Source organism: Gopherus evgoodei, chromosome 2 (genome assembly GCF_007399415.2).
Source record: "Gopherus evgoodei ecotype Sinaloan lineage chromosome 2, rGopEvg1_v1.p, whole genome shotgun sequence".
NCBI classification, from domain to species: Eukaryota; Metazoa; Chordata; order Testudines; family Testudinidae; genus Gopherus; species Gopherus evgoodei.
Genome location: NC_044323.1, coordinates 275,962,790 through 276,086,900, shown reverse-complemented (window position 1 = coordinate 276,086,900; position 124,111 = coordinate 275,962,790). Strand labels below are relative to the sequence as shown.

Genomic DNA, 124,111 nt, shown 5'->3' with positions numbered 1-124,111 from the left:
TTCAGCTGTGGGGCCCTGTGGCCCCCCTGAAAGGGCTCTGGGGGTCCGTGGACCCTGGTTGAGAACCGCTGATCTAGATGAGTTGGTGAACCCCCTGGAAGACCGCTGCTTATCTCCCAAGAGCTGTGTGTATGCCGCTGGTTGAGAAGCAGGGGGCACTAAAGGAAGGATAGCTCAGTGGTTTGAGCATTGGCCTGCTAAACCCAGGGTTGTGCGTTCAATCCTTGAGGGGGCCATTTAGGGATCTGGGTCAAAAATTGATCCTGCTGGTGAAGGCAGGGGGCTGGACTCAATGACCTTTCCAGGTCCCTTCCAGTTCTAGGAGATTGGTATATCTCCAGTTATAAAAAAATATATATATATAAAAAAACCACTGAGCTAGAGAGACTTTTAGAGATGTCAGTAATACAAAGGTCTTTCTGTACCTAGTGAAGCATAGGAAGGAAGTTACAGCTGAAGTGGAGGAGGGACAGGCTGAGATCTGTTAATTCTAGAAAAGTGATTCTGTCATACTAATAAGGAAAATAAAATTAGCTGACAGCCAAAATGAAAACTATAAAGGTCTATGGGCCTGGTCTAGCTCCAATGAGGGGTGGCTCTAGGGATTTTGCCGCCCCAAGCACGGCAGGCAGGTGCCTGTGGGAGGTCCTCCAAAACTGCGGGACCAGTGGACCCTCTGGAGGCAAACTGCTGAAGGCAGCCTGCCTGTTGCCCTCGCGGCGCCGGCAGAGCGCCCCCCGTGGCTTGCTGCCCCAAGCACGCGCTTGGCGTGCTGGGGCCTGGAGCCGCCCATGGCTCCAATTTACTTGACTGGTGTTGGGCCAAATCCCCATGCCAGAAGCCTACAAGCAAAACTAGATGATCTAGAATGCCTGGAAACAGAAGAGGACCATGACATAACAGGCAATATTAACATCTGATGAAAAGATAAAGATCATTGTAATCTGTGGTTGTAAATTCTACAGGAAGGGCAGATTAAGGCTGTTCTTAATCTTGGTAAAAGTGGTCAGATTTAAATGGTGCAGGTTGGAGACAAGACTTTTGCAGAACAGGGGCCTGGATTTCTGTTGTTTGCTTCCCGATGGTTTATCTAAGCTTAAACTGGTTGATTTACAGGGCATAATGCAAGAGCACCCTGAATGTATTACATATGGATTTGAGTAAATTGTATTTGTGGGTCAGGGTGTTTTTATTTTTTTGGTCTTTTTATGGCACTAGATAACACAGGCGCTGGCTTCCTCCTTTCCCCAGAGGTGCTCAAGCCCCACTCAGCCACAGGCCCCACCCCGCCATAACTTCACATACGATAGCACATATAAATTTAACAGAATATTAAATGTTCAACAGATTAAGACTTTTACAATGATACTTAAAAGGCATACTCTGTACAAAATATATCACAATTTGTATGACAGTGGTGAGTATGGGAATACAAGGGTGTTGCTTTGTGGTACAGAGTGTCACACTTATTCTACTTATTCACTAAATTCAAATTTATAAGTAATACTTACAAGGAAAAAAATGCCTTTGAGTGTGGGTGGATGTGGCAGGCGGGGGTTGTTGGCTGTTTTTTTCTTTTGGCTAGCAAAGCTCTTCATGAAATAATCCTTGTGTGGTGTTATAGTACATTGGGAAAACAGGCCATAAAGCAATCAGAATGCTTTTAGTGTTTTTATACTCCTTTCTGTGAAATGCACAATTTGTCCACATGCATATTCAGTAGGCCTCTTCACTCCATGTTTGAAAAGAAGGGAATGAAAATGAATTTTCAATGTAGAGAGAGAAAAATACAAAAGCACAACAGTGCTGTACTGCGTGTGGAATAGATAGACTAAAACTTGTTGTTTATTAGTGAAGAAATGGCAGATCAACAACAAATGGTGACAGCTTTCAGTTCCAAAGAAAACAAGTTACTTTTTTCAGTACCGCTTTCCCACGTTACTGATGTGTTGAAACATAGGCAGGTTACAAACAAGACAAAATGCTCAGACTTCACAGGGGAGATGGAAAGGAGAAGCAGCAAGCCTTCCACTCTATCACACAGAATTGTTTATCAGTTTGTTCACCTGAATGGAGAGAACCCCTTACTGAAGGCATTGGAAGCAATGGAATTGCCATACTGGCGTAGACCTAAGGTGCTCTGCTACAGATAGGGTCCTGCACTAGTGGCCACTGGCAAGTACTCCAGAGAAAGGTGTGAGAATCCCGCAGTAGGCAAATGTGGCCTAATCTGCCCCCATCATGAGTCCACTGCCTGGTCTCTAATAGAATGGTTTAAGACCTGAAATATGACGGTTCGTAGTCTTTCTAAAATTTGTTATAATTAATTATAACTGTCCAATTAAATGTCTAATCCTCTTCGGACTCTTGGGTGGGCTTGGTGAGTTCTGTAGCATAGCCTTGGGAGTTTATGGTGGATAGGCTTCATAACCCCTCCAATGCCCTCTGGTGGCACTCTCCACAGCAGCATAGAGGAAAGTTAAGAGACTAGAAGCTGCGTATGAGCAGTGTGGCCAGTGAATTCAGGATTCAATAGCCGAAACCCATGTTTGGCAGCATACATAGAACAGTGGCTCTCAACCTTTCCAGACTACTGTATCCCTTCCAGGAGTCTGATTTTGCTTGCGTACCTCCAAGTTTCACCTCACTTAAAAACTACTTGGTTACAAAATCAGACCTAAAAATACAAAAGTGTCACAATACACTATTACTAAAAAAGTCTTACTTTCTCATTTTTACCATAAAATTATAAAATAAATAATTTGCATATAAATATTGCACTTACATTTCAGTGTACAGTACCTACAGTAGTATAAACAAATAATTGTAAGACGTTTTAGTTAGAACTGACTTTTCTAGTGCTTTTTGTGTAGCCTATTGTAAAACTAAGATAATACCTAGCTGAATTGATGTACCCTTTGGAAGACCTCTGTGTTTCCCCAGGGTACGTGTACCCCTCGTTGAGAACCCCTGACATAGAACACTGGCGATGTTCCACTCCACCTTTGAATCGAGGAAGATTTCATTTCCTCCAATCCCAGCTGCCAGCACTGGTCTCTTATGTAAAGGCTGTTCACTCCAGTTTGTAAATTGGACTGGATTTTGCCCGTTGTGTATTTTGAAAATGCAGTTTTTTTAAAATTAAACCCTGTAAAATATGCTCTGAACAGTATAAAATAAGTGCAATTAGTATAACTATCTTGTAACTGGTAGTGAACATTTTAATATCAGCTTCTCTAAGGTCTCTTTAAAGTTGGTGCTCATAAAAGATTTCAGGTGCACATTTCTGGAATTCCCTTTTTATACACAGAATTGGTACAGCAGGGACACTTCTTCAGTGTTCCTTAACAGTGACCTCAGGAAGCCACATCTGAGGATGAAATAATACTTCAAGTTTCTATCTCCCTGTCCACTCAGTTGCAACAGTCAGCTAGAATGCCATTGTGTCAGCTAGGCATGAGCTGAGATTGTCAAGGTGTCTGCAGTGACTCAAGAGTGTGAGTACTAACCTCAGGACAGATTGTTAGGGAGCAACAAATCCCAAATTGGCTGTGAGTTCTATACTTAGACTTCACTGACCAATTATCAAGTGTAAACTCCTCAGGCACTCTATCTGCCTTAACATGGAGTCACAGATAGTCCTCTTGGATTCTCCAATCTGTCTTGTGATAGACGATGCCTTACACCAAGAATCACAACAATATTCAGGTTACTCTCTGTCCCAAAAGACCCATCACTTACCGCAGATCTATCGCACCTCAGATTTCACACCAAAGACAATGTTGGTAGCTAATCCTATAATAACTATATATAGATTTATTAATAGGAAAAGGAAACAAGAGTTATTTACAAGGTTAAAGCCAGTAAACGTATATACACAAATAAGTTACAATATTAAGTTCTGAAGATAATAGAAGCTTCTGTAATAAGCAAGCTCTGTATGTCCTTTAGGGCTAACCCAGGCTAAACAACTAGGGATCTCTTGCTTATGCCTAGAATATCTTGCTCTCCAGAGTCCAAGCAGGATAGAGATACAGTTTCTTCTTGTTAGTGGTTTTTATCCTCTGCCTCCCTTGTATTCTAAGATGCAAATTCAGCTGATGGGAGGAATCCTCTTGCACGACTCATCTTTATGGGATGGTGATAGAACAACAACAAAGTCATTTGTCCTCTTTAATGTCCCACAATAATCCATCTCCCATTGAAGGACCTTCCCTATTCGGCAGGATGTAACACATTCTGTTGGAGACCAGCACTTCACAATAGTTAATGTCACTCTCCTGTTTGATGATGATTTACAGAGGCTTACAATACAAATGCTCAAATATTAGCTTACAATATGGAATACAGATGTTATAAGCAGGGATTCTTGTTTTCCATGATTAAAAAAACCCCAAATTTGCCAATTAAAAAATGCACAAATCCACATTTTTCTGCAGTTAAAATGAAATGTTGAACTTTAGTGTCCTTAGCCACATTATATAAAGGTATCAGTTGAACACAATGTTTTGTTGATATATTTACAATTTTAAAGCAAGTTCGAAGACTACTAGTGCCATGAATCATTATAATAAAATAAAATAGAATGATCCAGTCACAGTGCATTGTTTCTATTTTCCACAATTGTCTGCTTTCTAACATAATCGACAGCCTTGCTGCATACAGCACAGCACATTAGATGGTCTATTATATTTACAGATACATTCAGTACCGAATCAGAAAAATATACCCATAACATACATAATTTCAAGTTATGGTGTTATAAAATATTTTACGAAGTTATGTTACAGTTTAGGGTCTTGGTCTCTTTTCATCTAACATGGCTTATCTTTACCTACAGCAGGCATGATATCACCCAGGAATTAAATTTTGTAAGTGTAGCCAGCACCATCCAGACTACTACTGCTGCCCAAAATAAAAGGCCCTACAAACTTCTGGACGGGACTAGGGAAGGCTGAGAAGAGGAACCAATCCTGTCCTGCCACAAACCCCGGCTCAGATTCACAAAAGGCTATATGTCAAAGCTGTAGTCCTTTCATGCTGGCATTCTGTGGAAATCTTTTGCACTTTCCAATATATTTTAAAATAGTCTTCAGACCTTTTCCGAGTGATGAAAGGTAAATTATTGACACTGCTCTATCACTTCAAATTTGCTTCCTACATAAACACTTTTTCCACCCTAGGTGTTAGGCCTGGACACTGCTTTTTCAGCTGCATTATTTTAAAACAACTCCACTAATTATGTCAACTGTTATGTAAATCAGCTTTCATTGCACTGGTCATTCATCAGTTTTTTCCTGTTATGAGAAAATTAAGCTATCAGAAAGGAAAAAGGAAATATATAGTCTATAAGGTGCCACAGGATTCTTTGCTGCTTTTACAGAGTTACTATACATCACATGATGAATCAGGTTAAAAATAAGGTCTGATTAATCAAAATGTCTGCTTGCCAAAGGCTTCAGTTCCACTTTCTCTTTAAATAAAAGTAATAGCAATGAAAGATATTAGATCATTTGGCCCATTCCTTGCCAGTGCAGGATTGTTGCCTTCAATGTTTTTATACTGAATTTATCCTATGCAGTTTTGTATGGAGCCATTGCTATACCCTTGAGAGACTCCACAATGTACTATACTTTCTGACTTTGAGCTATAACTTGATATTCAACAGAAGATTTTTGTTTTCTTAATGTTATTATAACATAACTAGTTTAATCCCCTTGACCTCCCTTTTGTCTCCTGTTTATAGATCTCAACTATCTTTAGGCTGTTATGTCTATCTCCTTAAGATCCCAATCCTGCAATTAGTTCAACGATTGAACCTCCATTGATTTCACTGTTGTGCCGCACAGGGCTCTGCTTCTGTGTGGTTTTTCCCAGGATCAGGGCGCTAGATTGTGAGTGCCTTCTGTTGAGAACAGACACTTCTTGAATATTTGGAAAGCCTCAACCACATTTGCGCTCTGTCACACCACACCCAACCATTATAAATAATACTTGCAGGAAAGTTTGAGCAATACTGGGAGTTTTGCAACATACTATAAAAAGGACTGAGCCCAAAATCTAATCAGTCTTCTCTGGTAGGTCATTCTATAGCAGGGATTGGCAACCTTTGGCACACAGCCCATAAGGGAAATCTGCCGGCGGGCCGGGCCTGCTTGTTTACTTGCAGTGTCCGCAGGTTTGGCCGATCACAACTCCCTCTGACCGCAGTTCGCCACTCCAGGCCAATGGGGGCTGCGGGAAGCAGCGTGGGCCGAGAGATGTGCTGGCCGCCGCTTTTCGCGGCCCCCATTGGCCTGGAATGAGGAACTGTGGCCTGTGGGAACTGTGATCAGCTGAACCTGTGGACGCTGCAGGTAAACAAACCATCCTGGCCTGCCAGCGGATTTTCCTGACAGGCTGCGTGCCAAAGGCTCTGCTGATTCCTGTTCTATAGTCAAGTGCTCTTTATGGAGCATTTCTTATCTCTAGCTCTCAAGTTTCCCCTCATAATGGTCACTTCTCCAAAGATGTCACATTTGGCTGAGTAAATCCTGCTCTGGTACGCTGTTGCCCTAAAATTCTCAATTTCTTCATAAATTAAAGATATAAAGATGCCTACAAGAAGAAACAAAGGGCCAGGAGTTAGGGCTCCTGGGTTTGTTTGGTTCTCCCATAGTGCCGACTCAGCACCCACTGGTAGCCCCCCTATGAGCACCTTCACCTCCCCAGCATGGATCAGCTGTTCTGCAGCATGCAGGAGGTGCTGGGGGTGAAGCGAGGGCAGGGCATGCTGGTGAGTGGGAAGAGACAGGGTAGGGCATTGGGGGAAGGGGTGGAGTGGGGGCAGAGCAACCCCTTGGCACATTAGAAGGTCGGTGCCTATGGGTTCTCCCACTGACCAGTTCTGTGACTTCAGCCTCTCTTCCCTGTCTGTTTCCTTATCTGTAAAATGGGGACAGTACTTGCCTCTCAAGGGTGACATGATTTAGGACCCCATCCTACAATTAAATCCACATGGGTGGATCCCTGCACCTCCATGAAGCACCATCACATTCAGCGGGGCTCCTTCCAGGCACAGGGGTCTGCCTGCAAGAACTGATTGTAGAATCAGGACCTTAATTAGCACAGCTAGTTGGTAAATATTCTCAGGAAAAGGAGAAATTATAAAAAATGGGGAAAAATTGTCAAAATTCTTCTTCAAAAGTTCTTAGAATTTTGCAAAAAACAAACTCCCCCGCCCCAAAATGAAACAAAAATTTTTATAACTATTATTTCTTCATTTTCTGCTGAATTTGTAAAAGTTTTCACTTTCTTGGCAACACCTATTTTCTCTTCACTCTTCAGAAAAAAATTCCTAATAGGGGCACTTCCTATGGAAACTTTTGTTGTGGTGAAAAAGCTATTTTTAGCTGAGAAACATTTTTGAATAAAAAAATTTTTGACCGGCTTTATTAGTTAGTTAATATTAATAAAGATCTCTGTATGTGTAACACTGATTTCAGCATAACTCACTACATAGATATGCTTTTAATAAGGCACCATAAATGTTAAAAATGTGCACAGGCTATGATCAAAAGCTCAACATTTCTGGAGCAGGAATAAGAGCTGGGAGAATGGATTACAGAACAGTGACATTTTTCTTGCGTTTCAGACATGAGTTAGTGCTCCAAAACCAGTTGGCTGCCTGATAAAAACATGTTCAACTGGAAATACAAGCCAACACCCATCTTTTTCTCTCTGTTGTTTCCCTTAGTAGGCTGAAAATTACAAGCAGTGGATCATACATTATATATGCACTGTAGAAGAAACCCCACTTATTATGACATCTTTGTCTCAGAACTTGATATTAATCCTCTGCAGCGGTTGGGCATGACAGGCAAATGCTGCTGTTGCATTTACAGTCATGTGCTTCTAACTTCTCTCCAGAGTGGATGGAGAGAGGAGCGGCCTGGGCACTCTCCCCAGGAAAAATAGCAGACACTATGCTGCACAATCTGGACTTGCTTTCACATTCCAAAAGTCTTTGTTATTTTTTCAATTAAAAGAACCAGCAGCAATATAAATAACTTTATAAATAACCCCCTTGTAGAAGAGGTGCTTGAGACCCTGCACAACTAAAATGTAAAAACCACTAATCACAGTTAGTGTGTCTTTTTTTTTTTTAAGCAAGCTTAACAACTGGGTTGCCACCTGTCAGGGACTGGACATTCCTGACTATGAATTTTGGCCTGGCACTTTCTTTGCACATAAATTCATTCCCAGGACAATAAAAAGATCAGATTGTGTGTTAGTGTATTTAAAAAGCTTCCCAATTCCTTTAAAACTTTGACACATAATTTTCCTAGAGTGTCCTGTTGAAAAAGATTGCACTTTCGGATCATATTGGATAGTTAGTACTCATTTTTTAAAAAATGTATGAATACATTTTTTTTTTGCAAAACCTAATTGGAAATCTGAAATCTTTATGTTTATAAAAAAGAGCAACTGTCTTTTAATTTTAAAAGAATTCCCCTGCAGTGATTGCAATCCAAATGTTGCAGCACTGTTCTGTTGCATGGGGGGGGAGTGGCGAAGGAGGAGAGAAGAGAAGAGAAAAGGGATGAAAAAAACAAAGTGAAACATAGTTTGTTTTCCACTGCCTAAATGATAGGGTCAGGGCCAGTTCTAGGTGTTTTGCCGCCCCAAGCAAAAACATTTTTGGCTGCCCCCCACCCCAGCCCTGGGCTCTCACCCTCCGAATACCGCCCTAGCCCTGGGCTCCCTCTCCGTCACCGCACCCCCTGCCACCTCAGCCTTGGGCTCTCTCTCTCTCCCCCACCCACACCCCCTGCCACCCCAGCCCTGGGCTCCCCCCCCACCAGTGCTGACTCTGCCCGTTCCCCCCTTGCCGACAGCTGGTCTAGTGCTGGCAGGGTTGGGGTAAACAGTGGGGCTCCCAGGCCGCGCCTCAGCCCAGGATCCCTTCAGCCAGGGCTCCCACCTTCAGGACCCGGGAGTGAAGAGCCGGGGGACTGCCCCAGCAGGGGGCTGAGGAGCCGGGGCAGGGTAGCCCCAGAGGGAGCAGAGCCCCGGAGAGCAGGACATGGACCCCGCACGGCAGCGCCCTGCCCTCTATGGCCCCGCTGCTGCTTCTGGCTGCCCTGCTGCAGTACCTGGGCGGCTCAGGCTGCTTTCCCCAGTGCCGGCTATAGTGCTAGGAGGGGAGAGTGCCCTGCAGCACCTGCTGGCGGCTCCGTGTTCCCTGTGGGGCGGCCCCCAGTCCGAGCGTCCCCAGCTCGGAGCCTGCCCTGCTCTGTCACAAGGTGTGGTGCTGCTCCCCCATGGCGCTAACCACAGCAGCCCCAGGGTGCCCCCCAGGGCCAGCTTTAGGAAGTGCAGGGCCCAATTTGAACATTTTCGACGGGGCCCCGGCAGGGATGACTAAAAAAAAGAAAACGTAAAAAAAAGCCTTTCATTTCTTCGCAAATGGTTCCCTATAAAAAGTTCTAATTTAAGGGATGTGCCACAGTATGTATTTTTTGTACCAATAGAGTTACCATACATCCGTATTTTCCAGATGACGATTTAAGAATCAAAAAGCCTGACATGTCCGGGAAAATATGGATATATGTTAACCCTACCTAAAGTTCTTTTTTAAAAAGATGGGCCTGAACTAGAAATGAGCTCCGTTTCACATGTGTGGGTCCCCGCCACTCCCTGGGGGTGTGTGCACATGTGTGGGTCCCAGCTGCTCCCTGCCCCCCTCATTGAAGCAGGTGTGCAGGGTTACTGCCCTGGGAACTGCAGGGCACCAGTGGATATGGGGCTGGCTGGAGGCAGGGCAGAGGCTGACTGGAGGTAGGTCTGGCTGCAGACAGGGCAAGGGGTGTGGGGTTGGCTGGAGACGGGCTGTCTGCGGGGAGGGGGTGTGGGACTGGCTGCAGGCAGGGTCTGGCTGTGAGCAGGGGGTGTGAGTACAGCCCACCCTGTATGGTGAGTGCCCCCTCTTCCTCCCTCCCCCACAGGGTAGCAGCAGCAGCCCAGGACTCGGGGGCTATTTAAAAGGCCCAGGGCTCCCCTGCGTCCACCGCACCAGCCCTCTAAATACCCGCAGGAGCCCTGGGAAAGTGGCGGGGCTCCTGTAGCTATTTAAAGGACTGGGGCAACAGAGGCAGCTGGAGCCCCAGCCCTTTAAATAGCCGCTGAAGTCCCCCGCTACCCTAGGGCTCTGGGGGCTATTTAAAGGGCCTGGGGCTCCCCTGCTTCTACCGCCCTGGCCCTTTAAATAACCACGGGAGCCCTGGGGAAGTGGTGGGGCTCTGGGGGCTATTTAAAGGACTGGTGCAGCAGAGGCAGCTGGAGCCTCCTACAACCCCAGGCCTCTGGGGGCTATTTAAAGGGCCCAGGGCTCCTCTGCTTCCACTGCCCCAGCCCTTTAAACAGCTGAGGGAGCCCTGGGTAAGCGGCAGTGCTCCAGCTGTTATTTAAAGGGCCGGGGCGGTAGAAGCAGCAGGAGCCCTGGACTTTTTAAAAACCCCCATAGCCCTACCCCAGGCTCTGGTGGCAATTTAAAGGGCCTGGGGCTCCAGCCCCTGCTGGGAGCCCCAGACCCTTTAAATTGCCCCCTGGGGAAGCCGGGCCACCCCGGTACAGCACACTGGCTCTTGCCAGTATGCTGTACTGGGGCTCGGGTGCGGGGCCCTCTTAGGGACGGGGGTCGATTCAGGGAAATTGCTTGAATTGGCCTAAGGCCAGCCCTAGTGGCCCCCACGCACGACATGCTGCTGCTGCCAGGGCTGGCTCTAGGCTTTTGCCATGGGAAGCAAAAAAAAAAAAGGCCATCCCAAGCACGTGCTTGGTTTGCTGGTGCCTAGAGCCCGCCTTGGATTGGGTATTGGTTTGCTGATGTTTGTAACATGTTTTGATTATGTAAATCAATGTTAAGCTACTACTTATCAAATGTATTAGTAATAACAGGAAATAACTTTTTTTTTTTAAATCTGGTTTGTATTGGCTAGTTTTAGTTACAACGATGACACTCTTCCGAGATGATTCATGCTTGCCCAGTAGCATGGGTTTCGGAAATTCAGAAACTATCTGCCTAAGCCTGGCACACCCTCTCTGTGTGTAATCTACAGAAAACGGAGAGGACAGCTCTCTGAGCTTCGCTGCCTGAAAGTAGTTCTCCAGACTCCTCCCCCGAGGGAGAGAGGGGCACCCCATGAATATGATGGGTAAATAGCGTCTTAACTCAGCCCGCGGGGAGAGCCTGCAGGAAGACCTTTGTCCCCAGAGCACGTGTCAGGTCACGCAGATCCCTCCCCCCCGCTGGGGACAGCCCCACCCACCAACAGAGACGTGAACTCACCCGCGATCCCGGGAAAAGGCACGAGGATGACTCCGTGCTATGGCAATCCGACACGGGATAATGATCTAACAAGTTGCACTAGGAAGCTCCTAGGCGGCTCAGCCGCTCGCTGTGTTCCATTTTCCGGCCCCGAGCTTTGTATCTTTAAATGCTGGCAAAGCTCGCCGTGCCCACACCAAGCCCCGCAGCCACTGGGTCCAGGCTCGCTGCTGAGACACACCCGGGCTGCCCAGCGCTCCACCGCAGCAGCGGGCGCTTACAGCGGCTCGCTCCCCTGGCGCTGGCGGGCGGGGAAACACCGCGGGCAGCGCCCACTCCTCCCCGGAGATGGCAGCGGTAGAACCGGGCACTAACCCGCTCCTTGCAAGGGACTGAACCAAGGGAGCCGGGGGCACTGGGGCCGGAGGGGACCGTGCCCAGGCGGAGCTGCTGAGGACGGCGGGAGGAGCCCCCTGGGCCTGGCTTTCCCTGGGACGCGGGGCTGAGCGCCCCCACTCGCGCTCCGGAGCGAGGCCTGGGGGTGGGACACACACGGGGGTGGGGGCCGGGCCGTGTCCCTCACCGCCTGGCTGGGCGGGCGCCTGCCACTCGGCTGGGCGGGACCCTCCTTCTCTCCCGCTGTCGCTCATGCATCGGCCGGGCGCCTGCGCGGAGCCGCCCCCTCGGCTGTCCGCGGGCGCCGCCGGTGTTTGTGCGGGGCGGCTGGGGTGTTCCCTTCGCAGCCTAGTGCCGCTGCCCGGAGCCTCCATGGGACGGCGCAGGGAGCTGTGACTGACTCGCCCTTCCCCAGCCCGGATCCCAGCTGCAGGAGGCGGCTGCAGAGAGAGACCGAGCGGACCCCCCTGCTTCCCGGCCGGCAGCCCATGAGCAGCGCGTCCCGCTCCCCAGTCTCGGTCACCAGCGCAGGAAGGAGCCGAGCCCGGCCGCGGCTGCTCGTTTCCCGGCTCCCGGGCTCTGCCCTGGATGGTGCCCGGCCGTGCCGCGCGCGGGGCTCCCGGGCGGGGATCGTAGTTCCCTAGTGCCGCTCCCTGCCTGCTGATGTCGGCGTGGCTGAGCCGGGCGGCGCTGCTGCTGGGGCGGCCGCGCGGCCCCGCCGCCGCCGCCCCCTTCTGCCTGGGCTCCTTACGGGCCCCCCGCTGCTGCCGCCGCCTGGCCACCCTGCGCAGCGGGGCCGAGGGGCTGCGCCTTCCCCCGGCCTCGGGACTGGCGCCGCCCGGCCGCCCGCGGGCGCTGGGCACCCACCCGAAGAAGGAGCCGATTGAGGCGCTGAACACGGCGCAGGGCGCCCGCGACTTCATCTACAGCCTGCACTCCACCGAGCGGAGCTGCCTGCTGCGGGAGCTGCACCGCTTCGAGTCCATCGCCATCGCGCAAGGTGAGCGGCCAGCGCCCCCTTCCCTGCCCTGCCCTGCCCGCGTCGGGGCCCAGCCTGGCATCGCTGCGACCCGTGTCCTGTAGCCCTCTGCGCTCGGGGGGACGCGCTGCCCTCCGCTAAAGTCATCCTGGACACGGGCCGTGCGCGTCCTGCCAATGCACCTGGGTCTGCCGCTGCATTAGCCACGGGGCCAGGCTGCCACCGCAGCCGCTAACGCCTTGTTAGCGTGACACTGCCCCCAAAGTAAGCGACATGGGAAGGGTTCCCCATCGCCTGCTCCCCCAGCCAGGTGTCCTGAGCAGCTGGGCTCGGGTGGCTGTGGCTGTGTCCCGTACTTTAGGGTGCCTTTGATGAGCTGGGCTGTGCAGTGAAGGGAGATGCTGCACAGGGCCCAGTGTTACTCACGGAAAGTTTTCCTTAAAAAAAGTAGGAGCGACACGCCTAGTGGAATGATTACTCTCTTGCCTATCCCTGTTCATTGAAGAATAAAGCCTATTTTGGTGGAGGAGGGGTTTGAAGAGCTTTAGGAAAAGGAAGGAGAAAATAACCAGAAGGTATTAGGAAGCAGAAGGGTAGAGCAAAGGCGGTTATACAAGTAGACGAGATCTGTGAATGATTTGAAAACAATCCAGCATCAAATTGGGGAAGGGTATAGTGAAATAAAGATGAAAGCAGGCGGTATACTGACCAATTAAATTAATACTAGCTTGAGTATTTACCGTGTTGGTAAACAGGGACAGGGAGAAAAATCAAAATCTTTACCATATTACAAAAACAAACTTAATGCAAATAGAAGCAGAAAACAAAATGTTAAAACTAGGGCTTGCTATTTCATTCTAGACTAAATTGCCTATTTTGAGCTTTTAAAATTGTCGTATTTAAAGATTTGGCATGTCAGATTTTAGGGAGACTTCTTGGAATTCCAGGAAAAGAGAGAGAAGCAAAATGACAGACTATGGAGACAAGGAATAAAATGATTCCAAAGAACCCTTTTCACACTCTAGTTACTCAACTTATGAGTTTTCTGGATGTTGATATAATTTATTGATTCAATGAAGCATTCACGTCTGACTTAGTAAGAATTCAACCTTTTCTCTCTCCTATGCGTTAGGCCAATTGAATTCTTAAAAAGCAATAGAGTAAGTAGGAGACTCATATAAAATGTGACTTCAAAAATGTACTAATGATATATAAAAATATAAAAATAAAGTAAATTTGTCTTTGTTATACAGTAGCAGTGCATAGGGACAATGTCCTCTGCCTTCAACACCTGGAGCTCCGCAGTTCGTGGGCAGCGTAATGTTTGTGTTTGTTAAACTGTTATGTAGTTAGAGTTCATAAGCTTCCAAAGATGCCATAGCTTTGGTCTCAAAACTCGATGTAACACTAAGAAACCAACCAACCTATTAAGCCTAGTACTGAATTTGAAATTCTGACTCTTATAATTTAACCTTATTAAGTACCATAAAATTCTTTTTATTACAAATATTCAAGACTCTGTAACTTACTGAAGAAATCCACTCATATTTGTGGTAGGCCTCTTTGTGGTTTCAGTAATACTGAAATATATGTCCTTGGAAAGGGCACTTTTATGGCCTGTAGCTGTACAGTGCAAGTCTCGAGGAAACATTGCAGTAAATGGAAAACAGCTACAACAGTCAGCCCTAGAAGCACTGTTTCACTGAAGAAATAATGTGCTTTTCTTATCTTTGTTATGTAAATGTGTAAATGAATGCTATATTTATAATATACTATTCTGTGATCGTAATCTTTTAAAATGTCACTTGCTTTCTATGTGAATATCTCTTGAGAAAATTCAAGCTTTTGTGGATCTTTACTGCTAGCTTTTGACAAAGCAATACATGAGATCTGAATAGTTGTATTCTTTAGCATAGTTGCCAAAGCACCTTATTCAATGATAAATAGGACAAGAAAAAATGTTTTGTTTTGTTTTTTTTTAAATTTCAACATAATGTTTGAGGATTGATACAGAGATAAACGGATTGCAATTAAGTATTCCTCTATAACTGCATTTCTATAAAATCCATAGTCTGCATACCTGTTACCTGAATATTTAGAAGACTAAACAGGAACAAAACAGTCAGGCCATATTAATCTTTATTGTATTTGAATTATGACTTCTTTATTACAGATCTGTAAAATTACCAGGGGCACCTCTCTCATAGTCTTGGCACTCATGAAAATTAGTTAATAGCACAATTAACATGAACAGAAAACTCAGCAGGAACCTCACACAGTATGACCAAAAAAAACCCAAAAAAACTGCATAGTATAGATAAAATAGCTACTCCATCCTCAGTAAACATTACTCCTCAAATAGCATTTGTCTCCAAAAATCTCTCCCAAAGTTTTTGGAGACTTTCCTGCAGGTCAACATATCCAGGCTATTTTGAGTTGGGTGTGTGTATTCCGGAGGAAAGGGTCCCTCACCTAGAATGCCCTGCCAATTTAGTGACAGGGATCTTTGGCTGGAGTGTCTCCACAGGTCTTGACTTCAACAATGTGGCATGTAGAGAGAGGCAGTCTTAAGTAGGCTGGCCTCGAGTCATTTAGGGATTTGTATATCTATATTAGTACCTTCAACTCCACTTGGAAATCTGCAGGCAGCCAGGACCTGCCTGCTGCAACTAACAAACTTTCTCCTCCTTGATGAGAAAATAATAAAAGGTGTGCATAGTTCTGTCGTCATATACACTTAAACTTGGTTCATGTCTGTGGTCTTCTGATGTGTCCTGAAGCTTCAGCTCTTGACACAATACACCTTTATGGAAGAAGAGCCTTTAGTATGTGCCCCTTTTGACCAAGAATTCCTAGTTAGGGTAGGTTTTTGTCTCCCTTGCTACACTACCTCTTTTGTGCCCTCACTGAGACTCTCATTAGTTAGGGGAGACTGTGAACAGACAGGAGACTTGTTCACATCAAGAACCAAAGGGGGCCTGTTTCCCAATTAATTACCAAGCCCATGACCAGAAGAATATAGTCCCATCTATGTCTGCCAACTGCCTTACAGCTAGATAGGGCAGGATGTCTTGCCTGCAGCTTCCACTAACATCAGAGGCTGAGGAATAACCTACCTATTGTCACCACTGCTGCACTGAAGAACAATTGTCAGATAGGTGAGCCAGAGCCACCACCCTTAACATTTAGAAGCCACCAATCTGAACAGGTGGGCCTGTGAAAAAACAGGTGGGCCTGTGAAATAGTATCTTTACTATTCCAAAACATCATACGTTCCTGTCCACCATGATCATACAGCTATGCACAGGGATGTGCTGAGTGTATAGGATAATTCCTTCCAAGTATAACTGATTTGTTTTATGTTAGGTGTTGGTTGGAGAACTCTAGGTGCCCTCCAGCTCCCTGTTGCTGAAGTGGGTCTCAAGTTCTGTTTGGTTTACACTGGTTGACGTTATCAGGCCAATCTAGAAAAGGGCTAGAAATGTACTTTAAAAAAATAAAAGCAGACGTTCTCCTTTATACTTTTAGTCCTCAATCAGAAGGCCTGTGTCTGTGTGCTTAGCAGTGGCCTGAAGGGAGCCACATAGAGCTGTGGTTCTCAACCTTTCCAGACTACTGTACCCCTTTCAAGAGTCTGATTTGTCTTGTGTTCCTCAAGTTTCACCTCACTTAAAATCTGCTTGCTTACAAGATGAGACACAGGTGTCACATCACACTGTTACTAAAAATTGCTTACTTCCTCATTTTTATAATATAATAAAACAAATCAATTTGGAATATAAATATTGTACTTACATTTCATTGTGATATTTGAGCCTGTTTTTCACTTGAGAGCCTGGTCAGAAGCCTGAGCCCCAGGCAGTGGGTCTGAAGCATGCTACTTAACTTTGCAGGGATCCCTGTGGTGTGAGGCCCTGGTCAATTGCCCTGCTTGTCACTCCTTAATGCTGGCCCTTCACTTGCAATCCCCCTAAACCTGTCTTGTGACCCCCCCTGATGGCTTCAACCCCCAGGTTGAAAAACACTGATCTAGATGAGTTGAGTACCCCCTGGAAGACTTGTGTGTACCCCCAGGGGTACATGTACTCCTGGTTGAGAACCATTGACATAAAGGAACCTCTCACAGGAGCAGTGGAGTGAGAGCACGTAGCTCTGGGTGGGAAGACTGGGAGGAGGATAAAGTGAAGAACTGGATTTTTGGGGAGTGTTGTCAGGATACTGTTTTACCTGACGATATGTCCTGCCAATTGAGGTAGATTTTTTTTTTTAAGCATTCCATGTTAAAATTTTGACAATACATCACTAGATAGTGTGCTGTATCTACAACATTAATTTTATATTTTTTCTTGTAACATGGAAATCCTTTGCAAGTTGTTCTCAGACAGAGAGGCGTGATGATTATGTCCCTGAGTTTCTATTCTTCCTGGAAAATACAGTTTGTAAATGGAATGCCTGTCCCTTACAAACATTATCTTAAAGTCATACAGATGGACGGGACTTGCATCATGTTTTACTTCCTCCCTCTATAATTATAAAAGCACTAAGTGGTGGGGCTGACAAATTCTTTTTTTCTGTTTTGAATATATCTGAAATGCTTCCAATTTTGCTTTATTTTCTGAGTAAAAGGGGTGCCCCTGGTAAGCTTTGCTTAGCAGTGGGACAGAGTTAATTCCTCCTCCCTTCCCCCCCCTTTTTAAACATGGTCAGAGGAGGAAGGTGTCACCGATTCCACAGTAGTGGAAAAACTTACAGCTAGTGTGAAAAATGACTTTACACAGAGACTCATGTATACTTCTAAATTTCCTTTTATGTAACAAAACCATCTTTTGATGAAAATTAAGAAGTGTTTTTGTAGAGAAAATTTCTTTTCAGCGAAAAGATTGTTACATTGAAGTTTTCTACTTTCAGTTTGACTAAACTAACATTTCTAAAGCGACTTTTATGAAAACACCCTTGCACAGTGTACTAAGGCATACCAAGACCAGTGGGTTGAGAGCCACTCTTTGACCCAGTGACCACTTACATGATTCTGCTGGGATCATTTCCTCTGCAAAATAAGCATCCTTACACTGGGTAGGGTGTGGGACTGTGTGTGTGCATGCGCGTGCATATTTTGGGTGGACTAATTGGTCTAGTGTGAGGAATATTCCTGACAGTGTATTATGGCAGGTAATGGCTGAATCTGAAGAGAAGATTCTTCTGGCATCCCTTTACGGCTATTGTGTATACATATGCAGGTAAATTTTGAACTAGGCATAAATGGAACCATCTGCCTTCTGGCTAACTCTTACATAGTTTAGTTTATTCAGTGGGAGAATAAAATGGTTAGTTTCATCGTTATTTTGATCATTGGTGGTTGTGCAGATTTTGTGCCTGTGCTGCTAAACATTCATAACATTTTTGCAAGAGTAAGCTGCTTTGACTAGTGCAAACAGTTCTAATCCAATATGACAGCAAGGTCTTTCAGTTGGTAGGTTTGCAAACCCCACTAGTGAATGCAAAAGGTTAATTCATAGAATAAATGAGACTAAGATATTTCAAATGGAAATATACATTTCCTCCACCATCCCACAGTGCTTTTTCTTTTCAGATACTGCAAGACTAGTGTCAAGTCTTTGTATAAAGGAGGCATGTACAGCAGCTGCTGTATAGCTTGTCTAGAATGTTAAAAGAAAATACAAGCAGTATTGACTTTGAACTTTGGTCAATCTTATTTGTACTTTGAATGTATTTTACACACAGCATCAATTTATGGGAATCTAAAAATTACTGTTTGATAGTTTAATGTTAATATTTCTGTGTAGAAGGTAAGCAGCATACATTAACGCTAACAGTCTTATGTGGTAGAGAATATAATTGGTAAGCATTTACACCACAGTAGAAAGTCAGAAGCCTTTCGTTGCTATTTTCTGTTGACATGTACAGCAATTAGCTCAATTATCAGCAATGCATCATATTAACTTTAAAAAGTTTGTTCAGTTTTATGTTTAAATACATTCTTTGATAATTTGTTCAAATAGCAGAAGTTGTAGGTGATAAGATGTGAATAATATACATGGCCTTCTTGGCAAAAGAGAATGTGTGTATATAATATATGCAAACTAGCCCAACCAGAGGACATTCAGAGTTAAGTGTTGCTTTGTTTGCTTTGGTACAATATTTGGCCTGAGGGGAAAAATGCATTTTCCTTGTCAGAATCATGAGCCTGTTCATCCACAAATTGTCACAGCAGCTTTTGAGTCAAAGCATTCGATGAAGTAAGTTGCTGTGCAAAGCAGATTTGGCTTTTGTTGGTCTGACCCAGCCATGCCCCTTTCTGATGACTGGAACTATGGATTCTGCCTTGTTCAGATAGGAACTCTATTGTGGAGTTTAGCCAGGGAGAACTGAGGGTATGGCTACACTTGCAGCTGTACAGCGCTAGGAGTTAAACCTGTCTTCATACAGCTGAGTAGGGAAAGCGCTGCAGTCTGTCCACACTGACAGCTGCCAGTGCACTGTCATAACCACATTTGCAGCATCAGCAGCGGCATTGGGAGTGGTGCATTATGGGCAGCTATCCCAGGGTTCAAGTGACTGCATCGTGCTTTTCAAAAGGGGGTGGGGTGGAGTGTGACAGGGAGCGTGGGGGAGAGAGAGTGGATTTTTAGAGCCGACACTCTATCAGCATCCTGCCTTGCAAGTTCCGACCCCCTCCCTCACCCTTCTCTCATTCGCTGAAAGCAAACAGCTTTTCTTTCCTCACAGACCAGATAAGCAACCGGAAACGGATCCTTCCCTTCCTCCCGCCTGCCCCGCTGCTTCTCTCCTCAAGCAAACACTAGCTGTGGGCATCCCAAAGGGAGCCCCCTGCCTCTGCTCATTCACAGCAAACAGTAGCTGTGTGTGTTTGTTTTTTTGATAAGCAGCTCCCGGAGCCCGGAGTTCACAACAAAACAAAGAGCGGAACCTTCACTTAAAAGGATTATGGGAAGCTTCCAGAGTTCAGACACAGCGTGCTAAGGTTATTCCCTGTTTACACTGGTGCCCAGTGCAGCAGCGGCAGTGCTATACTCTTTATTCCTCTCGGAGAGGTGGAGTACAAGCAGCGCTGTAGCCATGGAGATACAGCGCTGTATGTGCCATGCCAGTGTGGATAGGGAGTGAGTTACAGCGCAATAAAGCCACCAACAGCACTGTAACTCTCAAGTGTAGCCAAGGCCTCATGCCCAATTGGGCTTAAAAACTCCACAGGTAACTCTATTAGTATAGAGAGACCTGGGTCAGACCTCTCTCATCAGTGAACACCACAACTACCCCACCAAGTAAATAGGGTCAAAAGTTGGATTTCTTCACTCTCCCCATCCCTAGATGAAACTATTTTGTCTTGTAAAAAATAGTCTGGATTAGCTTTCATGCTAATCTTTCCCCTCCACAAATGTGGGTGGCACGAAGGTTATAGCACCTCTGGTAGCCTGCAGAACAATCAGCTCCAGATGCAGGTGGAGCAGAGAGAAAAGATTGAAGACCAGGCATTTCATTGGATACCTCAGTTATGAGCCTTCTGAGCTGAGAACTTGAAAAATATTAATCTACAAAGTTAAAAAAGCTTTAACATGTTGCGTAACTACCATTGGGTGCACTACAGAGCTGCACAACTCAGCAGTTCTTCACCTAGTTTTCTTTATTCCTATATTCCTCTACATTTTAATCTTTATTTAAAAAAAAATACAAAACCCTATGTCAATCCAACAATAAAATTGCAAATTCAAATAGTTGGGAAACTCAATTTTAAATTTCTCATAGGAATGTTATCTTACCCTCATTACACATGTAGTATTTTTGCAAGATTAAACGTTTACCTTAATATATATGTTGTGTGTCATATAGGCAAGTTAAAATTGCCATGAGAACTTTAATTTCCTGACTTGTTCTGTGTTTAAACTTGCAAACCTAACATTGTGTTGATTTTGTTTAGAACTTGAACCTAGTTCCACGTGTATAACCTGTGAAAACAGGAGCTTCTTGTAGAAAGCACTCCAGGGTGAGGCTGTTGATATGTTGTTAGTGTACCAAAAGTGGGGTAGGGTTTAATAGTCTAAATTACAAAGGAAGCATTTAATCATTTAAAACAGAATTAGCCTGGAATTTGTCTCAGAAAATATCTAAATAACACATAGCTGTCCATTTTTCCTTAAATTCAGCAACAAACTGTTTAGTGCAGTTTAACTTGTTTTATGACTCATTCACCTGATTTCGCTTTGTGCTCCATTCTGCAGTGTTCTGTCAGTATGTTTTCTTTAATTTGATATTGCATCTATTTCTCTATTCTCAGTAGTTCTCTATGTACAATTAGAAATTCTCAGCTGCAGACTTTACTGTCACAAAAACATCTTATTAAAGACAATGATGCTGCAATCATTGGGAGTTTTGTATATGGTATTAGGCCTCTCCATCAGTTATAAAGGCCCTATCCTTTCTGGCAGGTTAATTATGGTGGTTGGAATGGTTTTAAATAATATAAGCTACTAAAGAATGACTTATTCCTGTTTTTGCTTTTAAAAACGTTTAGCGTCCAGATACCCAAAACCACTGGTACCCTTTGAGAAGGCAATGAAGCAGGTAACATCACCAGAGACAACTAGTACTTCTGGTATGGTAAAATCTCTTATGTTTGCTGGCTTTATGCAGCACGAAAAATGTAGGGAATTATCAGTTTGACATACTTCTGCTTGCTTGTTTTGAAGCAGTAGGCATGTTTTGTTAGCAGGAATAAAGTTTGCAGTTCTGTTTATAATTCAAGAATGTCAGCTAGGCCCAAGAATTATTATAGGAATTTTTTAGCTCAATTTTAGAAAGTTGTTCTTTTCCTTCTCCTTGTGGAGAGGCTTATGAACTGTATCTTAACTTTTAGTTAAAGCTGAAACAGGAATGCTTTTTTGAAATAGCCCTGTTCACTCTGTAAACATTGGCAACATGTATCTTATACCATTTAGTACCCTAGTACTGAAAAACTTTCACCGCTAAAAATATTGTTACTTATTTAAAAAAAACAACCTCAAAGCAGTAATTACTATTCATAGGTGAAATGAAATGGAACATTCTAACTTAGATTTAGGCCTAAATTTTCAAAATTGTGCATGTGCAATTTCGCATATATATTTTGTGTCAAGTTACTTCATAAATTATGCTTGCACACTTTTACATGCATGTCTTTACAAATTTGAGCCTCAAGGCCTGGTCCTGCAGATGCTTACCTGTGTTTTAACTTCAAGTATGTGAGTAGTCATGTTGAAGTTAATGGGATTACTTGAAGTTCAGTATATGCATAAGTGTTTGCAGGAGTGGGGTCTAAGTTTGAAAATATATGTAAAAGTAGTAATCTTATATCTGTAAAAGGAATACATTTATACCTGTAAGAAGTTAGATTTTTAACTAACTTTTCTAGAGGAAAATATGCTACTTTTTAATATAGTAAGACTTTTAGTAGAGATCAACATTCTGCTAGCACTAAATGTGTAGTTTGATTTTTGCGGTTCACATTACTATCCTAGTTAAAAACACTTTAGCAGCCATAAGCGGTATTCAAAGTGTGCATATGCTCAGTTCCTTTATTTTCTTCATCAGAGGCTTAGTTCTGATGTGTCATCTAAATTAAAATAAAATAAAATGTGGGGTTTTACTTAAGCAAGGAGAAAAGTTTACTTTGTATTGCCAGCTCTTAGCCACTGCCGATTTTATTTAGTCAAAGTGTACTAGGTGCTGTACAGAAGGAGGAAGAAATAGTCTGTGCCCTTAGGAATTTACAGTATAAAAAGACAAATTCGACAGTGGGATGCAGGTAGATATGGTTAACAAGCAGAGTAGTCAGGGCAAATGTTACAAATCTTGTTAAGTTAGTTCCATTTTAAAAAAAAAATAGAAATGGCTAGATTAATAGACAGTTGGAGATCACGTTCTTTAAAAAAATATCATGGAACTGCTTCCAACACCAAAAAGTATCTTCTTTTAGTTTACTCTTACTCTGTGTGAAACTTTCCTTCATAACAAATAATATGCTTGCTTGAGTCTTGGGACATGTACTGACAATGCTTGCAATTAAACTTGTCCTTTCATTTCTGATGACTCTTTGAATTTTCAGTTTTTGTCCCCTATAAACCATATTTACTTGGTTCTAAAGGCAGAAGTTCAGAAAAATGTTTTATCCAATGGATGTGATTTTCTTTTTCATCCAAAGACTCTCTCAATGCTATCTGAAAGAAGTTGAAGGTACTTCCACAGTGTTCATTGCAATACTTTATTCTTTAGATAGACATATGTGCTTTTTAATATATAGCCCAGGTTTTGCTAAACTTTAGCAGAGTCATGGTACATGTCAGCATTTCTAGTTTTATTAAATGGTGTTTCCTCAGCCTGTCTGCCACATTCCATTTATCTCTGATAGTCTGTTTACCCTCTCTTCTTTGGATTCCCTTGAAAGTCATGTTTGAATTATTCATTTTGTACTGCTTGTTTTTAAAATGGTGAGGATAGATGTTTGTTGTGCCTTGGGGAAGGACACACTAAGGGAAGTTACTCTATTTGTAAGTCCTTTAAGAAGAGGAACCGGATAGTTAGAGACTTAAGATTGAAGCAGCGCCTTCTCGAGCAGGCAACTAAGCCTGCCTAGACACTGGGGACTGCTTTGGAAAGTCAGGCCCCTCAAAGAGCACCAGAGCTGGGGCCTCTCAGCCACACTCAAATTACTCAAGCAGAAGGAAGAGGGACTGCTCCCTTTCATTGGGCTATCTGAGGAAAAAAAACCCTCATAAGACAGCCCAGGGCCATTCCAGAGGTTGGACTTGACGTCTCTGCCTAAGAATAGTACTGAACAGCACTGGGAGTCTCCCCATCCATGGGTTAGAGTGGGACTGTCAGCCCACTCTTCAGTACCGAGGTGGGAGCAAAGAAAGCCTGTACTATTGACTCAGTACTGCCCTCAGGCACCTGTTGAGACTGTCGGTCTCCTCCCTGACTGTATATCAAGCAGCAGCAGATTTTCTGTGCCTTTCTATCCCTGACTCACTGCTCATTCAAGACCAGTTGACTGCAGTGCTATCATCCTTGGCATCCTCAGATCCCCCCTTGGTTTGATGACAAACTTAATATTGTTGCTGATGCCATCCTCGGAACTGCAGTTTACCCTTGGTGCAGGGTTGTTGTCGACTTCCTGCTTGACATGAAGATCATTGTTGACGTGCATAGAATCTTTGCTACTGATGCTTTCTACAATGCAGCCTGCATCTGCTGTCCTTGGACCATCTTCGTTTTTGTTACCGATCCCTCTTTTGGGACTCACTGTGAGGTTGTTTGGTGGCCCAGTTGAGTGACCCCACTGACACAAGTATCAGAGAGGTAGCTGTGTTAGTCTGGATCTGTAAAAGCAGCAAAGAATCCTGTGGCACCTTATAGACTAACACGTTTTGGAGCATGAGCTTTCGTGGGTGAATACCCACTTCGTCAGACGCATGCATGCATGCATCTGACGAAGTGAGTATTCACCCACGAAAGCTCATGCTCCAAAACGTGTTAGTCTATAAGGTGCCACAGGATTCTTTGCTGCTCCCACTGACACAGTCAAGCTATTTGGAGGGATCCTCGCAGTCAAGCTCAAAGCATTTCCCTCCCCTTTCCTATCGCTCTATATCTCAAAGATCATCAAGACACAGCAGGAATCACAGTCGGTACTGTGATCGGTATCGTTCCTGCAATAGACACATGAGACCTTGGTTTAGTTCTTTCTGGTTGCCAATGCATTATCCTTATTCACAATGGCCTCTGTGGAAGTCCTTTGTTTGGAGAAATGCTGGTTGTCTGTTCACTGTAGAGTGAGTTCACCTGTACCTACAATGGTCTCTCTGCCAGAACCACCCAGCCTGCAGCCATCGGCTCCCTCTGCCATGGGGTGTCCTGAACCATTACGGCAGTCAGATGTTATTTCTAAAGGGATTCCATTGGTCCCAACTATATTTTTCTCCTCATCACCAAATGACACAGAAATATTGAGTCCTCATCTTCAGTGCTGGATGACTTCAGATTGTATCATGATTAGCTTAGGTGCATGGCATTGGCCTTAGGAATTCAGGCTGAGTTTGTACAGGAAAACACCTACACATAGGTGGTTATTCTCCATTGGTTCCTTGGATAATTGTTCTCTATAAACAAAGCAATACTAAAGCCTGGTAAAGCCCTGTGTAGTGTCCTGGCTTTGTTAATGCACACAGCAAAGCTCACTGTCAGAAGATACTGTGTGCCAATGCAGGGCTCTGAGTCTATTTTCTGTCATCCAGCTCCAAATTCTCTGACTGAGATAGTGTCAGTTGAGAAAGTAAGACAGGGAAGATATAAATCAGTGCCTACAGAAAGAGTCCAAAAGGCTAGATTTGATGGGGAGAAAGATCTACTTGACTCTCACTTTGCAGATGCACATTGCAAACAAGCAAGTTGTGTTATTGAAATATAATTTTGTGAACTGGGATGCTATGTCCAGTTTTGTGGACAAATTGCCAGAATCTTCCAGGCAGGAGTTCAAGGCCTTTGTTACAAAAGGCCATTTAGTGGCCAAGACATTCTTACAGTCGGCCCTGGATGTCGCTGGTGCTTCCTCCAGGCTCAGGGCCTTTGCTGTAACAATGAGAAGAAATCATGGTTACAAAACTCTGGTATAGCTCCTGAGGTCCAGCAAACCATAGAGGACTTGCCATTTGGTTGCTTCCTATTCTTGGAGAAAACTGAGGAGACATTACATTCTTTCAAGGACTCCCAGGCCACCCTATCCTCATTGGGGATTTATACCCAGGCCTCAATGAAATGTCATTTTGGGAACCAGCAGCAATATCATCCTCAGTCCTCCCACCCTGTGAGGCATCAAGATTTCCCCAGAAAGGGATACAAATCGTGGAGAAGGAAAACTTCTGGGTCTAGTTTTTCTCAAATGGCCCATCTGCCCACTCTTTTGGCTAGACATGTTGTTTGGGCATTTTGAGAGCAGTGCCTCAGTTGTCAGCTATGCTGGGACAGGCTTTCTCACTTCTGTGATGCTTGGGAGACAGTAACTATGGAGAGATGGGTCCTCAGCAACATGAGATTGGGTTATATCATTCAGTTCCTCTCTATTCCCCGCTCCCATCCCACTACCCCATCCCTCTTCAGGGATCCCTCTCAGAACTCTCTGCTGTCACAGCAGGTATGAACCGTGTGTACTGGGGAGGGTATCAAAGAGGTTCCTCATCACCATCACAGAAAGAGCTTTTACTCCTGGTACTTCTAATCCCCATGTCCAAAGGTGGGAATGAGACCTATCCTCGATCTCGTGCTCTCAAGACACATCAAGTACATTAGATTTTTGCCTGGGTGCTCCGGTTACCATTCTCCTGGCTTCGAATCATGACCTGTTTGCTGCCCTCGACGTCCAGGATGCTTATTTTCACATGGCAATTTTCCCAGGCCACAGGAAGTTCCTGAGATTCCTTATTGCTGGCCACCACTACCAGTATATGGTCCCTCCCCTTTAGCCTATCATCAGTTCCCATCATGCGATTTTAACAAATGCATGTATGATGCTGGTGGCCTTCCTCAAGAGGAAGGGACTTCATATCTTCCTGCACTTGGACCAATTGGTTACTGAGAGACTATCCAAGGAACAGGTCCTCAGTCTTGTCAACTTTTCATGCTAGACTTCTTTGATCGTCTAGGTCTGTTCTCAAAAGGGCAAATCAGCTTTGCACCCAACTCAGAAAATCACGTTCATTGGAACGTTCATAGATTCTATGAATTTGAGGGCCTTCCTTCCATCTGAACAGTTCCAGACAATTCAGCAACTTCACTGAGATCTCCAGTTGCACCCTTTGACCACAATCTGAGTATGCTTGAGGATACTGGACCATATGATCGTATGCACATACATAATACAATATGTGAGGTTGCGCCTTTGCTCTCTTCAGTGATGGCTGAAGTTACTCTGTTGCCCAAGCTGCAGACATGGAGCATCTTTGTTGAGGTGCCTCCAGAGATACTTCACTCTTTACAACGGTGGATGGAATATAACATGGGTCAGGGAGTCCCCTTTTCCTGCCCTCCATCAATCAAAGCAGTGGTTACCGAATGCCAGTGCAATAGGTTGGGGAGTGCTTCTGGGAACATTTAAAATTCAGGGCTTTTGTTCTGAAGAGGACGCTCCCTCTCATGTCAGCCAGCTGAAACTTCGGGGGATATACAGTGCCTGTCGGTTTTTCGGGATCACATACCTACTCAGTTAACATCATGGCCAGAACATGTTAAAAGGTCAGGCTGTATCTATCCAGAGGTTATCTAATTAGATGTCTAATTGCATTAACACTAATTAGAAATAATCCGTTTAGGTCGTTTGGTGCAGATTAGAGTTTATTCCATTAGAGCTCAGGCAGCTTCTGCTTCCCTGAGAAGCGTATCTGTTTCTGAGATATTTTTTTTAAAGTGATGATGGGATTAGTCCATTCCTTTATGAGATGTTATTCCTTGGTTGAGGTTTTGAGATCTGATTGGTTGGTTGTGCAGAGTTGGATGGCAATCCTTATATAAATTGACTATGAGCACCCTCCTCGTACACATCAGATTACTGATTGTGAGTCACCAGAAGTGGAATATATATGGACAGTTGCTCCAAGAAGAAAACTGTTACTTGCCCTACAATAACAGTGAGATGTTGTCCATATGTATTCCATGACCTTTATTGCACCTGGATTCTGTATTGGCAAAGGAAACTGAGAAGCGATTAGGATCGCTTTCCCCTCAGTATGGGAGCGTGAGGGCACAGCTCGAGTGGATGCTGTTGACTAAAAGATTTCAATTGCAAATGCATGGGGCTTACGTGTTGTCCATATGTACTCCACTTCTGGTGCACAACTTGAAGAACCAGTTTAATATATCAGAGGGTAGCCGTGTTAGTCTGGATCTGTAAAAGCAGCAAAGAATCCTGTGGCACCTTATAGACTAACAGACGTTTTGGAGCATGAGCTTTCGTGGGTGAATACCCACTTCCTCAGATGCATGTGCATCTGAGGAAGTGGGTATTCACCCACGAAAGCTCATGCTCCAAAACGTCTGTTAGTCTATAAGGTGCCACAGGATTCTTTGCTGCTTTTACAGTTTAATATAGTGTCAGTAAAGAGTATTTTGAATTTTGGTATAAAAATCCAACATATTTGCTATGGATTTCAGTGTTGTGAGAGCTTCTCTCTTCATGGTTGCATACTGCATTCTATTTTATTAGGCTTCACTACTCTCAAGGAGCCAAAGAAATTTTTTAAAATACTTCTATATGACCATATTCTATTGAACATATAAAACAGGCTATCTAAGAACCTGTATAATTTAAAGGGTATGTCTACACTACCCACCGGATCAGTGGGTAGTGATTGATCTATTGGGGGTTGATTTATTGCATCTATAATAGATGTGATAAATAGATTGATCCCCGATCGCTCCTCCGTCGGCTCCAGAACTCCACCACTGCGAGAGGCGGAAGCAGAGTCAATGGGGGAGTGGCAGCAATCGATCCTGTGTCGTGAGGGCGCGAGATAAGTCGATCTAAGATATGTTGACTTCAGCTATGCTATTCTTATAGCTGAAGTTGCATACCTTAGATTGATTCCCTTCCCCTAGTGTAGACCAGGGCTCAGACTAAAAGAATGAGATATTGCGTATCAAAGCTGGCTTCCATTAGACTGGCCTTTCAAACTAATTTTTCAAAGAATATTCAAAGTGTGGTTCTGCACTGAAAAATGAAATGACATCTTCGGACTTAATAACAGTTTCTAGTTGGCATTTAGAGTAGTATTTGCTTCCCTTAGTGACAAATATAAGATTTATTCCTGATGCTTAAGGGCTATGAGGGAGCGAATAGAATCCAGCTCCTTCTCATGAAGGATCAACAGAATTGTTAACTAATTTCCAATTGCCATACCAAAATTTGCCCTCTTCTTTGTGCGAGCTCATATATACCACAGAAGCTTAATTTATAATGATGCATGATGCAGAAAGAAAAACTTGAGTTCAGGTTGTCTGCAGCACTGGCAGTTAGAAAAAAAACCAAAACAACTGCTGTCTATATTTAAAACTAGCAGATGTGCTCTGGCTTTGGAGACGTGAAAATGGAAGCATATGATGCCACTTTAGTTACTTGTCATAGTGAAACCATGCATTAAGTGCATATGTCTTAAGAACTGAAATGCCATTAGGCCAAACCTGACCTTAAAAAAACAAACAAACCGCCACCCCCTTAATTTACCTTCCAGCTTTCTCAGCCTACCCTTTAATTACTTCCTTTTCCACAATAAATGTAAGACAAAGGAGGCAATTGTCCCATTCTACTCGTCACTGGTGAGTCTCAGTTGGAGTCTTGTGTCCAGTTCTGGGCACCACACTTTCAGAAAGATGTGATAAATTGGAGAGAGTCCAGGGGAGAACAACGGAAATTATAAAAGTTTTGGAAAACCTGCTCTGTGAGGAAAGATTGAAAAAAAACTTGGCATGTTTAGTCTTGAGAAAAGAAGGCTAAGGGGAGTCCTGAGAAGTCTTCAGATGTGTTAAGGACTGTTATAAAGAGGACTGTAATCAGTTCTCTGTGTCCACTGAATGTAGGAGAAGTAGTAATGGGCTTAATCTGCAGCAAGGGAGATTTAGGTCAGATATTAGGGAAAACTTTCTAACTATAATAATAGTTAAGCACTGGATTAGTCTTTCAAGGAAGGTTGTGGAATCCCCATCATTGGAGGTTTTTAAGAACAGGTTAGGCAAACATCTGCCAGGGTTTACTTGGTCTTGCCTCAGTGCAGGGGGCTGGATTAACTGACCTTTCGAGGTCCACTCCAGCCCAACATTTCTGTATTCTGTGGTTCTAAAATAAATCTGTAAATTTAAGGTACTGAAGTAGAGTTAGACGAGAGAGGGAAAACTGTTCCATTGTTTTAGGTGCTAGCCTGGGATTTGGGAGAACTGGCTTAGATTCCCTGATCTGCCTCAGATCTCCTTGGTAGTGATTTGCCCATGATCAAGTCTCTCTCTGTGTTAGTCCCTCACTTGTAAAATGGGGAAGAATAGCAGTGACCAACCTCATAGGAAGGTTGTGAGGTTATATACATAATTAAAAAAAAAAAAAGAGAGATGCTAAGTTACTTTGGTAGGGCACATCATCATAAGCACTGATGATAGAAGTCAGTACCCAAAGCTCTGTACATCTTGTAGTAATATACAGCATTTGAATTTTGTGTGTGATTTACAGAAATGTGCAGACTAATGAGTTTCTTAATCCTGAAGTATGTTTGAGAACATGACATGATGTAGGTTTTTTTCAGGGAAGGAGCCTTATGTTAATGCATATGTATGAGATGCCAAGCACACTTTTGTCACTACCATGCATAAATATAGACGCTTGTTGCTTTTCCTTGTATAATCACCCTACATGGTGTCACTGTCTTCTTCTAATGGCTAGTCCACATGTGTGGATTTGTCTGCTACAACCTTTCAGTTAAGGAACCTGGTTCTTTATCTTAGCCAGTAGGGACTCAGGGTTTTAGATCCAGAGGTTCTGGGTTCAATCCCCATCACTTATATGTAATACTTATAGTAAATATGGGGTGTCATGTTGTTACTACCTTAAATGTTTTTGTTCTCATTGTAGCGCCTTCTGTGGAGATTGTACAAAATGTGGTCCAGTAGCACTGAAGACAGTTTAGTTTAAATATTTATTTTTTAAAAATAATCCTCCGTGTGTTATACATAATTTGATATTCAGTTGTAAGAGTAGGACCAAGTAAACAGAAACATTGAATAACTGTAGAAATTTCTCAGATTTTGAGGGCGCGATGAGGCACTCTCTTGAGATGTGACTAAAATTCTCTGAGGAAGAGCTCTGTGTATCTCACGAACAGCAGTTGGTCCCATAAAAGATACTACCTCACCTACCTTGTCGCTCTAATATCCTGGGATTGATACAGCTACAACAACACTGCATATAGAATTTTCTGCAGATTACCATTATTTCGGTTGATTGTTTGCCTTTGTCTGAACAGCACCACAAATATGCAGAGTATTTTATGGACGTAAATATCTTTTTCCAGTGGTGATGTGGAATCACATATTTTCTTATGCTTTGTGTATCATGTGACTACTTTGCTAAGCTGTTTTGGAGGGTGGAGGGGGCGTAACTAAATAGTTAACATGGTACAGCATATATTTAGTCATTTCACTAGTCAACATCCTTCCATGCCTTGACTGGTATAACAACTGAAAATCATTTATATTATATACAACAAGTGGCTGAAGTTTTTTGTTTCTAGATACTGTCGGCTTGTGTTTTGGCTTTTCCTGCCTGAAATGTCTAAGACAACCACTGGAAAAGCAATGAACTTGTTCACTGAACATTAGAGTCAAAGTGTTTGCTGTACTTCTATCTCATTTTTAGGTTTTAGAGATCTTCATACTTCTACTGTCTCATGAGGCTATCCCAGTGAGTTAAATTAACAACTGGTTAGCTGTCTTGCCTTATGCTTAACAGTTATTATATAGAGTCCACCTCCTTCAGGATTCTCAAGTAAGTGTTATCTGGTTTCTGTGCATCTTATCCACCAGTCCAGAATTTTTCCCTGGCACAGTCCCTTTCCTCTTCATGGATACTCCTACAAAGGACTTTAGATTAGATTACCTTTCTGATAGACATGGAAAATACTTTTGGGTCTTTTGTTTTGTGTGTTTAAAGCCCTCACTGTCCTGATGGTGATTATCTTGGCAAGTGATTTGCTGGCTTTGCCTTGACAGGCAGGTCGGAGAGAACCTTGTGTTCTGGATTGATGGATCTGAGGCACAGAAACTAACTTCCAGGTAAGAAGTTATCCTTCAATCTGCGTATGGTAGGAGTACTAGATCCAGAATATTAGTATTTTCCTTGATTGTTCATATTATTTCCTCACCCTTTCCCAGCATCCACTGTTAAACACCTGACAATGATTTCTTTTCTGTTCTGCTTTGGAGGAGACAATTTAAAATATGACCTGTACAGTATCTGAAATTATTCTTTCTTACAAAATGTGCTGTTTTGATTTTTAACACTTTTACATGGCTTGATATTGCCCAGCTGTATCTTATGTATTTATAGGAGCATCCATCCCCATATCAAGTATCCCCAATAGCTGATTGCAGGATTATAGTAGTAAAGATTGATTCTAATATTTTTGTATAAAATTATAACAAGTTACGACTTGGATTACTAGTATTTCTTCAAGGCTGCCAGTTTCATTGTATCCTTATTTCTTAGTAGTTTGTTCACTTACAGACTAGCAGTAGTGCTTCTTTAATACACTTGACTAATTTACTGAATATCCCCAGCTATTACTCATCTAATCATTTTCCTTTCAGATGGAAGTTAAAAACCTGGATCTAAACTGCTGAATATTGCTTGAAAGAGTATAAATCAGCCCCAGTCAGCAGATTTTATGTCATTTTGCTGAACTAGGAACAAATTGGAAAAACAGTGCTGTATTAGCATTTGGATTTATGTCCTTCAAGCTTAATCCTTTTGCGATTAAATCTAATTTTGTTTTAAAACAATTTATCAATTATAAACATGTAAAGAATTTAGATTTGGGAAGTTGTTGGGAAAAAACCCCACTTCCCTAGTTAATTGCTGGGCCTCAGTTATCAGAAAATATAGAATGCCTTCCACTTCCACTTCTACAAGTTATTCCAATAGCATGCTAGTAAGGTTCTCTTTCCATTTCATTCCTCCTGCTGCAAGACACTCTGGTGTCTCCTTCAGTTGTGTGCCTTAGTCAGAAGATTTGGTGAGATGCTCTCTTGAGACCTGATGCCAGGACTGCTTTCATTTTTGAGACACACATACTTCCTATTTGTGTATTGAATTTATAGTATGATGGTAACTCTTAAAACTGAAGCTTCTGCATGAACGTTCTATTGAGGTTCCAGGGGTTATTGGGGTTTTTTTGTGGGAAAAATTTGCTTGTTTTTCCTTTAGTATTGATATGTAAGGTTTCAATTTGTCCCTTTCTAGTTTTTAAAAAATCAGACAGACCACAGCTTGTGTTCATTATGCTAAACCTTGAAAATTCAAAAGATCAAAACCAGCTTTTGTATATGAATGTACTGTGAAATATATTTCAAATTTTTAATTACATCTAGAATTTTGGTCTTTCAACTGTTGGGACTATCTTGCTGATGAGATAGTGACATTAATGTGGTTACAATCTTACAATTTCTGTGCTTTAAAGCAGTGGTTTTATACACTACAAAGTGACTCTGCAAAAAATGGTATTCTGGAGTTTCATGGCTGTGTCTCAATTATTCTAGTTCAAACTTGCTCATTGTTAAAAGAATATTTTCTTTCTGCCAGCCTTAAACTCAGATGTGGGCTCTGAGAATAAAGCTGGGTTCTTTCCTTCTCAAGCATTGTCATCTGTAATAAAAGTACTGCCGGGTTTAGCCGAAGTACAGATGTGCATGTTGGAGCATAATTGGGTGATCAGTCAAGAATTCCCTTGTGCTTTCCTATGAAATGCAATTCCTGCAGGCTTTCTGCAGCAATCTGTAGGAGAGAGGTTTAATGTCCAGGGCCTGGATAACATGCCCAGTTTCAGGTTGTGTCCCTGATCCTGGCAAAGGTAATATCAGGGTGGCAGCGCCTGCATATTCTGAGGGTCAGTGTTGGCTGACCTGAATTTAATTTCCTGGGCTCAAGTCCACATAACGCCTGTCGAATACCACCACCAGTTTCCTTTGGGCCCTGCAATTCGTTTGATTTCTTTTTATCACCTTATCATCTTTGTCCTCATCTTCAAGGCTCTTAATTGTTTGGGCCCAGGATACCTAAACAATTTGCTCATACTTCAGGAACTCAATTGCTGCTGCCTCTGCCACTCTAGCATTGGTTACTTTTAATCGTGCATCAGCAATGAAAAATCCATGCCATTTCTTAGAGAACCTTCTTTCCAATATTTGTATACAAAATGCTATCTGCTATATACTTAGAGTATCTTTTTTTTAATCATACTTCTGTAAGGGCTTCACCTGTGCACCATGAAATGTACTGTTTATTTATGTAGACATATTACTGCCTTATTGCTATTTTCCATAACTTTCCTACCCAAATTTAAAAAAAAAGGTGCTCATCAAATTTTTTGAATATAGGCAAATTACTTTTCATAATTTTGATATTTTTAATAATGATATGGAACTAGTCTGAGGCTTTCCTATTCTATATTTAAAAATTACTAGAGAGCATGTTAGTCATGATGATATCTTGAATCCAATTTAGATGTATCTTTGTGTAATATATTGATGTATGCCTGTATTTTCATTACTCCACTACAACCACATTTCTTTATATACCCTAGAAGGCAGAAAATAGAGAGATACCGTAAACATTTTATATTGCAAAGAAATGGAAGTATGATTAGACTAACTTTCCAATTTCTTTTTAACCTATCTAGAGAAGTTGGAAGTTGCACCACCATCCCCAGGACAGCTGAAACACGGTAAAAGAAAAAATATGCTTATTGAATGTAGTTAATAGTTGTATATATTCTTTGATTCCTCATACTTGAAATACTTTATCTTATTCTCAGAACTGTGCAGATTTATTCTAACTCATCCTTTCATTAATGGGAGCTATCTACATATTTTCCTTAGAGACTAGTGAGAGAACCTACATCTGGAATGCACTGAGGTGTTAAAAAAGTATCTGCAACCACCGTGCTGTTGTTTCATAATACACTAATTGGGGAAATGACCACATATCTTTGGTGTGTATATTGTCCTTAATGTCTAGTTTACCCAGACCCCAAGTACAAAGTATTATTGCATAGGAAAAGAAATTCAGAGACAATACAGAACAGTGTATTGGTTCTGAGCTGTGTTGATACAATAGCTTTTTTTTTCTTTTCTTCAGCTTCTTATCCCACAGAAGTAGATTATCATCTGCGTGTGTAGCGGTGGTGGGGGACTAGAAACTATAAATATAGATGTTGGATAAAATTTCTGAGAATTTAGTAGTCAACACCTATATTTATAGTTTTTATTTTCTAGTCCCCCACAACTGCTCCACACACAGATGATGATCTACTTCTGCGGGGTAAGAAATAATTTACTCAGTTACCACTTCCTGCCAAAAAAGAGATTCACTGAATCTTAACACCTAACATTTTTAACCTAACCCCACAGCTACATCTATAAGAGAGAACACTGTGCTATAACCAGGCTGTCTTGGATAAAATTTCTGAGAATTTAGTAGTCAAGTCAGCCTGGTTATAGCACAGTGTTCTCTCCGATAGATGTAGGTTTGAGATTAGGCTAAAAATTTTAGGTTTTAAGATGCAGTGAATTTCTTTTTTTTGGCAGGAAGTGGTGTTTGAATAAATGATTTCTTATCCCACAGAAGTAGATTATCATCTGTGTGTGGAGCAGTGGTGGGGGACTAGAAAATAAAACCTATATGTATAGAGTGGGTTTAAATATTTAATTTTTTAACTGCGCTTACATCTGCTTAGTATTGATCTTCCATAAATACTTAGCAAACAGATTTACTGGCAGGAATGTTTGCTAAAGCAATTTATATTTAAGCAAATATTGCAGTATATTAATGGAAAGGAAATTTCAGATTATCAAAAGTATTCATGCTGTTAACCTGGAAAGAGTTACTCGCATGCAGTGGCCGAATTGAGTACTTGAAACAGTGAACAAATACATAACAACTTCCATTTTCATCACAGATAATTCACGAACAGGGAAAAAACCCACCCCACTCCAAATTATTATTGACAATTATGTGTTCAGCTCTGTTTATTAACAGAATGTAAGTACCTTTTTCTTGTACATCAATGAACAAACACACTTCTACACCCTTTTCCCTTTTTTAGTTGTGTAAGTTGTTTGTAGTGTTACTCATTCAGGGACCCAATCTAAACCCTATTGAAGTTATTAGAATCTCATTGACTTCATCTAAGAGTTTGATCAGGCCTTTGCCACAGATCCATAGTTGACAGTACAGATCTTGGAAGGCACTGCAGTGTGTCACACTTAGTGTTTTCTATCTGTTGCCTTTTTATGTCCTCAGTGTTCAAGCTTGCTAACGTACCAGATGTTTAGAGTCACAATCCACTACACATTTTCAAATGCTGATATAAAGAGAGAGAGTTTTTACTGTCATGTAGAATAGTTCCAGAATTCCAAACTAAACCTTAAGTTTGGGGGCAAAAAAAAATTTATTCAGATATGGTATTTTAGTTCCAAAAATTGGAGTATATCTAGGTGCCTCTACTGGGTAGTATGAGTTGACTGTACCATTCACATTTTTATTATCCTTTCGGTTTCCCATCAGTATGAAATAAGTACCTATAGGTTTTCATTTTTCCCTTCTTTCTTTTTTATCTCTCCCTCCCACATGTGGTTGTTTGTATGTTTACAAAATAGTGTAAATTTTAAAAGAGCATAGATTTTAAGATGCTATTGGGAAAAAGTGTCAAAGGGCAGAAACATTGGGAATATCCAAAAAAGATGTTAAGATAAGTCTAGTCCCCACATTTGTTTTAAGTTATATGCGTTATTCTTCAATTCCCTATTTAATATTTATATTATAGTAGCACCCAGAGTTTCTAATCAGGACTGAGACTCCACTGAGACAGGTGCTGTATAAATACATACAAAGACATACTCCTTTCCCCAAAGTGCTCACAAACTAAGAACTATTAGGGCAGAACAGATGGGAATGATAGCAGAAAGAAAGAATTATGCTGTAATGAAAGCCTGCTTATTGAAGGAAGGTACTCATGTCAAAGCCCATACCAAGTTACCACAATACTGAGTTTATATCAAGTGGCATTTTCTTCTCTTGAGCTATCAGAGGAAAGGTGAGAGGTAGAGAAAAAGGGAAGGGTTGGAAATGCAGAAAATGGAGATGAAGCTCAGTTCTTCAAGCAGGAAAATGAGGAACAGAGTTAAGTGTAGAAATATTAGCACGAGCCAAGAAACATAAAGGAAGATATACTCCTTGATCTGAGGAGTTTACAGTCTAACAAAACACAGCTCCAGGAACATGTTAAGGACTCCAAGATAATATAGATAACTATAGACCCTCGCAGGGTCTCTGAGCCTGGGCTCCAGCCTCAGCTCAAATGTCTACAGTGATAGTTTGTAACCCAACAGCCCAAGTTAGCCGACTTGGCATAGCTGCAGCCATATTATGGGTCTTCTGTTGTAGTGTGAGCATACCCAGTGAAAACAAAAAGGTCAGGATGAGACCAAGCTATATAAAAGCAGCCGGGGAAGGACTACTGCATGTGTATGTCTTAATTTGTCTTTTAAATCTGATGTCTAGCAATTGAAGAACAGTTGAAACTTAGATTTATTTAAATTAGTGAACTCAGCTATAGATTCTTACCTCTTATTACTCATTTCTTCTAGTTTTCTTCCATAATGCAATACCTTTTGTAGGATTTGGATTCTTGGATAATGCAATTATGATAGCTGCGGTAAGTTTGTTTTTATGTCTGATTTTGATAAAGGAACTGTAGTGTCTCAGATTAAATAAACATTTTATTATGATTTCCGGAAGACATTTTTCTACCATGTTGTTAACTTCAGTCCCATTTTAGTACTTCCACTGGGAATATTTTTACATTTTATTCATTTATACAGAATATTTTCAAAATTTGGTTTGTTTTTTTTTGTTCACTTTTCAGAATAGTGATGTTCATGGCTGAAGGGGCAAAATTAGAGCTGATCTTATTTTGGCTTGGTTTGAAAAGAACTTGCTTTTTTCTTTCTGCTCTTAAAAATCTGTGCAGTGTGAGCAGTCTTAATATGTGAACAATCCTTCATTCTGTTGACTGACACTGGCTTGTTGTGTGACATTAGACATGTCATGAAACATGTCTGTCTTATAAAATGGTTATAATGCATCATAACACACAGGAGTACTGTAATGCTTAATGTTTGTAAGGAATGTTTGTGACTTGCTGATAAATGGTCCTATAGATATGCTGTAAATGCTGTGGCTTTTTTATTACAGTATTTTATTAATCTAGGTGGGTTTAATTGGAATAGCACTTTCAAATATTTCTACTTAGTTCATAGATTCCATGGCCAGAAAAGATCATTGTGATCGTCTAGTCTGAACATCTGTATAACATAGACCATAGAAGTTCCCCAAAATAATTCCTAAAGGCAAAATAAACTAGTGGAGTGGGAACAGGAGTAGAGGCCAAAAAATCTTCTTATCTTGATTTTTACCACTGACTCTAGAGGGTTGGGCATGCTACTTAATCGCATTGTGTCATCTTCCTCATCTGACAGTTAAGGCTGTAACTAACTCATGTGGTGCTGAGTACTTACTATTTTGATTAGCATTTGAAGATGTAAAAGTGTTAGAATAATTATAACATGCATTAGTTTTACGTTTAGCTAAGAGAATTAAAATAGGAAATTAGTGTGCTGAGATTGGGGCTCTTGTTTTCTGATGTCCAGTAGGTAGCCACTGTGAAACAAATATATAGTATGAAATGAATATAGGAGATACTAAATATATGAAGCAGGGACTTTTATTTAAGGGAATGGGAAAGGCTGGAAGGAGATGTATTGGTCAAGTAGAAGCTATGATATTACCTATCTCTGTACTTCTAAATAACGAAGCAAGCAGCTGTCAGTCTGTTAAGTATGAATATTTTTAACTTACTGCTGACAATTAATGCCTCAGATAATGACAAGACAAACTTTTATTTTCAGGGAACCCAAATAGAATTATCGATTGGAGTTGTCCTGGGAATAACAACTATGGCAGGCAAGTAATATAAACACAATAATAAATGTAAACCAAAATGGCAAATTCCAAATCTAGACTGAAAATGAGCCACATGGATTTGAAGTAGCTGCTCTTTGTTCCATAATTGAATCTTGTTTCTAGAGAAACAACTCTCAGTTGTTAAAAATAAGTATTCCATCTACAGTAATGGAATTTTCCGCTGAAATACCCTCTAAAGATATTGATAGATTGCAGTTGTTGTGTTACTTTTTTTTTTTTTTTTTAAATGGCATATGTGTAGGAAAGCTGTAAACCACCAGAGGCCTGATTCTGCAAGCTGCTATGTGCCTGCAACTCCAAATAAAGTACACAGGAGTTGAGGGAACTCATCCTGCAAAATCAGGCCCACAGTCTATAGATTCATAGATTCATAGATTCTAAGGTCAGCTCTTAAGTATGTTTAAATGATCTTGTCTGTTTACCAGTATTGGGAACATGTTGTTTAATTCTGTCATACTATTTGAAAGAAGACTCTACAGTTCCAATTGCAGAGAAAATGGCACTTAAATGCTGACATGAAAGTAGGGCTGACTTTGTCTTGTGTAAATCTAGCTGTAATTCTTCTCCAAATTCTGCTTTACTACAAAATTATTAAAAATTATTTTCATGTAACTCATTAATGGTGGCCAATGCCAGATGCTTCGGTAGTAATGAACAGAACATGGCAATTATTGAGTGATCCATCCCTTGTCATCCAGTCCCAGCTTCTGACAGTCAGAGGTTTAGAAACCCTGAAGGAATAGGATTGTATCTCCAACCATCTTAGCTAATAGCCATTGATGGATCTATCATTGATAAACTCAGGTAATTCTTTTTGAACCCAGTTATACTTTTGCCCTTCACTGCATCCCCTAGCAAGGCGTTCCACACATTGACTGTGTGTCGAATGAAGAAGTACTTCCTTATGTTTAAACCTGCTGTCTGTTAATTTCATTGGGTGAACCCCTAGTTTTAGTGTTTTGTGAAAGGGTAAATAACACTTCCCTGTTCACTTTCTCCACACCATTCATGATTTTATAGATCTCTATCATTTTGGAATGCAGAGTGTATAATTTTTCCATCTGGGTGTTCTCCTCAAATATTAGTTAATAGGACATAGAATGAATAGTTTCCTTCTCTGTTTTTAGGAAAATACACATTAGCAACAGGAATTTAGTTATAAATCCAATAGCATTAGCAGATCTTTTTTAATAACTTTCTTGACATGGCTAGTATAGCCCTAGGAAGAGTGCTCAGTTGGAAAACGTCAAACATAAAAAGCCACAAAAATGTGACTAAAAATAGTGCCATGCTCTGTAATTTTCCTTACTGAGTCCCTGTTAAAATGTGAAATACACCTCTACCCCAATATAATGTGACCCGATATAACACGAATTCGGCTATAATGCGGTAAAGCAGTATTCCCGGAGGGGGGGCTGCGCACTCTGGTGGATCAAAGTAAGTTCGCTATAACGCAGTTTCACCTATAACACGGTAAGATTTTTTGGCTCCTGAGGACAGAGTTATATTAGGGTAGAGGTGTATCGTCAAGAAAAACTGTTTATTGAGAGGGAAGTGGTGTCTGATTATGCCATGTTGATTTGTGTGTGTATGTGTATGTGTATATGTGTGTGTATGTGTATATGTGTGTATAAATTTTATAATATATAATTTATATAATTTTATATAAAATAAAATTTAGTTAGATGTTCTTCCCAGTTAAATAACTAAGTTAATTAGAACTATCCTTAAGATTAGTTTGGCAATTTAAAGGTTTTTGTTCTGCTTGTCCATACAAGATTCAATGTGTTGGTATACACTGACTGAATTACCAGTCTTAGAAATTTTACACCAGATCTGAAAAAGTTGTGTCTAGGCATTGCCAATGGCATTTAGTAACAGACAGGCAAAGCCTAACAGGCGGTTTGGGCTTTATGGAAGCACTGTGGTTTTTAGTATTTTACAGACCTCATGGAATGCTTTGTGACTATTCTGTGTTGGATAGACTAACAGCCTTTACATTGGCCAAGTGAACTGTTGTTTGACGTAATAGCTACCCCCAGCACCAAAATATTGGCTGTCTGAATTATCTCCTTTTATTTTTATTTCTGATATAAAGAAGAAATAATATAAGTTTCAAAGTTGGAGTACTTCCTGTGGTTTACTTTCAGTGGTGTGTGTGCTCTGCACATGTGGGACAGTGGTCTAGAAGGCAAGAGGAATTGGTTTGCCTTGAGTGGAATGACTTTACCTTTTTAATGTTAATTTATTTAAAAACAAATCTAACAACAAAAAAGTAAACCTGCTTGCGAGTACTGCTCTTGCAACATAAGTGTTTTAAATGTGTGTAATGGAAAACATTACTCGTTCAGGCATGTATAAAATATATTTTCTCAGAATATGAGCTGGTCTACATGAGCGTGCTACATCGGCACAGCTGCACCAATGCAGCTGTACCACTGCAGCGCATCTCAAAGACTCGCTGTGCCTATGGGAGAGTGCTAGCCTGTCAGCGTAATTACTCCACCTCAGTGAGAGGCAGAAGCTATGTCTATGGGATTCCACTGCCTTTTACTGGAATATCTGTCATAACTAGCTATACAGCTTCTAGTGCGAGTGCCGCTGCTTCTGCTAACTGACTGGAAGCCTTTTTGTGTGACTCAGACTAAGGACTCCCATCTCCTGTGTCAGATTTACAAAGTTGGCTGATGGCTATGGCCATTGTTAACTAGTCTGAAAATTTGTTATGCCGTGTCCCAGGTCTGAGTGAATTTCCTGAATTTAATAAATTGAAGATAATAAGTGTACCACTTGTGATGTTAAAGCTTTGCTAGACCTACTGTTACAAATTATGCTGCTAAAAGAAATCCTAGTGTAAGAGAAGAAACTTAATTCTGATACTCATGCTATATATCTTAAATACTCTTTTGTCAGCGGGTTTTGTAAAATAATGCTTTTCTGTTTCTCAATTTTTCAGCTGCTGCTTTGGGAAATCTTGTTTCAGATTTAGCTGGACTTGGGTAAGTCTGGGTTTTGCTGGAAGTACGTTATTGCTTGATCGCAAAAAAATACAACAAAAAGCCCCACCCAACAAAGCTTAATACACTGTAGAAATCCCTTTGGGTGTTTCTAATTCTTGAAATGTGTATTAACCAACCAGATACCCATAAAGATACCAGAATAATTGGCTTTCTCTCCTTGTGTTGCTCAGAAATAAAGCTGCGTTCTTTGAATTACTGCACATGTGGCTCTCAAATTATGGTGTTCATGTGCCCCAGCACAGGGGTTTGGAACATTTTCAGTAGCAATGTCCAGGAGGGGGGTTTCCCGGCATGCCCTCATGCTCCCATTCCCCAAATACATAAAGGGCACAGTGATCCCATCTGCCACTCAGTTCCTTCTAACTGCCTCAGCCAGTGAATCAGAACAACTATGGGTGTGTCTACGCTGCAAAGAGAAAAAAACCCAGGCCAGCAAGTCTCACCACTCAGGTCAACTGACTCAGGCTTGCAGGGCTTGCGGTACAGGGCCAAAAATAAAAGCTAACAATTTCTGGATGGGCTTTGAAACCCAGGGGAGAGGTGTGGGGGAAGCTAAGGGAGGGGTTGTGTCTTAGAGGCCCAGCCGGAGTGGGAAAGTCTACACTGCTATTTTTAGCCCCTTAGTACAAGCCCAAGTTGGTTGACCTGGACTCTAAGACTTGCAGGTGTGGATTTGCTTCTCCCCACCACGCCTCCTGTAGTACACATAGTGTCCCTCTGTAACCATCTTATTATTTAGTAATTGGTCTGATAGTTGATAGTTACTTTGTTCATATTTGTGAGTATATTGGTTATCCTTTCAATTAGCTTGTTAGCAGTAGTTGTTTTTTAAAGACAACAGCTTATGGCAGAGCCCAGATCTCCAGGTTTCAAGCCACGTCTCTCCTGGGGTGGGATCGTTCTTCTGACTGACACCTGCGATAGATGCCTTTCCTGTCTAAGTGAGGAACATGGCCATGCTGAGTGTGTGATTCTGCAAGTCCTTAAAGTAGCTCACGAAAAGTAGAGGCAGTCCAGACTTTTTCTTATGGTCTATGAGATCTGTGTTGGATGTTCACAACTTACCTCTCCAGTGCTCCAGTCAGCAGAAATGTGGCACCTTAATGGAGGAGAAATTAAGACATAAGAGACTCGGAGGAGTTTCTCAAAGCAGCCAGGGCCCCGTGCTGTCAGAGGACTAAGGCCAGATCTACACTAGGAAATTAGGTTGGTATAACTACTTCGCTCAGGGTTGTGAAAAATCCACATCCCTGAGCAACGCAGTTAAACTAGCCTAACTCCCTGGTATAGACAGCGCAAAGTCAAGGTGAGTATTCTCCATTTGACATAACTACAGCCTCTTGGGAAGGTAGTTTAACTGCACTGACAGGAGAAGCCCTTCTGTTCACTGCAGCGTTTGAAATGTAGACTTGCTCTGAGTGACTCTGACTCTTAAGGGCTGGTCTACACTAGAAAACTGGGATTGATCCATCTATGTCGCCCAAGGTATGAACAATCCACACTGCCGAGCAATGTAGTTGAGCCAACCTAAGTCTCTGTATAGACAGTGCTTCCCTTTAATTTTTCCATTAATGTAGCTACTGCCTCTTGTGGAGGTGGATTACATATGCTGACAGGAGAACCCCTTCCATTGGAGTAGGTAGCATCTACATTGAAGTGCTACAGCTGTGCCACTGCAGCATTTCAATTGTAGACAAGCCCAGGGGTGCCATGGCACAGCTGTATTGCTGCAGCTATTCCATGTAGACACTGCCTACACTGACTGAAGGGGTTCTCTCATCGGCGTAGGTAATCCATCTCCCAAAGAGGCGGTAGCTAGGCTGATGGAAGAATTCTTCTGTTGACGTAGCACTGTCTTCACAGGGACTTAGGTCAGCTTAATAGCACTGCTCAGGGGTGTGGATGTTGCACCCCTGGCCAGTGTAGTTAAACTGACCTGCTTTTCTAGTGTAGGCCAGGTCTCCATTTCGCAGCATCGAATGCTGTCTCTGTGGCTGGGAGGGCAGAGGAGTTCTTCAAAGGAGCTGTTCTGCCAGTGCTGAGAGTACAGTGGAGCTCTGTCGTGCTGCAGCACAGCACAGAGCTGCGACAGAAATCTTCCTCTTCAGCTAAAAGATCTCAAAGGAAGAAAAATTCACCTGTTTTCCTCAGCTTCGGCATGGGCTTCAGCAGCACTCTCCCTTTCAGTGTAAGTGTGGTCAGGACAGTCGTCTGCAGTGCTTCCCTCATTGGCACTACAGCTTTGATCAAAGCCCCTTCTGGGCAAGCATTTCAGCTGCTGAGGAAGCTTCAAAGCAAGGAGAGGCATCTACAACACCCTCACTGCAGGGACCTTTTTACACCTAAATTTGCAGTTCCGAAAGCTTATTTTGTGTCTTCACCAAACCTCAGGGTCACTCCAGATCCTAACTCATCAATCCTGGAAGTTCCCCTATCTTGGTACTAAACACATCCCCTCCTCAAAACGAAGCCAGGGTACCGCTAAAGAAAATTGCTTTGAACCAGTATGTCAATGCAATTAAGGATTTAAGTCCCACTCAAATCCTTCCTCCTCCTGTTATAGCTTCTGCATTAGAGGTTTCTTCATCCAAAGACTCTGACTCCTCTTCAGACTCTGACAGGAATCCTCCACCAAAAAGGAAATTGCATGAACGGAAAGAAAAAAGTCTTGGCAGACATATGGAAAAGACCTTCCTATTTAACCCAAGGATGCTAATTATTACTATGCTCCTTAATTCCCTCCACTTCTTTCCATATGGTCCACAACCACGGTCATATTTGTCCCTCGGGGCCTCAATAGTTGCAGTTTTGAGGAACAAGTTCTCCCACAGTATATGAAATCTATTCATGAGTCACCTGCTACAGACTTTTATAACTCTGATCACTCTCCTCATTAAGTTCAAGATGCAGAGGAACAACAAATTGTAAGTGATGGTGAAATACCAGCCCAACAGGACAAATCTTCTGATCTTCTTTCTTACCTGATGAAACCATTTCATAGGCTACACCACTTTCAGCTGATTTTAAAATCTTTGAGGAATCATTGAAGCATATGACAAAAACACTAGAAATTACTATGGTGACAGTTCAGGAAAAACATAAACTTTTTGATATTCTACAGTCAGCATCCCAAAGCAGGTTTGCACTACCTATTAATGAAGGAGTATTGGATCCAACAAAAGATCTCTGGGCTACCTCTGTTTCCATTTCAGCTATTGCAAAAGGCACTGATTATAAATATCAGGTACCCTCCAGGATTTGAGTATCTTTGTCACATCATCATCTCGCTTCTTCACCACTGGTGGTTGCTGCAGCCAATGAATGATCAAAACAAACTGGAAAATCTATCCCTAAGGAGATTGGATTTTTATTTATTTAATTTATTTACTATTTTATTTTAAAGAAAATTTATTCTTCAGCATTTTTATGGATCAGGATAGCAAATTATCAAATCATGCCAGCAAACAGGGGAGTTTCAGAGGGAGTTCTGTTGGAGGAGCAGGTTTCTGTAGTCTGTAGTTTGTGGATTGTATTGTGTAGTGTGTGTGAGTGTGTGGAGGCTGCTAGGGGCAGTGTGCTGGGAGAGCAGCGGAGCCCTGATTAGGGGGCGGGGCTTACCTGATTAAGGGTCCTATATAAGTAGCCAGCCAGTCAGGCAGTGGCACAGGAGTCAGCCAACAGAGCTGTAAACAGGGGAGTTTCAGAGGGAGTTGCCAGGGGGAGGTTGCAGGGCAGACTAAGACAGAGGAACAGACAAGCAAGTCAAGGGATAGAGTGGTGGTCTGGTGCCTGCTGGGGGCTTGTGTTGTGTTGAGTACCAGGCTTTAGGTGGGAAGGCCATGACTGATACAGAGGCAGCAGTGAAAGACACAATGAGGATGACTGGATGTGGAAGCTGCGGCATGTACATGATCCTGGAGGGGGTGCCTGAAAAGAGCTTTGTCTGCATGAAGTGCCGTCTGATAGAGCTGATGGAAGAGAAGATCCGAGGACTGGAGATGCAGGTGCAAACTCTGGTTGAGTTCAGAAGGGGGTCTGAGCAGATGAAGGAGTACAGACATGAGGAGACTGAAGGGAAAAGCTCAGATGTGCAGATGGAAGCAGGACCAAAGAATTCAGAGGAGAGACTGCTGGGTGAGGAAAGTGGACGGTGGAAGCATGTGACTAAGAGAACCAGGCAGAGGAAAAGACAGGCCAGTGAAGGAGAAATAGAACTCAGGAACAGGTTTGCAGAGTTGGAAAATGAAGAAGGGGCACAGCAGGTGGTTGCTGAAGGAGAGAGGGCAAGGAAAAAGAGAAGAGCTGATAGTCCTGCAAGAGGAGGGGAGGAGTCAATGGAGGCAACACCAAATATAAGCCCCAGGAGGATTGCAAGGAGGAATAGGAATCGAGAGGACTTGCAGCCAGTTGGTGCGGGGGATAGACCAGAGAAGCGCACTGTCACCAGGAAAAGGCAGGTCTACGTGATTGGAGACTCCTTACTGAGAAGAATAGACAGGCCTGTGACTAGAGCTGATCGGGAGAACAGAAGAGTGTGCTGTATGCCAGGTGCTAAGATACAGGATGTGGACCTGAGGCTGAAAAGGATACTAGCGGGAGCGGGGAAGAATCCGTTGATTGTCCTTCATGTGGGAACGAATGATACGGCTAGATACTCTCTGGAATGTATCAAGGGAGACTAAGACTATGCCAGACTAGGGAAGACGCTTAAGGAAATCGAGGCTCAGGTGATCTTCAGTGGGATTCTGCCAGTTCCTAGAGAAGGGCGACAAAGGTGTGACAAGATTATGGCGATCAACAGATGGCTCAGGCAGTGGTGCTATAAGGAGGGCTTTGGGATGTATGGCCATTGGGAAGCATTTATGGACAGAAGACTGTTCTCTCGGGATGGACTTCACCCGAGAAAGGAGGGAAATAGACTTCTAGGATAGAGGCTCGCCGACCTGATTAAGAGAGCTTTAAACTAGAAATTTGGGGGAGATGGTTGGGAGATGTTCGGGAGATCTCCACGCCAGAATGTAACCTTGAGAAGGAAGTAAACAAAGTAAGAGGAGATATAGCTGTGGACAGAAGAATTGGCATAAGGAGGAAGGGTAGTGTAGATAACAGACTAACAGATGATGTCGGTGGTAGAATGTCTGTGCCTAACAGGGTACAGAATGTGAGTGAAGCCAAAAGGCAAAAATTAAGATGTCTGTACACTAATGCGAGGAGCGTAGGGAACAAAATTGAGGAACTGGAGCTACTGGTGCAGGAAGTGAAACTGGATATTATAGGGATAACAAACGTGGTGGAATAGTAGTCATGACTAGAGTACAGGTATTGAAGGCTATGTGCTGTTTAGGAAAGATAGAAATAAAGGCAAAGGTGGTGGAATAGCATTGTACATCAATGAGGAGGTTAACTCTAAAGAAATAAGAAGTGATGGAATGGACAAGACAGAGTCTGTCTGGGCAAAAATCACACTGGGAAAGAAAGCTACTAGAGCCTCCCCTGAGATAGTGTTTGGGGTGTGTTACAGACCACCGGGATCTGATTTGGATATGGATAGAGACCTCTTTAATGTTTTTAAGGAAGTAAACACTAATGGGAAATGTGTGATCATGGGAGACTTTAACTTCCCAGATATAGACTGGAGTACAAGTGCTAGCAAGAATAGCAGGGCTCAGATTTTTCTGGATGTGATAGCTGATGGATTCCTTCACCAAGTAGTTGAAGAACCAACAAGAGGGGATGCTATTTTAGATTTGGTTTTGGTGAGGACCTCATAGAAGAAATGGTTGTAGGGGACAACCTTGGTTCGAGTGATCATGAGCTAATTCAGTTCAAACTAGACGGAAGGATAAACAAAAATAGATCTGGAACTAGGGTTTTTGATTTCAAAAGGGCTAACTTTAAAGAATTAAGGAAATTAGTTAGGGAAGTGGATTGGACTGAAGAACTTGTGGATCTAAATGTGGAAGAGGCCTGGAATTACTTTAAGTCGCAGCTGCAGAAACTATCGGAAGCCTGCATCCCAAGAAAGGGGAAAAAAATCAAAGGCAGGAGTTGTAGGCCAAGCTGGCTGAGCAAGCATCTCAGAGAGGTGATTAAGAAAAAGCAGAAAGCCTACAAGGAGTGGAAGAAGGGTGGGATTAGTGAGGAAAGCTGTCTTAGTGAGGTCAGAACATGTAGGGATAAAGTGAGAAAGGCTAAAAGCCAAGTAGAGTTGAACCTTGCAAAGGGAATTAAAACCAATAGTAAAAGGTTCTATGGCCCTATAAATAAGAAGAAAACAAAGAAAGAAGAAGTGGGACCGCTACACACTGAGGATGGAAAGGAGGTTAAGGATAACCTAGGTATGGCCCAATATCTAAATAAGTACTTTGCCTCAGTCTTTAATAAGGCTAATGGGGAGCTTAGGGGTAATGGAAGGATGACAAACGGGAATGAGGATATGGAGATGGATATTACCACATCTGAGGTAGAAGCCATACTTGAACAGCTTAATGGGACTAAATCGGAGGGCCCGGACAATCTTCATCTGAGAATATTAAAGGAACTGGCGCATGAAATTGCAAGCCCATTAGCGAGAATTTTTAATGAATCAGTAAACTCAGGGGTTGTACCATACGACTGGAGAATTGCTAACGTAGTTCCTATCTTTAAGAAAGGGAGAAAGAGTGATCCGAGTAACTATAGGCCTGTTAGTTTGACATCTGTAGTATGTAAGGTCTTGGAAAAAATTTTGAAGGAGAAAGTAGTTAAGGACATTGAGGTCAATGGCAATTGGGACAAAGTACAACATGGTTTTACTAAAGGTAGATTGTGCCAAACCAACCTGATCTCCTTCTTTGAGAAGGTGACAGACTATTTAGACAAAGGAAATGCGGTAGACTTAATTTACCTCGATTTCAGTAAGGCATTTGACACGGTTCCACATGCGGAATTATTAGTCAAATTGGAAAAGATGGGGATCAATATGAGAATTGAAAGGTGGATGAGGAACTGGTTAAAGGGGAGACTACAATGGGTCGTACTGAAGGGTGAACTGTCAGGCTGGAAGGAGGTTACTAGTGGAGTTCCCCAAGGATTGGTTCTGAGACCAATCTTATTTAACCTTTTTATTACTGACCTTGGCACAAAAAGCGGGAATGTGCTAATAAAGTTCGCGGATGACATGAAGCTGGGGGGTATTGCTAACATGGAGAAGGACCGGGATATCATACAGGAAGATCTGGATGACCTTGTAAACTGGAGTAATAGTAATAGGATGAAATTTAATAGTGAAAAGTGCTAGGTCATGCACTTAGGGATTAATAATAAGAATTTTAGATTAGATTGGGGACGCATCAGTTGGAAGCAACAGAGGAGGAGAAGGACCTTGAGGTATTGGTAGATCAAAAGATGACTATGAGCGGCCAATGTGATATGGCCGTTAAAAAAGCTAATGCGGTTTTGGATGCATCAGGCGAGGTATTTCCAGCAAAGATAGGGAGGTGTTAGTACCGTTATATAAGGCGCTGGTGAGACCCCACCTGGAATACTGTGTGCAGTTCTGGTCTCCCATGTTTAAGAAGGATGAATTCAAACTGGAACTGGTTCAGAGATGGGCTACTAGGATGATACGAGGAATGGAAAACCTGTCATATGAAAGGAGACTCAAAGAGCTTCACTTGTTTAGTCTAGCCAAAAGAAGGCTGAGGGGGGGGATATGCTTGCTCTTTATAAATATATCAGAGGGATTAATATTAGGGAGGGAGAGGAATTATTTAAGCTTAGTACCAATGTAGATACAAGAACAAATGGGTATAAACTGGACACTAGGAAGTTTAGACTTGAAATTAGACGAAGGTTTCTAACCATTAGAGGAGTGAAGTTCTGGAACAGCCTTCCAAGGAGAGTAGTGGGGGCAAAAGACATATCTGGCTTTAAGATTAAGCTTGATAAGTTTATGGAAGGGATGGTATGATGGGAGAGCCTAATTTTGGCAATTAATCTTTGATTATCGCCAGATAAGTATGCCCAGTGGTTGGTGATGGGATGTTGGATGGGATGGGATCTGAGTTACTGCAGAGAATTCTTTTCTGAGTGCTGGCTAGTGAGTTGCCCACATGCTCAGGGTTTAGTTGATTGCCATATTTGGGGTTGGGAAGGAATTTTCCTCCGGGGCAAATTGGCAGAGGCCCTGGAGCTTTTTTGCCTTCCCCTGCAGCGTGGGGCATGGATCACTTGCTGGTGGATTCTCTGCAGCTTGAGGTCTTCAAACCACAATTTGAAGACTTCAATAACTCAGGCATAGGTTAGGGGTTTGTTATAGAAGTGGATGGGTAGGGTTCTGTGGCCTGCTTTGTGCAGGGGGTCGAACTAGATGATCGCATTGGCCCCTTCTGACCCTAGAATCTATGAATCTATGATTATGCCCAGTGGATAGACTGTCGGAGTTTAAGGACAAATTGCACTCAGAGTAGAGATGAGTTTAGCACTATTTGTGAAGAAGAGCAGCTTATTGCTAAAACCCCTCTCTAAGCTAGGTTAGATGCTGCTGATTTAGAGTGCTTGTTCAGTGGCTACAGGTATCATGATGCAATGCTCAGCATGGTTCTCTGCATCAGGTTTACCAAAAGAAGTGCAAGTGACAGTTGAAAATTTGCCATTTGTTTGTCAGAATCCATTCAGTGCCAAGACATGAATCTCTGCATTAATTAAAAGACTCAAGTTGCACACTCAGGTCATTGGGTTTATATAATCCTCCTTTCAAAAAGAAATTAGTTTCATCCTCAGTTTTCAGTCTCCACATATAGGAACGCTCAATATCCTTCTTTTCCATGTTCCCGACACCAAAGGCCCTTCTGAACAGTCTAGAAAGAAATCTAGATATCAGAAGTAGTAGTCAATTCCACTACTCTCTTCTAGAATTACTCAGTTGGGTCAGACACAGACATCAAATTTGATACTCTTTTACTCCACCCTTTGACTCCCATCTATGTTATTTCCTGGCGACTTGGTAGCAATCACCACAGATTTATGGGTCCATTAAGTAATCAGGGATGATTATGCCATTCAATTTCAATCCTTGCCTCTTTCCCACCACCCTTCCCAGTACCTTTTCAGGGACCATTCTTATGCGAGTGCCATGCATCAGGAGATAGACGAAACTACTCAAGCTTGAAGCAATAGAGTTAGTTCCTCAGCAATATATAGGAAAAGGCTTCTATTCTCCCTGTTTCCTCATATTAAAAAAGAAAGGTGACTTGCGTCCAATTCAAGATCTCAGGAACCTCAAAAAATTAATTTGATATGCAAAGTTCCAGATAGTAACTCTTGCTTCAGTTATCCCTGTGCTGGATCCCAAGGATTGGTTCATTACCTTTGACTTACAGGACACTTATTTTCATGTATCAATACACCCAGCACACAGAAAGTATCTGTTTTGTGGCACTGGGGAGCCATTACTAATTCAGAGTACTACTTTGGAATTTCATCAGTGCAGAAGATATTTACAAAATTCCTGTCAGTAATGCAGCCCATCTCCTCAGAGAAGGGTTTCATATTTACCATTAACTAGAAGACTAGCTTGTGTGGGGGAAGTGACGAACACAGGTCATAGTGGCAGCAAAGAAAGTGATTTGTTTATTTTCATTCCCGGGTTTAAGAATCAACTTTAAAAAGTTTCTACTCAGATCCCGTCACAATACATAGAGTTGCTCAGAGCTCTCTTAGACTCAATAGCAGTGAGACATTCCTCATGCAAGACAGATTTCAAATAATAAAAAATCTGATTCTTCACTTCCATACTTACCCTCAGACAACGATAAGGATATGCCTGAAGCTTCTAGGTCATATGACTTGTGTACATTTGTAATTCCATTTACCAGGTTATGTCTGGCTGTTTCAAGCATGGATCGAGTCTGTTTACAAACCAGCAATTCACATTGTCAATGAAAGTGCTGATCCTAGATCAGATTTTATTCTCGATGGAATCGTGGCTGATACATGGAAATGTATGTGCAGGAATTCCATTTGCTCCTCTGATTGCATCCAAAACTTTGATAACCTATGCATCCAAGATGGGCTGTGGAACACAGACAAATCAAGATCAGACGCCATGAGTCTGAATATATCTAGAATCCACAGTTCACATAAATATACTTGAACGAAGGATGGTAAGCTTAGCTTGCAAAGCATTTCTACCTGTCATAAAGAATTATTAGATCCAAATTCTCATGGACAATTCCATGGCTGCCTATTACTTAAACAGACGGAGGCACGAGATCAGGCCTTCTTTGCCAAGAAGCCATAAAACTTTGGGAATGGTGCATTCAGAATCACATCAAACTGACAGCTCTTCATCTCCTAGGAAAGAAAAAACGGTCTAGTGGCCTCACTGAGCAGGAAAATGTACTTATCTCACAAATGGGAATTAAAAAAAATGCAATATTAAACTGATTTTTTCAAGGATGAGGACTTCCCCAGATAGACTTATTTCCATCAGTTCAAAATAGGAAATGTGTGATATTTTGCTCTTGAGCAGGAAAGAATCTGGAATCTCTAACAGATGATCCATGATTTCCTGGTCACACTGTTTGATGTATGCTATCCTTCCATTTCCACTAATTCCAAGAGTGTTAGACAATTATAGCAAGACAAGACTTGAGTTATACAGGTGGCTCTGGCTTGACTCTGCCAGTTTTGATTCGCAGATCAAATGCTACTGTCACCAGTTTATCATCATATCATCAATTTATCACATTCACAGTTCTGGAAGGCCTGTTATCTTAGAATCAGGGTCTGATTCTCCACTCAAATCCAACTCTCTGCCTTTCACAGCCTGGATGATATCTGGATGTCCTCAACAGACAGAGCATTCTTCAGACATAAGACCATTATTCTTCAGAGTAGAAAATTATCCACTAGGGCTAAATACCCAGCCAGATGGAAATATTTTACTTTATGGGCAAGGTTTAAAGGTTATGCTCCATCTCAGTGTTCAGTTCCAATAATATTAGATTACCTCTTATCTTTAAGTATCAGAGGGGTAGCCGTGTTAGTCTGGATCTGTAAAAACAGCAAAGAATCCTGTGGCACCTTATAGACTAACAGACGTTTTGGAGCATGAGCTTTCGTGGGTGAATACCCACTTCCTCAGATGCATGTAGTGGAAATTTCCAGGGGCATATATATACCACTACATGCATCTGAGGAAGTGGGTATTCACCTACGAAAGCTCATGCTCCAAAACGTCTGTTAGTCTATAAGGTGCCACAGGATTCTTTGCTCTTATCTTTAAAGCACTCAAGACTATTTTTCTCTTCAATCAAAGTCCATTTGGCAGTGATACCTGTCTTTCATTCTCCAGAAGAGGGAGATACATTTTTTCTCATAAATCAGTGAATAGATTTATTAAAGGGCTTGTTCACATTTTTTTCCTTCTATGAGAAAGATTGTTTCAATATGGGACTTAAATTTAGTGCTTTCTTCAGTTAATGACATCCTCACTTTGAACCTTTATCAAATTGTCCAATTCATCTACTAACATTGAAGGTAGCATTCCTGGTGCCAATTAACATCAGTTGGTAGAAAACGCATATTTCAAGCCATATGGATTAATCCTCCATACACATTTTTTCACGTGGATAGAGTAACTGAGATTGCATCCATCTCTTATTTCCAAACTACTATCAGATTTTTATATCAATCAGTTCACACATTCACCAGTTTTTCCCCACAAAAGCCTCATTCTTCTCCTGCTGAATCTAAATTACGTATTTTAGATGTGAGGTCCCTGTTATATTGCTTAGATAGTACCAGATCTTTTCATAAAATGTCAAGATTTTTTCATTGCTTGTGATGATAAATCAAAAGGGATGGCTATTTCATCACAAAGACTTTAAAAATGGGTATAGCCTGTCTTAGAACTGGTTATGATATTAACAAGAAGAGACATCTGTCAAGCATTCAAACCACTCCACCAGACATAAGCTTCATAGATAACGTGCTTAAGTCAGGTTCTAATATAGAACAGCTACCAGGTCTTCAGCTCACACATTTACAAAACATTATTCGTTAGTTACTGATTCACGATTTGACCCCCATTTTGGTAGAGCTGTTCTGCAGTCTCTTTTCTGATCAGTCCTAGCTCTTACCTCTTACAGGTAACTGCTAGCTAATAACTATAAGTGGGCTCCACATGTGCAGTACCACGAAGAAGGGGGAATGATTACTTACCTGATAGTAACTGTGGCTCTTTGAGATTTTGTGCACATGTGGATCCCGTGATACACCCACCATCTCCACAGCTTAGAGTCTTATAAATGAGGATTCTGGGTGGCTAAAGGTACTAAATAGTAATTGAGGTTGCTGTGACCTTTGTGCCTTTGGAAGGGGCAGAGACACGAGGGCATGCAGGGCACATGTATGATGTCTACTGGACACTGCTAGTGAAAATGTTCCAAACTCCTGTGCTGGGGCACATGGACCCCATAAATAGAATCCACATGTGCAGAACGTCTCGAAGAACCGCAGTTACTATGAGTTAATTAAGTTCTTTATCTGTTTCTTACAGTAGCTGGAATTATGATATCTTTACTCACATTGATTTCTTTTCCCGTTTCGGAATGTTTTTTAGCCTTTGCTCCATTCCAAAAATATAGCAAAGTAGCTAAAGTTGAGCTTTAAAAGTTTTGCTGTATTCATTAAAAGGTATATTCACATACCTTGCAGATGATAAATAGAGTTTGCACCCATTGTTGCAAACAGAACTTGCATTCACAAAACCCATTCATTTCAGTGTGTTCTGTAGATGCAAATATGAAACAGTTGCCTACTGGTAAGGGTTAGAATTGTGTTTGCACGAATGTTTGTACTTGCAAAATGTGGATCCATGTTTGTATGCATATATGTGTTTCTGTGCATGTCTTAAGTGGAGACTCAGTAGAGAACCAGCTGAAAACTTGACCCTAAGGTTAGTTCATTAGTGTTCAAGTTGCATTAATGTAATGAAATGGCCAGAGAGTGGAAAAACTGTGTGCAGATAAGAGAAACATAACTAAAATGCCATAAATCCAACATTTTAATATTTTTCATGCTAGGTTTTTTTTAGAGCAGTTTCTTAAAAATGTCCTTGATCATCTCAGCATGTCATATATTCTGTGCTAGAATATGAAGTTGCCACCAGCAATGTGTAGGGTCAGTATTTGAGACTTTGGGCAAGATCTTTGGATAGCATCATATGCTGTCTTAGCCTCAGTTAGTTCAACACTGTCTCATTCTGGAAGAACAAAGCCCACAGTGGGAATCCTTTAGTGTTAGTATCTTCAAATAACTTTTCATATACAGGAAAAATTATGGAAGTTGTTATAAACTGTTCAGTCCTAATCTATAAACTTGACTTTATAGTATAGTTTGAATAGACTCTGCATCCGTCAGTCCATCTAATGTAGTTTACTAGTGTGCCTAGACAGGTGAACCGGAACATCCCAGTCTGCCTTCAGGCAGGTTTGTTCAGTTGGCCAGCATCTGTGGAATACACTCCTTTTTATGGTGTTTATTTCCAGAGGACTTGTGCAACCTAGAGCCCCATAATTATTTTCTTTAAGACTTATTTGTCATGCCAAGTGCTTCCCAAACTCACTTCCACCACTTTTACTGTGTAGCAGCCCACTATCTGCACCCAACCATAAAAGTGAGACTAACCGCCAGGTAGATAAGTTGGTTAAAAGAGAAAAAACTTTCCTAACTTGCATCCCTCTTCAGTGGGATAACACTGCACTGATAATACCAAGTGTTCCCCAGCAAGTGGCTAAAGTTCCAGACAAGCTTTGGAATGTCGCCAAAACGTTGACTAGCGGTAACAGGCTTTTAGAATCTCTACATAGAGAATTTCATGGTAATAACAATTTTCTCATGGAAAACTGAAAAACCTGAAGAGTTTTATATAAACTAGTAATTCGTTGGAATGACTTAGCTATATTGGGAGGGGCAATCTACAAATACAGTGGCTCATACAATTTTAATATATTTTACAAGTATTAATGTGCCTTGAGAAGTACAAAAGTGATAGCATGGGTGAGGTAATATCTTTTATTGGACCATCTTCTTCTGTTGGTGGAAGAGACAAGCTTTCAAGATCTGTGTAAATGCGGAAGTGTGTCTTTCACCAACAGAAGTTGGTCCAATAAAAGATATTACTTCACCCACCTTGTCTTTCTAGTATCCAGGGACCCAACACAGCTATAATACTGCAAAAGGCTAAATAGATTGTTAATTCTGCCAAGAACTTCTCTCTGAAATCCTTATTTTTTCAGTTCCATTTTAAAAAAAGGTAACTTTTGTTTGCCAGGTAGTTAGTTGTATGATAAGGGTTATGGTAAATATGCTGAACACTCAGTATTAAAATGTAATGTAACTTTTATTTTACGGTTGTCCTGTTACATTTTAAGAAAAAGGTATATAAGAGGAGGGAAAGACGCCTTTAGACTCCAGACTTGAGAAGTTATCAATGGTAAATTAGTATGAGTAAGACTTTTTGGCTTTCTTTTCCATAGGGGAAAAACATTGGAACATTAATTTCTGCCTCAGCAACTGATTATTAAAGCACAAATATATATGATATGTTAGAAAGTTCCATGAATAATTGTTGAGAGGGAAGGTCTTATATATGTACTGGATTTTTTTCTAGTGCTGAAAAAGACATTGCTGAAAGGTGAAATCTTTTTTTCATAAATGTTACTGTAAAATGTGTCAAACTACAATAATGTCCAGGTCTTATTACATAAAGGTTTGGTTTTTTTGGAAGGCTTGACTAATTAGGGAGTGAATTAGTCAAAAGTATTCACTTAAAATGTAAGTGAGAACTTTCAAGTCTGAATATTTTCTTCTGTATGCCAAACTGGTGAGTTAGCAGTACAGCATGCAAGAAGAAAAACTTATACTGAAAAGTTAGTACTGCTTTTGCACAAGTAATTTAACTTCAGTTGTACGTTACTCCAGCTAATACGTTTTCAAATCCAGAAGCCTGAGTACTAACATGTGGCTCTTTTTTAGTCTTGCAGGCTATGTTGAAGCTCTGGCTTCGAGAATGGGCCTGTCAATTCCTGATCTGACACCCAAGCAAGCAGATATGTGGCAAACACGTCTTAGTGCACATGTGGTAAATACATTTATGTATAGTTTGTGTGTACTTTTCACTGGTCATTAGCAGAGATGGGCAGAATCCATTTTTTTTAAAAATTTTTTTTGACAAGTATCAAATATTTAACTTTTTTGGTATTTGGTAAATACTAAATATTGTTGTGTCAAGTTGAGGGGAAGCAGATCTGGGCCAGTAGGGCTGGGGGGGAAAATAGCCGCACACTCTGTGTATATCTGTGGACTCTGGCTGTGATGGTAAGATTAGGTGGGTGTATGTGAAGTTAGTCAATGTGATGGGTGGCAGTACTTGTCCTTTAGAAAGTTTGGTATCTATATTCATTGTTCATGTCAGACTTACTAAATGCTTTCTGGCAATATATCTGTAGTGTGTACAAAACTAATTCCTATCCTTAATTTATATATAAATCTGGATATGAAAAAAACTTTCCTCTAAGTAAAATGTGCATGTTAAAGGAATATCCACTACCTAGACTTAGGATAGAAATCATTTTCAGAATTACTAGATATTCATCATCTTTCAGAGAGAAAATATTGGCTATTTTATTTTATTAAAAATTGAAGTGTTTGATATTGACTCATTTAAAATGGGGGGAATTAATTGCCACAGAAATAAACTGACTAATTTCATTGCGATGAAATTAATGCTACAGCTGCAAGATGAAGGAAATATCCAAGCAAGAGCTGAAAAAGTAATGTAGGAATAGTTTACTTTGGTAGAAATTAGGGTAAAAAAAAGTACAGCATTTATCTAGGAAGAGTAGTTATGGAGAAGTGTGTGTTTGTATGTAACACCACCAGCAGCAAAAGAAGCAATGAATCCTCTAGCCTTATGTACAGGTACTAAATGTTTTCAATGGCGCACTCATCACCTCTAGCATTTAGGGTTTTCCTATGCTAATTGCTAATTCCAAATGTTAAAATTGTGAGAGTCTGACTCCTGGAACTTTAAACGAAGTAACTGTAGAGCTACTCTACTGCTCTTCCTACACATCTTTTTGTAAAATCTCATTCATTCACATAGATTCAGCTTCCATTCTCATGCCGATGACTCTCAAATCTGTCCTTCTGTGGTCTCCCTCTAGCCAATCTGGCTTTAAAGCATCTCTGTTTGACTGCATCTTCTGGGTCTCGTACAATTAATTTAAACCTAACGTGGCCAAAATTAAACTCACTATTTTTCCTCCCAAAACCTTCCCACTCAACCCTTATTTGTCACTTCACAATATGACCGTATTTTTTTTTGCTCAAAGATCTAACCTGCATATCATCTTTGACTTCTCCTTTGACCTAGACATGTGGGCCCAAATCTTGCAGGTTCTTCCTCCATAACATCTGTGAAATCTGACCTACTTCTTTGTGTACATGCAGCAAAATCTTACAGGCCCTCATCTCCCATTTTGATTACAATAACCTCCTCTTCTCTGGCCTCCCTGACACCTCCTTCACTCCCTCCCATTCCATTCAAAGTACAGCTGCTAAGGTATCTTCCTTGCCTGTCATGACCATGCCACCCCTTTTTTGAATCCCTCCACAGTTGTCATCTTTTCCATCGCAAGAAATTCAAGTTCTTGGGCTCTGGTTCAAGACCCTTTATAGTTCTGCTTTCCCCCTTCCCACTCTCTTCTTTTTATTGTGATGTATATCCAACTCTTTGAGCCTTGCTACTGCCATCCATGTCCACTGCACATATATACATGCCTCTCCACCACTCTCTTTGTATGTTGCCTGACTTGGGGCAAAAAACCCCAACTCATTGAATTAATTTGACATGTTACCCTGATTGCTGTCATTGTTTATATCTTTTTTGTCTTCCTTTATTGTAAGCACTTCAGAACAGGGTTAGTTTCTAATTATGTGATATTGCAGTGGCTAGCGTAATAGGACCTATTTTCTGATTAGGGGTAGCAACTGGACTGTGAAAACCCTGGTAATTTCTCTCCATTTTTTTCCTTAGGGTAAAGCTATTGGAGTGACCATTGGCTGCCTTTTAGGAATGTTTCCTTTGTTCTTCTTTGGAGATGAAGAAAAAAAACTGGAAGAGAAAAATTAACCTTTTTACAATACAAATAAAAATGTAAACTAACGTACCTCAATTATTCAGTTATGCTGTCAGAATATTTAGGAATTAACTGACAGTAACAATGTATAGACTTGGGAACAAAACATTCAGCATGTTGTTTTATGAATAGACTAATTTATTGTAGCTGTGTCTTATTCAGTACATCTTTTTATGAGATGTAAATTGTTGAAATGTTTTCACTTATAGTAACAACTGACGTTTACCAATTCCCTCTCACCTTCATCCTGTAACAGGATTATTACTTAATTGCCTGCTCTGGATGTACTGTGCAGATTTTGGGTTTCCATGGCTGCTGCCTAACTTGTAAATACATGCCAAAAAGGGTTCTTTTGCTGCTGCTCAGGTCCTCCAATCCAGACTGTCAATGGGGCCAGTTGGCGGGTGATTTGGAATGATGTCATTAAGCATTCTTGCAGTTACTTTTCCCTTTGAGCTGCCATTTCACATTGCCTCAGGATAGACCTGTTTTAGCTACCCCTCACGGTTTGGTTTGCACTCCTTCATAATGCTAGCTAATATTGTTTGCAAGCCATCCATTACATGCCATCACTTCTTGACGGAGATAAGTATTTATTTATAGTGGTGCCTTGTTACCAGGTTCATCCTTCAGTATTTATACACAGTCACCCATTTTTTTTTTTCTTGAAGCAGTATTTTGAGGATCAAGTTTAAAGTTAGTTTGTGGAATATCCCTTCTTTCATCTAACCACTCACTCAAGTTACAGCACCTACTTCTAGTGAGCATAACTTTTCTCTCTTCCTGAACTTTAACCAAACTCCAGGAATTCCATCTGAGCCCCTAATGGAGTAATTATGTGCTACTGGCAACTGGATCAAAACAATAAAACTGTGTTTTGTACAGAATAGCAGATAGGTTGAGAAGAGCTGTAGACAGGAGGGGGATGTCTTAAGATGAAATTGGAAAAGAAGAGTTATATCTGAGGTGATGATACAAGAAGTCTTTTCCAGAGGAGGGCACAGGACAAAAAATGAGGTTGCTCCCTTATTGCACTTTTTGTGCAAATGGTATGAACCGGTGCTGTGTTCTGTCCAAGAAGGATTTAATGTGAAGATCTGTTTCAGTCAAATCAGATTCCAGTATGCCATCTGGACACTTTCCAGATCTGCCAGTTCTGTGTTTCCCTGTAGACTACAGATTTTCAAACCATTATATGGATTTGTGGGGAAAATCTCTAATATATGGGGAAATAGCCTCTGTTTGGTTGCCTTTTCCTATTCATCTGCATCATGGGGAAGGAAAGCTAATTGGAGCTGCTACACAAGCTGATGGATAGTCTGTGGAGCACACAAGAGCTCTGCTCCACTATCTATTAGCTGGTGAAATACTCAGCTCTTTGGTCTTAGAACTGGCTGGGGAGTTGCTGCTTCCTGTCAGCTCTGCAGCTTCCCGTGTCCCCTTGACCTCCCCCATCTGCCTACACGTGTTTGCCCTCCCATGAGTCCCTAGCCCCTGACATCACCCTACCTACCATGTCCCCAGCTTCCCTCTTACCTCAGGTGTCTTCTGGGATAGGCGTTGATGGCCTGCCCCTCCCCTCCATAGGTCTTAATGCAGTACCTGGCTGACTCCCCACCTCTAGTCATTGGGGAGCTGCAAACAGGGAACCCATTGCCTCCCAAATCCCACAGAGTCCATGGCCTTTAGAAGCAGGGACATAGCCTCCCAGGCACTGAGCTCTGCTGACTTCAATCATGCTAGCCAGGAGTAGCTCTACCCAGTGGGTGGGGTTTCCACCTATTGCTGGCAAACTCCTCCCATAGGGATGGAACTTTCTTCAGCAGCCAGGGCTGGAGCCATCTGAATGTAATGCCTGCAGAGCCAGGGTGTGGATTAGGCAGTGAACCCCCACTTGGCAGTCCCCCAAACACGGGAGGTAGTGGGTCCTCCCAAAGGCATGTAGGTGTGGGAGGACATTGGGGGAGTAATGAGGGAGAGAGGAAAAGAATAGGGAATCATAGGCCTGGGATGGAACTTCCACGCATGGAATCCCCGTTCTTACCCTGAGCTCTGTCTGTTAATGGTGAAGCCTATGGTATGCTTTCCCTCTTCTTGTGTAATGTGGGAGCTGGCTTGGTGGAGGGTTTTGTGGGTGATGGGATGACTGCATGGACTGAATTGTGTATGAGTTGCAGGGGTGTGTGTGTGTGTGTGTGTAATGGGTGGGTGAGATTGTTCAGCACAGGTGGGTGGAACATACATGGGTGTGTGCACAGGTGGGTGGAACATACATGGGTGTGTGAAGTGAGCAGGTGTGCATGTATAATTGGAGGATGTGGGGCTGCATGCATAGAATGAGTGGGTATTGTGTGTGTATGCCGAATGAATGGGAGGGTTGGTGGAGGAGTGAGTTGTCTGGGTAGTATATGAGTAATGACGTTGGGTAGGAAGATGGGAGGGAGTGAAAGTGGGTTTGAGATGTATGGAATGAATGTATGAAGTGGACATGCATAGAACAAATGGACACATGTATCTGAATTTATGCATATTTATGCATGTTAATACAACTATAGCTAAATTAAAATGTACTGGGTTTTTTATTTGCAAATGTTTGCATGCATGGTTTCCTAATTTAGAAACTCAATCTGTTGGTCTCTCTCAATCTTTCTGTTGAAAGCTGTTTTAAGATGAATGAGTGCTCATGTCAAAAATGCTTAACGGCTGGTTTCTCTGATCGTCAAATTGGAAAAAAAAATCAGTCTGGATTAGTGGATCTGATTTGCAGAATATAATTCACAGTTAAAACTAAACCTTTGTTTATTACTTTCGCTGTGAAGGCATTTATTGGAAAAGTAGATTTGTGGGTTTTTTCCTTTTTTGCCTTATTAATTTTACTTATTTGCAGCCCTGTATAATCTTATGTTTGTTGGTGAGTGGTGAGTGATAGTTGCAATTACCATATTAAATATTTGTAATATTTCAGTATATGACCCATCTGTACTATAAATATAAATTCCTAATAGTTGCTTACAAAGGAGAGGATCCTCTCTATGCACAATATGGAAGAAGATACCAAAAGCAGGGTAGAGCTAGGGCACTTTATTTTGGCAACCCTGCATCGTTAGTTGAGTTTTTCTAATCTGTAGAAAGATAGTAACAATTACGTTAAATCCCATGAAACTAAATGTTTTGTTTGCTGTTGGAAAGACTTTATTATTGCAGCCCTTATTTGTTTAACATGTTTGATTAGCTGCTCACCTCCTTGGTGGTAAATCTGATCCCCCTCTTGACCACCTCCAGAGGCCCTGCCCCAGCGGTACCAGCCCTTTAATCCTAATGGATGAAGAAGGAACAAAGAAATGCTCTCAACTTTTTAATAAGCTTTGAGATAGTATTGCTAAAGCAGTGTCTCAGAATTGCACTTCCCACAAAAAGATGACTTTTTCATAAACTTTTTTAATATTCCCTTAATAAGTAGTATCAATTCAAATGTCCCTTGTTGTAGGATAGTATAATCTTCCTTCCAGTGTAAGTTTGTGTTTTATGTGGTGCTTGGATGCTTTAAAATTGATCATCCAGTAGTAGTTGTCTTGCCTGGAAAGGACACTTTGGTTTTCTTCCTCTGCATATGTATTCAGTTTGCAAGAAGCTTTTCTTCTTTTGACTACTATTCTTTCCTATTTTTTTCTTTACAAAGCTATAGTTATTATTTTTCTTTTTTTAAGATGGAGAACACATAAAATGCACTTTCGATAGCAGTATTTTTATTTTACTATAAACCGGCATAACTCATCCAAGTGTAACATGTTGCTGAAAATAAGTACCATACTCTAATGTATGGTACTTTGCACAGAATAGTTTCAGCAATGTTTCCCATTACAATATTGGCATTAGCATTGAAATTTTTAGGCAATACTCAAGCTTCTGTACTTCACTAACTGATTAAAATCGGAACACTAACTTCATTCTCATTATTTTTGAGAGCTTGCAAGAACAAATACGTAGCTAAATTCAGCTGTTGTAGTAGTGGTCATTTAAAAATGACTAAGTCCACGTACTATTGTTTATTATCTTGTGCATGTAAATTGAGTGCATTTTGTTGATACTGTATGGTAAACTATTGTTCTGCAACCAATATTTTTAACAAGAAAAGATGAACTAAAAGATCTTCAAAGAAGTTCATGTGATTTTGTTCTAAAACTATTGAGCTGGCCATGAAAAATTATAATGGGCAGGCAACACCGTGGTTGGACATAATCTTGTGTGTTTTAGACCAGCCGTGGACAGGGAGATCATGAAGGTGACTCCCTAGGTCTCCCAGGATTTGGGAAAGGAATAGTTAATACTGTAGGTGAAATCCTGCCACCTTTGTCACCAGTGGGGAAGCTCTCTCAGTTTTCAGTGGGGCTAGATGTCACCCTGTATGTGGGATGGCTCAACAAGGCTACAGGATTAACCCTTGTATACCTCAGTGGTGCGAAAATAGGGGTTTGTGCCTATTCAGTATTGTGAATCTCTCAGCCTGTGTTTTTAGTAAATGATCAAGGGCAATCCTGAGTGCTCTGGCCCTGTTCTTAAAAACACAGATTTGAAAAGACCAAGCATTATAACAGAAGAACTACCATGTTGTCCGTACAAGTTTTTAAGAAACTTTGTTCTTACTCCATTGGTTTATTTCTATCAGTTTTGTACTGTATGTAAAATGGGCCTTTAACATTAAAAACTTGGTAGACGTGAAATTGTTTATATTCTGAAATGGTATGTCTTTTATTGTAACTTTAAATTTCATTATCAGTGTGTTTTTAACATATGATTCAAGTGATTTCTGTAGCTTGAGTTATTCCTTTTGCTTCCATTGCCCATGATAGATTCAGGGACATTTTTTAGAAATAACCAGCAAAGAACATGCATTTGATAGTATGGTGTGTGCCAAGCTGGGAAATACCTCTTATTTTTTATGAATATTGTGCATCCGTCAGTGTGTTTATGATGCATTACTTGCTGTGGGGTAAGATAAAAGGGGATTGTTAGAGGAACCAAGCAGGAAAAGGAAAGCAATCAGCTAGATAAGGAATGGCCCACAAAACACAGTAGCCAGGTTATTAGTTGTAAAGAAGCGACTTATCTGGTGCCAATAAGGTTACACAGCTGCTTTGTCAAGGCTGATGAGAGAGAGAGAGAGCTCAAAAGATTCGGTCAGTTAAAGGATTTGCTCCTCTGAAAGAGATGGGGAGAAAGGAATTGTCAGCAGACTGAGGCTGATAGAGAGAGGGTCTGTGAAGATGCGAACTGACTCTCGGAAGCGGGGTCTGGAATAAGCTGGACCTACCTCAGCTATGCATAGAAAGGCTGCGAGTCGGTAAGTCAGGATACATATAGGACACTTTTTGCTTTAACCCCTTTTCTTAAATGCTGAGTTCCCTTTGGCAAATAAATACTACTTTGTATTGAAGAAGCTGTTTCAGTGTCACTACAAACTTATTACGTCACAGGCTCCTAGAGGAAGAGGGCTTACATGTGTCAACCCCAATTGGTGCCTCTCAGGTTAACGCAGCTGGTAAACGGGGCTGCAGCCCAGAGGTCAGTCTGAGTGGTAAGACTGCATGGTTCCATCCAGAATGAGGTGCTGGAAGCTAGGCCTGTCACCTGAGGGGAGCACTTAAGAGGGACTGAAAAGGCTCTAAAGCGCAGCTCACCCTGTAACCATGACACCAAAGCATATCTTCGTATTTTTCTCATTCATAGAATCATAGAAGATTAGGGTTGGAAGAGACCTCAGGAGGCCATCTAGTCCAATCCCTTGCTCAAAGCAGGACCAGCCCCAACTAAATCATCCCAGCCACGGCTTTGTCAAGCCGGGCCTTAAAAACCTCCAAGGTTGGAGATTCCACCACCTCACTAGGTAACACATTCCAGTGCTTCACCACCCTCCTAGTTGAAATAGTTTTTCCTAATATCCAACCTAGACCTCCCCCACTGCAACCTGAGACCATTGCTTCTTGTTCTGTCATCTGCCACCACTGAGAACAGCCTAGCACCATTCTCTTTGGAACCCCCCTTCAGGTAGTTGAAGGTTGCTATCAGATCCCCCTCCCTCATCTTCTGCAGACTAAACAATCCCAGTTCACTCAGCCTTTCGTCTCCCTAGCTCCCTAATCATTTTCATTGCCCTCCGCTGGACTCTCTCCAAATTGTCCACATCCTTTGTGTTAGTAGGGGGCCCAAAACTGGACGCAATACTCCAGAAGTGGCCTCACCATTGCCGAATAGAGGAAAACAATCACCAGTCCAGCATGCTATTAGTTGTCTTGGCAACAAGGGCACACTGTTGACTCATATCCAACTTCTCGTCCACTGTAATCCCCAGGTCCTTTTCTGCAGAACTGCCACTTAGCCAGTCAGTCCCCAGCCTGTAGCAGTGCATGGAATTCTTACATCCTAAGTGCAGGACTCTGCACTTGTCCTTGTTGAACCTCATCAGATTTCTTTTGGCCCAATCCTCCAATTTATCTAGTCACACTGGACCCTATCCCTACCCTCCTGCATATCTACCTCTCCCTGCAGCTTAGTGCCATCCGTGAACTTGCTGAGGGTGCAATCTATCCCATCATCCAGATCATTAATGAAGATTTTGAACAAAACTGGCCACAGGACTGACCCCTGAGGCACTCCGCTTGATACCAGCTGCCAACTAGACATCAAGCCATTGATCACTACCTGTTGAGCCCAATGATCAAGCCAGCTTTCTAGTCACCTTATAGTCCATTCATCCAATCCATACTTTAATGTCCTGGCAAGCATACTGTGAGATACTCTATCAAAATCTTTGCTGAAGTCAAGATATATCACGTCCATCTCGCTTTCCCCATATCCAGAAAGCCAATTATCTCATCATAGAAGGCAATCAGTTTGGTCAGGCATGACTTGCCCTTGGTGAATCCATGTTGACTGTTCCTGATCACCTTCCTCTCCTCCAAGTGCTTCAAAATGGGTTCCTTGAGGACCTGCTTTTCCAGGGACTGAGGTGAGGCTGACCATGTGGGGGTGTGGATAGGGGTCGGGGGGGAGGGGTTGGATATGGTGTGGGGAGGGGGCAGTCAGGGACAAAGAGTAGGAGGATTGGTTGGGTTGAGGTTTCTGAGGAGGACAATCAGGGAGTGGGAAGTGGGAGGGGGTAGATAGGGAGCAGGGGCCAGGCTGTTTTGGAATGCATAGCCTTCCCTACCCGGCACTCCATATGGTTTTGGAACCTGATGTGGCCCTCAGGCCAAAAAGTTTGCCCACCCCTGGTGTAATACTTGCCAAAAAAAAAATGCAAACATCCTTCTGGGATGTATTACCAGAAGTGTTGTAAGCAAAATGCCCATTGAAATAAGCAATGCAGGAATTGGGCACTTAAGTTATAACCGATTACCTTGGTTCCTTTCATATGAGGTACTACAGGTGAACATGTTCAGTGCATTCAGGTTAGGGCGTTCTCACCTCTGGGGAGATATCTAAATGAGTGCTAAATGTGAAAACTTTAAGGAAGTAAAATCAGCCAAACTGACACATATATAGGCAAAAAGTCCAGCTGCACTTTAATTTTGTACCTGATAACATGCATACGAACAAACAATCAGTTTAATGAGCCTTTGGAACTCTGCGTTGGTCGTTTTGGCTCTTTACTTGATTTACTACTTGGCTTTCAGTAATTGAAGCACAGTAACAAATGCCACAGATGCCATTCACTTTAATAGGAGTGACTAAAATAAATATATTGAAGAATTTACATGGTCTCATTTAAAGTGTATTAGTGTCTCTGGTATATGAAAGATCACACATTTCACTGGCACCACTAGTAAGAGCAATAAAGTTTATGTAAGAATGAATGAATGGCTTTCACAAATTAATACGGAGAAGTTCAGTTACATGGATGGCATCTACCATGATTTTTAATGTAGCAGGCACTGACATCAATGGGCGGATCTCTTATTTTTGCTTCTATACTACAGACATTTTCTAAAATTCTTCCAGCTCAAAAGAAGTCTTGCTTTTCAGTAGTCAGTGAATGGCTGAATATTTTTTCCTCTGAAATCTTTCTCGTTGCTGCTATTTAGCTCTCATTCTTGACAGGTTTCAGGGAGGAGTATGAATGATTTTGTACAGATGTTGCTTCTTCTACCAGTTGAGTGTTAGCATTTTTGTTCTCTCCCAGTAGCCAACCCTGTTGAACTACTTTAGACTTTTAAAGAGAGGGCACATGAGAAAAGGAAGCAAGGCAAAAAAACATGCTTGCCGCCATTAGATTTTTTTTTTTTTATTAGAAGCATCTAGCTGAGCAGTGTCAATCTGCACACTGTGAGCGAGATGGTCTGTAGGCAAGAAGCTGTTGGTTACAAAATTAAGCTGTTTGTGATGACTTCTGTGAAGCCTTTATGTTCATCGCAAGACTTACGTGCATAGCATAGCATTCCTCCTACCAGATCAGACCACTGATTGATCTAGCTTGAATTCTAGCCTTTGGCAGCTGCCAGAACACGAGTCTTCAAAAGAGGACAAACATCATCCCAAAATATACCTAGTCATTGAAACAATACATACTAGTATTAAGAAGTTCCCTCAGGCAGTTAATTTATGCCATAAAGCATAGCAGAATTACCTCTAGCAATATTCTGCTTAGATGTGTCAACCATAAATATGGAAAAAATCATAGTTATAGTGTGTTTATAAGACACGTCGGTTCTTGTAGTGTATAGTTGCCATTGCCCACATTTAGAAGTCCATCAGTACCCTGAAGGAAGAGAAACAAACTTCCCATTTCCCCTCTTGTATAAAGTTGAATATCTTGGAATACAGAACTTTGCCAAGAAAGAGTACAAGTGTTGTTCAGCTAGAAGGGATCTTGAGTATATATTTAACTAACCCGTAAGCCTTTCATGTGAATTGCATCTTGAAACATAACTAGACTGTATGAATTGGTTTTGTTCAATTTAGGATTGTCCTTATCTGTGCAGATATAGTTAGTTTAAATGTATTATTCATGTTTATTACGGTAGTGCCTAAGGACCAACCACAAATGAGGAGCTATTGTGCCGGACGATGTACAGGTGGACAATACCTGAAGAACTTAAAATCTAAATTGACAAGACAGACACAGAGTCAAAGATGCAGTTAACCCTGAAACTGGCAACATAGCAGGAAATGTTATGAATGGTCCCTAAACCAGTTATTATTAGTTTAGTTTTCAGGTAGAGTCAACCCCAAATTGACCTGCTCATGTCCTTTCAGAATTCTCTGTGTCTTCTGTATTGACCAGGCTCAGAGACCAATTGCTATCAGATGCCTTTCTGCTGAATTGAAGCAGTCATCTCTGTGCCTTCCTTCCATTCCCTTGATGCCCAGAATCATAAGGAAAATCAAGGAGGACTGAGCAAACAGTATCCTCCTGGCAGGACCTTAGCGTATCGGTACACAGACCTTCTCCAGCTGACCAGAGAACTGCTGGCTCTCTGAATTTTCCCTTGCCCTGGACCTTCTTTCTCCACAACAAGGAGAATGTGTTGAATCTGAGACACTTCACTTAGCCACTGGGAGGATAGTCTGCTTGTTTCCATGGATTGCTTGTGTTCACAGAGAATTCAAGCAGTACTGTTACAGTCTAGCAAGATCTCTACCTTGACGTGTTGCAGACTAAAATGAGAAATTGGTGTTTGGTGAAGGACAAGAAGTTATCTGTCACAGGTGAGAGTCTGCAGGTTCAGAGCATCTCTTGCATTTAAAATCACAGAGTTTTGATGATTGATTCCCTAAAAGTGCCTTTTGCTGTTGTATCTGCCTCTCAAATATTGATCAGAAACAAGCCTCTATTCTCCCACACCACAATCTCTAGGGTTTTTTTATGGGAATGACTAATGCCTCTCCTGCTATTAGAGGCCCTTCCTGAGACTCCAACATTGATGGGCCCACCCTATGAGCCCGTTGCTCCAGCTTCCTTAGAACAGCTGGCTATCAAAATGGCATTTTTAATAGTCTAGACAAAGTCATTTGAGAGAGAGAGACTTCACCCCAGATTTATGCCTTAAATGGACTCAATTTTCTGCTGTCACAGTATGTCTCCGTCTGTGTTCTTCCACAGACCTCATGCCCATCCAGGAGAGTTCCATTTAATTTTGTTTTAGATGTGCAGAGTCCATGTGCTATTATCTGGACAGGACTAAGCCCTTCAGAAAGTGTAACATTATTTGCTGCCTGTGGGGAAAGATGTAAGGAACAACCTATTAGAAAATAGACTTTCTGAATGGATTAGGAGGTGTATTAAGCATTGTTATTTGGTGAGAAAATCAATACCCGTATGATTGAAGATGCACTCCAGTGGGGGCTAAAGCTGCCTCTTTAGCTTGTTTGAGGCCGATTCCTTTTGCAGACATTTGCAAAGCAGCAACACAGAGTTCTGGTCATACTTTCACTAACCACTGTCCATTGGACTTGGCATTGTGATATGATACTTGGTTTGGTAAGGGGGTTCATTTGTGCCTAAAACTCTTTGCCCACTATCCTCTAACAGGGGCCGTGGCTTACTAATTCCCCATAACTGGAAAAGCACAGAGGCCCTTGAATGGAGTTGGTTGCCTGTAACTTCAAGAGTTGCTGCTGTGCATTCACACCACCCAGCCACCTTCTCCTCTGCTGCAAAATTCTTTGTGTGTCAGGGGTCCGCAGGCTGGAGAGAAGGAATGGGAGTGACTCCAGTGTGGGGCAGGTGTACTCTTCTCTAGACACGGCTAATGACAGCATTGCAAGAGAGTGTCTCTGCACCACTTCCCTCATCACACCCGCCACAACAGCCATGGCTTTCTATACAGTTCCGCAGCTCGATGCTAGAGGCACCAAATCCCAAAAGTGTGACTGCACAGAGGCAGCTCTCCGAGAGCAGCAGTAACTAGTAACTAACTCCTCTTTCAATCCAAAATTCCCTGAGGGGGAGAGGCAGGTCACATGCTGTGCTGTTATAAATGCTTGTCTGCGCACTGGGGTTAGGTTATTCATCAAAGAACACATTTAAGGCCAATCAGCCCTCAAAAGGAAGTAGTATGCAAGGGGGGGGGAATTGTACATTCCCTCAGTTTTAATATTCAGGCTTACTGTGACACTTGCTTTGGATTCCCAGTGTTGGGAAGCACCTCGCTATCTCTTGCCCTTAGCGTGAGGAAGCCCTGTAAGTGCCTGCTGTGGGTCAGCTCCCGAACTCCACCAGCCACAGGCACCACAAGCATTGTCTTGCAGGCCCCACTCTTACTCTGCCAGTTAGCAACAGGCACACCCTAAGCCTTGAGCTCTCCGAGCATCTCCTTGGAGCATCCAGCCTTTGGTGTGCCAGACACTTGCAGGACAGTAACTCCTCACTTAACTTTGTAGTTAAGTTCCTGAAAATGCTACTTTAAGCAAAACAATGTTAAGTGAATCCAATTTCCTCATAAGAATTAATGTAAATGGGGGGGGGTTAGGTTGCAGGGAATTCCCCCCCCCCCGACAAAAGACTATATTTTATATATGCATATATATATATATACACACACATACATACACACACACAGTCTAAGTTTTAAACAAACAATTTAATACTGTACACAGCAATGATGATTGTGAAGCTTGGTTGAGGTGGACGCAGAGGGTGGAAGAGGGTGGAATATTTCCCAGGGAATGCCTTACTGCTAAATAATGAACTCACACTCAGCTGAGTCCTTAAGGGTTAACGTTGTTATTGTAGCCTCACACTCTACCAGACAGCATGAATGGAGGGAGGGGAGACAGAGACACACTATGTGTGTGTGAGAGAAGGGGAGACGCACTTTGCCCTTTTAAGCATGCTGACCCCAGTTTAAGTACATTGATTTTTTAAGTAGATCAGCAAGCTGAGACAGCAGCTGCTGCCAGCAAGCTCCCTCCCTCTGTCTCCTTGTTCTGTCTCCCCCCACCCCTACTCTGTGGAGATAGGGTAAAGGAGCGCGGAAGGGGGGATATGGGGGGCACCCTGACAGTGTGATGGGTTGGATTACAGAACCCCCTTTGGAGCTGCCAACTGATGTGCCAAGACTATTTCTGCTCCTGCCTATCTGCCAGCTTGGGACCCCAGCACCCTGTCTTGCTGAGCCAGACACGCCCATCTGCTCCAGCACAGACCCAGGGTCTCAATTACTTGCCCCAAAGCTGCAGACTTAACTGAAAGCAGCTTACAGGAGTGTTCCTGTCTTTAACACTTAGATGCCCAACTCCCAGTGGGGTCTAAACCCAAATAAATCCATTTTACCCTGTATAAAACTTATACAGAGTAAACTCATAAATTGTTCACCCTCTATAATGCTGATAGAGAGATATGCACAGCTGTTTGCACCCCCAACCCCCAGGTATTAATACATACTCTGGGTTAATAAGTAAAAGTGATTTTATTAAATACAGAAAGTAGGATTTAAGTGGTTTCAAATAGTGACAGACAGAACAAAGTGAATTACCAAGCAAAATAATATAAAACATGCAACTCTATGTCTAGTACAGTAATAAACTGAATGCAGATAAGATCTCACCCTCAGAGATGCTTCAATACGTTTCTTTCACAGACTGGATGCCTTCCTAGTCTGGACACAATCCTTTCCCCTGATACAGCCGTTGTTTCAGCTCAGGTGGTAGCTAGGGGATTCCTCATGATGGCGGCCACTCTTTGTTCTGTTCCACCCCTTTATACGTCTTTTGCATAAGGCAGGAATCCTTTGTCCCTCTCTGGGTTCCCACTCCTCCTTCTCAATGGAAGGTCACCAGGTTAAAGATGGATTCCAGTTCAGGTGACATGATTGAACTTGCTTTGATCCACTGGAGTGTGCAGCCCCGCCGCCCCCGGAGCACTGTTTTACCGTGTTATATCGGGTGGCATTATATTGGGGTAGAGGTGTACTGTAAAACTGAGCCATCTGCAGTCAATTGTCCTGGTTGATGAGAGTCATCAATAGATTCCAAACCAACATTAGTGGCCCACACTTTGCATAATTACAATAGGCCCTCAGAGTTATATTTTATATTTCTAGTTTCAGATACAAGAGTGGTACATTTATACAAATAGAATGACCACACTCAGTAGATTATAAGCTTTGTAATGATACCTTACAAGATACCTTTTGCATGAAGCATATTTATGTTCACACTCATTAGCATATTTTCATTAAATCATATAGAATGCATTACAATTAGCACCCCTCTTCAACACACACACCCCCGCACAGCAAGCAGGAGGCTCCCGGGAGCATCTCCAAGGCAGGGGGCAGGAGCAGCACAGAGCAGTGCGGAGAGGGACACCTGAACTGCCTGGCAAATGATAGCCTGCTGGGCAGCTGCTGCATAGGGACCTTAGGGGAGGGGCGAGCTGATGGGGGGCTGTTGGCCCACTTTGTTTCTAAGTCCCCACCAGCTAGCTGCAACGGGCTGCTCTTCCTGCAAACAGTGGTCAAAGCAGGCAGCTGCCAAACAACGTTATAGTGGAGCATTGTGCAACTTTAAACATGCATGTTCTCTAATTGATCAGCAATGTAACAACAAAACAACATTAACTGGGATGAGTTACTGTATTAACATTTTTGTTGCTTCCAAAGAGACTGTACCCTCCATCTACCAGTTCCACTTCAGATCTCCTCTCCTCTTAACACACTGCTCTTAGGTAGGTTTATAGTAGGGAGGTTGATTAATCGCAGTTAACTCACGTGATTAACTCAAAAAAAATTAATCGTGTTTAGTCACACTGTTAAACAATAAAAAGCCGATTGAAATTTATTAACTATTTTGGATGTTTTTCTACATTTTCAAATATATTGATTTCAATTACAACACAGAATACCAAGTGTACAGTGCTCACTTTATATTTTTTATTACAAATATTTGTACTGTAAAATGATAAAAGAAATAGTATTTTTCAGTTCACCTTATACAAGTATTGTAGTGCAATCTCTTTATTTTGAAAGTGTAACTTACAAATGTACAATTTTTGTTACATAACTGCACTCAAAAACAAAACAATGTAAAACTTTAGAGCCTACAAGTCCACTCTGTCCTACTTCTTATTCAGCCAACTGCTAAAATAAAGAAGTTAGTTTATGGGAGCTACTGCTGCCTGCTTCTTATTTACAATGTCGTCTGAAAGTGAGAACAGGTGCTTGCATGACACTGCAAGATATTTACATGTCAGATGCGCTAAAGATTCATATGTCCCGTGATTCTTCAACCACCATTCCAGAGGACATGCTTCTATGCTGATGATGCTCATTTAAAAAAATGTGTTAATTAAATTCGTAACTGAACTCCTTGGGGGAAGAATTGTATGTCTCCTGTTCTGTTTTACCCGCATTCTGCCATATATTTCATGTTATAGCAGTCTCGGATGATGACACAGCACGTTTGTTTTAAGAATACTGCACAGCAGCTTGACAAAACACAGAAGTTACCAGTGTGAGATTTCAAAAAATAGCTACAGCACTTGACCCAAGATTTAATAATCTGAAGTGCCTTCCAAAATCTGCGAGGGATGAGGTGTGGAGCATGCTTTCAGACGTCTTACAAGCCCAACACTCAGATGCAGAAAGCACAGAAAAAGAAACCCAAACCACCAAAAAAGAAAATCAATCTTCCACTGATGGCATCTGACTCAGATGATAACAATGTACATGCATCGGTCTGCACTGCCTTGGATCAGTATCGAGCAGAACCCATCAGCATGGACACATCCTCTGGAATGGTGGTTGAAGAATCACGGGACATACGAATCTTTAGCACATCTGACATGTAAATATCTGTGACGCCGGCTACAACAATGCCATGAGAACATCTGTTCTCACTTTCAGGTGACAGTGTAAACAAGAAGCAGGCAGCAGTATCTTCTGCAAATGTAAACAAACTTGTTTGAACGATTGGCTGAACAAGTAGGACTGATTGGACTTCTAGGCTCTAAAGTTGTACATTGTTTTATTTTTGAACACAGTAATTGTACAATACATTTGTAAGTTCTACATTTGTAAGTTCAACTTTCATGATAGAAACTGCACTACGGTACTTGTATGAAGTGAATTGAAAAATATTTTCTTTTGTTTTTTGCTGTGCGAATATTTGTAGTAAAAATTTAAAGTGAGCACTGTACACTTCGTACTGTGTTGTTATTGAAATCAATATATTTGAAAATGTAGAAAACATCCAAAATATTCAAGTAAATGGTATTCTGTTATTGTTTGACAGTGTGATTAATCACAATTCATTTTTTTAATCGCTTGACAGTCCTACTTTATAGTAAAATCAGGTGTAAGTTTGTTTTTTTTAACAGCAACAGAGATTCATGTAGTAACAACTGGAAGTATTGGAGACAAATGATTATGTATAAAACAAAATCATAACACACATTCTAGAGCCTAGACCTAATTAAAAAGACCCTCCTCAGTCATGTAGAATACTGTTCACCCAAAATCCTTGTGGCACTTTCCAGTCAGGCTTGGGGCTATGACCTCCTTTCATGAGACAAGCATGCTGTGAGATCCCTGCTAGGTGAAGGATCCTGTGTGTTTCCAGGCACTCCCACGTATACCCTAACATTCCTTTGTCTTCCTTCCCCATCTGTTTGCTTCATTCTGTAAATTTTCTTTCTGGTAAAACAGGCATTTTTTCATTCTGTCTTTGGCTCCATATGCAAATATGCATAAATTTTGAGGCATACAATGCACCCATGGCTAGACAGGGAGTTGGTTTCTGTTACCTTCTACCTGAAAGGAATATCCAAGGTATGCCACCTCCCAGTGATCTTAACTATCATATTTTAGTATGTAACTCCTTAAATATTATTTGTACATACATTTTGCAATGATTATGATGCCCAGTGGGCTACCAGTTCTTGGCAGAGGCTTCACATGCCACCCTTTGGTGAACTATTATGCAGATATCTGACCCAGGGACCCCTTCCTGTTGGCACCAAGAGCTCACTTGGTCACCCTTTGAATATTTTTCCATTCCTCTTTCATTCATACTTTTTCTGTTAATAGTTCTGATATAGACCAGTACCTGGCTAGGTACGGGAGTGCTTTTTTCTCTCTGCACCACACCACTTTAGCTGCATTATGGGTACTCCAGCAGTCAGCCCTGAGTTTGCATTTGTAGTTGCTGAGGGTAGTGTTTCAGCCATGGCATTAGCTACCAAAGGCAATTTCAGGAAGACCATAGCAGCTTTATAGCAACACCCATATTCATTTCTTTATTTAGGGTTTCCCTCAATAATAGCTGCAGCCTGGCTCTAGCAACACTTCTCTGGGATGATAACGCAAAAGCTGAACCCACTCAAGACAGTAGCCCTGAAAGAGGGGTACCTGTAACTAGAACATGGTACCTTAAATACTATGGAGATGTATGTTAGAAATCAGTAGACAGAGAACAAGAGAGAACAAGTAAATGGCTGAATATCTCCAAACCACATTGAGGCTCTTGTGACAGACTGACAATATCCTGTGTTACAAAACTTATGGAATTAAGTTAAACTTTACTGAATTTAATTAAACCTTATTGAATTGGTGTTAATATCTTTCGGGTACATCGCATTAAAATGCAATTGTGTATGTGGCATTGTATGTTCCTTCTCTAGTAGGGATGGGGGATGCTAAGATACTTCTGCCAATACCAACTCTTTGAAGGCGACCTTGCTGGAGAGACATGCATATACTAGTTCAAAGTGGATTCTCCATAGACTGACGTAGAAAGGGTTTTTGGATAAATAGGACTGGGCTTGTGAAAAGGCAAGTTAGGGTTGGGGATAATTCTGGTATTATTATTGGCATGCCTGTAGGTACTTTTATTGCTCTTAATGTTTTCTCTGAAGTGCTTTTTACCTTAAGAATAAAATAGCCTTGCATAGAAAGAGCTGTGTGGTAACTTGTAGCTGTCTCAATCAGTTTGTTATCAGTCTCTGAAGATAAAGCAAGCATGTGTCCTTGGGCAACCTGTCTATGCTGGGAAATACACAGTGAAGGCAGGGAACTTTGCAGACTGGGTATATATCAGTCAAAAGGGAGAGAGAGATGGGTCCCTACCCAGAAAGGGAATGGCTGGGGAGCTGGAAGCTGAGGTCTTGGCTACAGTGGTGCTTTACAGCGCTGCAACTTTCTCGCTCAGGGGTGTGAAAAAACATACCCCTGAGTGCAGCAAGTTACAGCACTGCAAAGCGCCAGTGTAAACACTGCCCCAACGCTGGGAGCATGGCTCCCCGCGCTGTAAGCTAATCCCCATGAGGAGGTGAAGTACCTGCAGCGCTGGCGCTGCAACCACACAACTTGCACTTCAAAGCGCTCCCACGGCAGCGCTGTATGGCTGCAAGTGTAGCCATACCCTGAGAGCAGGAATTTTGTTATTCCAAAATTATACTGGTATGATTTCAGAGGAGTTAGTCAAGTTTTACCAGTGTAATAGAGTCGTGAATGAGACCTGGAGCATAATTATCAGTCCAAATACTGCTTTGTCAGCAAATAGAAATATGGCAGCTTATGTAATTGATTTAAACAAGCCATTTAACTTAATTTTCAAACCAATGTAAACCATTAGTCCACTTTTAGAGTAATTACCTGTAAATATTTCCTTGAAATGAAGATCAATATTTAAAACCTCCACTAGTGAAGTATACAAATCAGATGATCATGTCATATGGAAGCTTAACTATAAAAGACTGGAGACAGAGAGAGGGAGTTTAAGCAGCAAGGAATCCTGTTGCACCTTATAGACTAACAGACCTTTTGAAGCATGAGCTTTCATGGGTGAATACCCACATCGTCACATGTATGTAGTGGAAATTTCCAGAGGCAGGTATATATATGCAGGCAAGCTAGAGATAACAAGGTTAGTTCAATCAGGGAGGATGAGGCCCTGTTCTAGCAGTTGAGGTGTGAAAACCAAGTGAGGAGAAACTGGTTTTGTAGTTGGCAAGCCATTCACAGTCTTTGTTTAATCCTGAGCTGATGGTGTCAAATTTGCAGATGAACTGAAGCTCAGCAGCTTCTCTTTGAAGTCTGGTCCTGAAGTTTTTTTGCTGCAGGATGGCCAACTTAAGGTCTGCTATAGTGTGGCCAGGGAGGTTGAAGTGTTCTCCTACAGGTTTTTGTATATTGCCATTCCTAATATCTGATTTGTGTCCATTTATCCTTCTCCGTAGAGACTGTCCAGTTTGGCCGATGTACATAGCAGAGGGGCATTGCTGGCATATGATGACGTATATTACATTGGTGGACATGCAGGTGAATGAACCGGTGATCGTGTGGCTGATCTGGTTAGGTCCTGTGATGGTGTCACTGGTGTAGATATGTGGGCAGAGTTGGCATCGAGGTTTGTTGCATGGATTGGTTCCTGAGCTAGAGTTACAATGGTACGGTGTGCAGTTACTGGTGAGAATATGTTTCAGGTTGGCAGGTTGTCTGTGGGCGAGGACTGGCCTGCCACCCAAGACCTGTGAAAGTGTGGGATCATTGTCCAGGATGGGTTGTAGAGCCCTGATGATGCGTTGGAGGGGTTTTAGCTGGGAACTGTATGTGATGGCCAGTGGAGTCCTGTTGGTTTCTTTCTTGGGTTTATCTTGCAGTAGGAGGCTTCTGGGTACACATCTGGCTCTGTTGATCTGTTTCCTTATTTCCTCGTGCAGGTATTGTAATTTTGAGAATGCTTGGTGGAGATTTTGTAGGTGTTGGTCTCTGTCTGAGGGGTTAGAGCAGATGCGGTTGTACCTCAGTGCTTGGCTGTAGACAATGGATCGTGTGATGTGCCCAGGATGGAAGCTGGAGGCATGAAGGTAGGCATAGCGGTCGGTAGGTTTTTGGTATAGGGTGGTGTTAATGTGACCATCACTTATTTGCACCGTGGTGTCTAGGAAGTGGACCTCTTGTGTAGATTGGTCCAGGCTGAAGTTGACGGTGGGGTGGAAGCTGTTGAAACTGTGGTAGAATTTTTCATCAATGTTGAATCAGACTTCAAAGAGAAACTGCTGAGCTTCAGTTCATCTGCAAATTTGACACCATCAGCTCAGGATTAAACAAAGACATCCTCCCTGATTGAACTAACCTCGTTATCTCTAGCTTGCTTGCATATATATACCTGCCCCTGGAAATTTCCACTACTTGCATCTGACGAAGTGAGTATTCACCAACGAAAGCTCATGCTCCAAAATGTCTGTTAGTCTATAAGGTGCCACAGGATTCCTTGCTGCTTTTACAGATCCAGACTAACATCTGCAAATTTGACACCATCAGCTCAGGATTGAACAAAGACTGTGAATGGCTTGCCAATTACAGAACCAGTTTCTCCTCTCTTGGTTTTCACACCTCAACTGCTAGAACAGGGCCTCATCCTCCCTGATTGAACTGACCTCGTTATCTCTAGCTTGCTTGCTAGCACACATATATATACCTGCCCCTGGATATTTCCATTACATGCATCTGAGGAAGTGGGTATTCACCCACGAAAGCTCATGCTCCAAAACGTCTGTTAGTCTATAAGGTGCCACAGGATTCTTTGCTGCTTTTACAGATCCAGACTAACACGGCTACCCTCTGATACTTAACACGGCTACCACTCTGATATTTGACAGCATGCAAGAGGGAGTTTAGTTGTTGTTTTTTTCATTTCTCATTTTTAAATTCCAATTTGATTTAAGAGATTGGAAATAAATGACTACATGTCCCCTTCTGTGTGGAAACACTTGTCTACTGTAGCACCATCTGATTTAAAAGAGAACCTGCCATACATGCCTATAAAACTACATATGCACAAAAGGTGCATTGGTCTCGAGATTTCAGGGCAGTGCAGTATGGGCCCCTAGGCTGCCTTGTTGCAGCAGTCAGCCAGTGCAAAGAGGAGGTGGAGGAGAGCTTTCACTAGATAGTCATGGTCTATGAAAAAGGCTCTTGGCGTGGCTGGGAAACAGAGCAGCTGATATTACCAAGAAAAGCAAAGGAAGGCCCATTCCTGTTCTGCCCTCCATTGAAAATATCACCTTTTTGTTCCCTATCCTTGGTAGTTGTGTTGGAGGTATTAATGAATTTGCAGTCTGTTTATGCTTGCAAGTCGTCTTTTGAGTTTCATAGGACACTTTGGTTCCAGGTGGTATTTTTCACAGGTCACCCAGGGTGTAACAATTGTGTGGATAATGTGCCTGAATACTCTCAGACTTTGTCACTGGTATGAAGATTCTTGGATCTAGAAAATTTCATGGGTGTCTTGCAGGCACTTTGGAGACCTCTGATCTGTTGGCCTTGGCATCCTGTGAACTTTGACTTTTGTAGTTTGTTAGCCTGAGTGCTTTGAGAACTTTCATGGTTGGTTTGTGATGTACAGTCTGAGACTGTGAGATTTCAACATCAAGAGGGTGACAGAGGGGTCATGACAACCCTTTCTCCCTTTTCACTGCTGACAGTGCAGGTTGGCCCAGGAAGTGTCCTCTCATGAAATTAATAAAGTTGTGGCCACTTGGCCACAAATTCCAGACATCTATGTCTGTCCTTATTGGTTCCTGACATTCTCAAAAAAGATTTTAACTACTCAGGGTATTCAGTAGTTTCATCTTAAAATCCAACCATGTGTGCACTTTCTGACTTACCTTGTCTTTATCTCATTGTCTTTGATTAGTCTCTCTAGGTGAAGCTGTTAATTATGCAAGCATTAAGCAAATATAGCTCTGCACTGGATCAGTGGAAATAGCATTGAATTTTAATTGCAAGTGGAGTAGCTTAATGACAAAGGGGCTGACACATAAACAAATGACTTCTTTTGAAACTTTCCAGCAGGGAGCAGTTCCTTATTTCTGTATGATTGTTCCTGATGACTTTATATGTGGGCAGCAAATTGCAACTTTTGTTTTCATTTCAGCTGCTATGACAAACAGTAGAAGTGTCAAATGTTGCAAAATAGCTCGTAGTTGTTAAGGCTTTCAGTGAAAAACAGTCTACTGAAATATCTTTGTGATGTTCTTTCCCAATCTGCAGAATGCATTATCATTTAACAAAATAAACATTTACAGATATGCTTATAAGTAACATCGTTGAGCACTGTCAGTTTGGCATTGTTGGAAGAGACTACGATATGGTGTAGAATAAAAAGGGGAGTTTTACGGTGTTGAGCACCGAGTAATTTTATCACAAAAATTACTAAACGTTTGTAGCCTAGAGAAGCAGCTCCTGGACTTTATTTGTTCCTGCACCATTTTAAATTTGTTGTGAAGTGAATGGATGGAACATCACATCACGCTCACGTACCAGAGTTTGGTTGCTCAAATCTTAATTGACTCTCAATGCCAATTTAGGATTTGTGATTCCTGGTATTCTAGTCACATGGAGTTTTGCACACCAGGCCTGAAGGAGCACCGTGATCAAAGACAGACAAAACAGAACACAAGCAGTAAACACTAGTTACTTCAGATACAGTCTCCTCTGTTTGTCTGTCTATGTGTCTGTCTGGAAAGCTTTCAACAAAGATTGCACCTTTAGAGGGGTACGCTCTGGTGCGAACACTGTTCTATACTCTTGGATGATTTAGCTGGGGATTGGTCCTGCTTTGAGCAGGGGGTTGGACTAGATGACCTCCTGCGATCCCTTCCAACTCTGATCTTCTATGATTCTGTAGGTCAGATAAAACCAAATTATATTATTCCCCAAATCAGTAGCGAGTCCTGTCTGTGTATCATAGATAACTAAAACAGTTTATAGATGGGCAAAGGAATTTCATTTAAGGGTTGGTGAATCTTGTTTGAATTATCACAGATAGAATAAACAGTTCATAAATGGGCAGAAATGAGTGATCATAACTAAGACCCAGGAAACCAAAAGTATTTGACTTGGTTACTCAAAAGAAGCCATTCAAGGAGTAATCTTAAAACAGGCAAATCAAGGAATATAACAAATCTTGAATTCAGATTAAATCCCACGATACCTCTGTGTACCAAAGTTAGCTGATGGCTTCTCTCCAGGAACATAGTTTGAACAATCTGGTCTTTAACAGGAGAATCTGTTAGTACCCTAAATTACAATAACATTTCAATTCCCCATTAAAATTTATTACAAGAAAAGTTTAAATCTAAAGCCTTGGCCATGGTTTTGCAAACTCCCATCTCACCAATAATGCTGAAGTCTTGGCAATGTCATCAAGTTGTAGAAGCAAAGTGCTAGACGGGAAGGTTGCTGTTTAATAAGCTATGCTGGGCTTCTTTCTTCATAGTTCTCTTGTTGCTGCTCTTTGCTTGCTTGAGAGATGAGATATCAAGCCTGAATCCCAACTCTGTCACTCCGAGTACAGAAGTGGGGGCCCACAAGGATTTTAAAAATTAATACTGGCCACTCCAGGCTTGTATTACACTCACAAGGTTACAGCTTTTCTCTGACTTTGGCTTGGTAAACGCTGCCACCACCCAAATGCAACAAAACCCCCTTTGAACCCAGGAAGGAGCACTTGGGAATTCCTCCCTGTGGGGTGCCATCCAGCCTTTTCACCCCCTCTCTGGGGAAGAGCTGAAAAAAGGAAACACAAGAAATTAGCTGTGGCTGCCCCCTAATCAAACAACATGCACAAACCTCTTAGGACACCAAAAATTGAATCCTGTTCTTTAAAAAGGTAAATTTTATTAAAAACAAAAAGAAAGAAAATACACCTGGAACTTAGGCTTTTGCTAGATTTTAAAAGAGCAATTCCAAAAAATCAAGCACCCAAAATAGCTTTCTTGGGGTTCAGCTTAAAGGTTACAAGCAAACAAAAGTATCTGGGATTAGCACAGAGGAGTCCACAAGCCAATAAGAAATAAAAGAAATAACCCTAATCACATTTAGCTAAACATTCTGATCTACTGTCACACTGGAGTTCAGATAAGTAGTTCTAGGCATGATCTGATGACTTATAATCATAACTGGCTTTGCTGCTTACAGCATTGCTGCTTTCTGCCTCCAGCCCAGAAAACAACAGACAAACGGAAAATTTCTTTCCCAATTTTAAAAAGTTCTACCTTCCCATTGGCTCTTTTGATCAGGTGCCCACTTTTTTTCTTTACTTGAGGGACTTTTTAACCCTTTACAGGTAAAGCAAGTAAAGAACAGCTACCAAGAGGGATTTTACAGCTAACTGACTGGCTGGGTGTCCATCAAAGGGAGCTATCCCCCCATTTTATTTATTACAGATGTTTTTTTTCTCTTTACAAAGCAGCGAGGTAAAGAAGGCCCACTTTCATGACCTAGTTTATAGCTCTGAAAACACATCCCAAGCATCACTCCTCTTTGAAGTGTTCTGAATAAAGAATATCCTCATTTTCTTTTACATAACCAGGTCTCTTTCTAAAACAGACCTAAATATCTCACAAAGTTTGCTTTTGCGAGATAAAGATCATATTTTAACCAAAACAGTGCTTTGTGCAAGGGGAATGTGCCCAGTTCTTTTGGAAGACACACTTGGTAACGGTTTGCCTTTTGATCAAATAGTTCCTTGCTTTGCAACCTAGCACATGTAGTACATTTACAACTTGCAGTTAAGAACTCCTATCCACTGTTCAATACAAATCGCAATAACTAACACTTGTATACATTTTTCAAAACCTAGAATAAATACTATAGAATGTTAAAAGCAAAATAAAAGTTATAAAATTTCATTCTTGAGTTGTGTAAACACACTTGGAGGTAACAAATGTGAAGTTTTATGGGCAAGGTGATGTCATCCTCTTTGACGCTTGTGGTGCTTGTCACTGGTTGGAGAAACCAGAGAATTCCTAGGAATTTCCTTAATTAGCTTCAACATTTCATCTAATTAAATAAGCAACCAAAAATCATAAACTTGCAAGCTATCCATATTTTCTCTAGCATAATACATATGAAAATAATTTTCTCTCTTAAAATTCAGCAAAGGTGAAGTCAAGACTGTAATAATTGTAAGATTGTAAAATTAGAATAAGAAATTAAAATATTAACCATTTGTGCATCAATATTGAGATCTATTCCTCCAAAATGAGTTGCACAGTATAAACATCTAATGAGGGAGGAAAATCCCTTTCCTCTGAAAGTAATTGTAAGAAAATTAGTTATTTTGGTGAGTTATAGTTAATATAATGTATTAGAATAGCATCTTTTCAATTAACTTTCCCTATCCTTGCTAAAATGCCTTATAGAATCATAAAAATTAGAAATGGAAAAAGGCATATTAGCCCTCTCCAAGCCAGTTCACAATTGTTCCTCAAGTGTATTTGGCAGTATTTTGTCCAGTGTCTTTTTTGAATTTTCCCAGTATGTGGCTCCCACTAGTTCCCTTTGCAAACTAAATTCTACAACTTGATCTATTTTTTTTACTTTTAGGAAGAACTTCCTGCTATTCATTCTTAATGTCCTTTAATTTCATTCCATTACTCTTAGTTCATTCCCCTGCCTCCATCGTGGGTATTTACACATTTACAATATTTGTAGAGTGCTCATATCCTTTCCTTAATCATTTCTTAGTCAAGTTATTCATATTTAGCTCTTATTAACCTGTACTTATGTCAGTTTTACCAACTCCCTGATTATATCTGATGGTGTTCTTTGTACTTCCTCCAGTTTGTCTGGTAATGTGGCCTGAATTGAACACAATATTTCACAGCATACAAACAGAGAAGTTAGATAACATAAAATACTCTTGCTGGAAGGTTGCAATGTAACCTTAGTAACCTTCTTTCTTAGAAGTCAGAATAACACAAGAACGCCAGCACAGATAGAGACAAAGCAGGCTGCTCCCTATAACAGGCAGGCACTACTCCATCCACCTTACTCGCGGGCTGTCTGTCTGTGTGCTGATTGACTCTATTCCACACTTCCTTAAAGGCCCCTTCTAGCCTACAAGCAGGACAAGAAAACCCCTTACAAATTAAATGAATAATCTACAATTTCAACACACTTTTCAAATACACTGTGTAGTATTCCCAGGATGGCCACATGATAGAGATAGAGAGAGGGTACTATTATTTCCCTATCCTCCTCCTCCTAATATTTCTGTGTATGCATCCAAAATTGTGTTAGCCTTTTTGGCTGCCATCACCCAAGGCAAACTTGTATCTAATTTGCTGTCAGCAATTGACAAGATCTTTCAGCATTCCCTGTTTCTACCACTGAATACTTGTTGCAGATTTCCCACAGATGCTAGTTAGTAATTTTCCAAGGTTCACTACATATTAACACCTACCAATGTTTCGTACCTCTCTATATCCCTATTGTAGAATTTCTCCATTTTTTTGCTAATATTAGAAGTAGTTCAGAGATGAACACATTTGTTTACTTATTTCTTGGGGTATTAAAATGAACGTGTTGGTTGCTTCTCTAAAAACTTTAGAGTCTACATTATTCTTGGCATGTGAACAGAGGACTTGGTCACCACTGCTATTTTTTGTTGCTTTCTCCCTAGTTGTCATCCTCCATCGCCTTTTTAATTTTTCTAGCCCTCTTGCTGGATTTTGAGAGGCTGTAAAACAGACATTCCGCATGACAAACTGTATCTGTGTTTAGTTTTCACCATGCAAATAATGAACCATCAATTTATAGAAGCTGTCCGCTTCGTTCCATGGTGACGTTACTGGAGATTCTACATCACAGCAGCCCGCTGCTCAACAAGAAGTGTCTCAGAACAGTAGATCTCAGCACAATAAGGGTTACTGAAGTGAACAATACATAGGGAAATGATGTACTCTTTTTTTACATAACTATACTGTTCAGACACTAAAGCGAACAACACGCTGTAATAAACCTTTCACATTAAGGACTATTAGATAAAAGTAAGGGCATTATTTTTGGCTTTGGAGTGAACCTTATTATTTCCTGTCACCTTATTAAGCTCTCAGCATAGAATTTGCACACACACATGCATTTCAATTGGTAAGCAATGAAAAAGTTGCCATTTATTTGAAGAAGGATGAAGATTTCTGCATTCTTTGCCAAAAAGAAATACAGCGTATCATCCACATCGCAGCTTGGCTTCGGTGTCTTAAATCAACTGGCTTTTGAAAAAGCTGTATTAGGCTTCTGGTACTACACCTGCTTCTTCTTTACACTTTGTGAGACTGGACAGGGCTGGAGATTGATAATGAGATATAAAATCTTTCTCCGATGGCACTGGTTCGAATCAGGGTTAGCATGAGTGTGGCCATATCTCATTACCAAGTGAAAATGGCACTGAGACCCAATATGAAATTAATTGCTTCCCCAAAAGCTTAGTGGTTGCAATGCACTAGCTGGGGGTAAACACTGAGCACCTGAGACAATTTTGGGCACAATCAGAGTCATGGTTTGATCACTATATCCATACAAAAAAGTTGGTAGAATGTCAACCTTAAGAAATCCTGTTGTTTTTTTAGGGGGCTGTATAAGGAGAACCCCTTCCCCAAATGACTCCAAATTTGGATCACTACCCCTGCCCTGCAGCCCCACGATGCACACCAAATGTAAATATATTATGAGTGAGCATGTAGATATTAGCGCACTTACAAGAATCAACTTTTAAACAGAAAGGAATTTTGAACCTTAATTTATGCAGAGCTATAATACTGTAAAAAGTATTAATATATCTTATTTTGCAGATTGACAGGTATATTAAAATGTGTATTAGTGCAGTATAGTGAATTTTGTCAATAGAAGGGCTTCCTTATCAATAGCAATTTATCAGTGGGCAAGGTGTCTACGATTTCTCAAGACTTCACCCTCATTCCTTTTACTCATGAAAGCAAATATTAAATAAAAGCATACTGTAGAACTGTGAGAATAAATTAAATTATCGTGCTAAAAAATTAAAATATTAGCTATTTTCCCTTGTAATTTTTTGTGTAAAAGTTACTGTCTTGGCTAATACTTTGTTTATTTTTTTTAAAGTATATCTTGTTAACACTGTTGCTTCTGCCAAAAGTGTCATGATCTTTAATCACCAGCACTAGTTAGAATCTCTTGTTTTCCATTTCATGGGAGGGACAGAAATTCCAGAAATGTATCTGCCTGATCCATCCATAGACCCCTTAACCCTACTCATCTCTCAGAGCCCTTCTCTCCCAAAACATCTGGGCCTTGCTTTCCAGACTGGCGATCCACTTGATGGAGTTCTCCAGGTACATCCCCTAGCCAGCACCACTCCATTCAAACTCAAGAATCCTTACTAAAGGCTGATCTATGCATGTTTTTTGTACCAGTGTAATGTTTTCAGTTAGGGGCATGATTTTTTTTTGTTTCAGCTGTAAGCATAGTATGAATGAGTTTGCACCTGACATCTAGTGATGAGCTAGGGAAAAGACTTCAGGAGCAGACTGTATTTGCATAAACACACCTACTCTGCCTACCTGTGCAGCGGAGGGAAATGTTCTGCCAAAATGATCAATTTTGACTGGTGCTGGGTTACAAATCACTCTAGTATTTTAATGCAGGGTAATGGAATATTGTTATCCGAACTGGATGAGTAAAGGGCAGTGGAACTGTGCTTAATCTGCCCAGATTGCAGAAAGTCACCCTAAACTCAACCTCACTTACAGGGTTACAGCAGTGCAAATGCTCCTATGCTGGCAGGAGAGCTATTCCCTGGCATAGTTAATCCACTTCCCTGAGAAGCAGAAGCTATGTTACTGAGAGAGGTTCTCCCAGTGACATAGTGTGGTCTACATGGGGGGTTAGGTTGGTATAACGATGTTACTCAGGAGTGTGGATTTTTCACACATTTGTGTGATGTAGTTATATCCATATAGGCCTGTAGTGTAGACGTGGCTTAAGTCCTAGAGATCTTCTGTCCTCCTCCCTTCCCACTGTTTAAAGACTGAGCTGATTGGACTTAATTGAGAGTCTTTGTTTTAGGAAGAGATCACTAGAGCTGAAATCACTGATAAATGGCTGCTGTGCCTTAGACCTTGTGTAGGACAGTGTTGCAGTGAAAGAGACTGCACAGCCTGCCATAGCAGTGAGGTTCCCCACAACTCACTGAGAGCTGGGTTAAGTGGTGGAACCTCAGAATGTGGCATCACAGGTGGCAGCAGAAAAGCAGCAGCAGCACCAGAGAGAAGGATGGTGGCAGGGTGAATGTGGCAGACAGCAGTGCCAGAGTCAATGACGGCAGCAGGTGGTAGAGTTAGCGACTGCTGCAGTGGGTGGTGACGGCAGAGTGAAGGGCAGCAACTGTGTGTCAGCTGCAGAGGTGTCAGCAGCTGCTGAGGCATTGTTCAATGTTCCCCTCCCCAAATCTGAAGGTGGGATGTGGACACGCACCTCTGAAATCTGGGTCTTTGCTGACTAAGCACAACCAACTGTGAGTGGGGTGCAGTGGAGGGAGAAGGGAAGGGTGCACTAAAGGGATGCCATATGTGAAACTGAGGCAAAGGACACTGCCCACCGTATCATGGGGTTGGTTTATGATAACATGTTTTTCAATGTTAGTTGTGATGTTTTCCCAAACTTATGTTTGGTTCCCTTTCTCTTTTAATAAAAGTGTTGGGTTTTTTGTTATGCAGACTTGGTGCTTCTGAGTGAGGCAGTATTGCCTCTTAGAGACACCCAGGGGTGGTGTTAAGTTTTCCAAGGCTACTAAATGCGGTCTCAAGCCAGTTCTGTGTTGTAGTGTTAAGAGGAACCCCTAGCTACTGTACCTAGCCCTTGTTACTGCCGACTTCAGCTGGCAGAGGAGTTACATAACTCACATAGCTATTCCAGTTCCACAGCTAGTGTGGATGCAGTTATATCACTATAAAGGGGTCTTATATGTACAGTTTATTGCTCTTTTGCAAACTCTTTTTGAGTTCAGAACTCTTCATCTCTACAGCTGCAAGTTTGGTGGTTGTAAGTTTGAAATTTGGCCTTGAAATATCCCCCCCCGAAGGAGAAGTACATAACCAAGTGTTCCAGGGAAAACAGTCAAACTAGCCAAGCAGATGAACTGAACGTGTGTGTGTGCACGCGTGCTGCTGTAGCATTTTAGGGCTTGTCTGCACTTACTGGGGGATCGACGCGTGGAGATCGATCCACTGGGGGTCAGTTTAGCGGGTCTAGTGAAGACCTGCTAAATCAACCGCCAATCGCTCTCCCATCTCCTCCGGTAGTCCAATGGAATGAGAAGCATAAGATAAGTTGATGGGAGAGTTTCTCCCGTCAACCAGTGTGGTGTAGACGCCGCAATAAGTCAACCTAAGGTATGTCGATTCCGAGCAGGTCTACACTACGTGGCTAAGTCGACCTTAGTTATGCAACTCCAGCTCCAGGGCTCTGCTTGTTAAAGATCTGATCTCTGTGGAATGAATTCCTGCGAGCTACCATGAAAAACACATTACTTGTGTGACTGGTTCCCCCTTTTCCTTCATGCCAAATTTCTCACTGATGCCTCTGAATATGAAGGGGGAGAAAACCTTCTGACATTTCCTTGCCCTCTGTTTCACTCTCAGTTTGAAGCAGTGAATTTAAATCAGTCCCAGGGAATATCACTCACTTTGATAGAAAACCTGACATTCTTTGTGTTTTTCTATGATCTATTCTTTGAATTAGGAGTGAGATCCATTGGGGCTGGCATAGCTAGTTAGCTGCAGCAAGTGTAGAGAGAATTTATTAAGTTTATTTTAACCATCTGTGAACAAACAAAATATTAAATTATTACTTAAAATGTGGCTGGGGACGGGATGGAATCTTCAGTTGCCATGGAGAGAGAATAAGAAATAGATGATTTGTATTACAGGTCAAAAAGATGTTAGTAACAGGAACTTATTATTAAGCATGTACCAAGCGCTGTCCAAATAGCATTGAGCAGCTGTATACAAGAAAATAGAATAGAATTAATCTGTGAGTGGGTTGTGGGAGGGGAGTTGGAGAAAAGAATTTTCTTCTAAATATATTTAACATCACGGCTCAGAAGACTTAGAGAAGATTTATTGCTATAAAACCTATTGCATGTAATCAGCTTAATAGGAATATTAAATAAAACATGTCTCATGCATCATGAAATCTCAAAGTTGCTGGAAGCATTCAATTCTATCTGTAAATCCACAGGAGGAAATAGGTAGACATCTGATTTCAGATTAACACTGATTTTCATTAATACTACTGCTCTTCATCCCCACACTGCTTTACAAAGCTTTTCAATATCTGTGTGAAGTAGCTAAGTATTATTCTCATCCTAGAGCTGGAATAACCAAGGCAGAGGTAAGTGGCCTGTTTAAAATCCTAGGGCAGGTAATACCAGAGAGAGGACTAAACCACAAGAACCTCAGGTTGCCAGTCCTCTGCTTTTGGCCACTAGTCCACACTTCTCTTTCAGACTCAGACTATTAGAACCTCCTCAGAGTCACCTTTAGAAGCATTTTGAATTCTCTCTTTCACCAGGAATAAATCCAGTGGGAATTCTGGAGTTGTTCACAAGCCTGAAGCTTGTGATACTTAAAAATGGTAGTTAAAGCTGGTTTGGGGTACAAGTGTGGATACAGATTGTTCTAAGACGGGGAAGATCTCCTTGGTGATGCCAGCACCTGACATTGTAAGGATGGGATCTCTTCAGAGAGGACACCGAAGGAAATCCTTATGTTCTACTGCATGAACAGGGAGGAAAGGCTCTATTTTTCTTCTTCCCTCATTTCCTTTCAATTATTTTTTACACTATGACAGACTTTGGCTGCAAAGGAAGTTGCTTTGCCTGCCATCCCCCTATCTGGCCCCTTCAGAGATGAAGGCACACTACTCCTAGTTCCCTTTGACCTTTCTGTAGGGAAAGCAGCCAGCATTCTCACCCCCAGGAAAGGCTCATTTTCCTGCTGCTGCCAGAGCAGCACAGAACCTTGTCTCAGGGAATTTACTGTTTACTGTGTGATACCATATGCAACATGATGACGTTAAGGCTCAGGGCAAGTCCATGAATGCCAATTTTTGCTAGCCGCCCTGAAGATGTCAGACCTGGGAGCAGCCCACCCAGTCCCCTAAGTACAGGGGAGTTGGGGAGAAGCGTGGGTTTGGGCTGTTACAGTTCACTCAGCTCCGGAGATGATGCGTGGAAGGTCTAGGGCCTGTGAGGGGTGAAGGAACTTCCCACATTTGCTATGAATGTAGCATGTCACATGGGGTGTTCACGTGGAGTCTGAGTGTATGTGAACCTGAAACTCAAAGGAAAATGGAAGCATTGCAGATCTATTGAAACCCATAAGAACTGCAACAAATAGGATTTGTGCAGCCCTGCCTAGGGGTTACCAAGCACCATTAAGCCAACATTTGCAATAGCTAACACTGCAGGAGAAATGGGTATTTAATTTACAGTTTCTCACCCTTGCAGTAAAATAGTCAATTGGCGCTTTCTATAACAGACACAAAGATGTCTTATTTCTAAGTTCTCTCAGTTCTGCAGTGACTCCTCTCTGTTTCCCACACAAGCATCCTTTGTGTGTCCTGCAAGGTTCCCAAGGGCTGACAGCTGTGAAAGAAAAAACCCTCAGCTGGCATGGATTGAGCTAAAATTTGCTGTGACGCAAAACATTTCTTGCCTCAGCTGGTGGTGCTGGAAATTGAATTGCAGTTCTTGAAAATAGAGCCCTTTCATGCCAGTTCTCAAGAGTGTCTGACTCAAGACTTTTAAGATTTAGCATGGGCTGAGTTAGTCTTGCTAGTGGGAATTGGCTCATGATGGCTGTCTGTGACACTGAAGACAATTGGAATGGTGTACCTTTGCTTAATATATACTTTTAAGAACCCAAAGCACACATAAATAAAAAATCTAGAATAAGCTGCTTGTTATGCACTTGGTGAATCTACCATATGCTGCCCCTTATGCTTGGGAGGAGCTCTCCATGAACACCCATAAAACTAATTCATTAGCCTCCTTCAAAACCCTTTTTGAAATTCTCCTTTGCCATGATGCCTACAATGAACTTAACAAAGTTTAGGCTGCTGGTGCCTTGAGACCATCGACTATCATGCTGAGCAATATTGTCTCATTATTTCCTTGTGCTCTCCTGTCTGTCTGTATCCATCTGCTGTCTCTTGTCTTACACTCTTAGATGTTAAGCTATTTGAGTCCGGGGCCATCTTTTTGTCTTGTGTTTGTACAGCACTTAGCACAATGGGGTTTTAGTCCATGACTAGGGCTGCAAGGTGCTATGGCAATACAAATAATGTTTGTAAAACCTCCTATTTGTCATAATATTCAATTTTGTTTTTACAGTGTGCAGAAGTTTTTGATCTTTAACTTCTTTAGATTTACTGTAGTTTCTGAATCTTACAGGATTAGATGAAAAGATGGGTAAAGTCCAGAGATGAGCAGGTACAGAAATGTCAGATTAACTTGGGTACCTGTTGGCACTGTACTATCCATGGGGCATGCACTTAAGGATTAACAACAAGAATTTTTGCTAGAAGCTGGGGACGTATCAGTTGGAAGCAGCAGAGGAGGAGAAAGATCTGGGTGATTGGTTCATCACAGGATGACTATGAGTGACCAGTGTGACGTGGCCATGAAAAAGGCTAATGCAATCCTAGGATGTGTCAGGCAATGTATTTCCAACAGAGATAAGGAAGTGTTCATACCATTATACAAAGTACTGGTGTGACCTCGTTTGAAACAGTGTGTGCAGTTCTGGCCTCCCGTGTTTAAGAAAGATGAATTCAGACTGGAACAGGTGCCAGGAAGGGTTACCAGGATGATCAGAGGAATGGAGATCTACCTTATGAGAAGAGACTTAAGGAGCTTGGCTTGTTTAGTGTAACAAAACGAAGGCCGAGGGGAGATATGATTGCTCTCTATAAATACATCAGAGGGATAAATACCAAGAAAGGAGAGGAGTGTTTAAGTTAAGGGCCATTGTTGGCACCAGAACAAATGGATATAAACTGGCCATCAATAAGCTTAGTCTTGAAATTAGGCAAAGGTTTCTAACTGTCACACAAGTGAAGTTCTGGAACAGTCTTCCAAAGGGAGAAGGGGGGGCAAAAAACCTAATTTGTTTCAAGACTGAGCTCGATAGGTTTATGGAGGGGACTGTAGGATGAGATTGCCTACAATGGCATATGGCCCTGTTGCCCTGAATTTGAGGGGTGTGTATATCCCAGAATGTGATCAAGCTAATTACAACCACATTATGTGCATTCAGCCATCATGAATTAAGGAAATAGAACACCACAGAGTTAAGGGTTAATTTGGAGACAGGCTTTCAGAAGCAAGGTCAAAATCTAGCTGGCAGTTTCTGCTAATCAGAATGGGAAGTGGGGACAGACAAGTAAACAACTGAGACTGAAAACCTTGGTGGCTGGAAAACCTTGAGTCTAGGTGCCTCTGATGTTAAAAGTTTATTGAAAGTTAGAAAAGTGATGATCCAATAGGGGTCATTATGATCTATGCGTTTTGTAGAAGTTAGTTATAAAAGAATAGCTAATAGAGTGTACTTGGAGCAGTTCTCTGAAGCCATCTTGAGAGATGTTTTTCCTGGCACTTTTTTCCCCCAGCAGGTGAGCAACTTTCCACTGTGAACCTGCTGTTAATTACGCAGCACTGTTCCAGATGTTAGGTAAATATCTGGGATGTTCTAAACCTATTGCTTATGTCTGTGTATGCTTAAATCTAGTAAACTGCAGTGATAGATAAGAGCATAGGTTACTTGCATTTAATCCTTGATCAGACAGAATTGCTGTGTTCCTACTGATTTATTCCTGACACCGCTTGGAGTGAAATAGTTAAGTTGCTCCTGCTGGGGGTTCTGAAAACCCCGAGTAACACCCCATCTGCGACTGTTATTAGCAAATATCTCCAGTGGCCAGACATGGGATGCTAGCTGCCCAGGTTTGAGTTACTATAGAATTACTAGCTGCCAAGGTGGCTGACAGGTGGGTCTTGCCCATATGCTCAGGGTCTAACTGATTGCCATATTTGGGGTCAGGAAGGAATTTCCCCCCAGGACAGATTGGCAGAGACTCTGGTTGGTTTGTTTTTTTTTGTCTTCCTCTGCAGTTTGGGGCACAGGTCACCGCCTGGTTTGAACTAGAGTAAACAGTGGATTCTCTGTAATTTGAAGTCTTTAAATCAAGATCTGAGGACTTCAATCACTCAGACAGAAGTTATTTGCGTGTTTCTTTTAAGATAGTTTTTCTTTGCAGCTTTTTATTTTATTAGTTACTTTTTAAACAGTACATCCTTCCTACACTACAAGTAATAAGTAATACCACTAATTATTAGTACAGCCTTCTTTTACTTGCAGATTGAGGCCTTTTCCTCATTAGCCAGAAACCATAAACCAAATATTTTATTTTCTTAATCAGACTTAAGCTACCTTTAATTTCATAACTATCCCCTCTAGTCACCACCTTAAAACCCACATGCAGGTTGTACTATACTAAGCATTTAAATTACACTGATAATGGCCACAATTTGAAATGACAATGTCCACCCTGGATGTAACCCCACACTGTATGTTTGCAGGGCTGCCCTGGGGGAGGGGGAGAGAGAGGGGGAGGGGGCAAGTGGGGCAGTTTGCCCCAGGCCCCGCAGGGTCCCCCACAAGAATATAGTATTCTATAGTATTGCAACTTTTTTTTTATGGAAGGGGCTCCCGAAATTACTTTGCCCCGGACCTCCTGAATCCTCTGGGTAGCCCTGTATGTTTGTTTCCACCAGTAGGAGCTAGCCAATTCCCAGATTCCTTGTTCCACCTTATTATTTTGTTATTGCATTTCAGTAAGGAGTTCAACGGTTCTGGCCATTACACTTTTAAGATCCATGCTAAAAGGAGGAATAGGGTGCCCAAACTCAGGTACTGCATTTCAATCATCCTTCTGCAATTTTAACTTTGCCTATATTTCAATTACATAGTGAAAAACTGATAGGGGATATAACTTTTTATCACCACTGGAAATTCAGGTGTGAAAACAGCAAATAGGCCAATTAAAATAATATTCCCTGGGTCTATACTGGAAATGGTCTTTTCCAGTCACCGCACGATATTTGCCATTCCCAGTATAGGCAGTTTTTACTTCACCAGCTTTCCAGCATCTCAGCTGTACTGTGCAATGTGCAGACTATTCCCCCAAAGCAAATCCACATGCTGGCAACTTTGTAAGACATAACATGTTAGTGTCCCCCTGGTGCAAACAGCAGTACAAGTATGGGGCTTTCCAGACTTGTCATTGACTTGAGGATGGAAAACAAACTTCTTCCACACCTTATAGGCTGCAATGGTTTCAGATTTAACTTTGTGGTGTTGGATCCTTGTTAATTTCCTTACCCTGCACCAACTGGTGTCACCTCTCTTGTACCAAATTTTTAACATTTCTGCTGTGTTAAGAGGGCAAATTTTCTTGCTCCTTCTCACTGAAGTCTGCTTTCACTTTGTATAGCATGTGTCTCCCATACACTACACCTGTTGTTATTATTAGAACACAGTGACTTAATCCCATACTTCTTAAAAGCAAACACAACGTATAAATTATATACAGTTAACAAAGGTTCATTAATGAGTCCTTGGTTTTGCTCAATCAATGGATGCAGTCCTGCTGCTGCTAGCTTCTACTGAAATGCTGGGTCATGTTCCCACAGCATCTCTGTCAGCTTGGTTTCAGAGTGACATACCAGTCACACACAGCTGAGCTCCCAGGCCAATTCCACCAAGTGACCTTTGCTTTTCTTGCTTCCCCCTTGGCAGGCTCATGCATTTTAAAACGCAAGTTTTGTTCAGAAAGTCCTTTCAACAGTTCATAATCACAGTCCATCAATCAAATTCATTAGGGAACTGCAGATTGGTAACATTCACTGACACTGGCACATAAACTGAACATCATTGTACAATATTTTCTTAGTAGCTTTTACCCTAAGCCATTAGTGGGATTTGTTTCCAGTCTAGGGCATTTTGATCTTTTATACAATTGCTTAGTTTTAAGCCCTGACAAAGCCCTGGCTGGGATGATTTAGTTGGGAATTGCTCCTGCTTTGAGCAAGGGGTTGGACTAGATGGCCTCCTGAGGTATCTTCCAACCATGATATTCTATGATTCTATTAATATAATTCTTCTTCTTTCATTCACAAAACATGGCTGTATAGCTTTTCACTCCCTAATAACATTCACTTTACATCACAGTTAATGGTTAAGCTCCATTTTTTTATATTCACCAGTCTTCCCTGGTGTTGGGTTGGTTTCTACTTCCAAAGCACACAGCCAACTGAAAAAGAAAACACAACCTATTGTGGCTCCTCTTGAGCCCTTTTTGGATTTTAATTAAGTAGCATGTTTTGTTTACACTTCTTTTATCCCTATTACTGTACACACTGCATGGTCCATAGGAATGCACACTCTGTCCATAATTTAATTCCCTCTCTTTATTTGCCATAACATTATATTAGCCCTATTACTTTGCACATAAAGTGGAACTGTGTATTTTGTGCTTATGGAGTTTTCATGTCCTGCTATCAGAGTGACTGTTTGATCACTCAGAGCCACTCAGTGTTCTTAACACTGCTTCTCTTGTGCCCCGCTCCTAGGTGTGGCTGTTATTATTCATTTATTTATTTTCCTTCTGCAGCTCTTTCAGGTGTTACTTTATTACCAACAAAATGATCCTGGGTCTCTCCCCAGTATCCTGGTTCTGGCCTCCCTGTTAGTCCCTATTTGCATTTACTAATTCATCTTTAAGATTGATAGCCTAATTTTAAAAAGCCGTTGACCTTTGTAAAAGCATTGAGCCACCCGAAGGGTTAACTAACAAAATTAGAACTACCAGGAGAGGTTGACTGCTCCCCACAGAATGTCTGTCAGCTTTTCAGCCTTGAATGAAAGATTCAAATAGATTTGTAGTGGAATCTTTTAAAAGCCAATTCATTTTAAGCATATAAAATAGGGTTTTGAAAACCAGGAGTGTTTGTTTAGGTCCTTTAAAACCTTGCATAATTACACAAATGTATTTGCGTTTCTTTTAAACATTTTGCTCAACACCCCTTATTTTTTACACAGCTGTACCCAGATTACTTTCCCTGCTTGTACTTTTGGAGACAAGCATGTTCAGATGGAAGTGCTTGTATCGATGCACAGTGAGATGCATCCTGGGTAGGTATTCTAGTGTGCAACTCACCACCATCCAGCACACTGTCTTGGGACATTTTGGTAATGCATGATGAGCCCAACTTAGACGCACAGGGGTGACTGGGAACAAGGGGCCAAATTCTGAGTTTGCAACTGTCTCCGTCCCACAGTGTCATCTGTGTCCGATAATTTTCATGCCTTTTTTCAAATCCCACAAAGCCATGTGGCCCTCCTCGCTGTCTGCCATTTCTGATAGAAGTATCGAGCCTGCACAGCTCTGCACTATTCTCATCAGCATTGAAAGTGCAGGGCGCACAATCCTGCAGAGCTGCAAGAAGAAGTGAATCAGTAAAGAATATGGTGATTTCTTGGAGCACAGTTTGCTGTAAGACATAGCGAGAACCAACTCAAGGTTGCTGGCAGCATTCACGGAGCAGCTGCAGATGGTGAAGCACCACTTCTGGGCCCAAGAAATGGGCACTGACAGGTGTGATCCCATCGTAATGCAATCTCTGGATGACAAGCAGTGACTGCAGAACTTTTCCATGCTCAAAGCCACATTCCTGGATCGGTATGCTGAGCTCACCCCAGCCTGTCAACACGGAGACACCAGAATGAGAGCTTCACTGTCAGTGGAGAAGCCAATGGTGATTACACTGTGGAAATCTGCAGCACCAGATTACTACCAGCCAATGGGAAATCAGTTTGGAGTCAGGAAATCCAATGGGAGGGGCAGTTATCATGCAAGCATGCAGGGTCGTTAATTGCATCCTGCTACACAGGATTGTGACTCGTGGAAACACAGAGGATGGGTTCGCTGCAGCAGGGTTCCCAAACAGTGGTGGAGTGATAGACAGCACACGTATCCCTATTTTGGCACCAGACCACCTTGCCACAGAGTCCATCAACAGAAAGGGCTACTTTTCTGTGGTTATGAAATCATTGATGAATCACTGGGGACACTTCAACAACGTCAGTGTGGGCTGGTCAGGGAAGGGGCATGATGCTCTCATCTTTAAGAACATAGGACTTTTCAGAAAGCTGCAAGCAGGGAATATAACATTGTCAATACATCTGTTAATTTTGTGTTTGGCTTGTCCTATGTGTTGTATCACGTTGTCAGTAACAAGTAATTGGGTGCTTTTAGACCTGCTAAGCACTTGGTAGCAGATGTTGAAAACTAATAAAGACGTTATGTTTTAAATAACAGACATTTATTTTGTAAAAGAATTCAGTGCCAACCCCCCCACTACAACATTTTAGAACAAATATGTTTGAAACTTAATAAAAACATAATAAATTAAGAACACGGAACTTACGAAGGAGAAAGAAAATGTATGTGCATTTCAGCTATACATACACCTGTGTACAGGAAGCTGTGATTGTCTTTAACTTCCCCCAGGGAAGGGCAGTGACCCCTGATGCCACATGGAATGTTGAGGGGGGTGTAGGGAAGTTCAGATGTTGAGTTCGCAATGGACTTGCAGAGGGAAGTGAGACTGGATGGCTGAAACTGCAGGTCAACCAGAGTCTGCAGCATTTGTGTTTGCTACCTGAGGATCCCCATTATGTCCTGGTTCATCTACCTCTCCTTTTCCTGCTGGGACTCCAGGGCTTTTCTCCTCTCCACTCTTTTCTTTTCCAGGCTGTCTGCAATGTTCATCCTCCAGGCCCTGTGCTCACAGTCTGATGCAGCACTGGCTTGCAGGATCTCACTAAACATGTCCTTCCATGTCCTCTTCTTTCTTCTGCTTATCTGATTCGGGTGTTCTTCAGGCATGGAGGGGGAGACCCTGAAGGATGCAAAGGAAAGTGAAAGTTACGATGCAGAACTTACTCCCCTTTCTCCTCTGAAGTTGTGAGCACTGCATTCTCGCTTCTGCTTGGGATTGCTTGAGCACAGCACCAATCACAGCACCAGCCATGGTAAGTATGGACCACTGAGGGTTAGGGAAATGAGGAGAGAATTGCTCAGTTGAATGAATCTTGTAGTGTAGCCCAATGGCACTGAATCCTAACACTGTTTCCCACTGGCAGTGGGGATTTTAGCTAATATCTCACTCCCGAGGGTAACAGGTGCAGACAGAGCGCCAGAGCTGCTGGCGTCCCGAAGCCACCCAGACCCGTATGCTCCTAGTCTGTGTACTGCAGTGGTGTCTGCTCTAGTAATCACTGATTAGCATGGGAAAGTGTCCTGCCATGGAGGAAGAAATAAGGCAGCCCTCCCTAGAAATCTTCAGCAGAGGATTGCAGAGTACCTTCATGTAAGTTTCATCGAGATCTCTCAGGAGGATTCAAGGGACATCCCAGTGCATATAAACAAACTGCTCGATGGGTCCCCCTGCCTAACTTTAGAGGGGAATGAAAAGCAGGTAACAACTCAACATCTCTTGGTTGCACAATATGTATTCTAGCATGAATAAATTTTTGAAAAGTCAAAAGCTTTTCCTGCTATTTTGAGGATGCCACCCCCTGTATTGGGCTCACCCATACTCAACTGGTAGGACTGTCTGGACTGCAGTGGAGTCAAGAACATATCCTGGCTTGCTGTGCAGCTGGATTCTCCAGTCATCCCTCCCACATCCTCCTTCTCTTCCTCGTCCACCTCCTCCTCACTTCACAGCAGGGCCCTGTGACTCAGGCTCCTTGGAGGTCTCCCCAGTGCTAGGTGTGCATGATGGGGTCTTCACCGAGTATGGCGTGCAGCTGTTGCTGGTCCAGGTCAGACCCCTTTTTTTGCATCCCCTGAGCGATCTGCTCATAGAAGTCCATGTTTTCATGGCTGGTTCAGAGCTGTGCCTGACAGCCTCTTCTCCCCACAGGCCCAGAAGATCCAATATCTCTGGTCAACTCCAGGCTGGAGCATGTATGGAGCATGTAACCAGCATGAGCAGCTGGACAGTTGCACTCAGCAGTGGAGAGCTGCTTGGTGTGCTTGCCAAGCCGGGCCATCAGGAAAAGGAATTTCAAAAATACACCGGGCTTTAAAGGGGAGGTGGGACTTCCAGTCTCTGTGACCCCAGGCAATGGAGCTCACAATGGTGACCACAGCTTTCAGTGTCTAGTATTGTGGGACAGCTGCTGGAGGACTGTTAAGGTCAACATAGGTAATGCAGTATCTACACTTGCACTGTGTCGACCTCAGTACATCAACCACAGCTCAACACCACTCGGGGAGGTGCTGTTATTATGTTGGCATAATGGGGCATTCACATTGATGGAGACAAATTTTAATGTAGACACATGCATGACTAGGTTGATTCAAGGCAGCTTACATCAGCATAACCTTTGTAGCTTAGACCAGCCTCAGTACAGTCCTTGAAGGAATGCTGCTTTTTATTTGGATTTATGCAAATAGGTAACAGACACTGTTTTCTCTCTGATCTCCCAGGAATCTTTTCCATGTAGTTTGTTTCTTCCTCTACAACAGAGGTTGGCAACCTACAGCACGCCAGCTGATTTTTGATGGCACACGGCGGCTGGCTGAGACCCTCAGCCCGCTGACGCTCTGGGGTTTCTGCAGCTGGCTCCTGCCAGCCAGGGTCCCACTGCCAGTCCCACTCAGCGCCTGCTGCTGGCCTGGGTAAAGGAAACCCAGGCTGGCAGCGGGCTGAGACCCTGGCAGGCAGGAGCCAGCGGCCGAAACCCCTGAGCGGTGGTGGGCTGAGATGCTCAGCATGCCACCTCTCTGGGGTTCCCACTGCTGGCCCCTTGCCAGCCGGGGTCCCACCGCTGGTCCCACTCAGTGCCTGCTGCTGGCTTGGGTGAAGGAAACCCAGGCTGGCAGCGGGCTGAGACCCTGGCTGGCAGGAACCAGTGGCCGGAACCCAGAGCAGCAGCGGGCAGAGTCGCTCAGTCGCTGCTCTGGGGTTCCGGCTGCTGGCCCCTTGCCAGTCAGGGTCCCCGCCACAGCCCCACTCACCTTGCTTCCAGTTGGAGTTCCAGCACAGGCCCCCTGCCAGAAAGGGTCCAGGCCTCTGGCCCTGCTAAGCCCTACTAGCCGCCAGTTCCACTCACCTCAGCTGCTGATCTGGGGTTCCAGCCACTGACCTCCTGCCAGCTGGTTAACAACTGATCGCTCAGAAGTCTGTGTGCAGCTTAAAGTATCCAAATACATGCCAGACATTGGAAAACTCAGCAAGGAAAAGCAAACTAAACTGATAAGATCTGCATTTTAATTTAATTTTAAATAAAGCTTCTGAAACATTTTGAAAACCTTGTTTACTTTATATATAACAGTAGTTTGGTTATATAATATATAGACTTATAGAGAGACCTTCTAAAAAATGTTAAAATGTATTACTGGCATGTGAAGCTTTAAATTATTAGAGTGTATAAATGAAGACTTGGCACACTGCTTCTGAAAAGCTGCCAACCCCTGCTCTACAATTTTAATTTGCCTTTTATGCTTTTTATATTCATCCCTCAAGGTGGCACATTTTGTTTGCAAAGATTTAGCCACCAAATCCAATCTCTATATAACTGCCTTAGTCTGTGCTTTCTTTACTTTGGAATGATTTAAGAAGGCAGTATTAACATTGTCACCAGAAAATAACAGAACACCACTAGCTGTCACCTTCAGCCCCCAACTAAAACCTCTCCAGGGCTTCATCAAAGATCTACAACCTATCCTGAAAGATGATCCCTCACTCTCACAGATCTTGGGAGACAGACCTGTCCTCACTTACAGAGAGCCCCCAACCTGAAGCAAATACTCACGAGCATCCACAGACCAAACGACAAAAACACTAACTCAGGAACCTATCCTTGCAAAAAAGCCCGATGCCAACTCTGTCCACATATCTATTCAAGTGACATCATCATAGAACCTAATCACATCAGCCATGCCATCAGGGGCTCATTCACTTGCACATCTACCAACGTATATATGCTGTCATGTGCCAGCAATGCCCCTCTGCCATGTACATTGGCTAAACCTGACAGTCTCTACGCAAAAGAATTAAGGGACACAAATCTGACATCAGGAATCATAACACTCAAAAACCAGTAAGAGAACACTTTAACCTGTCTGGTCATTCAATGACAGACCTGCGGTTGGCAATTTTGCAACAGAAAAGCTTCAAAAACAGACTCCAGCGAGAAACTGCTGAGCTGGAATTGATATGCAAACTAGACACAATCATCTTAGGCTTAAATAGGGACTGGGAATGGCTGAGCCATTACAAACATTGAATCTATCTCCCCTTGTAAGTATTCTCACACTTCTTATCAAACTGTCTGTACTGGGCTGTCTTGATTATCACTTCAAAAGGTTTTTTTTTCTCTTACTTGATTGGCCTCTCAGAGTTGGTAAGACAACTCCCACCTTTTCATGCTCTCTGTATGTGTATATATGTCTTCTCAATATATGTCCCATTCTATGCATCCGAAGAAGTGGGCTGTAGCCCACAAAAGCTTATGCTCAAATAAATTTGTTAGTCTCTAAGGAACCACAAGTACTCCTGTTCTTTTTCCGGATACAGATTAACATGGCTGCTACTCTGAAACCTAAAATATCTGTGGTATTCCAGGATCTTCCACTATGTTATGCCAACAAGCTTTCCATCGAGGTATCCAAAGTACAGTATCTTCCATTTCCCTTATGTTACGGATTTTTCTCTTTAGGAGAAAAATTATAGTGGCCCCAGAGGACACGTCACTACCTCTTCACTATGTGGTTCAGAGAAACTGAACTTAATGTCAGGGGTCCCTTCACGGTTGCCAGAAATATTGGAATTATTAATAATTGAAATTAATGTTAATATGGGAGACCACCAGACACTAATTTAACCATGAATTCCTTTATTACGTCCAAAGGCCAAATGGTATTTTACACAATTGCTCTAAACATGCCCAACAACCTAAAAAATAAACAGTCACCCCAGTTTGAAGCAGTTTATCCTGCTACTTTCCTTCCTCCAAGCCCTCCCCTGCCTTGCTTACCAGCAGAACAGTGTTTCTTTTCAAATGGTTTTCCTTTTTCTCATTACCGCAGGTTTATATTTTATTTGTTCCTTTTTGAAGCAATTGTCTCCTTCCGACAATGCAAGTAATAACAAATGCCACTAATTATTCTCATGGCCTTCCTTTGCTTGCTGATTTGGGGCCTCGTCCTTGCTAGCCACAAAGTGTAAAGCAAATATCATTTTTCTGAACCAAATTTAAGCTAACTTTAATTCTTTAAAACTATCCCTACACAGCTCTTTGCTTATGAAAACACATGCCCAGTGCTCTGTGCATACGCAGTGGGGAAGTATAATGCTGCCTCAGGAAGAAGAATTAAACACAGGTAAACTATAAGACTCAATGGCTTGGTTCGGATTAAGAATCCTAGGCCGTGGAGAAGAAGCCAGGGAGTTAGATGTGGAGAGAATTTTCTATGTGTTTGAGATGGCAAGCTCTCTGGAGCGCAGAATGTCTTTGGCACTGTACAAGACAAAAAATAAATGCTTGGTTCATGTGTAATATAGCTGAAATACCCAGAGACTACTGGCCGTCAGGGCACACTGCAAGACCTGTCTGTCTATATGTGGCGCGTTGGGAGGGGAATTTGACTTGTGGGGGTAGGGAGTCTGGTATTCTGTCAGCAGTTTAATTGTACTTGCTTTTGTAACTTATGGCAGAGATGCCTAAACCCTTGGGTAGGTACCGCTTTATTTTTTGTATAAATCTGAATGAATGAATAGTAAATGGTGAGGCAAAGCTTCAGAAGTCAATAATGCACGAATCGTTTAACTCTACGTTCACTTTGGAAGAGAAAGCGGCCTCCTAGCTCTAACTAGACAATTCCTTGGGGATGACAGTGCTAGTTGCTTCATGGCTGCTTAGCAGCCTAGCTCTTGGGACAGACATTGAAATGTTCTTGCAACTAATATATGGGAAATTGCTTCAGTGTATTCTTGAAAATGATCGGTCGATTTCACTGGTACGATCCAGTTCATCCATTCTGGAGTACCACAAAGCAGCCACTGCATACTAGTGAATATGGCAGTAAATGAATAGATGTAGGTACTTAAATTTATTCTTTTAATGTGTTCCTTACAGCAGTTTATAGATATCTATAATTATAACTAGAGCTATTCAAAAGTTTTTGTCAACAGTTTTCATCAAAATAGAAATGTTTGGGAACATGTCGATTTTTGACAATTTTTCAATAGCAACCAGTATAAACATTTTTAGATGCATGTTTCATTTTGACTTACTGTATAAACTATTAATTTTAAAATGTTATATTTATAATGTAAACATCTAAATGAAATTAATCAAAATGACACAACAAATGTTTTGACTGAAACAAAATGTTTTTCAGAATGTTCATGTCATAGCAAATTTCAAAATTTCAGCCTTTCATTCCAAACTGGAATTATTATTATTATTATTTTAAATGTCAGAATTTATCATGGAAAGAATATGTCAGTTCCCAGCCAGCTCTTCTATTAAGAATATTTTTGTTCAGTTGAAAGCATTCATTTTAACAGGATTTATTATAAATACAGTGTGTACAGAAGCTGGCTAATGTGCAGTCTATTTGATCTTCTGACTATGGTTTATTCAGTGATTTTTAAGGCCAGAAGGGTCATTAGATCCTCTGACCTTTTGTATAATGCAAACCACAGAATTTCACCCCTTTACCTATGTATTGAGCCCAATAGCTTGTTTGACTGAAACTGGCAGTTAATGTGGTGAATTGAATGCCCCATAATGTAGCAAGGCTGTGAATCTCAATAAATGTTCTATCATACTAGCTAAGGAAAGCCTCCCAGGCCACCTGCTATGTCAAAAAGATAAGAGGATGCAACTTATTGTAAAACACTAACAAACCCATCAGATACAACTGTTACGCTGAAAGGTCCTGGTGACTGCATGGATAACAAACCTGTTTGAGATTGGGTTTCAACACAGCCTTCAACTGTCATAACTTTGGGGATAAATTAATCACAGACCTCTCCTCCCCTAAGACAAAAGGGTTGTGAATCTGCACAGGGGTTTGGATTGAGTGTAGGGAGAGGGGTTTTGCTGAGCATTGTTTGGGTAAGTGTGTGTGTGTGTGTGTGTGTGTGTGTATATGTGTGTGTGTGTGTGTGTGTGTGAGAGAGAGAGAGAGAAGGCAACGCAGAATAGAAACTGAGGACTGGTCCACACTACAAAGTTGGGTCAATATAAGCCGCCTTGCATCAACCTAGTTCTATGTGACTCTACACTAAAATTTGTCTCCCACTGGTGTAAGCTCTTCATTATGCTGGCATAGTAACACCACCTCCCTGAGCGGTGTTGAACCAGGATCAATGTACTGAGGTTAATACAGCACGAGTGTAGACACTGCATCACCTATATTAACTGTAAGCGTCCTCCAGCAGCTGTCCCACATACCTGATACTGACTGCTTTGGTCACCATTGTGAACTCCATATGCAAGGATCACAGAGGTCAGAAGTGCACCCCCATCTCTCTTTAAAACTCTGTGAATTGTTGAAATGCCCTTTCCTAATTGTACATCTTGGTGAGCACACCTCTTGCAGCTCTCCAGTGTTGTGTGCAACTGCCCAGATGATCCTGCAAGCTGCGTGCTCCGGCCTGGAGTAGACAGGAGATACTGGATCTCCTGGGCCTGTGGGGAGAAAAGGCTATGCAAGCACAGCTACGAACCAGCCATAGAAACGTCGAAGACTATGGGCAGATTGAACAGAGGATGCAGGAGGAGGAGTATGACAAGAATCAGCAGCAGTGTCACATACAAGCAAAGGAACTGCAGCAGGCAGGGAGGCCAGCAATCAATCTGGTGCCAACCTGCAGACCTCCTGCTTTTACAAAGAGCTGCATACCATACTTGGGGGAGACTCCACCACCACCCCACATACCACTATGGATACCTCCAAGAAGCCTGAGTCACAGCCTCCAGCCATGAACAGCGAGGATAAGGAACATGTGGAGATGGGGTGCTGGGACAATTTTTAGAGTGGGGATGCTGAATCATACTGTAAACCCTGTATATAATGGAAAACACTTCAAACCAGGGGGTGCAGCAGCAGAGGGGATGGGGAACTTGTGACTGGAGGAGGCCCAACTATGCCGCGAGCCAGGACCTCTTTGAGACTCCATTGCAGTCCAGTCAGTCCCAGTAAATAAACATGGATGAGACTGATGCAGAGAAAGGAACCTTGGGTAAGTGTGTAAATTTATTTCCAGGTAAAGTGATGACACCCCCAACTTAGCAAGACACAGATATGGACTTCACATGAATTTACTCATACTAGAAGAGGTACAGCAAAGAGAGTAGAGTTATTTGGTTTTCACTTCCCTGCAGAGTTTGTGGAGAGGCCCCGAGTAACAGTTTGTTTATATACATAGGGTTACAACTTGAATTCTCCTGAGAGATCTCAATGAAACTTTCATGGAGGTATTCTGGAATCCTCTCCTCAAGGTTTTGAGGGATGGCAGCCCTATTTCTTCTTCTACAGCAGGACACTTTCCCATGCTAGTCAGTGATAACTTCAGCAGGCACCATTGCGGTGCTCTGACTAGCAGCATAGGGGCCTGGGCAGTTTCAGGATGCCAGCAGCAGTTGTGCTGTCTGTGCCTTTGTTATTTTCAGGAGTCAGATATCAGCTAAAATCACCACTGGCTGTGGAAAATGGTGCCAAGATTCAATGCCATTGCTGTATGCTCCTATCTAATTTCATGCAACCAAAGAATTCCTTCATTTCCCTCACCCCTGGCGGGCCATACTCACCATGGCTGGTGCTGTGAGTGCTGCCCTGCACAATCTGTGAAGCAGAAGTGTCAATAAGCTTGTCTTGCTTAAAACTTTAGGGGAGCAAGGGAAGGAGGTTCTGAACCTTAACTTTTGATTTCCATTGTGACTATGTTGACAATGGAACTTCTGAGTGTTGTAGCTGTAGTTGCTGCCATAGTGGCCTTGAGGGTTTTCGTTTCCACACAAGCTGAACACCTGAGTCAGATACGGAGGAGAAAGAAGAGGTCTCAGGATGATCTGTTGTTTGAGATGCTGCATCAGACTGTGAACAGAGGATTTGGAAAATGACTATCACAGACTATATGGAGAAGGAAAGAGCGGACAGGAGAAAGGCCCAGGAGGGAGGGGAGAGGAGAGGGAGATGCACCAGGACATAAAGGGGCTTCTCTGGCAGCAAACACAGATGTTGCAGACACTTGTGGACCTACAGGGTCTATAATCCTGGGCTTTCCTCTCTTTCCAGTCCAGAACTGCAGCACAGCGCTTTCCTACACTCCGCCTCAGCACTCCACATGGCATCAGGGGCCACATGCCCATCCCTACCCCTATCACTCCACACTGGGAGACAGTAAGGACAACCACATCTTCACATACAATGACCTGTGAGAGCCACAGTGGATGTATGCATAGCTAAAATGGACATGAATCTTCCTTCCTCTTCTTTATGCTCTGTCCCAAATTTATTAAGATTTTACTGTATTTACTTTTGAGTTCTGCAGAATTTTTGAGGTGTTTTCATTGGTCAGTAAAACTGTCTTGTTTGGAAAATAATTCATTTTTATTAGTTCCCAACAGATGCTGCATAATGCCTGGTGGCAGTGAAAGTAGGGAGCACAACCCGTAGGATCACACACACACACACACACACACACACACACACACACACACACACACACACACACACACACACACACACACACACACACACACACACACACACACAGTCATAATAAAAAATGTACAGCACATACTACAACATTAATAAGTGCATTGTCAGTGTTACACTCCTACATGTGCAGCGAGCACCACGCAATTCCTACCAGATCCTCAGCCTGCAGGACCAGATGGAGCACGGCACAGCACAACACATTACTGTGGCTCCCTGTTAAAGTATTTTCAATGCCTCCCTGAGCTGAGTAGCTCCTTGCTGAGCTCTACTGATAACCCTGATGTCCAGCTGTTCAAACTCAGCAGACAGATGTTCCACATCACCATCCATCCCAGCCAGGTTTTACACCTTACGTGCCCCTAGGCACAGCATCTTCCGTGCCGCCCCCACCCCTAGCCTATAGCTGACCTTCATGTTTTCCATAAAAAATGAAAAAAATATGTCATAGATTAAAAAAAAAAACTGGTAAAAAATCTTACATAACCTTTTTTTGCCTAAACAAAAATGTTCTCGCTTGGAAGTCCAATATCTCAGAACATCTCAAGGCTCAAAGCTAGAATTGGGTATCACAGTGGGAATATCTCCTGCCTAGTGATATACAACTTGTGTTTCTAGAGGCACCTACCACTGGACAAAGAGTAAATATTGCCCTTCCTGCATCCCAGATTAGTGGAATATGCAGGGAAACAATATATTTATCTGGGACGTTACTCCTTTTATATCCGCACCCTTTCCACTCCCTGCAATGTAGTGGTGTCTAGTCCCTGCAGCTCTTTACTCGCGTGGCTAGTCCTCATTGGAATTACTCCCACTAAAATCCATGGATGAAATCCTGGCCCCGCTGTGGTCAGTTTCAAAGCTTCCACTGACTTCAGTGGAGTCAGCATGTCACCAAAGTGTTTCAGGATTCATTGCTTATAAAGACAGAAGGGACCACCGCTGTGATCATCTAAGGTGCCCTTCTGCAATGGGCTTCTGTCAGCAAAACCCCAACACTTGCACAAAACTAGGGTGACCAGATGTTCCAATTTTATAGGGACAGTCCCGATTGTTAGGTCTTTTTCTTATATAGGCTCCTATTACGCTCCACCCCCCGTCCTGATTTTTCACACTTGCTGTCTGGTCACCCTACATAAAACCCCATTGACCTCAGTGGGGCTCCACATGCAAACAGGCAAGGAGCACTTCCAGATCCAGTCCTGATGTTCACAAATGCCTTTTCTTATGTTTGTAAAGCACCGTACCCACCTCTGGCACAATCTAAATCCTCAATAACTGCTGGATTTTGTACATTCATTCAAAATGACTCAGCCAACAGCACAACATTCAGGGCCATAACACAGCTCTTATGAGACATCCATTTAAATCAGAACTGCTGTGGTTCTGCTATCTTCTTTTCAATCCCCACAACTCAGCAGGAGCCCAGCTATTTCAGAAAGGTCACTTTTCCAAGTAAACAATTCTTAATTTTTTTTTTTTGCCTATGAAAGCAAGTTTAAGTAACTTTTGAAATTTTGGATTTAAACTTCCAGCATCATGAAAGAAGGAAATGATTTAGGGTCATAGAAACCTCTCAGATATTCAGATTAATTTGAAATGAAACACAGAAACTAAAGTACTTACTTGTTTTTTATGTTTTGTGGGTATGTTAATGTGACAGACAAATGACAATGGACATCGTAAAGTTATACCGAAACACTGTAGGTGATTTTATATAAAATACATCAATGAAAACTCTTACAATTCTTTAAAATGACTTGTTAAACTTCAAATATAAAAAAATACTATGGCTAATGATTGCTGATCTGATTTTCTTATGGTTAATAACACAGATAAGAGTTATCGTTAAACACTTTGACTTACCTCTGTCTTTCCAACCCACTTCAGGTTAAATGTTTATTTTATTCCATTAAAAGTTTATTACTATATACCCATTAAAAGTAATGAGCAAACAGCCCACACGTGGAGCTACTTCTGTGTTATTGGGGCAAGATTTGATTTTGTTTAGTTTAGTTCCTCAGCTACCTGAACAGAATTTATTGTCTCTTCAAAATTTTATCCCTCAGGAAATGATGATTTGGTATGAAAACTCCTTAGCTATTGCTTAGAATTTGTCTGTTTGATTCTACAATCTCAAATGTTTTCTTTGTCAAAATTACTAAATGTAGTTTGTTGTTTTTTAAACAAGCTATTTAAAAATATTTATTTCTGCAGTTTCTTAGCAAGAATTTCAAAATGTTGCTGGTGATGGCTCTTTATTTTAAAGCTGTTCAGGGTCTCTGTTCCTGGACAAAAAACTATCAAGCTGTATGCATCATCCTTCTGCCAGGTGTTGTCAGCAGCCGGGGCAAGGACTGGATTCAGGTATCTAAGGGTTCCTTTTAAGATTCTAACAAACATCACAGGCTTGAGGCCACAGGGTTTACACCAGTAAGGATGAGTGACGTTTTCAGAAAGATTTAAGTAACTTGGGCCCTAAGAAACTAAGGTGCTTTTGAACATTTTACTTGATGTTATGCTGTGGCCAACCTGCCTATTAGCCATGCCATGCACTGACCTGGCCCATGAAATGCCTGAGCTCCCATGGTTAAAGGTGTGGTTTAAAATACTAGATAGGCAAAGTGCACATTTTCCAGCTCCCATAGCCTAACTCATCCTTCTTCCAAATAAATGGCTTCTTGCAGCCAAAGAAGCAACATGGGTTCTTGCAGCCATAGTTTTTCAGTGCTAAGATAGTTTGCAAATCACTTTCAGTGTTATTTTGTCTCATCAGAGAAAATCTGCTTCCTTTCCACTTCACTTCCTACTGCAAACACTACCCAAATTTTCACCCTTCTTATGCAGTTTTCTTTTCCCGGATGGAACAATCATCAGTGGTTGAAGACATCCCATCTCCCATTCCTGTTAAAGAATTTCTCTGCTATACCTGCAGTAGGGTCAGCAACTTTGTTTTTTCCACTAAACCTGTGTTTTGGTTCTAGAAGTTCCATAACTGCTGATGAGAAACTTAGCTGTTCAAGGGGGAGTGAAAGGAGCTGTATCTCGAAAGAAAGTGGTTTTGTGAGAATTCCCTTTCATGAAGAGACACCGTGTAATTAATATAATTTGAAAGGTTCCACATTGTCTTCCATAGTCTTTTAGAGGTTGGTGATTTCAAATTTTGGCTCTGATTTTGCCAAAGTAAAGTCATCATGTAGAAACCAAATATATTCCAGTGCCATTTTGTCGAGGTAAAACTCGAATATACTGGTAACTGTGTGTGAATATCTCCTGGCTTTTTCCGTTTGATATTGGGTCTTTTGTGCACCACTGCCTTTGTCAGCTTTTAAGCAGCTTTTTGACAGCATGATTGAAACAGTTTCCTCTGGTGTTACATTCCACAAGGCAAGAACATTTCAGAACAGTAGGGTCAAACATATAATGCCGAATTGGGCTCAGTTTAGTCTTCAGCTATTTTGTAGCTCAATCTGAATAATTTTTTATCCTCAATTCCTCTTGCAGGATGGATTAACAAACTGATTTTATACTGCTATTGTTTTTACTCTTTGTTCCGCACCGACTTATTATAAAGCTATATCTAAAACTCACTCTTCCTGCCCTACAGATTATTAAGTCAAAAACCTGCTGGTTGTTTGAAGTTAATTGTACAAAGTCAGAATCCACTATGGGTATAAATCACGGTTAAATTGGTAGTTATGACAGCAAAGTAAATGCACCATGTACATTTTCAATCATTTTAAGGAGCTGTAAGTGTCTGAAATTTGCATTCTCTACATGGATCCTCAGTTGTTTTATACACCTCTACCCTGATATAACGCTGTCCTCGGGAGCCAAAAAATCTTTCTGCGTTATAGGTGAAACTGTGTTATATTGAACTTGCTTTGATCCGCTGGAGCACGCAGCTCCCCTACCCCCGGAGCGCTGCTTTAATGCGTTATATCTGAATTCCTGTTATATCAGGTCGTTTTATATCGGGGTAGGGGTGTACTTTAAAAATAAAAGGCTTACTTTGTACCTACAAAACAGGACACTAATATACAGGTAGCAGAAGACAAGCATTGTCCAGAGGTGAGATTAGAATAAGTGCTTGAACCAAAATGACCTTGATTGACATCTTATGCTTTTACAGGTAAGCCTCTCAATCTCTTCTCCACTGTGGAAGCTGTTTTTCAAGAGCTTTGTTTTTTCGGAAGCAGTGACACAAAATACCTTATTTTGAGGCTATAAAAGAATACGGTGCAAGTCCCTTTCCATGTCATGTGTTTTTATGTGGTATTCTATGCCTGAGGCTCCGTCTCTTTCTATTGTTCACTGCCCTGTAAACAGTTGTGGTTCAGGCCGCAGCACCATTAAGTGATTTTGCTAATGTAAATAAAATCCTACAAAGCAAGTAATGGGCTAGATTGTGGAGCCTTTGCTTACACTGGTGAGCACTTATTTATGAGTAGTCTCGTTGCTATTAATACTTTGTGGGACACAACATAAATATTTCACAAATATCTGAAATAGGTCATAAAAATAATTCAAATAATGTTGTTTCAGTTAAAAAGTGAGTGTCCTAATACCCTCCCTGCAGGCACCTAATGCATGATCTTGAAGCTGAACAGAAATGGATGTCTAAGGGATTGTCTACACTACCGCTTAAGTCGTTGTAAGTTACGTCACTCAGGGGTGTGAAAAAGCCATCCTCCTGAGTGACGTAAGTTACATCGACTTAAAACTGTGTCTACATAGCTTCCACCTCTCGTTGAGGTGGAGTAATTATGCGGCCAAGAGAGCGCTCTCCCATTGTCATAGTGCATCTTCACCAGACGCGCTATGGTGCAGCTGTGCCAATGTAGTGTGGTAGTGCAGACTAGCCCTAAGAAATACGGCCATGAATCAGCAATGAACTTAAACATGTGCTTAACTTTAAGCACACGAATAGCTCCATTTGCTTTGGTGCTTTGCTAAGTCAGGGTCATCTGAGGCGAAAGGATAGAGTCAAGAATGACAGGCTGATCATTGTAAGTGTTTTGTAATGGTACCAGGCACATGTTCTGGACTTACCACTTTACCATTTGTCACATCATTGGCTTCTTAACTTTTAGACTGTGTTTCCAGGTCTTGTCCATCAAAGAAATACTGCCCCAACCAGTCAGCTGGACTTCCCTTTAAATAGACAAGGTGGATGAGGTAATATCTTTTTTAGGACCAACTTCTGTTGATGAGAGAGACAAGAGCTTCAAGCCACACAGTACTCTTTCTAGGGTGCCTCTCCACTGTAATCAGAGGTGCGGCTATGGCATGTACAGACAAATCGAAGCTAGCTTTGGTCTAACTAGCTCAGATAACAATAGCAGTGATGTCGTGGCAACACAGGCACTGGCTATACAGGCTTGTCCTTTGAATATATACCCAGGGTCTTGGGCAGGCTTGTGAAGACCATGCTGCTGCCTGTGCTGCACCAGCTTCATTTCTATTGTTATTCAGGCTAGCTAGTGTGGTGCACTGAGGATTGTGTTGGAATTGCAAGCTGTCACTTGACCAATATAGAGTTTCCTGGTTCTGCTTGCAGGCTAGGGAGCTCTGCTGGAAAACTTGCAATAAGAATCAGTTGGCAGCCAGATGTCTAGGGTAAGATGAATTGTGCCTTTTTGTTTTAGGGAGCAGTCTGCTTTGTCTCTCTCTTGTTTTGGGGCTCTTTTGTGATGCCATTCTAAATGATGAGAAATAAAGTAGTGTTATATTGTAACTTTCTAGCAAGAGTATTTTATATTTTATCTAATTTCTCGGCTTGTGTGCTATGAAAACATAACAGCTAGAGTAAAGCTAGCTCAGGTATGTTTACACATACCACAGTCATACCCCTCACTGCTGCGTAGATATACCGATAGTTGCTCCCAACATTTTGAACACTGAGGAATCTTATCAACAGACCAGATATTTCAGTTTTCCTTCAATTGCATCAGAGTACCAGATAAAATTTGAAACAAGAGTAGAAGCAATTTATCTGAAACCATATAATTCATAGACTCATAGACTCATAGACTCTAGGACTGGAAGGGACCTCGAGAGGTCATCGAGTCCAGTCCCCTGCCCTCATGGCAGGACCAAATACTGTCTAGACCATCCCTAATAGACATTTATCTAACCTACTCTTAAATATCTCCAGCGATGGAGATTCCACAACTTCCCTAGGCAATCTATTCCAGTGTTTAACTACCCTGACAGTTAGGAACTTTTTCCTAATGTCCAACCTAAATCTCCCTTGCTGCAGTTTAAGCCCATTGCTTCTTGTTCTATCATTGGAGGCTAAGGTGAACAAGTTTTCTCCCTCCTCCTGATGACACCCTTTTAGATACCTGAAAACTGATATCAGGTCCCCTCTCAGTCTTCTCTTTTCCAAACTAAATAAACCCAATTCCTTCAGCCTTCCTTCATAGGTCATGTTCTCAAGACCTTTAATCATTCTTGTTGCTCTTCTCTGGACCCTCTCCAATTTCTCCACATCTTTCTTGAAATGCGGTGCCCAGAACTGGACACAATACTCCAGTTGAGGCCTAACCAGTGCAGAGTAAAGCAGAAGAATGACTTCTCGTGTCTTGTTTACAACACACCTGTTAATGCATCCCAGAATCACGTTTGCTTTTTTTGCAACAGTATCACACTGTTCACTCATATTAAGCTTGTGGTCCACTATGACCCCTAGATCTCTTTCTGCCATACTCCTTCCTAGACAGTCTCTTCCCATTCTGTATGTGTGAAACTGATTGTTCCTTCCTAAGTGGAGCACTTTGCATTTATCTTTATTGAACTTCATCCTGTTTACCTCAGACCATTTCTCCAATTTGTCCAGATCATTTTGAATTTTGACCCTGTCCTCCAGAGCAGTTGCAATCCCTCCCAGTTTGGTATCATCCGCAAACTTAATAAGCGTACTTTCTATGCCAACATCTAAATCGTTGATGAAGATATTGAACAGAACCGGTCCCAAAACAGACCCCTGCGGAACCCCACTTGTTATACCTTTCCAGCAGGATTGGGAGCCATTAACAACTACTCTCTGAGTACGGTTATCCAGCCAGTTATGCACCCACCTTGTAGTAGCCCCATCTAAATTGTACTTTCCTAGCTTATCTATAAGAATATCATGCGAAACTGTATCAAATGCCTTACTAAAGTCTAGGTATATCACATCCACTGCTTCTCCCTTATCCACAAGGCTCGTTATCCTATCAAAGAACGTTATCAGATTAGTTTGACACAATTTGTTCTTTACAAATCCATGCTGGCTATTCCCTATCACCTTACCACCTTCCAAGTGTTTGCAGATGATTTCTTTGGTTACCTGCTCCATTATCTTCCCTGGCACAGAAGTTAAACTAACTGGTCTGTAGTTTCCTGGGTTGTTTTTATTTCCCTTTTTATAGATGGGCACTATATTTGCCCCCTTCCAGTCTTCTGGAATCTCCCCCGTCTCCCATGATTTCCCAAAGATAATAGCTAGAGGCTCAGATACCTCCTCTATTAACTCCTTGAGTATTCTAGGATGCATTTCATCAGGCCCTGGTGACTTACAGGCATCTAACTTTTCTAAGTGCTTTTTTACTTGCTCTTTCCTTATTTTCTCTTCTAAACCTACCCTCTTCCCGTAAGCATTCACTATACTAGACATTCCTTCAGACTTCTCAGTGAAGACCGAAACAAAGAAGTCATTAAGCATCTCTGCCATTTCCAAGTCTCCCGTTACTGTTACCCCCTCCTCATTGAGCAGTGGGCCTACCTTGTCCTTAGTCTTCCTCTTGCTTCTAATGTATTGATAAAAAGTCTTCTTGTTTCCCTTTATTCCCATAGCTAGTTTGAGTTCATTTTGTGCCTTTGCTTTTCTAATCTTGCCTCTGCATTCCTGTGTTATTTGCCTATATTCATCCTTTGTGATCTGACCTAGTTTCCATTTTTTATATGCCGCCTTTTTATTTTGTAGGTCACGCAAGATCTCAAGGGTAAGCCAAGGTGGTCTTTTGCCACATTTTCTATCTTTCCTAACCATCGGAATAACTTGCTTCTGGGCCCTTAATAGTGTCCCTTTGAAAAACTGCCAACTTTCCTCAGTTGTTTTTCCCCTCAGTCTTAATTCCCATGGGACCTTGCCTATCAGCTCTCTGAGCTTACCAAAATCCGCCTTCCTGAAATCCATTGTCTCTATTCTGCTGTACTCCTTTCTACCGTTCCTTAGAATTGCAAATTCTATGATTTCATGATCACTTTCACCCAAGCTTCCTTCTACTTTTAAATTCTCAACAAGTTCCTCCCTGTTGGTTAAAATCAAGTCTAGAACAGCTTCCCCTCTAGTAGCTTTTTCAATTTTCTGAAATAAAAAGTTGTCTGCAATGCAGTCCAGGAACTTATTGGATAGTCTGTGCCCCGCGGTGTTATTTTCCCAACATATATCTGGATAGTTGAAGTCCCCCATCACCACCAAATCTTGGGCTTTGGATGATTTTGTTAGTTGTTTGAAAAAAGCCTCATTCACCTCTTCCGCCTGATTAGGTGGCCTGTAGTAGACTCCCAGCACGACATCACCTGTGTTTTTTACCCCTTTTAGCCTAACCCAGAGACTCTCCACCCTTCCGTCTCCTATGTCCATCTCCACCTCAGTCCAAGTGTGTACATTTTTAATATATAAGGCAACACCTCCTCCCTTTTTCCCCTGTCTATCCTTCCTGAGCAAACTATACCCATCCACAACAACATTCCAGTCGTGTGTATTATCCCACCAAGTTTCAGTAATGCCAATAATGTCATAGTTGTATTTATTTATTAGCACTTCCAGTTCTTCCTGCTTATTACCCATACTTCTTGCATTTGTATAAAGGCATCTAAGATACTAGTTTGATCTTGCCTCCCAGCTTCGCCCTGACCCTCCTTCCTCTCTGCCATTATAGCCCGTGCTCCCTCCTGTTTCCAACCCATCTCCCAGGTCTTGTTCCCCACTTACCTGTGGGCTTTGCTCACCTGTCCCCGTCAAACCTAGTTTAAAGCCCTCCTTACTAGGTTAGCCAGTCTGTGCGCAAATAAGGCCTTTCCCCGCTTCGAAAGGTGAACGCCATCTGTTCCTAGCAGTCCTTCCTCAAATAGCATCCCGTGGTCGAGGAAGCCAAAGCCCTCCTGGCGACACCATCTTCGCAGCCAGGCATTCACCTCCACGATGCATCTGTTTCTGCCCAGACCCCTACCTTCAACAGGAAGAATCGAAGAGAATACCACCTGCGCTCCAAACTCCTTAACCCATACTCCCAGAGCCCTGTAGTCACTCTTGATCTGCTCAGCGTCACACCTCGCAGTCAGGCTTCATTAGTTGGTAGATGTCTGGAAGACGATGTTGAAGTGTAACCCAAATAGTCTGGATGTATTAACAGCTAACCAACCATACAAGTTACCTCTTCCCATTATAAGCATATGCTGAGGATGAATTCTGCCCGGGGAACTAGATGGCACAGGGGATTGGTGTTTCAGATAAAAGTCCATTTCTATATTATCCCTCATCATGGTACCTGAGAGCAAAGAGTCATCGTTTCAAAACTTGGATCTCATTTAAAGCATCAGCAGCACTGACCAAAAATGTCTCCAATCTATATGTTAAACCAGAAAATGGAAGCAAGGTTCAAATCTCATCTAGGGTTTCTCAGATAAGGTGTGCATGTCAATTACTAAAACCTCTGACATGCTCAGACACTACAGTGATTGGGGCCACATAAGTTCCTGAGATAGTGATGAGGCTGCCAGTTAGTGGGTCCCAGCAGACCACTTCCTGAGATCCGTCAGTTACATTTGTTGATGTTTTGTGCCGTGTACAACACCACGCACATTGGAAACACTTAACAAAAAGCAGAATATAGACAATCCAATTTGTGAGACTAGACTAATCCAGACTAGTGTGAGCTATTTGCTTACGGAGAGAGGAGAATCATCTGATACAGGGCCAAGGCTGATGTTCAAATTACAGGGAGAAATGGCAACCTTGCTATTAGCTTGCTTGGGTGAAAATGAGGGGCTATTTTGTGGGTTAGTAAGGTAAAATATCCAATGGAATGATCCATTGGCTTCTCCCAGGCAGGGTCAGGTAACTTTGCATATTGTGCCAGTGGTAAGGAATTATCTCCAAAATAGATACAACTGTTTTTCTCATGAACTGCTTTCCACCATGGTGTGCCTCTTGGCTTGCCAAGAGAACACTGTGTTGCAAGTTTAACTGAGCATTTCTGAAGGCATTAGGGAGAGCAAGGGGTGTGGCATTGTATAAATGGCAGCAGCTTCTCTTGAAAGAAACAAGACAGTTGTTGAACCTCTGAATCCTTGGCACATAATTATTAACATGTCCAGGCAAATGAATAGATGAATAATTTCATTAGCTGATTCACAATGTGTTACCGGTGAGCTACGGCTGAGCCATGCTGATTTAAACAGCATTGGGAAGAAGGTGAAGCTATTTCCAGTGTCTAAGTAGAATCTGGATGTTCTTTACTTCTCACTTTTACTTTGGTACTTTCAATAAAAATTTTCAGTTAATTTAGTGTCTGTGAAAGTCTCCAATCATGGGTGTGTATGGGATTTGAACTAGAGTCCACTCGCACCGAAAGTGTGCTTCTTATCCTTGTTTTATGGCCAGGGAGCTGAGGCACAGAAATTGATTAAAGAATACTACCCAGGAAACATATCCTAATAGCCCTGGAGAATATCATTCTCTCACATCAGGGCTTGTTTGTATTCGGGATTTTGAATTGGTGTAGCTACATGACTACAGCACCACTGGGGAAAACCCTCAGTCTAGATGTGCTGCGATGGCGTAAAATGGGACTTACACCAATGGAATTACCCTGCTTTGAAAGTGAGACTTCACATCAGTCCAGTGCATCTACATACACTGAGATTTGCCCTGGTGCATACAGTGGTGTAATGGAGAAAGAAAAAAGTGCTTAAATTAATCTTTTTGTTGTACCAGGCCAGGGAGTGCCATGGTAGGCACTAAGGGTGTACAGAAATGCACTTATTTGGAAATGGATTTAGGCTAGGATGTCATTGGGATGAAAACCAGAAGTGCCATTAAAATTGCACTGCACACAACCAGGCTTTGCTTATCATGAAAGAGAAGGAGTGAGTCAACACTTTATTCCCCAAATGAGGAGGGGTAAACTCTGTTTACCCATGTTTAGCTTCGACTGCAGTACTGGGTGTGTAGCTATATCACTGCATATGGCATGCAGCACTAGTGCAAGTTCTCCCACATTGTCCTGCTTGTGTGTCTCAACCAGGCCCAGCAAGGAGTTTCTTTAGTGGGTGAAGTGATAAATCAGTCTGCCAACCCCCCCCTAGTTCGGAGCCCTTCTACTTAGGGTCTCAGTTATTGAGCTGCTGGACAACAATTTCCTTTCAATTACAAATTTGAAATTTTAGAAAAAAAATTGTCCTGAGACAGCAGCCCAGGGAATTGGGCATGCTGGACAACATTCCAGCCCAGGGAGTTGGTGTGACAGATGTAGCAATTCCCTGAAGTATTCTGGACAAAACTTATTGAATTAAGTTTAAATATTTTAGGAGTTCACTGTATGAAAAGTGCGAAGAGTTGGATATTATTGTGGAATTGTATAGAACTTCTCCAGAGGGGAGTCATGGTTATTGTAAACCCTAGGAAGTCTGATGAGCATCAAAAAACGATTTGAAACAATGTGCCAGACAAGAATGGACCTTTAAAGTGAAGTGGGTGTCCCAGGAAATCACTAGGGTCAGGTGTATGCAAATATAACACCTCCAGTTATACAAGAAATCAGCCTTTTGACACTTCACCCTGAGGATGGGAGTTTTGTCCTCTGTCACATTAGGACAAGATCAGCAGCCCAAACTGTATAAAGGAGTGACTCACTGATTCATTCAGCTGCTTGTTCTGGGCAGAACAACCTCTTCTGTAACCTCTGAAAAACCCTTTGGTGGAGTTTGAAGGATTGACTCCTGCCAGAGCCCTTGCTGGAGTCATGGGGTGATCTCTGGTAAGTTTATTAGCATGCATGTAGGTTTGTTTATTGTTTTAATAAATGCTGTAATGCTTTCACCTTAAGAATTAGTGTGCTTACTTAGAAAGTGCTGTGTGGTATCTTATATCTGTGGGATGTTATGCTGCTTATAGCTTCTGAGGAGAAAGCAGAACAGGCCTGCTTAGGCACTCTGACTTGTTGGACTATTCACAGCATAGGCAGGGAATGGAGCAGCCTGGAAAACCCCTGTTAAGGAGGAGAAAGACTTGGGTCTCTGTCCAAAAGAGGTGCTGGCTGAGGAGCCAGGAACCTGAGAGTGGGTGCCCTTGGTGGAGCAGCGAGGGGAAATACAGGTGCAGTTGCTCTGAAACACTGACAGTTGGGTCACCTGGAGAGTCCATGGGCTAGGCAGGCTGGCCAGAAAACAAGCAGACTAGCCTGGTTGCCATTGAAACTTTCAATGGAATCGACCTATTTCCACAGAATGTTGGGATTCCATCCCAAACTGCTTATTCAATGGAAAACTTTTCCACTCGAAAGTGTTAAACCATCTCCAGTCAATTATGATTCTGATGATTTCTGTGATTGTTTTTCTCCCATCAGGAATTAAATTAATATCCCAATTCGTTTTCACATGCCTTTAAAAAGATGTCAGACAGTAATAACATTTAATCATTACTGACTTGGGATGAATTGAACTGGTGTCTTAGAGGAGTAAGATTTTTATAACTGTCCTGCAGCCTAGTTACAGCATCTTCATTATTTAAATTCTGGTAGCAATTAGAGGTGATGACCACGACTAGGTCCCCATTGCTCTAGGTACTGTGTACACACGGTAAGAAACTGTTTCTGTACTGAAGCACTTATAACCTAAATAAATACAGACAGAAAAGGGATGGGAGAAAGGCATTATTCCCCCATTTTACAGACAGGGAACTGAGGCACAGTGATCTTAATTTGATTTACCCAAAGTCAAACAGGAAGTCTCTGGAAAATCTGGGCATTGATCCTAGATCTTCTGAGTCCCAGTCCAATGCATTGACCACAAGATCATCTTGCCTCTTTACTTGTTCTTGAATTGTCCAAATATACCTTCTAGGTTGTGAGAGAAGTTGTTTTTCACCTCTCTTTTTCTTTATTTACTATTGATTAAGAATCTGCAGAATATACAGAAAAGTAATCACAACTTACACTTCTAGATTGCATTAAAGCACTGTAGCAATAATAGTGACAAACAGTACAGTAATTAGAATCTATGATTCACCTTTTTAAACAAATCAAAGCCCTTTTATTGTTTTATTTACACAAAGTGAAAGAGCCGTGAATTCAGTCTCAGTGGTGGATCCTGGGAGTATAATGCACATGGAACTGTGTTAAGTATAATGGTTTGTGTTTGCATTCTAGCTGAAATTTGTGGCAGTTACTTGTAGGCTTCAAAGCTCCTCAGTGGATATCAAAAGATGTGGAAAAATTGGCCAGGGTTCCAAAAGAAACCAAAAGAATTATGCAAGGTCTTGAAAACATGCCTTATAGTGAGAAATTTAAGAATCTCATTCTATTTAGTTTATTGAGGAGAAGTTTAAGAGGTACTTAATGTCCATGGTACCTACATTTCACAGAGATTTGTGATGGTAATGGCTCTTTGATCTAGCAAAAAAAGGCATAATGGAATCCAGTGGCTGGAAGCTGTAGAAATACGGAACACATTTTTAACTTGGAGGGCAATTAATCGTTGGAACAGCTTATCTGGGGAAATGATGGAGTCATCATCACTTGAAGTCTAACTCAAGACTGGATGTCTTTCTAAAAGAGATGCTGTGGCTCAAACAGAAGTCAGGGGCTTGGTGCAAAGATTACCGGGTGAAGATCTTTGGCCTGTGTTATGTGTTAGACTAGAGGATCACAATGAGCTCTTCTGGACTTAATATCTAGCTATTTGTCAAGTTGCTAGTCTGGAGTTCTCCTGCCCCAATCGCCTGTAGTGGCGGTGTGTGTGATTCCTGAAAGTCCATTAGGGGATGTGTCTCTGCATATTGCACCTGATACACCGTTAGAAAATACTAATGCTGAGTAACTGATCTCTAACTGCACATTCAGTTTATCAATCAGCAAATTATCATTTGGTTTTGTATAAGGATTCACTTAAACATCACGACACAGGACTGTATTATTAGTAGCAGGATTGGTCACTCTGAAATCTGCTCAGGCATATGTTCAATATGAGTTCTTTTCAGACTAGAAAGATACTGTCTTCCCTGGTATCCCAGAACCTCAGTCATACTATGAATACTTCAGTTTATAAATCATGTACAATGAAATTATCATTGCATGAGCAACATGAAGACTTTAGCCCAATACTTAGCTGTGGGCTTTGTCTGCAGATACTAAAGAGATCAGCAGTGTTTGCCTATGCTTCTGTGGCAGTGCTTTAATGTTGCTACCCCTTCCTCCCTGACCATCAGCGGTTCTGCTGGTACAGACCCTACGGCAGGTCCACTGAAAGGGGAGGCAAAAGGGGCAGGATTTTAAGTGGACATTCAGAAGTGCTCATTCCTGCTGGGCTGTTTGCCCGTGGCTGAACAGAAATCATCCCCACTGTGTGCCATGTGATGGGGGGAGAGGTGAAGTAATCACCTCAGAGAATAGAGGGTGTGTGTGGGGAGTTAGTTTTCATCAAGGAGAAACAAACAGAGCTTTCACTCTGTAGCCTGGCCAGTCATGAAACAGGTTTTCAAAGCTTCTCTGATGCGCAGCGCACCCTGCTGCGCTCTTCTAACCACCCTGGTGTCTGGCTGCAAGTAATCAGTGGCCAGGCGATTTGCCTCAGCCTCCCACCCCGCCACAGATGGCTCCCCCTTACTCTCACAGATATTGTGTAGCACACAGCAAGCAGTAATAACGATGGGAATATTGGTTTCAGTGAGGTCTAACCTCGTCAGCAAACTGTGCCAGTGCGCTTTTAAATGTCCAAAGGCACATTCTGCCATCATTCTGCATTTGCTAAGCCTATAGTTGAACAGCTCCTGACTATTGTTCAGGTGCCTTTGTACGACTTCATGAGCCATGGCATTAAGGAGTAGGCTGGGTCTCCGAGGATAACTACAGGCATTTCAACATCCCCAGTGGTTATTTTCTGGTCTGGAAAGTAAGTCCCCTTCTCCAGCTGTTCAAACAGATCAGAGTTCCTGAAGATGCGAGCGTCATGTACCTTTCCCAGCCATCCCATATTGATGTTGATGAAACCTCCCTTGTGATCCACCAGTGCTTGCAGCACCATTGAGAAGTACCCCTTTTGGTTTATGTACTCGCTGCCTTGGTGCTCCAGTGCCAAGATAGAGATATGTGTTCTGTCTATCACCCACTACAGTTAGGGAACCCCATTGCAGCAAAGCCATCCACTATGAGCTGCACATTCCCTAGAGTCACTACCCTTGATAGCAGCAGCTCTTTTATCATGTTGGCTACTTGGATCACAGCAGCCCCCTCAGAAGATTTGCCCACTCCGAATTGATTCCCGACTGACCGGTAGCTGTCTGGCAATGCAAGCTTCCACAGGGCTATCGCAACTCGCTTGTGAACTGTGAGGGCTGCTCTAATCTTGATATTTTTGTGCTTCAGGGGGAAAGCAAGTCACAAAATTCTATGAAAGCACCCTTATGCATTCAAAAGTTTCACAGCCACTGGGAATCATCTCAAACCTGCAACACTATGCGACCCCACCAGTCTGTGCTTGTTTCTCAGGCCCAGAATTGGCATTCCATGGCACGAGCCTGCCCCATTGCCATCAGGATGGCCAAATTGCTGGGGCCCGTGTTTTGAGAGAAGTCTGTGTCCATGTCCTCATCACTCTTGTCACCACGCTGCCATCGCCTCCTTGCCTGCTTTTGCAGGTTCTGGTTCTGCATATACTGCAGGATAACATGCATGGTGTTTACAGTGCTCATAACTGCCAGGGTGATCTGAGCGGGCTCCATGCTTGCCGTAGTATGGCATCTGCGCGGAAAAAAGGTGCGAAATGATTTTCAGCCGTTACTCTCACTGAGGGAGGGGCGACTGATGACATGGCTTACAGGGTTGGCTTACTGTACTGTTCCCACAGTCTCCACTGTGGGCTAGCTATGATAGTGCAATGCTCTGGAAGTTGACGCTGGCCTCGCTACCATGGACGCACTCCAATGACTTAATGGTCTTAAGTGGGGACACACACAATCAACTATATCAAATTGATTTCTAAAAGATCGACTTATATTAAATTAAATACCTAATTTCGTAGTGTAGACATACCCTTGGACTAGGATTGCCACAACTGACAAAATACCTGTGGGGTAAAGGGGGGATAGAAGGGAGAATACAGCTGTATGAGCTGGGATGCTGGATGAGGCCCTGGCCACAATGGTGGGTGGGGAAAAGCAGAAGGAGTGAGAGAGGAGACAGAGACACTAGGACTGTGCAGGGTGGTGTTGTGAGTCAGTCTCATGCAATAATGGAGTTAAAATGGAGTTCCTGCGAAAATCCTGTGAGTTGGATGCTGGGAGTCTGGAGGCAGGAACTGGTGCATTAGAAAATCATAAAGGAAGCAAGCGGTAAAAGGCTACTAGAAGGGGGTGAAGTTACGTGGAGGAGGGAGAGAAAGTGGTAGCAAAAGAAGGGAAGGATGAAAAGATGACTGGAAGGAGGAGGAAAGGAAAAAGAACAGTAAAATGATCATTGGTTCTGGTTCTCACTTCCAGGAGATTTTTTTTTAAAGCCTGCTCAGAAGGGTGAGAAATTCATTTTTGCCTTTGAAAACTTAAGAAAATAAAATAAGTTACTTTCAGTGTGGTCATTTCAACCCCACTTACCACTGACTAGTACCAATAGGAAAAGGTTGTTACAAACAAAGTTTTGCTCTGTATAACTGAACCATGAAAATAAACAGTGATTAATGAAACTGCAGTCCACTCTTTGGCTAGCTCTACTTATTACAAGGTGCTGGCTCCTAGCTCTGTCCTTACCTGGCAGTTTGTATGTATCACAAAGACTGTACATGTAAGTTTTTAATGCAGATGTTTGAGGAGATGTGCTGAAGCATTAGGTCCCAGTTTCTTAAGCATGGAAAGCTTCATGCCCAGGTCTATCATGTTGCTGTAGTCTAACTGAGAGGTGATGAAAGTGTGCATTGTTGTGCAGTAGGGAATGGAGACTCCTAGCCAGCTGAAGATGGTGGAAAGCATTACTCACAAATGCTTCTATAGGAAAGGAGACTGTGCTATGGCTGCAAACTCTTCAAAATATTTTCCTCTAGTCACTAGCATAACCTCTGTCTTGCTTGGGTTCAACTTCAATCAACTGTTCTTCATCCATTATCTGATCTCCTGCAGGCCCTCATGGTATGGAATGGTTGTATGTGGTGATGGTTAGGCAGAGTTGGGTGCCATCTACATTTTGCTGGCACTTGAATCCATGTCATCCCACCAGTTCACCTAGTGGCTGTATATAGCTGTTGAATGGGATCAGAGAGAGAATTGATCCTGGGAGGATGCCACAAATGAGGGATCTAGTAGTAGAGGCCATAAAAGTACCATAGAGCGAGTTTGTGGGGCAGTTTTCCATCAGTACTCATTGGGTGCATTCCTTCAGGAAAGACTCAGGTTATTGTCCCTGTAGAGCCGGTGAATTTCTTCTGTGGCTCTCACACACATCAACAGGGGAAAGAGAAGCATTTGAAAATG

At 42.1% G+C, this 124,111-nt stretch overlaps 1 protein-coding gene across 1 annotated transcript; it reads left to right on the top strand.

Annotated features, from left to right (window-relative positions):
* Positions 1 to 12,367: 12,367 nt before the first annotated feature.
* Positions 12,368 to 63,541, top strand: TMEM65 (transmembrane protein 65). Its single transcript, XM_030549469.1, has 8 exons — positions 12,368 to 12,704; positions 21,235 to 21,315; positions 34,181 to 34,225; positions 37,149 to 37,216; positions 38,469 to 38,523; positions 41,501 to 41,543; positions 56,589 to 56,694; positions 58,651 to 63,541. Exons 1-8 carry the CDS (start codon positions 12,368 to 12,370, stop codon positions 58,744 to 58,746), a joined length of 831 nt encoding a protein of 276 aa, XP_030405329.1. The 3' UTR covers positions 58,747 to 63,541.
* The last annotated feature ends 60,570 nt before the right edge of the window (positions 63,542 to 124,111 follow it).

Excerpts from the sequence above, each read along its gene's own strand:
- TMEM65 (XM_030549469.1), top strand. The coding sequence starts at position 12,368 with ATGTCGGCGTGGCTGAGCCGGGCGGCGCTGCTGCTGGGGCGGCCGCGC. Across the intron at positions 12,705-21,234 it reads GTCCATCGCCATCGCGCAAG|CGTCCAGATACCCAAAACCA; the intron begins GTGAGCGGCCAG and ends AAAAACGTTTAG. Across the intron at positions 41,544-56,588 it reads TCAGATTTAGCTGGACTTGG|TCTTGCAGGCTATGTTGAAG; the intron begins GTAAGTCTGGGT and ends GCTCTTTTTTAG.